Consider the following 144,179-nt stretch of genomic DNA (forward strand, 5'->3'; position numbering starts at 1 on the left):
TATACTCATTTTCGACGTTTGCAATTAATTAGAGAGGGCAACGGGTAATTCCGAACGACTTGCTCTTAACAACCAGAGACATGTGGTCCAATAAATCGAATGGCATCTTGCCGTTAATGTTTGTGTACTTTTTCTGTGTTACCTTTTCACTAATATTTCAATTAGATTCCCCATGAAACAAGTTTAAAGTTTCAAAATAAAAACAGGGACTATAAGTAGTATGTTCCAAACGAGTAGCAGATGACATTCATTGCGCGTGTCGTCAGAGGTCACATTTTGATTTACCGGTGTGAGGAAAGCATATTAATACATGTATACAAATCTAGACATATTCCTTATATTTCCATGTTCTTCGTAAAATATAAAACATAATGTCCAAACATGAATTTAATTTTGGAAAAAAACTTGTTTAATTTCATTACAATTTCGTGAAATACGTTGTCAACTGCTATTAGAAACCTAGCACAAATGCCGATTTGTATAACGTCCCACATTATTCAACTTGATGTCCTAATACTTGGTAAAATTTGTTGTCAATTAACGACAAACGGACCAGCGTGCGACAGGTTGCATAAAATATCCCTACCTCGCACCTTGTGTCACGACTGCTGAAGTGGACTTATTTATTGACACACATGCACGTGCAAGTAAGATCATTTTCTTTTTCAGTATCTGTGTTACAGTAAAGATAATTGTTTGGACAGTTTGCGTGTTTAATTATCATCATGTGTTTATCAAACTATTGTTGCACCACCAACTATATTATAAATACCGATTATTGTCTTTAAACCTTTTTTTACTTATTTCAAAAAGAATATATAAAACTGTATATTTAAAAGTAAAAAACAACAACAACAAAAACAACACCGACAAATTATGACAAAATCAGATCGTGTATAAGTGTGCAAAAGTTATCTAAAATAAAAAACTCGAGTGATTAAAAATACAAGCAATATCGTTTTAGAGCAGTACTCGACAGAATATAAATAGTAAAAGAAATATTGTATTTGCTATGCTTTATGAGCGATCATTTCAATGCTAAAGCTATCTTGGTTTCTAAACACTAAAAATTCTTCAGTGACGTAGTAGGTATGGTGTGTGTGCACAGCGAACGAGTGGTCATTGGTTCGATTCCCACTGTTGGAGCGTTCTATAGATCTCCCTTTACTTAAAGACACAAAGTACTTGTTCTATCAGGAAAACGGACTCCAGAGCGTTTCAAACGGCCTAAGGCATATCGTTGCAATCGAGCTAAAAGATAGGTTAAAACTAATCATGGAATGACATCCTTATTAATAATATATTACCAAACCAAAAAACTAACAAATGTGAATAAACAAAACCCGTGGTTACACTGTGATATATCCAAACACATCGATAAAACAAACTTTTTGGAACAACAGATGAAATAAAATTCCTTGCAACGACATGATTTCTCTTCTGCTTCGTACGTACTTCAACACTCACGAAACACACAATATGTAACATTAGTGGTTGCAAGCACCACACTGGTTGTGATGATCAAGCGAAGGTCAGTCAAAATTCTGCTTATAATCAGGTTCCGGGCATACGTTGCGTACCGATTGGCATCTGTCATATTACCCATCGCAACAGCCTTTATTGACTGTAACAATGAAACTATACACGTTTATAAAATACAAAGCATTTAGTTTTGATAATTTGGTTTAAACAAGTGAAAAGTTGTCTCTTTTGTCATATGATACAAAACGTTTGATACGTTATTTGAAGTATAGAATATCTTATTTTTAGCGAGATAACCGTATAAAGTCGTGGTTTTGTAGCTGTTGGCATATATAAAAAAAATCAAACAAGTTAATAAGCTACACAAATACCTCAATTATGAAATGTATGGCGATGACCCCAGTAGGAAAGAAGAAGAACAAACAAGCCAAAATAAAGCATACATAGTAGTCCCCAAGTCGAGAATATGTCGGAACGCCCACCGCTGTCGACTGAGGCTGGGCTAAGACCTTGAATTGATCAGTATTGAAACATAAACAAATGGTGGGACTCATAGGATATCATAGGTATGGTTTCAAACTGGTACATTCGTAAAGAATAATGATATTCACAGACGTATATCAGCATATAATTATGGTTTATAACACTGTTTTAGGGAATGACGTCTACTCCAATGGTCAGTGGTCCGAGCCCAGTTACGGGTTATTTTATTTAATGTTTTTAATTTTATTCTTGTTTTTACTGGAGCTTTTTAGTTCCAGTGTTAACATTTATGTAATTTAAAGCATTTAATGACGAACTTCAATATATGCCAAAAACTGTGGAAAAGGTCACTTGAAGTGCCTCTCTCAGTCCTTTTTGTCGTAAGACAAAGGCTGGTTGTTGTATGTTGTATCACCTGTGTCTTCTTTGTTTAGTTTTTGATAAATATCATATTGAATATTATATTGACATTTCAGTAAAATTTGGGAACAGTCAAATTGGTGTCCCGGGAAGTAATGATGGCAATCTTTTGAATAACAATATGAATAATAACCTTAATATTTCTTTGCGCAACTTTTCGCGTTTTAATTATTAATGGCAGCAATATAATTACTCCGACCATGTAACATCACAAAATGATCCCCGAACTTTTCAACAGAATGACAAACGGTATAAAATGCGTACACTTAATTAATATAGTGAAAAAGGTAATAGTGAAGAAGGCGAAGTAGTTTAGTAATATACCATATGTAACTGTTAAAGCGTGTGTATCTTTCTATTAATAAGTGGCATAGAAATATTAATTGTTCTACACCGTAGAGCCTTTAAAGGAGAAATTGCGTATTTGAGAAATACTTGATCTGTCTTGTCAGACAATCGCTATGAAATCTGTGAAAATCAATCTAGATATTTCAAACCGTGTTCCACAGGTTCCAATGTCTTGCAAGAACTATTTAACAGGACAGTGTTTAATAAAGCAAATATAATTATAAAAGTCAAATAATGGCCTCAATACGACGATCTCTCTTATGCTGCGAACTGAGAAATATTATAAAACTTATCAGACTTGTGTGATGCATAGCAATCAGCACGACCCATACTGTGTACATAATTGTAAATTCTACAACACGTCCCTTGTACTTGAATGGTGTAAATAATTAAAATCATTATTACATATCCTGTGTTAGGAACTATTGCAGTCAGTTGTCCAATGAGGCGAACTGTCATTACCAGCTAAAATAAGTAATTTAAGACTTGTATGCCCAGTGTAATGAACTATATTTATTTTCTTCACTTGGGCTTGTTAAAAAAAGCTTTACTTTGTGTAAAATTTAATTGACTAACCACGCCCTGTCCACGGGAAGCGACAAATCCTTGTTGCATGAATCCTCCTGGTTGTCTGTAGCCACTGAGTTGTATGTAACCGCCTGGTTGTACGTAGCTACCTGGTTCTTTGTAACCATCAGCACCCGATTGTATAAACAGTTAAACCGGCGGTTAACCACCTACGGGCGGTTAAAAGTCGGAAACATGTTGGCTACTGGTCGGTAAGCGTTTGTATAAAATTTGGTTAGTTATACCGATCGGTTAAAACCCAGTTAAAACATACCCTGCTTCCCTAGGTGGGTAAGTACAAGTAACCGAGAGGTAACTTACACAAAATGGCCGCGGCGCGCGATATTATGAAAGCAAACCATCGACGACCTTCACAATTTCGACGAGCAAACAACAGATTGCAGCGACTGACACTTTATTTGACTTAATTTACAGGGCAATACGATTTCCGACTTCGGACGACGAATTTAAGGACGCACAGAACGTATTTCTTATATTCTGTTATGGGTATGCCGTGTGTGATCCGATGCATCAATGGCGCCCATGTTTAAATCATTTCTCCGAGAACAGGGAACAACAAAAGTACAAACAAAAAACAGAACACGTTCGAACTAGTATCTTACCTTTAATAATCCTTTAAAACCCATAAATAATCTATTTAATTCAATAATTGACGAGTTTGTATCTAGGGTCTTTGATAATTATTTTAGCATAGTTAAATAAAGACCCTTATGCCATCATACCATTATATTCAAATGAGAACTCAATAAACTTTCTTCTTCGTCACAAGCTACGTCATGTACTCTATGTACATTACTGCTGTTAAAAATAACCGGAGCAGTTTATCAAATGTGTTGTGTTCTGAGAAAAATGTGCATAATGCATGTGCTTAAAGTGTCGTCCCATATTAGCCTGTGCAGTTCGCCTGTGCGAACTTAACAAGCTAATCTGGGACGACACTTTACGCACATGCATTATGCCCAGTTTTCTCAAAACACGACACAAATAATAGCTGTTGGTGAACTCGGTTGCATTTGCAAAGATATATTTAAACTTGAACAATGTTTTATTTGTCTATGGTAAATTCTCTTATTGTACAAGAAAGTAAGTAAGTTTATTGTAAACATAAGCCAAATTAGAAGATTAGTCTAGCATGTTACGACGACCATGTATAATTTTTATGTTACATCTAGAACATCTAGAAGAATATGGTCCTGGTTGCTGAGGTTGAACTTGTTTTAGATCGGAAAGTAGATTTTCAAAACCAGTGAATACCATTTTATAATACAGCAAAATGATATTTCAGAAGGAAACTCTTGGTGTCGGATAAACTTGTGCTTTACATGCCTACCAGCCTTTAGACTGTTACTATATCACAATTATTCATTTACCGATCCCTGCGATGGAGATCAGTGTGAAAATGACTCGCGTAAAAGCTATTCGCATTTGCTAAATGGCGTGAAAAGAGTAAGCAGCGGGCTGGTGGAGGGAAGAAGATTGATTGAGCTGGAGGTTATGCTAAACAAATTACAGTAATGACAGTTTTGTAATCTGTGTCCCATTCCTTTGACAATATATAACATTGTTGGCGAACTACAAAGGGGCGTCAGTGGTTATTTATACGTTGTTTGTGAAAACCCTGACTGTAGAGAAGTCAACCGTGTTGCTTATTGAAAGTAGCACCATCTCAAGACCAGGGGAATGCCATGCTTTGACGTAAATACCAAGCTTGGAACCGGTATGCAAGCGTTCATTTTTCAACCTGCCATTCATATCAATGTTTAATCATTGTACAATTGCCATTGATCTTTAGACTTCTTAAATATTGTAAGACCCCTTAATATTTCAAGTGTCATTCCCAGTGAATATTAGTTTATCGTGTAATATATAAGGAAACATTCCGGTGTCCATCATATTCAGTTTAAAATTTAGTTTCGAATTTGTGTTGTTAAATACAATTGATTGCTCATTCGTGTTATTTAAATTATTGTAAAGATGATACAAATGGATTCTATGAAAATCAATTGTCATTATTTAGTAACGACGGCCTTATTTCGTTTCAATGTTCTTATCATTTTCAATTCTCTTTTCAGCAATTAGTCAGTTTGGGCAGGCCGGTGAAGTTAAATAACTTTCCACCCATTCTAAACATAACGCCTATTGCAAATAGAAATCGTACGAAGATGGAGGCTCGTGCTGGGGAGGCCATCAAGAAAATCTCAACTACTTCGTCTAATGTGCTTGTTGTGCTAAAATGGATTTTCTCATAACCAAAGATCATATAAGGCGTTATAATGAAACATAAAGTGGAATTATAAATTTCATGAAATAAGCATTGTGTGAATTTAATTTTGTATTTCAGTTCGAGGTACAGTAATGACTGATATTACTCAGATTATGCTTTGCATTTGAAGACGGGGTTTAAGTTCTCGACATGTGAAGACAACAGTGCCATTTTCTTCCGAAGCTTATAAGGTGACTGGCATCTTTGTTGATGATCATGGCATTATGCGTGTAAATGGTGGAAGTGTTGATAGTGTATCAATTAAAACTTCTCTACTCGATTCTATGTTGTGGCTTGCAAAGTTTCTCGGAGTCATTTTTGTTGTTCATAAGGTTTAATTTTCCGGTTTTGGTTAGTGCATTGCTGAACACACAATGTTTTGAAACGTTTGCTAATTGTGCAAGCAGTTTTGTTGACTCTTTGTCGGTTTTCAAAAATTGTATCCTGGACAGTCACACAAACCGGAAGATCTAGTGAACGTGTTCTCCATGCAACCTGCAACGCACACGATGCCCCAGATGATGTTGAAGCAGTGGGATCTTTGCTTAAAACATGTAAAATTACTGACAATATTGCCCATATACTGTGACTGCAATCCAAAATTCAGTTTGTTTAAGTCATGAAAAGCCTTAAAGGCAAAGAACATTAGATTGTTAGACGTGCTGTTGCATAGAGGAACTCTAAGCGACCAACAGCCGAACACATTGCGGGATATGGACTGGCCTTGTGTCATTTGAAAGCCATATTTTCTCGTTCCGGAGAGGATGACTTTAGTGATACTTTTGTAACATAACGGTATATAAATTTAATTACAGATAGATTTAATAATAGGGAAATATTTTAATAATATGTTTGAGTATTTAACGTTGCTGTATGTTGCGGGTATTTAGGAATTAACATAACAGATGTCAGTCCGGAAGGGACATGTAATGAAGTTTGAAAAATTGATTATGGAAGTATGGTTTCATTTCTCCAATGTAGTTCAATTATCGGGAACATTCGGCTCGTACATAACAAGCCCCAATTCAGATATGGTATATAATGAAATTTAAATAATTGAAATATCCAATTTCCCAATGTACATAACAAATGTAAGTTCGGATTGAGTGTGTATCTTATGGGTATCGGGGTTCACGTAATCGATTATAGGAGTGTTAGGTTTCACACTACTAATGTGGTTTGTCCATAGAGAGCATCTGTTTGTATGATCAAGTATGCAAATGAAATGTTCCCAAAGTGATAATTGTATATTGCACTCTTCTGCTGTGACAGGTGGTAGGTGTATAAGCGATCCATCCAATCAACAAGGGTTATTCGAAGGGGTGGGTTTAGAAAATCGGGGTAAGAGAATAGTTAACCAACCAAGAATGAGAAAGGAAATATCTAAATTTTATGTTCATGTACCTTGGAATAAAATGCTGTGCTTTGTGGTAAGAAGGATTCTAGAGTCCTAGTTTGACAATCGAGTAGAGCAGTCACGCTTTCTTAACGTGGCGGCCAATTGGCCGCCGCGCTGTAAAATTGTACTTCATGAACATTAGAAGCGTTGTGTTAGAAATTATTTAACAGAAATAAATCTCGATGAAAACAGAAATGAACTTTGTTTGTTACTGTGTGTTATCCACGAACGATACGTAATTACGTGACACTTTCATTGCTAATTACAATGAGGGACTACTAAAAGTCACAAACGCAATTTTTTTATCTGAAGTGGTTAGTTTTTCAGTGACGAAAACTGACGGAACGAGATAATATGGCTTTCAAATGACACAAGGCCAGTGAAAATCACGCAATGGCTTTATACTGGTACTAAATTACGAACATCTAGTTGTCATTAATCTGGCTGTTTTTATTAAAATATAAGTTGTATTTTATTGTGCTACATGTATAAAGAAACATTATAACTTATATGTCTTAATGCTACTTAATATTGGGAAAAATTTTACATTTTGTGGTGAACTTCGGCTGTATTCATATGTTGCCTTTTGACTTTAGGTGACCTTAAGATTGTACTATTTATATATTATTATATCAATATAAAGCCAAAGTTAGCTAAATTACTTCATAAATCATGTTTTACAACTGTAGCTTTTAATAAGCAACTAAATAACCCCAAAAAGGAAGTTAATGGGGGTAGGCATACTCAAAGTGTAATTTCTTGAGATAGGAAAAGTAAAACTTCCTGAAATTCATTTAGTGTGTAGAAAATATTTTGTGTTAAATAAATCTGTACAATATATGCATTTCATCACACTACAAGTGACATAAAACGTAATAAAAGTGTCTTGTCACTGAACCATTTGTTGTCGTTTTTTTGCCATTTTATCCAGATAAGTGCATACATTATTGGAGATCAAAGGAACAATTCGCTTTCAATGACACTTTTTTCATTCTGTATCTACTAACAAAATCCAGTCGAGTACGTTTCTTAAGGTAATTGTCAAACTATAAGTATATCCCATTACAAAAAACTATATTTTTTGGATATAGGGTAAATCCATAGAAAACGCCCAACCGAGTCAAGGGGTAGGTGTATTCAACCAAGTATAAAAAGTTAACCGGCTGGTAAAAAGTTTAAAAATTGTGCAATTAGTTGTGATATACAATTTACTATGTGGAAATATTAACAAAAAGTGTTTCTGGAAAAGTACCCATTAGGCCCCTTGTACCTTAAAGGTCAAGCAGTTTAGACTTGTGGACGATTAAAATCGGTAAAATGCGGTAAAATGTACAAGTATTTAAAAAAAAAATACATAAAATTTAAATAAGTATATATATATATATATATATATATATATATATATATATATATATATATATATATATATATATATATATATATATTGTTGTTGTTTTTACTCTTCGACGGTTATTGACGTATACTGTTAACGGTATTTTATTTGATAAATTGGGCGTTCCTTTGCTAAGTGATCAAAGAATGTCTATCTACAAGGAATTGTATGGTAAATCATCTGTTTTAAAATGTTAAAGGAGGTTTAATGAACCAGCAAATCCCATAGAAGACGATGTCTGGGAATAAGGTTCAGAAACCATGGGCCCCAAAGCAATCAAGGCTAACGACAGAATGGTTAAAAACTGGTAAGCTGTTAAAGAGACAGGAAAGCAAAAAGACCGACATCGCTATCTCAATGTCAAATCAAACACTCATCGAATAGAGAGACAGGCTTATTTGAAACCCAGCATCCCCCCCCCCCAAAAAAAAGAAGTTCTGGAACTCCATTTAGTCTACCAGAAAGGACATCTCCGGGTTGGAACGCTTTGAAAGCTATTGACAGGTTCTAAAGAGACCAACTGGACGAGGCTAACACAATGAATTAGCAATATAAAATATTTTTCAACCATGACAGGACAATGACATAAACCCAACTCCAGATGGGGAGCCAGCACCAACCATGCAACACATCCAGGCTACGCACAGTGGAGTGATAAAGCTTCCTCTGAAGCTAAACTCGTAAAAGGCAACATAGATCAGATATTCTTCCAGCTAAGGCCCTAAAACAACTGGCAGTAATTGTGTCCCGTATCTCTGACATACATGCGAGCAGGATTGATCCCAAATATATGGGAGATTACCACTGAGGCGCCAATATGCAAGAAAGGAGACATGTACAAAACGAGTAAATACCGCCAAGTATCATTCGTTTGTATATGCTGTAAGATACTGGAGAACATCGTTATGAACCTCCTGGACAGAAACAACATCCTTACCGTCTGTCAGCATGTATTCAGAAGGCGAACGAGTTGTTGTATGTGACGTTAATGAAGTCACATTATAGATCAAGTGATAATAAGCCGGTTTTAAATATCTTTATTAGTAGAGAACGTTTAATAAGAATTGTAACATGCTCTTGAACTCAGTATTTCTATATATGCCTCCATCTCGTATGAAACACTGTGATTTAAGATTATGCAATGGTACAACTAAAATATAAACCATTAATTTACAAAAAAGAGGATTTAATGTGTCCTTAGAAAATTGAGAATTAAAAAGTCTTAACTGCTGTGTCCATCATAAATGTGTTATAAAAATAGACGTATATGTACTTGTAGAAGTGTTGCCAATGAAAACAACATTGGATTTTATACTTTTATGCCCACAGGAAACTAGATCTAATTCGAACTCTTCGTGTAGAAACCACGTGATCATACACAGGAAGAAACTTTAAAAGATCTATACACATTTTAATGATACAGACAAAATTCATTTACATTATACGTTGTTTACCTCTAAATGTACATATGATCGACACAAATAATATATAATTATAAATATATTATTATTAATTTTAATAGCTAAACACCTTTATCATGTTTATCTATTAAATTATTGGATATCATTTACGATCACTATATAAAACTCGGAAATCTTTTTTGTTTTTGTCATACTGATGTTATTAATACCCCACATGTGTATAATATAAACGTTTTGACGCCCATGAAACGCTTTGACACTAAACAATGTATTTATTTACAAAACGACCAACATTTTAGAAAGGGTGAACAACGAAGAATACTAAGCGGATATTGTGTATGCAATTAAACGAAAAGTATATAAGATGTATGCTACACTACGTGCGATCGGATGAAAGAATAATCTGGAATAAAACGTACACTTAAATCATGCATTTGTAAGTATGTCGATGAACGAAATATAAATATACATGTCTAACTGACCTTAATGTGTGACATTGACCTTTTGTCTGTTAGCATAAGTCGCGTATACGACATTTTGTCCTATCATGGTCATACGATTCTGAAATAATATTAAATGATTTGAGTTATTCAAACGTTAAGATACTCTGTATACGCAAAATCGCGTCGGATCACAAGGAACAGGGTGCAAGATCACGTGACTTGGTGGGGTTCACAGTTAAACGTTAATGGATGCAAACACACCGGTTATTTGTGTTGTTTTTTGTGTTGTGTTACACTAGCGCATAAAATACAGTTTATTATGCTGCTTATGGCAATGTGTAAAACTTCAAAATTACTTTATTTAATAAGCCTGTTTTCTTGGTCATCATGTGTGTATCTCATTCATGTACACGTGTCGCTGCATGCAAAGTGAACATATGGCACCGATTTCAGACATATTCAATGATTTACTCTTGAATCTTAAGATATGAGCACAAACCGCAAGAAAAACTGTCTTTTATGCGCTTAAGATTTTTGCAAATGTATTTCAATAACTTAAGGTATTTGCATAAAAATGTTTTTAACGGTATGTTTACATTCTGTCAGCCGTGCGTAATCTCCTGTGAGCCCCGTGAATCCTGTATCCTGGGTACATTGTCGTGTTGTTTTTTTTCTTTTGTTCGTTATTATATTGAAATAATGACAATCTCATGAGTTGAGACTGGACGATACTGGTATCGTCGCTTCTATTTAGATGTTAATCTAAAGATTGAAACAAGTTTATTATAGTCACGATGTCTTTAGTATCCTAAGTGTTGTTGATTTAACACCTATTTAGAGCACTATAGCCACGAAATTATCACTGTCATCATCGATGTTAGTGTTCATTGTTTTCTTATCAGGAAGAGGAAGGAAAGAAACCAAAGGACTTTATGGTCTTTTGTCAAAATATCATACTCAAGCTAGTTTACTGAGTCAGGGCATGTGCTGATGGACAATTAGTTGAATTATGTCGGGTACCCAATTATGTCGGAAGTAAAATAATGCGTTTCGTAAAATACGCGATACTTACTCTAGGATTTACTGGATTAAAAACACCCACCCACTTAAAACAAACACACTTATCTGAGGGTACAAAGCAAGCGCATCGATAAAATATCATTTCAAAATCACACACCGCATTATCATTATGTAGTCTATTTGAATTTATGACAAGGAACTCGTTTAACAATTTGCAATAAACATGTTTCGGCTGCAAAACCGAATGCATACATATCATGGATATCGCCTCTTGAATGAAAATATTTATTTCATGGTTTCATATGGTTTATCGAGATATATCAGTGTAATAAAGCTGATATTTCACTGTTTCAAACAGCGAAAAATATCGATATTTTTCACTGTTTAACTGTGAAATTACGTCATTTTTACGAAGTGACGTCATTATTCCAGCGAAATTCTCTAGTTAATCTTTTTTACAATGTAAATATCCGGTGAAAAAGGCATAAAATAAAAATAAAATTTCTTTGATTTTGGTGGAATATCGATTTTAATTCACTCGTGACCATAGAAAATATATATGATCACTCGTGAATTAAAATCGATATTCCACTGAACCCAACAAATATCCTCTATATAAAACAGTAAATATCTTAAGTGATAATATAATCAATATATTAGTAGCTCTACATGTAAAATAAACAGTTCGATGTAGCAATCCATTTATAAACTCAAATTTAATAAAATGCTGTATTTTTTATACGCATGATTTTAGATTGCTTTCCTTGACATTTTCATAATGTATTTGAAGAAACCATAACAACAACAACAACAAGAAACCGTCGGAGACGGGTGATGCTCCCCAAAAGTTTTTTTTGTCATAATATTGCACTATATATTCAGATAAAAGGAAACGTCTTGAGGGCACAGTTGTTGGGGGGACAATAATTTTTATAGAAAATTTCAAAGGGCCATAACTCTGTGAAAAATCATCCGACCAGAATCCGCTGATTATATGCACATCTCCTCTTGGTAATGAAGCTTCCCATAAAATTTCATTGAATTCCAGTCATTAGTTGCTGAGAACTAGCCGGACAAAAATTGTGCACGGACTGACGGACGGACAGACGAAGCGGCGACTATATGCTCCCCCCAAAATAAATTTTGGGCGAGCATAAAAATGATATCAAGTCTAACACACAAGAAGGAAGTGCTGCAGTCATCCAATCTCTTACTAACATGAGCCTTATCTTGTTAAAGATTAAACGACTAATCAAATCTGCTTTTGGCTTCTTAAGGTCAATACCTATGCGGCCAGACAAATATGTTGTTTGTTTGAACGAACATCTTTATTGTCATAGTATACGAAGTTCGACAAATTGTATTACGACCCATTTTGTTATATGGTCAGTCCAGTCCCGTGGGTCACCAACTTTTATATAGTTTAACACTGATGATGCTTCTACTGTAATCTAATCTTGATAAAACATGGTCATAATGTAAATATATACGCCGACATCGAATCCGAGTAACATAATTTAAAATAAATTATGTCACGTGTTTAAATCTAAGACAAACCTTGTAATCAATCTAAAAGCATCACTTATCACTCAATCTTGAAGAAACCTTGTCAGAATATTTTATGTTTGCAATATCCAGGACGAGTTTGAACCTAGGTACGCACGTCTTAAAACAAGGACAACGCGTCAAAAATATGAGAATAAGAGGGTCAAAGGCTCTTGTGCGCTCACCTCAGACCTCAAGAACATATTTTGATCTGGTATGCTTTGGAACAAATTTTCTGTCAATTTTTCAAAAATTAGGCAAAGAGAAAGGGTTTTGGTATGTCAACAGTTTTAAATAATGAGATAAACGTCTGTAACACATTTTATCATGTCATACCAAGAAATCTGCATCGGAAAATATTTGAACTCTCCCAAGAAATGTATGATAATAAAAACACACAAGTTCTAAGCAAGTTTCATGATGATACGTAAACATTTGAGTTTTTGCTTGTTACAATGTTTTTAGTCACAAAAGAAAACTGCATCAACCCTTGGCACTAATATTTAAAACTGAATGGAACCATTTTCAAACTCAACATGGATATCCCTTGTCAAAAAAGTGAGCAAAATCCGGTTATAACCCAGTTTTAAACTGGGTTTAACCCTGCGGTATTGGCACCGAGCTAAAAGCGAGTCTTTTAAACACACTTTTTGCTTACCGACTTCGTTTTATCTGAGTTAAATCTTGGTTTAACACGCTTAAAGCCAACATAGTGGGTTTTTAACCGTCTTAAGTGGGTTTAAAGTGAGTTTTCTTCAGCTGTGTTTAACTCTGTGGTATTTGCACTGTGCTAAAAGCGGGTTTTTTCAGACACGCTTTTAGCTTACCGACTGGGTTTTTTAGCTTACCGACTTGGTTTTTTAGCTTACCGACTTGGTTTTTTCTGAGTTAAATCTTGGTTTAACTCGCTTTAAACCAACATAGTGGGTTTTTTAACCATCTTAAGTGGGTTTAAAGTGAGTATGATTTTCTACAAGTTGGTTTTTTGAGGTTTTTTAAACATGCTTAGACCAACTTCTGTCTGTGGAGTTGGTTTTAAGTGGGTAAATAGTGTGTTTTAAATGTGAGCTATAAGCAGGCTTAACACGGTTTTTAAGTGAGCAAAAAGTGAGCTGAAAGCAAGCCTTTCTTAGTTTTTTTTCACAGTGAAAACATGCTTTTAACTCGCTTTAAACCTAGTTATTAGCAGTATTTTATCTGTGAAGAAAACATTTGTGGGTTTTGGTAAGTTGGTTTTTTGTGGGTTTTAACAGTGAGTTTTTCTTAAGAAAGTAGTTTTTTTTAGCCTTTTGTGGGATTTTGCAGTGTGAAAAAAAATAATTTTGGACTGATATGTTCTAAAAAAAAGGTTTTTGTGAAGCAATTACAACAGTTCATTATAAGCCCCGTGTGGTTTAAAGGGAAAAAAAGGCAATGTGTATGATATTATGTTTATATGACAAAAATAGTACACCGCAAAATAATACAAACATATTATTTTTACAGTACATTATACAATAATAGACATTTATGGAAGATTTTAAAGCAAAAGGTTAACGGCAGTGGACCACTGCGGGGGGAGTATTTAGACCACAGCTGCTGCAGAGACCCGGATCTCAGCTGTTGGAGGTACCTGAACCGCAGCGGAATGAGGAACCCGGATTTCAGCGTATTGAGGGACCTTGACGGCATACGGTGGAGGGACCTACGCAGCAGCCACTGGAGAGACCTTGACAGCTAGGGGACCTGGACGGCAGCCAGTGCAGGGACCTAGACCTGATCTTGGCGGGTGGATGGACCTGGAAAGCAGCTGGTAGAGAGACCTGGAAAGCAGGTGCTGGAGCGACATGTACCATTGGTGCCGCTTGTGTCCTTCTCCTCTTGAGGATCTCTTACGCCAGTTGATCTGCAAAGGATTAATACCAAAACACTTTCAAAAGGGCAAGGCATTCTTCAAACATGTTAATTGGTTATGTTTTCATTCCACTTAACTATGAAATATTGATGTTATGGTAATCTTGTTGCTTTCATAATAATGCATTTGAGTCATTTGCTTGTTGTTTTTGTTTGTTTATTTTTTAAATTTTAATCCCGTGATCACATGTGACTTAGCACTTTTCATCAATTATTAAAAGAAATTGTGTTTGGTAGAAAATGCAGTTTGAAAATGTACCAAGATGCATGGTCTCATTTGGCTGTGTGGACTGGTTGCATTTTAAATGCAATAACCTGTATAGTTTACCTCTCAACAAATCCAGCTTTCTTGGTCAAGGACAGGGCGAGGTTTCCCCACTCTTGTTCCCCTTAAGTTTGCCAGCTTGTGCAGGGTAAAAACCAGGTATAAAAGTCCATACATCAGGCAGGCGATGATGCACATTCTTTCCAAAGGATCTTCCCATCAATGTAAATTTTGCCTCGTGGAAAGAGTTTAACCTTCAAAATTAAAATATGTAAGTTCTAATTAAGTATGAGGGAAAGGAATCCGTTCAGTAATACCAGAAATAGCTATTAATAAAATTTAAGATGACAATAACCATGAAACACATATTCACTGTACACAACATTTACACTTTTTCATGTGTAAGTTTATCTATTTTTGCTTCAAATTGTGTTGTTTTTCCTTTAAATTGCAATATAATAACTTATCCATTTACATTTCCCAGTGACAATATATAAATATGATAATGATCATAATTAATTCAATAAACTTAATAAAAAAAGGGATGAAGAAATGACAATACAAACCTGTTAAAACTGTTCTTCAGTATTCCAAAAAAAACAACAGGCAGTTCAACCTCCTTTCCAACCAACTTATTATGTGATTTCCACATTGTAGTAAAAAACACATTGTTTTCATCACACAATACTTCATGCTGACAGAATTTCAAGACATTTTACACTACCATTATAAGTCTTTCACTTCTTTATATTAATGTTGCTGAATTAAATTTTGCTCAATATTCAATTGCTGACACCAGCTTGTTTTTCAAAAGTTGTTGTTTTCAAAAAGATAACTCCTTGTGCAATAGCCAATCAAAAGCCTTATATCTCATTCCACACAGCCTTATCTTTAAGCAAACCCCATCAGTAGCCTTATCTACCCTTAAAATCAGTACCCTGTTTAACTCTGAATGCCTGACAGATTGTTATCTGTTTATTGTTAGTGGTGTGAAATAAGGGTGTTTTTAGGTATTGTCTTGTTATTTTGATGACAGTTGATGTAACACAGGTCATGTTTGGCATTTTATTTTTTTTATTGCAAATTAAGAAAATGGATATGATGGTATCATATGAAAATATCACAATCTTGCACAACTTATATACAAAAATAAATAGATCATTTCCAAAATAATGTTTCCAATACCATAATTATTTAAATATGCAGATTTAACAAGTAAATACTTTTTTAAACAAATATAAACAATCATGTAAGATTATTTTAAAATTTTAAAAAATAAAATAATTTTAAGACATAAAACAATCATAAGATATTGTTTATAATAAAAACAAACATAAAGAAAAAAATCAAAGTGAAACACAAACTCTTTCATGTATTATGTATAAAACTAAGCTTGACCATTGTTATAGTTTTTGTCAGTGATACTTGTTGTCCATCTGTGAACCTGTGATGTTCTGAAAGAGCCATTTTCATCCAATATTCCCTAAAAATTATGGGGAGCACACAAATGTACAATAGGGACAATGGCAAACAAGCTGTAAAAAAAGCCCCTTAACAATTGACTTGTATTATTTATGGCTATAAACATCAAACAAAGACCTAGTTGAAGAATTATTGTTTCATTGATGAGTTATATTAATAAACAAAAGACCAACTTATTGAAAAGTGTGTTAAAGTTAGTCTTTAAGCCTCGTTGCAGCTCTCAACTTATTTACAAAAAGACCAATTTAAACTCGCTTAAACCCACTTCTGTTTAAAAAAAGACCAACTTCTGTTGTAAAAGACTCGCTTATAAAACAAAAAGACACACTTAAACACACATAAACCAACTCATAAATAAAAAGGCTCACTTTTGACACACAAAAAACCGACTTCTTACAGAAAAAAACTCGCTTAAACACACATCTTCTTAAAATAACCAACTTTAAACCCAGTTAAGCACAGTTTAGCGCACATAAAACTCGCTTTTAATATCAAAAACCAACTTCTGCTAAGAAAAACTCAGAAAAAACATAGTTTTATGTTGGTTTAAGTGTGTTTTGGTATGAAAGTGGGTTATTTTTTGACAAGGGGATATATCAATAGAAAAACAAAATATATTTTGTAAGTTTTCTATCGATTGGGCAACAACCTGGCTCTAAAAATGTTATTAAAATTAATAAACTGACATAGTTTTTTAATCCACTTGACTTAATTTACAAATCAGCCAATATATAGAATTTTTTTGCCAATTGTGCAGACCACATTTTAAGAATATGTGGACAATACAGGCATGCAGAAATCTGTTGCAATCAGTTGTGAGAATACAACTTTAATTTAAAGTACTTAAATATTTAATTTGCATGCACATTATTATAACACACTTTTGATAAAAACCACTGTTATGTACATATTGAAGCCTTAGATTAAATTATGGGGGTCAACTCTACTGGAACAGTCCAGTCAGGCAGTAGCTTGTCTCTCCTGCACATGAGGATGTCTATGCAAAATTCAATAGAACAACTGTGAATTATGTATAGATCACATGTAGAGATTATGTTCAGCTCCTTACATAACATGTATATATGATGAAAGATAAAATAAGATTCAAATAAAACAGTTTTTGTTGTTTTACTGGTTTGAAAAAAGTGATTTTTAGGAAAAATAATGATAAAAATATTTAGAAATGTGAATATTTAGTTCGAGTAATTTATCTTTGTAAATTTAAGTTGTTTTTCATATTTATAAATCCATCGTCAGTTTCCGCATCACCACTACCACCATCATCATCATCATCAAAAACAATCTTCGACATTGAATCATAAAGCTATCACTTTTACAGTTATATCCATATTCAGAAAAAAGAGACATACATCTATGTTTAAAGGTTTAACTTACGCTGAAATTACAAGCATAAGTAAGGCATGTAACAGCAGCATATTTTCAATAGATGAGAACAATTTGTTTAACTCATTTGAGATATAGCTCTAATAAGAAATACAATTCCGAGAATGTTCCACAAAGATTAGGCAAACAGGTATTTTCTAGACTGTTATTAATTTTTCACTTTAGCTTTATAAGTAAAGCTTCCCCGCCCCCTGGCAGCCATGTTTTTCAACAAGCTGGAACCATTTTAAAACTAGGCCTAGACATCATTTAAACTAGTCTTCCAAAAAGGTTCCACGATGATTTGACTAAACATCTGTCTTCTAGCGTGTCAACAAGCTTTCACTACTTCTATATTAAGAAAAATGCCTTGACCTCTGGTTGCCATGCTTTTTATCAACCTGAACCATTTTTAAAACTCGGTCTAGATATCATTAAAACAAACATGCACTCTTACATGAAAATGGTGCTATATAAATCGGGTATAATAAATCTTATGACCTAGTTTTATTAAGATTGTTCTTAAAACGTGACCTCTAGTGTTAGCCGCGTTTCAGTACAGCCATAAAATGAAAACTGTCCGCCTCCAGGTGGCAATGTTTTTGACAAACCACAATAATTTTCAAAATTCTGCTGAGATTTCATTGATTTCATTCAGAACAAATTGTCGGAATTTCATTAAGATTTTACTAAAAATATGACTTATAGTGTTAACAAGCTTTTTCTTCTGTTTAACCTAATGACCTAGTTTTAGACCTTACCTAACCCAGTTTTGAGCTTGGCCTAGATATCATTAGGAAAAATGTTCTGTCAAAGTTTATTGAATATTGGACAATGTGGCCTCCAGAAAGTTACCAATGTGAATGTTGACGAAGCACAACGCACAAAAGGCAATCACAAAATCACACTGTGCTAAGATCCTGACATACAAACCTTTACCTTTCTATAAGCTATCTTTTGTTTCCTACTCTGCCAGGCTTTGGAGAAGATGTTCATACTAAGTTATAAAACAATTGAGCAATACATGTGGCCTCTCATGGTCGCAAGATTTTAATTTGACCTAGTTTTTGATGCCACAAGAGCCAGTTTCCAACTTAGATATCATTTTAGAAAATTGTTCTGACCAAATTTAATAAGATTGGGCAAAACATATGGCCCCTAGAATTTTCACAGGCTTTCTATTATTACACCTTGAGGCTTAGATTTTTACCCCTTGTGATCCAGTTTCAAACCTGGCAATTAAGCAATAAATGTGGCCTCTATAAAGTTCCAATGGCAAATATTAACAACACACAAAGCATGATTGATAAAATTTTATAACCAAACTTTAAATGTGCATGTTGTGCGCTGGTAAGGTAAAAACATACAAGCAAACATCAAGGTCCGTTAATTTGGTCAACTTTCATGTTTAATAACCCTAACACTACACAAATGAGACAGTAGTTTTCAGTTTGTTATCGCTGAGACTCCGTTCGGATGAAATCAAAGCAAAAGCAAAGTATTAACGCTGAAAACAACAGAGACCACCTCTTGTGTCAAAAACATTAAACAATAATGTTCCACTTTACAATAGTTATTGATGCAATCAGGATCATTACAGATGCAAACTAGACAATTAGATCTATTTACCTTGATTCTTCTACAGCAATGAGTTAGTCTAGATTACATATAACATGAACACACATAGTCAATTCTTTTAATACTGTCTTTATTAAGCACTACATTTCTGCAATTCAACACATTTATCAGCAACTTGTAGTCAACAAGTGAGCATCTTCTCCGCTCCCTGACACAGTCTTTGTCAGCAAACCATCTGTCTTCTTCAGGATCTCATGGATGTCAAGGGCTTCACCTGTACACAGACACAAATGAAACATCAACTCAAATGAGACTTTTGTTTCCTTGACATAAAGAAATGCATTTTAGAATCATGAAACTCCAATTATGCCAACTGAATTTGAAATCCCATCATGGCATTAGAATCATTAGTAGCCAGCAACGACTAAAACTCCATTGTAAAATGTCTTCGTTCTAATTCCATTTTTGTTATTTAAGTCTTAATGCATCTCTGCCAACATCCATGACCAAAAGCTTGCATGTCCTGAAGACAAGCTTGCTAAGTTTCATTTCTCCAAATAATTATTCTTAAATATTCAACCAATGGAAATTAAACTTAAAATGTTACATCATTATTATTGGCCATTTATTTATTCGAGTTGAAACAAAGTTTACAATTAAATTAACCCAAGTTTTACCAACCAATTGTAAGACACATATCTTAGAATAACGAATACTCTTATTACTGTAATACTATACAAGTACTTCAGTGTTGAATCTAACTTGGCATTGATGTTGTGTACCATTCTTCATTTAAAACAAGTCCAGGTGCAGGTGTTCATACAGCCCATATGGGCAATCATTGTGTAATGAAGAAAAATTTCCATTTACATTTTTAATGCAAAATCGTATGTTTCTGCCTTCAAACGGACAAAAAAGCAATGTTTACTTTTTTTAACACTTGTTTGTAAAATACCTATGTTTGGAATAGCTACACACTTTAGGAATTTTATAAATTTCAATTTTATGAATATCAACTTTATTGTTTCAAGAACTGTCCTGAAGTTTCCACAAAGAAGATTTGTGAATAAGGGCACATGTATATTCCTGATTACAGAGTCAAGGCCTACCTATGGGTATCTGGTATCCCTTAAGGAGACCATGAGGATTGGAAGGAGTGACACAGTCCATGGAGACCTCCTTGCGCAGGCACTGGTCAATATCCACGGCACTGAAGAATGCAACCGACTGAAACAAGGGACAAGAGGTTTCACTGGGAACAAGGAGCTGTATATCTTTGTAGGCTAAAACGCCCCAACACCTTATTCATTATTGACTGATGAAACATATTCAACCTCAGACCGATCGCTTGTGGTGAAGACAGATTTGGTGGATGTGTGTCTATGAATGGCAGAAGACTGATATTGAGAATATATGCTAACAAAGCTTATAACTAACAAGATGTGTTTGTGAAACACTATGTTCCCCCCATATATTTGACCTTTGACCTTGAAGGATGACCTTTACCTTTCACCACTCAAAATGTGCAGCTCCATGACATACACATGCATGCCAAATATCAAGTCGCTATCTTCAATATTGCAAAAGTTAAGGCCAATGTTAAAGTTTGACGCAAACAAACAAACCAACAAATAGACAGGCAAAAACAATGTCCCCCAGTATAGACTGGGCGACATAAAAATATGCTAACATAGCTAAAACTAGAAATGTGCTAACATAGCTAAATACTAAAAATGTCCTAACACATCTAACAACTAGAGAAGTGCTAACAAAGCTTATAACTAGCAATTTGCTAACTGAGCTTTTAACAAAAAAATTTGCTAACATAGTTAATAACTAAAAATGTGCTTATTATAGTTAATAACTAGAAATTTGCAAACAAAGTTAATAATCAACAAATTGCTAACATAGCTTATAACTAAAACTTTGCTAACATTGTTCCTAACTAGAAATGTACGCAACCTATTTTCCCCTGAACAAATATTACTACAGATGTTCAAAAAATTTTCAGACAAGTGTCTACAAGCAGATGGACTGACAGATGGATGTCGAGTTAGGATTCCAGTACACCCCACTTAACTTTGTAACAGGGTAAATAATTATCTTAATAATAAAGGAATTTAATAGTCCGTTTTTGCTTTAAAGCCTCTATGGAGTTTCATAAGGATTGCTTAAAAAGCAGTTCACTAGCTTTACATGCACACATTAAATTAGAATGACGTCCTCACCAAATGTTGACAAAAACTTGTGGTTAGAATAGTACTGCAAGAACTTTATGGATACTAACCAACGGCAGGTCTTTGATGCCGAGGCGGTGGGCAAACATGGCGCGAGTGAGGAGGTTGGTGATCTGCAGCGCCAGCGCAGCCCGATATCTGTCTTCCTCCAACACCAGGTACCTGCAGATAGAGAGCAAAGGTGGTTACAAAAGCCAGTTGTTAACAAAAAGAAGTTTAAAGAGCACTTAGGGTAGGTGGTTTTTAATTGGTACTTTGAAAATCCATGTTGCTTATTAATAATACTTTAACACAATAAGCCAATATTTCAAATAAGTTTCCCTACCTGACTTCATCGTGGATGCTGATGGAGAAGCGTGCGTTGATGTCGTACTTCTCACAGAGCCAATTCATGCAGACCAACATCAGGTGCAGGTAATCCACAGCGGAGCTCTGGACAACCCAGTTGATACGACTTGTCATGAACTGCAAGTAGTGGGAGTGCATTATGCATGCCAATAATACAGCCTCATTCCGGGTAAACTGGGCTAAATGCATGTGCTTAATGTGTTGTCACAAATTAGCCTGTGCAGGCTCATCAGGGATGACACTTTCCGCCTAGAATGGATTTCCATTCAAAAGAGATTTCCTTTCAACAAAACATTCCATAAAAGCAGAAAGTGTTGTATCTGAAAGCCTATAGATATGCAAATTGCACTTGCATACAGCCGAGTTCACCAAGAATGAGGCTAAATACATGTACAAGGGAATACTGAAGCTGTACATCTGTTATTATGTATCCAGATCCCCAGATTCCTTTCTATACTGCCTCTATTTTTATCTTCAATATTTCTAGTCCTTTAACTTTGTGTGTTAATGTGTAGAATGTTAAAAATATTGAAGTCTGAAATAGTGTTATATGGCGGGGGATAAAAACGTTAGAAATATTTATTTTTACTAAATAATTACACCTATGAAAATATGCATTTTTTTAATCAGTAAGCCAACAGCTATTTGATATTGTATATTACACTCCAAATATACCTTCAATTAAGATCCAAACACATAGATCTATATGAGCCTTGCTTTAAGTAAAAAGGGTTAAATGCATTGCTTAGTGTTGTCCCAAACTAGTCTGTGCTAGCTTGGCTCAAATTATCCAATGGCTGGAACTGTTTGTACATTCCCGGCTACAGTTTTCACACGTTCTTTTGTTCGGTTGGCTGCAACTCGCTTCGGGTCGCATACAACAGTTGATTGATTTGGCCCGTTTGATTAAAGGCACGCAATAAATGATGATACACTGATTGCAAACTTGCCATTGACTCAATCGTTAATTGATTTGAGGAAAAGATGACATTCTGTGTAAAATCTGGTGTTTTTTGTAGACGTATGATTATTATGGCTATAAAGGCTAAATTGCTTCATGCTGAGCAAGCTAGAAAAGGCCCAATAGCCATTCCGGGTGCAAACCTAGATCAGCAAAACAAAAGTGGTCAGCAGTAGAAAGTAAAGGGACAAAGAGAAAGTTATACGAAAAAAGTTACAGAGAAACATGAAGCCATTTTGGCAGTAGAAAGGGTAAAAAAAGAAACGTAAATTGCCGAAGAATTAGGAATGCATGTTTAGTTTCTAAGTGCGCTGTTCCATGTACTCATATATGTGCTACGTATAAAACTGCTGATATAATTTACTATATGATATTTGTTTGATTGAATGTGTAACTGTCTTAATGTATTTGTTAATAAAAAAAAATTAAGTTTATATTTGGTTCTTATTAATTCCAAAGCAGTAAGTAATACAAAGTAGAACAAACTTTAGGCAATATGAAAACTCTTCAACTGGAGGTACAAAGGTATTGCTAACTTATGTTAGTATATTAAAAATCGGAATGCTCGAATTCCGGATGGCTCATACTATTGTTATTGGTCCCAGCGAGTTCGAGCCATAGGGTTTCGACTATAAATTACAATTTCTTTTTAAATGTTTTCCATATTTCAAGTTTTTGAAGTCCTTCCTTATCAAACCGGGCCATATCCTAAGCATTAAAAAAATCCCTGATTAAATAACATTTTAATATAAACCTAAAGATAATCTTATCCTCGTGTATCTTTGGTATCAAATAACAGATAGAATTCCCAAATTGCACTGAAGAATCATTTTCAATAATCAACGGCAAAACAACAACGGACAACTGAATAGATTCGTTAATGTAAACATCATAACTACATAATGATAGCATGTGTATGTTTTCATTTCACCATTATGCTGTTTTAATGTTCTGAAATTATACATCATTGGATGCATTGGTGAAATGTACTTTTTGTTTTTTTGGTCAAAGAAGGCATTAAATGAATGGAATAATATAAGATTGTGATGTTTAGATGGAGTGTATCACACCTTTCGACCTTGTAAAATTGTTTTCCATTGGCACATCAGGCTTGTGAAAAAATTATGTCACACTATCAAGTCGTGTGATAAATCCCACAGGAACACTACAATTATGTAATACTACTTGTTCTAGCAAAACTGGGCTTAAAGCATGAGCATACAGTGTCATCCCAGATAATCCTCTGCAGTCTGCACAGGCTTATGAGGAACTGCACTATGCACCTTTATGGTGCATTGAATTTTAAGAACAAGATATGTGTTTGTCAGAAACACTATGTCCCCTTTTGCGCCGCTTTGAAGCTATATATTTGAACATTTGACCTTGAAGGATGACCTTGACCTTTCACCACTCAAAATATGCAGCTCCATGAGATACACATGCATGCCAAATATCAAGTTGCTATCTTCAATATTGCAAAAGTTATTGCAAATGTTAAAGTTGGGGCAAACAAACAAACAAACAAACACACACACAAACACACAGACAGGGCAAAAACAATATGTTCCCCACCATAGTGGTGGGGGACATAAAAACTTCTCAGCAAAAAATCCAGTTTCTGCAGAAAGTGTCATCCCTGATTAGCCTGAGCAGACTACACAGGCTTATCTGAAATGAAATTTTAGCACATGCATTAATGCCAGTTTTCCAAGAACCTGACTCTAACATTATGTAAAATATAGTTTTACTTACTTCATCGAGCACATTGTCAGGCTCTAGAGCCTTGCTGATACGACATCCGAGCACGGGAGTTCTGGGTTCTGTCCTATTGGCTATCTCCTCCAGCCTGTTGAACATTGCGCTCTCACTCCCGCCTACCCAAGTCTTACCCTTGAAGCTGGCCAATGTAAAAGGTACAAATGATGACAAGTAATTACAGGTAAATTGTTTCCTTTTTCATTTTAATCTCCATTTCAAAGTGGTTTTAAAAGACTTAAAAACTTCTTGAGTTAAAATACAATAAATATTGAAAAGAGTAAATTGCTATTGTTACCAGTATTTCGTGTCATGCAGCATACATCTGTTTATTTTCTAACTGGTAACATGACTTATTTAACAAGGATTGAATTTAATACTATATCAAGACAACACTCAGTTTCCTCATGGAAGTCATATGTGGAAATTTATTCAAAAATTGAAATATAAATGACAAATTAAGTTACAGCCAGGACATTCTACTTTTATGTCCAAAACATGACCTTTTAACAGTGCCCCAGATAATTATTTGGGTAATAGGGTATTCACCTATTGATTTTAAAAAAAATGGTTTGATTTCAATTTTTAAATAGGGTGAAATACGTTATTAATATTTATACATCAAAATCATTGCTGCTGTTAAACAGACTATTTGAAGAATGCACATTTCAACTTTTTTTCTGTCCCATCAATGTCAACAATTTCTAACCAGGCCAGAAATATGATTTTTTCCACTTTCGACATTTTTTTTCTAATCACAGACTTTCTGTCATGTCTTTGGATATCAACTCGCTACTTTCAACTGCTGCATACACAGTTTCTAAAAAATTGATAACACAAAGGATTCGGTTGTTTGTACTTGGTTGGAAAAAGTTTGCGATCAATATATATTTAGCTAACAATTGCGGACGTCTTTCGACCTCGCTTAGAGATTTTTATTACGCACCATTATAGAAACTAAAAGTACAGACGCTTTACAAATACATTCAGGTTGTAACTATTTTAGTCAGACGCTTAATTTGCTATGAAATTAAGTCTGTGTAGTGTTTAAATAACTTCGACTGCTCTGCTTCTCTGTCATCCAGGCGCTTGCTAACTTTCGAATGAATAAAATCTTCGCCGCGGTACGATAATTATTCCAATGAAAAATTACCCAAAATTTAGCAAAGAATTTTCTATCGAGACTTGTATCGTACGCATCAAATCTTAAGAATAAGCGTAAAAGTCAAATTGATTGCGTTTTCAATACGCATTATATTGAATTTCTTTGCGTTTTTAAACATTTTAATAGGGTGAAAAACGCCGATACGCAGCTTATCTGGGGCACTGCTTTTAACTATTAAGCATGATCTTGACCTATGAGGTAGAGAGAACAGTGTCTTATTAGTTTGCATTTGTGCAAAGTTTATTTAAAATCCAAAACTGTATGGCAAATAGGTGGGGGCATAAATATAAATAGAAAAGGTTTAAAACTCTTGGGCCAAAGATCACGTCTTTGCATAAGCAATAGCCACATTCCTAATATTCAGACATAACCAAAAGCATAAACAAGAGGGCCATGGTGGCCTACACAAAACTAGAGCCTAAACAAGGTTTTGATATAGCAATATTAGGAAAACTGGCCCGCCGCACGGCAGTCATGTTTTTCAATAGAATAGAACCATTTTAAAACTTGGCTACAATATATAATTAGAAACAAATGTTCAGACCAAGTTTCATGAAAATTTAAATTTGATTTCCAGAGTGTTAACAAGGTTTCACTTAAGCCAAATAAGGACAACTGCCCAGCCCCCTTGTGGCCATGTTTTTCAACAGACTGCAACCAATTTTTAGCTCAGCCAATAGTTTTTTACCCCTGTTTTAAGATATCCTATTGATAAAAATTTGTAACCATATCAACGAAAAAAGTGTGCACAAAAGCAGTCACACAGCTAAACTTGAGCATGTTGTCCTTCAAAAGTTAAAAGTATCAAGTGAAACGTTTCGTGTGATGTATCATATTATACGAGTCACACTATTGGAAAATGGGGCTTAATGCATAGTGTACAGTATCGTCCCAAATTTGGAAAGGCCAATCAGGAAAGTACTTTCCGCATTTATGGTATTTTTCCTTTAAAGGAAGTCTCCACTAAACTTAAATCCAGTCTTAGCGGAAAATGTCGTACCTGATGCAAAATGCACAGGCTAATCTGGGACGACACTTTTCTCACTTGCATTAAGCCAGGTTTTCCCAGAGGGGAGCTTATATGAGAGACATTCTGTTACCTCCTGCGTCCCTTGGTAGTTGAGAACATTATCTGAGCCTTCTGTTTGGCCTCTTCACTCGTCATGCGATGATTAAACTGCAGCAGAAGCTTCTCGGCAAAGGTCTGACCAGCCCCGTAAATACGCCCATAATTGAACACCTGCAATTAGGCAAAAGATTGCCAATAAAGAATATATGAGCTGCTCCATGCGAAAATGGGTCTTATGCCAGATGCAGCCAGCGTCGCTTCAGCCCAGCCTGCCCATTCATGCAGTCTGGTCAGGAGCTACACTGTCTGCTTATGACATAACTAAACCTTGCATGACTTGATAATGGACAGAGTAGCTTCTGACCAAACTGTGCATATGCCATCGCTGGTTTGGAGCTAAGCTGGCAGCAATTGGCATAAGAGCCATTTTTTTTTTATGATGCAGCTCATATGATTCCCACCATTTAGAGCTGTTTTGTTCGTTTGTTTTGTGTTGTTTTTATCTTTAAACAAAAAACTATTTTAAATATTCATAACTAAGTTGCCAAACCATCACATACCAAGAATCAGTTGACAACCTCTAATATTCTTTACAAGATAATTTCAATTAAAAAATATTTACTTTCTTGATGGTCTACAACAATTTTAGGCAGTGGAAATGCGTAAATATTAAGATGGGAATCATCAATCTTCATTGATTAAATGCTTGGACAAGGGGCAACAACTCCCTGAAGACAAACAGGAGCAGAACAATATCATCACGACCATATGTTTATGTCCTCTCTGTAAAGTTTCATCAAATTTGGATTATTAGTTCCTGTGATCTGACATAGACCTGTTATATTCCTTAGAAAATGTCATATTAATACTCAAAGAAAATTTTCATTTACACCTAAAGAGGATGCTGCACATGTGTCCACACATTTGGATCATTAGTGTAAGAGATCAAACTATAAAAAAAAAACAAATAAACTTGCATCAAAGTCTGAGCATATGTTCCTAAGATATCATATGAAAACTAAATCCATAAGAAAATGACATCAGTAATCCAAGGGTAATTCTGAAGAAATACTGGACTGAAACTACCTTACAATAATGCATATGTCCACCAGATATGGGCACTGCATATCAAGTATCATTAAATTTGGATCATTGCTGTCGGAGATCTCGCGTGGAACAGAAGAGACTTAAAATCAAAGGGCAATAACTCCCTGAAAAACCTTTGTATTGAAACAACCTGAACAGGATGCACATCTCCACACTTTAGCTGTTTATCAAGTTCAACAAACTGGGATCATTAGTGTCTGAGATCTTGCAAAGACAAAGGAAAGTGTTAAGACAGAGGGAGGGACAAAAAAAGAATATTGGGGAAATTTGTTTCAGACCCACAAAAACACAATTTTGCCAATATTATAATTCAGAGTGACGGACAAAGTTTAAGACAGAGGGATGGGGAAGGGGATAACGATGGAGCAAGTTTGTCAGTCTGGTAATAAAACACTTCATTTTATCCTGCCCTAACCTTAGCATGGTCCCTGGAGATGTTGACAGTCTTGGCTACCATGCTGTGGAGGTCAGTCCCGTCCTTCTTGTTACCCTGCAAGGTCATCCAGCCCAGGGCCGTACAACCTGCAAAATGTGGTCATATATGAGCCACATTCTGGGAATAATTGACTTGTATTTAAAATGTCGTACCAGATGAGCCTGTGCTGTCCGCACAGGCTAAACAGGGACGACACTTTCGCTTTTATGGAATTTTTTGCAACATGTGGGTCTCTTCTAAACAAAAATCCAGTTTAGGCGGAAAGTGTTGTTCCTGATTAGCCTGAGCTTACTGCACAGGCTAATCTGAGACGACACTTTACGCACATGCATTAAGCCCTGTTTTCTTGTTACCCTTCAGTGTTATATGGCCAAGTACAACCTGAAAATGTGTTACTTTTGGTTAATTAACAAATATTTATTCACTGGTGGCTATAGAAAAAGAAAACCATTTTATAGAAACACTCCTCTAGTTCTTGTCACAATGGTGATAAATATCCCCAAAGCAACTTGAGCAAACAAGGGCAATTAAGAACATTTTATTTTCGAAAAAGTGGTCAAATTATTATAGTTTCCTAGCCCGAATGGAGAGACGTCCATGAGGATTCCTGTATACCTCACCTCCTACAAAAATGACCTAATCTGATTGGCTTAGAGCTGTCACGTGTCCATAGTGTATTTTCCATACATCCCGAGTAATTTCCATACACCCCAAGTAATTGAGTTGTTGGTTGAGATATAATGGTTACACAGCTAGTAACTGATGGTGTATCATGGGATAAACACCCTCAGTACTTTCATACTTCTTCGTATGGTATGATTACTGAGGGTGTATATCCCATACACCATCAGTTACTAACAGTGTAACTCATAATACACTCCACTACTTCACTGTGTAGGGTGTATAACATGCATGCACATTTGAATACTGAATGCTCAAAAGTGTAATTTTCTTTCATAAAGTTTGTTCAACAGACAGCATGCCAGACAGACAGAGACCCATAATAATTATAGTTTTCCACTGTCTACTTTGTAGCAGGGGGTGTAACTACACATGATAACTCCCAACAACCATTACTAAACAGACATACATTCCTTCCACATCATCTTTTTATTCTCAATCAGTTTTCAGGATAGCTCTATACAATCAGGGCAAGATTACCTTAGATTACACTAGTATCAAGGTTGTATATCATATCATTTTTCAGCCATATAATACCCAGAAACCAATATTATGAGTCTCACACAAACTTTTATGGATTTTTGTAATTTTGTTTAACAAAAAAGCAAAAGATCAATGAACATACATGTTTTTAATTTTTTATTAGACATCTTAAAAAATCTACAAAGTTAAGATCCAACGAAAATACTTCATTTTGTAAAATCTGCCAAATCTCTGTCAAAGAATTACAGGAAACCACGATATTTGACCATATATTCATCAGCTTAACTTTGTGATCCCAACGTTGCCAGAAAAGATCAAAGGACTATGCAATTTCCGTAGTTGTTCATATCCAAATATGAACATTTCATGAGAATTTATTTTAAACGTTCAGTATACTCACATTATATAAAATCAATCATAGACTGATCATAAATACATGTCATTAAATTACTCGACATACAGTACATAAGAAGAACTAAACCCCACCCACCGTGTGTTTTGGCAAAGTGGGCATCCCCAAGGACCGCCCCAATCCAGAGTTCCTGTGAATCTACATCTGCACCAACAAAACAGTATCCAGGTGGGGACTGCACCATGGCCTTCAACTCACTGCCGATACGGTCTGTCTGCAGTCAGTTAAGGGGGGGGGGGGGGGGGGGAAATCAGCATAAAATGAGCCTTGTTCTAGGAAAACTGGGCTTAATGCATGTGAGCACAGCCTAATCAGGGATGACACTTTCCACCTAAAAACTGGATTTTTTGCTAAAGAAAGATACTTGAAAAGCGGAAAGTGCGTACTTCACAGGCTAATCTGAAATGACACTTGACGCACATACATTAAGCCCATTATCCCTGAATAAGACTCAAATACAAACTACAAGACAAAAAAAGAGGGCCAAAGTCGCTCACCTGAGATAACAAGATATTATTGGGACAAATCTTATGACCAAGTTTCACGAAGATCGGCAAATACATGTGGCCTCTAGAGTGTAAACAAGGTTTTACTATAGTCATATAAGGAAAAATGCCCCGCCCCCTGGCAGCCATGTTTTTCAACCAACCTGCATCATTTTTAAGCTCATCCAAGATATTATTGGGATGAATCTTCTGACCAAGTTTCATGAAGATCGGACAGTAAATGTGGCCTATAGAGTGTTAACAAAATTTTACTATAGCCATATAAGGAAAAATGCCCCGCCCCTTGGAAGCCATTTTTTTCAAGCAAACATAATTATTTTCGAACTCATCCAAGATATCATTGAGACCAATCTTCTGACCAAATTTCATGAAGATTGGACAATAAATGTGGCCTCTAGAGTGTTAACAAGGTTTTACTATAGCCATATATAGCCATATAAGGAAAAATGCCCCGCCCCTGGTGGCCATGTTTTTAAAGCAACCAAAACCATTTTCGAACTCATCCAAGATATCATTGGGACAAATCTTCTGACCAATTTTCATGATGATTGGAAAATAAATGTGACCTCTAGAGTGTTAACAAGGTTTTACTATAGGCATATAAGGAAAATAGCCCCGCCCCTGTGGTGGCCATGTTTTTCAACTAACCGGCATCATTTTTTTAACTTGTCCAAGATATTATTGGGATGAATCTTCTGACCAAGTTTCATGAAGATGGGACTATAAATGTGGCCTCTAGAGTGTTAACAAGATTTTACTATAGCCTTATATAGCCATATCAAGAAAAATGCCCCGCCCGCTTGGCGGCCATGTTATTCAAGCAAACGTAACCAATTTCAAACTCATCCAAAATATCATTAAGACAAATCTTCTGACCATATTTCATCAAGATTGGACAATAAATGTGGCCTCTAGAGTGTTAACAAGGTTTTACTATAGCCATATAAAAAAAAATGCCCCGCCCCCTGGCAGCCATGTTTTTCAACCAACCGGCATCATTTTTTAACTCATCAAAGATATTATCGGGATGAATCTTCTGACCAAGTTTCATGAAGATCGGACAGTAAATGTGGCATCTAGAGTGTTAACAAGATTTTACTATAGCCTTATAATGCCATATAAGGAAAAATGCCACGCCCATTGGCGGCCATTTTATTCAAGCAAACGTAACCATTTTCGAACTCATCCAAGATATCATTTAGACAAATCTTCTGACCAAATTTCATCAAGATTGGACAATAAATGTGGCCTCTAGAGTGTTAACAAGGTTTTACTATAGCCATTTAAGGAAAAATGCCCGCCCCCTGGCGGCCATGTTTTTCAAACAACCGGCATCATTTTCGAACTCGTCCAAGATATTATTGGGATGAATCGTCTGACCAAGTTTCATTAAGATTGGAAAATAAATGTGGCCTCTAGAGTGTTAACAAGATTTTACTATAGCCATAAAAAGCAATATAAGGAAAAATGCCCCGCAACTTGGCAGCCATGTTTTTCAAGCAAAGGTTACCATTTTTGAACTCATCAAAGATATCAGTGGGACAAATCTTGTGAGCAAGTTTCATGAAGATCGGAAAATAAATATGGCCTCTAGAGTGTTAACAAGGTTTTACTACAGCCATATAAGGAAAAATGCCCCGCCCCTTGGCGGCCATGTTTTTCAACCAACCAGCATCATTTTCGAACTCGTCCAAGATATTATTGGGATGAATCTTCTGACCAAGTTTCATGGAGATCAGGCAATAAATGTGGCCTCTAGAGTGTTTTTACTATATCCATATATAGCCATTTAAAGAAAAATGCCCCGACCCTTGGCAGCCATGTTTTTCAAGCAAACGTAACCATTTTCGAACTCATTCAAGATATCATTGAAACCCATCTTCTGACCAAATGTCATGAAGATTGGACAATAAATGTGGCCTCTAGAAAATGAACAAGGCAAATGTTGACATCGGACAACGGACGACGGACAACGAACGACAGACAAAAGGCGATCACAAAAGCTCACCATGAGCACGTTGTGCTCAGGTGAGCTAAAAACATTTGAAATGTTAATCATCACAGTCATAACCAACAAGCAAATTCGTTGAATTGAAATCCCCCGCCAAATATGCTTCTGGACACAAAAGTGTTATATTTGACACTCAAAAAAGCATTATTTCAAGATACTAAGGGCCATAAGTCCTTTATTATCCAATGGTGTACAATGCCATTTGGTGTGCATCATCCTCTTATCCATATATATACTCATACCAAGTTTCAATGAAATCCACCATAGCACTTCCAAGATATGGCTCCAGACACAAAAAAGCATTTTTCCAAGATACAAAGGGCCATAACTCTGTTATTAACAGATGGTGTACAATGCCATTAGGCGTGCATCATCCTCTTATCCATATATATACTCATACCAAGTTTCATTGAAATCCGCCAAAGCACTTCCAAGATATGGCTCCGGACACAAAAGTGCCGGACGGACGGAAAGATGGACGGACGGACAACGCCAAAACATTATCCCTCCGCCTATGGGGGGGGGGGATAACTAGGAGCATAACAGTATACATTTTATTGATTTCTTCTTTATAAGATTTAAAATGTTGCAATGTCTCAAATAATTGGCAATATGAAGATACTTATTAGTATTTATAACTCTTGTTATTAAAAATCATGAATACTCTGTTGAAGAAGACACATTTTTTTACTGACAATGTTCCTTCAATAACTGTTTTTCCTAAGAACGAACAAAAGCCCTCCCCGACAAAAGTTCACTTTTTGTTTTCACAATCAATATCACCATGCTTGTCGTTAATTGGACATACTGGACAAAAGTCCGCTTGCAATCAATTGACTTAAGTGCAAAGCTGGAGTATTAGTATTGTGTGTCTGTTCTTTACTTAGGCACTATTAGAATAAGAAAAGCAGTAGTAACCATTTTTATTATTGCAGACTATACTAGCAGCAGGTGATAACAACAAACAAGAAATGTTTCCACAGTCCACACCTGCCCCTACATTCCACTTTTATCTCAAAACTCCAATGATGTAAAAAACAGGCTGTTATATGACCAATGTTACACATTACCTTGAACTCTGACATTGACCTTTGAGGAAGTAAGTAGGGTGATACACAGAGAGGGTCATTTGTTATTTTAAGGTATTTTAAAATTGCATGATGAACAACAAAGCTACAACCCGGCCAAGGTGTTAAAAGGCCGAATGGGACATTTGAAATTTTGACCTATATGTATGACCTTGACCTTTGAAGTAGGATGATGGGTGTTCCACGCAAAATCATCCTATGATAGTTATTATTTGTGCCAAGTAATTATAAAAGCCAATGTTCACAAACTGTTTTATGGCCAAATCTGATTTTTTACCTTTTACACTGACTTTAACCTATGAGGTGGTGAGAACAATGTTACACTGACTTTAACCTATGAGGTGGTGAGAACAATGTTACACTGACTTTAACCTATGAGGTGGTGATAACAATGTTACACTGACTTTAACCTATGAGGTGGTGAGAACAATGTTACACTGACTTTAACCTATGAGGTGGTGAGAACAATGTTACACTGACTTTAACCTATGAGGTGGTGAGAACAATGTAACACTGACTTTAACCTATGAGGTGGTGAGAACAATGTTACACTGACTTTAACCTATGAGGTGGTGAGAACAATGTTACACTGACTTTAACCTATGAGGTGGTGAGAACAATGTTACACTGACTTTAACCTATGAGGTGGTGAGAACAATGTTACACTGACTTTAACCTATGAGGTGGTGAGAACAATGTTACACTGACTTTAACCTATGAGGTGGTGAGAACAATTTTACACTGACTTTAACCTATGAGGTGGTGAGAACAATGTTACACTGACTTCAACCTATGAGGTGGTGAGAACAATGTTACACTGACTTCAACCTATGAGGTGGTGAGAACAATGTTACACTGACTTCAACCTATGAGGTGGTGAGAACAATGTTACACTGACTTCAACCTATGAGGTGGTGAGAACAATGTTACACTGACTTCAACCTATGAGGTGGTGAGAACAATGTTACACTGACTTTAACCTATGAGGTGGTGAGAACAATGTTACACTGACTTTAACCTATGAGGTGGTGAGAACAATGTTACACTGACTTCAACCTATGAGGTGGTGAGAACAATGTTACACTGACTTCAACCTATGAGGTGGTGAGAACAATGTTACACTGACTTCAACCTATGAGGTGGTGAGAACAATGTTACACTGACTTTAACCTATGAGGTGGTGAGAACAATGTTACAACAGATCATCTTGAGATAATTTAAATTTGTGCCCCATTATTTGAAAATTTATAAATATTTCATTATGTTATGCATGAGACCAATAAATCCAAAAATTCTAACAGACGGACAGTGTGACTGCTATATGTTTCCACCTTCTTCAAAGTGAGGCATTAAAATAGATCCCACTGGGCAAATGTCCATATCGTATGTAACGGCAAGAAGACTTTATCTGACAGAGCTTATTCAGCCACTCACATATGCGTTGCTGGCAGTCATCCAAGTGGGTTCAACGCCACGGCGGGTGATGGTCCCCGCTGGAATGATGCGTGGAATTATGGCCCCCAGATCACTGCCCTCTATGTACTTGTCAGACCTGCAAACAAACCATCAAAACAAGAATATATATATGGCCTTAAAAGGTATCTGATTAATGGACTTGCACCATATCATACAAATGATTATAACTTGAATATAAATTGTGCTTTATGTATAAATCAATTACATAGCATATCTGATCAATGAATCCTGGAATATCAGCTATGTTTTTATTTGGAAAAAATGGCTTTATTGCTAAAAATTATTCTTGATTCTCAAACTCTACGGCAATGGATTCACACATTTGGTTGATATTTCAACAACCTTGGACTGCATGCCTGGGGCTACTCATACCTTCTTATTTCTAGTGGGAGTTCCTTATCCTTCAACCAAACTGCCATCTGACCCCTGGAAATAAGCACTAACAATTCAAGTTTACAATTATTATATATTAGTGATGTCAACGTATATGCCAATATCCGAATATTCGGTCCAACACCGAATAATCGAAAAGTATATTCTGAATCGAATATTCGAAAGAAAAAAAATTAAAAAATCGAGTAATTTCAAAGACTTTGTATTCGTGCAATTTGCTTCAAACATTGTTAAAAAAGTTGTTTCTCATATCATAGTGTTTATTCCGGTAGCGATAATGCGTCGCTATGGTGATGACAGTACACATGTCATAAATCCTGCTAATTGCCTACCTTTAGGAAACTTTACTTGACCAGAGACAGTCACTTTGTGTCAAAATTATGATAGGTGCAAATCGCCTCGGAAATTAAAACATCGACCCGCACTTGATCTAATGACACTTACATTACATTTTAAATGATCAAAGATTTAATGAGTAAAGGAAAAGCCGACTTGGTGTAAAAAACAAATAAGAACTTATGCAAAAGATTTTTGATTGACGTAAATCGCGTTCTCCAATCGAAAATGTTTTTTTTTGCTCTAATTAAATTGAGTAAATGCGTTAAGTATGGTTACAATCACTTTGTCCAATCAAAAAAGCTTTTAGAAAATAATTTACTCAACCTCTAATGTGTATTTGCGTATCGTAAGGTCCAAACTTTAATTAATAACTCAATATTCAATCAGGTACTTTACTTAAAGAAATATGTACAATATTAAAAGTTTAAAAACAGTTGTTATCATTAAATTTTAACAATTACATCTAGCTATAAATAGTCTCAATATCAAAATAAACAAAAGTCACCCAAAATTATCAAATTTATATGAATGTTTTGACAATTTTGACATTATTAACACTGAAAGCTAAACGTGGCTGTTACCATTCAATTTCCGCAAGAATGAACCCACCTACCTTCCAATTCGCCGATTCCCCTACCCATCTCCCTTTCAATGAAGAACAAGTTCGATTCCTTTGTTCGATCAAGCTTTTTAACAAATATTCACAAATATTTTATCAACATCTAATAAAATATAATCAACAAAATCAACTTTGAATTAGCGACGGCAACGCTGTGTCAATATTTAGTCACTTCCGGTGAACTTTCGGTAAAAACAAAAGTAGAATTCATAGAGTAATGGTTCCGTAAAGAAAGTTGATTTTGTTGATTTTTTTCCAACATATGTTGACCAAATATCCGAATATTCGTTCGAAAGGATGACCGAATATTCTAATACCAAAATCGGTATTCGTTGCCATCCCTATTATATATACATGTATAACAGTTTCCTAAAGTAAAAAAATTCCGTCTCTAAAATAATTTCCAGCAAACTGACCTGAGGTCTTTGTTTATTCATTTCTATTTGTGTCTATTTGTTTCTATTATATCTGTGGGAGAACTGTCATAAAAATAATTTTATTAATTCACACAAATGATGTGGCTAGCAGTAAAGATTGTGTTTTCTATCGATGCATTATCTCTTCAGCATGAGAAGTTGGATGTAGACAGTAATTAATAAGCGATGTGTTTGTAAAACACTATGTCCCCATATATTTGACCTTTGACCTTGAAGGATGACCTTGACCTTTCACCATTCAAAATGTGCAGCTCCATGAGTTACACAGGCGTGCCAAATATGAAGTTGCTATCTTTAATATTGCAAACGTTATGGCAAATGTTAAAGTTGGAGCAAACAAACACACAAACCAACCAACCAACAGACAGGGCAAAAACAATATGTCCCCCACTATAGTGGTAGGGGACATAAAAAGCGAAATTAGCATTGTATTTTTAATGTTGACTCATTAACTACATCATAATCAATTAAATGAAGGCATCACTCTTCAGTCAGGTTATGAAACCAAAACAAAGGGGAATATTTAGCTCAAGAAAATTCTGTTTGGCTACATTATTTACATCTTACATAAGATTTATGCCTGTTAAAAATACACGAAATATCCAAAACTGGAAATATTTAATGATTCCCAGACACATTTCTGACAAAATTATTGCAAATCCAACAAGATATGTGTTTGTCAGAAACACTATGCCCCCTTTTGTGCCGCTTTGAAGCTATATATTTGACCTTTGACCTTGAAGGATGACCTTGACCTTTCACCAATCAAAATGTGCAACTCCATGAGTTACACATGCATGCAAAATATCAAGTTGCTATCTTCAATATTTCAAAAGTTATTGCAAATGTTAAAGTTGGCGCAAACAAACACACAATATGTCCCCCACTATAGTGCTACAGCGCTAATTAAATTTTCACCACTCAAAATGTGTTATTCCATGAGATACACATGCATGCTAAATATGAAGTTGCTATCTTCAATATTGCAAAAGTTATTGCAAAATGTTAAAGATTTTCATTTTTTTCTCAAATTCAAGGGGGGGTAATTCTGGACTTATAACTCCGATTTTTGCTCATTTTTAATAGGGTTTGACTCATCATTCAGATAAAGACACTGTACAAGTTGGGAAATGATTGGATGAAAACTGTGGACTAAATTGCGTAAACAAGCCTTATTTCACAATTTTCTCAAATTCAAGGGGAGATAACTCTGGACTTTTTACACTGATGTTACCCATTTTCGATAGGGATCGAGTCCTCATTAATATAAAGACACTGAACAAGTTTGAAAAGAATCCGATGAAAACTGTAGACTTTATTGCATAAACAAGCCTTATTTCACAATTTTCTCAAAATCAAGGGGAGATTACTCTGGACTTTTTACACTGATGTAACCCATTTTCAACAGGGTTTGAGTCCTCATTAATATAAAGACACTGAACAAGTCTGAAAAGAATCGGATGAAAACTGTGGACTTCTTGCGTAAATTAGAAAAATTCTAACGCACACACACACACATGCACGCACGGAAAACGGAAACCACGCCATGACATAAGCTCTTCAGGACTTTGTCCAGTAGAGCTAAAAACTAAAAAACTCCCAATTGCCGTCTAATTAACTCTCAAAAGGAAGGAAAATTTTGTCAATTTCGTACCAAAGTAGCATTATTTGGAAGAAAACAAAATTAGCACTGAAACTGAACATTTCAAGCCAAATGCATGTAATAGAATATTTCAATTGGTTTGAGCAATTAATTTCAAGCAATTTGAAAGATACATTATTCCCAATATGTAGATTTCATGATGCCAATTTTCCCAATTTCAGGGTTTTTTGCGCTAATTTTTCCCAATTGGTATGGAACCGGTACTTTTCCTAATTGGACAAAAAGTGCAGGTAGTCCAGTGCTCTACGAACTGAGCTAGTCGGCATATTTGGCTAAATGAGGAGTCCAGCTAATAAAAATATAACACAGTTCCCATACTCAATCCTCTTCTGGTTGTTCTTCCAGTAACTGCATGCCTTGGCCAGTTTCAGCACTGTGTCGGCGCCGGGCCCTGACTGCGCTGACAGGGTCTTGTCCTCCAGGTAATTGAGATAGTCTTTGGCCAGGGGGTTGCCTACCCTCTTACCCTTGCCATCCTTGTTTGTTTGTATGTGAGAAAATTCCATTTGTGTTGCATCATGCAAAAATAGGTCTTATGACATGTGCGGCCAGCACAGCTCCAGATCAGCCTGCATATACGAGCAGTTTGGTCATGACCTGCCAAGTCTGCTGTAAAGTCATGAACAGTTTTATGGTCTCATAACCAAAGAGGGTAGCTCCTGACCATTAGCTCCTGATTATACTGTGTGGATGAACAGGCTGGTCTGGAAATATCCTGGCCGCATATGGTATAAGACCCATTTTTGCTAAAAATTGCATTTCTGAAAAGCATCTTATTACACATATATAATTTTAATCAGCCACTTCAACTATGGTTTTCAACTGTTAATAAACTAATTTAAAGTATTTAAAATTTTATAGACATTATAAAAATGCTTCTTTTTTTTATACATTCAATTATTTTCTTGATTTTAGTTTCGCTAACATAGACTTTTTTCGCTAAAGTTAAAATAATTACACATGATGAATGTATTAATAGTGAATTAAGACATCCATTTACACACATTGAAAACCGATGAAAGATAATGAGTATGATCAGGAGGTGTTCATTCTCTTTGCACATTAACCCTTTGCATGCTGGGAAATTTGTCGTCTGCTAAAATGTTGTCTGCTCAATTTCTAAAAAAAGCATTTTCTTCATTTTTTTTCAAAGAATACTATCCGAATAGCAAACAGTTTGGATCCAGATGAGACATCACGTTCTGTGGCGTCTCATCTGGATCCAAACTGTTTGCAAAGGCCTTCAAAATTCGGTTCCACACTGAAAGAGTTAACTAGAAGTTTTCTAACGCTTGCTTTATAAACTTATCTTTTTGCAGCACTAAACAAGTGCAAAATATATACATTATTTTTAAAATCCCATCCCAAAGAAGACCAATCTGGCAACGTCTATACCTTGTGTGGAATCTTGAAGAACCAGCAGCCTGGTATGTTCACACTGTCATAAGGTCCGTCTCCAGTGTGATAGGGGCAGTCAGTTTTAGGGACTCGTCTCTGAAATGGGGAAGACATATTTCAGATTTTCAGTTTAAAATACATCTGTTAAAAGACAGCAAAGCTCGACTATTCTTCAGGTGTGACATGACAGCTTGCTAGACTATTCTTCCAATTGGGTAGAATAATGTACATTTTCATTTAATAACTTTTAATAATGTCCCTGAAGACTTACCAATTTTGAAGTTTCAATTCAATAACTGAAAAAGGTACAGTATTATAGTTACACTGTATGTTTTAAATACAATAAGGCCACGACTTTTATATTTCTTGGTTTACAAAACCGCCGACCCTAATTTTTGGAAAATGGGAAAAAAAATAAAATCGGAAAATCGTCTTTTTTTATATATTTTATTCCCGACCGCACTGAAAAACGAGCGAACCGAGAAAAAAACGATCCGGTTTAAGTACGGTTGCGAATAAAATCAAGTAAGTACAATCAACGATTGGTTCACATATATTGCAGAGATCGGGATATTTTTCAATGTGACACAGTATGTACCAGTCCTTTTATGGGCACTTCTCAAAATTTATTTGTTTACAGACAATAGGAAAATCAGCGTCAGTAAAATGTCGACCGCATCAAAATTTATTTCCGAGTCTGTGACGCAACTATATTGTTTAACATGTTTATTATATTAAACAAACCCGATATTATAGTAGATAAAAAAAGTATTACCGTGCAATTTGATAATTAGTATAAATAATCCAATAAAACACTGCCATTATTTAGGATATATGTGTTTAGGAATTTTGTAAACACGTCCACCATAGTTTATAGGAACTGTACAGAAAGTTTGGAAATCGGAACAAATCGGTATATCTCAGAAAATCATTGATAAATGTATTTGTCGTTTTAATGCTTAGGGCCGAGTAATTTCGGCAAATCGGAACTCAACTTGCGTAAAATACTAGCTCAATTAACCGTTAAACTCCGCCTCCGTTCTCTGCAAAAGATTCGAAGGCGGAGCTATGCACGTGCTATTATTAAATTGGAGGATTGCAATTGAGAAACAAACGCACGATTGGTTCGGCATGTTGATTGCTAGACAAAGGAAGCCAATTTTGTCGGCGCGAAATTTGTCGCTTTATTGCTTGAGACAGGGACCTATACAAAATTTGTTTGTATAGGTCCCTGCTTGAGACAGCAAGCGGCTTTCCTTTGATGACGTCAAACTGTCAATTCACACAGACTGCACATTTTCGGAAGACTTTAACTGGCTCCTTGTTTACAATTCCAGTAAAAAAACTTGGTAACATTAAACTTCGGATTAAATTATCAAAATAAAGCAAAAGCCAAGTTGACAAATATGATTGTATTAATTCGCGTCAGTTCAAATAAGACGTTTTGCGTTGTAAATCAACGAGTTTTCATGACAACAACAACTTTAACAAACATAACCGCGACGACGCGGGGATCGATCTACCTCGATTTTTTGCATGGACGATGTCATAAGTCGAATAAGAGCAAACACATACTTTTTGTATGAGTAGTTTATCTTATATGAGATTTATGCAACGGGCATCGCATTGCGTAATGGTGCGCATCGAATTACGGAAATGAAGCGCAGTTTTTCGTTTTAATGGGAGAAGAACGCATGTCATTTAATGGAGTGTTTAAAATATCCTGATGTTACAAAAGGTGCTTTTAGGTGACTCATTTCATTTGAAGATATAGATGTCTTTCATTGCATATTTAGATTTTTCGTCTCTGTGTTAAGGTTATAAAAGATATGATGTCTTTGTTCTGATGTTATTAGTATTAACTTAATTTTCCAATGATGTTTTTTTTTTTTTTTTTTTTTTTCGACCGCCCGATGGACCATTTTCAAAATAATTTTTGTAAACCAATAAAAAAAAAAGTCGTGGCCTAATGGGCATAATTCTGCATTAAAGCATGTCAGAATTATGGACTTTGGTCCATGACCTAATATAAAGACCCCAAAAAAGTGCACAAAGTTTTGGAAAAAAACAGAGACATGTTTTTATGCACACAAAACTCAACCTGCTCTAAATATTGCATTCAAACTTTAACCTGATATTGTTTAGCCCAAATTCTGTTACAATGCTGGTAACAGATACAGGACGGCAGTGTTCTCCGGAAGCACCGGTGGCTGGCGATTTCACCGGTTGCTAACAATCTAGGCCCCGTCTACGTTGCCCAAAGTATTATTTCTAAATTTAAATGCTAGGTCGCTGGCTACTTTGAAAATCTAACTGGTTCCAAATTTTATTACGGAGAACACTGATGACTATGTTCAATGACTATTTAAACAGATTGTGAACTCAAATATAATTCTATTTTATCAGTGCATAATCTTTTAAACAAGTAGATGTCCTACAAAAATTTTGTGTTCCTTCTTCTGAGTGCATAAAACACACAGCACATTTTCTTTTCATATTTAATATTCAAGTACATCAAGTGTTTAAAACAAACTGAAGTTTCAACAATACATTTGAAAGGTGCTGTAACAATTTCTTTCAAAGACAAAACAATTATAGCATCATGTAGTTTCTGAAATTTAACTTGCCAGTTAGTGTTAAGTGATTACACCATCTTGCCATGGTATACTTCAAGGCTTGGCAATACATGCCTAACGCTGGAACAACATGGCAGTATAATGCTTGAGCGTTAAGTGTCACTTTAGATTAGCATGTGCAGCATACATGCCATAAATTTTCAGACCAATTCCGGGACACTGAGCACAATTTTCCTGGACTTATGCCGATTTTCAGGGACATGTATACATAAAGCGATATATATATTGACATATATGCATTTTGGATAGGCATTTTTTTTTTCATCGTAAATTGCTAAGTTTGAAAGACTAACCGAAATACACAAGATCTATTAATGTCCAATTAAACATTACTACTTCCATTACTAGATACAAGCCACCTGTTTTTCGTGTTAACAAAGAGCACCAAATTGCTTTTATGTACATGTCACATTCTGCAGGAAACGCGTGGGCTTATCCACAGCTGCATAAAAACTTCGTAGCGCTTTTGTTACTATTTTAAGATGTGATGAAATAACGTCCAATCGGGGCCGTTTTTTTTTCCACTGAACACGTGTTAATCGCCTGACGTGATGTTCATGTTTTTATACAACACAAAATACACCCAAAATTTCCATGCGACGTTCTATATGTCTGCATAATTTTTGCGCTCTTTTTATTAGACAATTGATAAAGCACTGTTTATTTGATGCTAGAATTTGATAATGTCACCTGTGCATTAAATTTCGGAAGCGTGTTTCGGATTACAAATTAGATAAAGCTCATTTGAGAATTGGAGGAAACATTTACAGGTGTGCGTAATTAATTCAACAAACTGCCATAAAATAACACGCTTATGAAAATTATGTCACTCGTCGTCAGCATGATCTTTCTGCAGGTACACTGCTTACCAGTGTTGTCGCTCATTCAAAGCGTGCGCCAACAAACTGCCATAAAATCAGTATATTAAAGCCAATTAACAACCACATTAAACAATGCCGCCTTTTAGGGTTGACTGCCAACGTGAGACAATCGATATGATAACAGGATCTGTGTTAATTGATCGATTTTGACATGTAACATAGTCACCTATTCGGGTAGGCATGGAGACGCTGCGGATTAGAGGGAACATAATGATTCGAGGTGCAGTTAAGCCTAAGATAAGGTACATGTATATATGGATTTTGTAAAATCCGGGAATCTTTACATATTTCCGGGACTGCGGGACACGTTCTTCATTTCCAGGACAATCCCGGATAATCAGGGACGTATGGCATGTATGATGTGCAGTCCTCATAGGCTAGTCAGGGATCACACTTTCCACTTCTATGGAATTTTATCTTTAAAAGAAGTCTAATTTAAACAATAATCCAGTTTAAGCGAAAACAATCGTCCTTGGATAGCCTGTGGGGACATTTTCTTAAATCACAAAGTAAAAGACAATGACATTCTTATATTACGCTAACGTTGACTTTTTCAAGTCATGCAGTTTCCGAAAAAATTTTCATTGGTATCATGTGTTCAGATATTACAGTTATCTCCAATCACAAACAAAAGTCAATGACATTCCTATATAACGCTACCTTTTTCGGAGGCTCTTTTAAGTCCTGCAGTTTCTGGTACTTGTCCCGCGGTTTGGTGTCGAGGGCATGCTTCATCGCACCCATCAGGTGCTCCTCTGTCTGTGAGTCGCTAACGTCATCGTACGCCCACACCGGGTCCGAGTCTTGAGTCTCAACATCTGACTCGATCTCTGTGACACAGATGAAAGTACCAGAAGATGTTTTCTTTTAATGTTGATTAAACATTGTTCTGTACTTCAATGATGTCAATTATTGGTTTATATGCCCATAAACATGCACTGTCTAAGTGACAATATGTTCTGCTCTTCTTTTATAGGATTCCATGATCAATCTTCATTTTAAAGTCAGAACCCAAAGATTAGACATTATAATCAGATATTTGTTATCACCTTTGAAAAGAAAAAAACTAATTTCTTCAATAACAAAAAATGTGTTTGCAAGAAACACTATGTCCCCTTCTGCGCCACTTTGACTTTTTTCTTCTTTTTTTTTACCTTTGACCTTGAAGGATGACCTTGACCTTCCACCACTCAAAATGTGTGTGCAGCTCCATGAGATACACATGCATGCCAAATATGAAGTTGCTATTTTCAATAATGCAAAAGTTATGGCAAATGTTAAAGTTTGACAAAACCAACAGACCAACAGACAGGGCAAAAACAATATGTCCCCCATTATAGTGGTGGGGGACATAAAAAACAAAACATGGTGAATAATTTGACTTTTTTTGTTATTTAATTAGACTCAGTCATGTTGCAATAGGTCAGTCAAATGGAAAGAAGCACCAGAGTGTACCACATGGCCTCCTAATGCACTTTGAAACTGCACAGCAGCTATATCCCAATTAAATAACTTCATGACGAAATTATGGTCAATTGATATTAAACAAAGTTGGACATGGACATTTTCTCTAAAATACCCATTTTCTGGCCTTTTTTATATTGACTCTTTCAAATACAAAACCCAGCCTTGGCCTAAATCTGAGAGTCATGACAGCAGACTCGTGAATCTGAGAGTCATGACAGTAGACTTGTGAATCTGAGAGTCATGACAGTAGACTCGTGAATCTGAGTCATGACAGTAGACTCGTGAATCTGAGAGTCATGACAGTAGACTCGTGATTCTGAGAGTCATGACAGTAGACTCGTGAATCTGAGAGTCATGACAGTTGACTCGTAAATCTGAGTCATGACAGTAGACTCGTGAATCTGAGAGTCATGACAGTAGACTCATGAATCTGAGAGTCATGACAGTAGACTCGTAAATCTGAGTCATGACAGTAGACTCGTGAATCTGAGAGTCATGACAGTAGACTCGTGAATCTGAGAGTCATGACAGTAGACTCGTAAATCTGAGTCATGACAGTAGACTCGTGAATCTGAGAGTCATGACAGTAGACTCATGAATCTGAGAGTCATGACAGTAGACTCGTGAATCTGAGAGTCATGACAGTAGACTCGTGAATCTGAGAGTCATGACAGCAGACTCGTGAATCTGAGAGTCATGACAGTAGACTCGTGAATCTGAGTCATGACAGTAGACTCATGAATCTGAGAGTCATGACAGTAGACTCATGAATCTGAGAGTCATGACAGTAGACTCATGAATCTGAGAGTCATGACAGTAGACTCGTGATTCTGAGAGTCATGACAGTAGACTCGTGAATCTGAGAGTCATGACAGTAGACTCGTGAATCTGAGAGTCATGACAGTAGACTCGTAAATCTGAGTCATGACAGTAGACTCGTGAATCTGAGAGTCATGACAGTAGACTCATGAATCTGAGAGTCATGACAGTAGACTCGTAAATCTGAGTCATGACAGTAGACTCGTGAATCTGAGAATCATGACAGTAGACTCGTGAATCTGAGAGTCATGACAGTAGACTCGTAAATCTGAGTCATGACAGTAGACTCGTGAATCTGAGAGTCATGACAGTAGACTCATGAATCTGAGAGTCATGACAGTAGACTCATGAATCTGAGAGTCATGACAGTAGACTCGTGAATCTGAGAGTCATGACAGTAGACTCATGAATCTGAGAGTCATGACAGTAGACTCGCAAACCAAAAATCAGGCATATATCTTCATGCGTAATTCTGAAAAATAAGTCAACAACATAGTCTAATCTACAAGATACATTTAGTAATAGACCCTTTTCACAATAAGCCAAAATCGATAAGAGCGCGAAGTCACGTGACTCGCTGAATTCCAGAACGAGGCGGAACGTGATGCCGTTTATAATACCACGCAATGCCGCATCTAATTTCAACCCATCACGCTTTTGACGTTACGATATTGTCAACACAAGATGACATCGTCAGTAAATATCTACTTCCCATTTTAGGTGTCAATACATGTATATACATTTTCTTGATTAAAGTACTTGTTTTTATTCACATGTTTGCACAAATTTTGACACTGTTAGTTTGAGCCTTTTTATCGCGGTGTTTAATCAAAGATCTATCAATAATCTTGTTTATTGGTATATCTGTTGTTTAATTGTCCCTGTGTTCAGCACAAACCCATTATCTCGTTATGATCAGATACTGTGCCGACACATACTAAATAACAACAAGGGGTCATAAACCACATGTTGCGGATGTCTGGTCATTTCCACATAATTTATGATACCCCCGTGTCTTATCGTGGTAGTGGTATTGCAATGTCATTTCTTAGAGTTATTAAAAGTCAAATACTCAATTGTTGCTATAATTAAATGTATAAGATTTTGTAAAAATTACCATTACATTCGTTACTTATGTACATTTACTAGAATAAGTGATACAAAACTGAACGGAATAAAACAATTGGGACCGCATAAGAAGTTGATTTGTTGTTCTTTATTAAACTTATAATCATGATGGTATGCCTATGAAAGGAATCGAAGAGGCTTTTGTGAATAACCATCGTAGTGAAGAGTAAGACATGAAGATTTATTCTTTATTTTAGTCTCAATTACATACAATACAATACAAACATTCAATTATATATAGACAATGTGTTGGTGATATTTGATATAATGCGACATCCCAATAATCTATACACATATGTTGCATAACAGTTATATGATATATCATATAGAAATCTAAAAATGTCCTATGTAACATAAGAGCATTGTAGCACATGCGTGTCTGCTCATCATTGTAAACAATTACTTGAAACAGGTGATGTTTTTATTGAATGCTACGAATATAATATTGTCGTCTGACACCGATCTGATATTGTACGCCTCGAATATGAACCACTTTACGAAAAAAGCACAATGGTATATACCATCTGTGTATTGTGTTGGTAAACAAATAATTAGCTAAAATCATATCATGATACATACATCAAACATTTTAATAAATGGACATGTGTTTATCTAATAAGGCCACGACTTTTATATTTCTTGGTTTACAAAACCGCCGACCCTAATTTTTGGAAAATGGGAAAAAAAATAAAATCGGAAAATCGTCTTTTTTTATATATTTTATTCCCGACCGCACTGAAAAACGAGCGAACCGAGAAAAAAACGATCCGGTTTAAGTACGGTTGCGAATAAAATCAAGTAAGTACAATCAACGATTGGTTCACATATATTGCAGAGATCGGGATATTTTTCAATGTGACACAGTATGTACCAGTCCTTTTATGGGCACTTCTCAAAATTTATTTGTTTACAGACAATAGGAAAATCAGCGTCAGTAAAATGTCGACCGCATCAAAATTTATTTCCGAGTCTGTGACGCAACTATATTGTTTAACATGTTTATTATATTAAACAAACCCGATATTATAGTAGATAAAAAAAGTATTACCGTGCAATTTGATAATTAGTATAAATAATCCAATAAAACACTGCCATTATTTAGGATATATGTGTTTAGGAATTTTGTAAACACGTCCACCATAGTTTATAGGAACTGTACAGAAAGTTTGGAAATCGGAACAAATCGGTATATCTCAGAAAATCATTGATAAATGTATTTGTCGTTTTAATGCTTAGGGCCGAGTAATTTCGGCAAATCGGAACTCAACTTGCGTAAAATACTAGCTCAATTAACCGTTAAACTCCGCCTCCGTTCTCTGCAAAAGATTCGAAGGCGGAGCTATGCACGTGCTATTATTAAATTGGAGGATTGCAATTGAGAAACAAACGCACGATTGGTTCGGCATGTTGATTGCTAGACAAAGGAAGCCAATTTTGTCGGCGCGAAATTTGTCGCTTTATTGCTTGAGACAGGGACCTATACAAAATTTGTTTGTATAGGTCCCTGCTTGAGACAGCAAGCGGCTTTCCTTTGATGACGTCAAACTGTCAATTCACACAGACTGCACATTTTCGGAAGACTTTAACTGGCTCCTTGTTTACAATTCCAGTAAAAAAACTTGGTAACATTAAACTTCGGATTAAATTATCAAAATAAAGCAAAAGCCAAGTTGACAAATATGATTGTATTAATTCGCGTCAGTTCAAATAAGACGTTTTGCGTTGTAAATCAACGAGTTTTCATGACAACAACAACTTTAACAAACATAACCGCGACGACGCGGGGATCGATCTACCTCGATTTTTTGCATGGACGATGTCATAAGTCGAATAAGAGCAAACACATACTTTTTGTATGAGTAGTTTATCTTATATGAGATTTATGCAACGGGCATCGCATTGCGTAATGGTGCGCATCGAATTACGGAAATGAAGCGCAGTTTTTCGTTTTAATGGGAGAAGAACGCATGTCATTTAATGGAGTGTTTAAAATATCCTGATGTTACAAAAGGTGCTTTTAGGTGACTCATTTCATTTGAAGATATAGATGTCTTTCATTGCATATTTAGATTTTTCGTCTCTGTGTTAAGGTTATAAAAGATATGATGTCTTTGTTCTGATGTTATTAGTATTAACTTAATTTTCCAATGATGTTTTTTTTTTTTTTTTTTTTTTTTCGACCGCCCGATGGACCATTTTCAAAATAATTTTTGTAAACCAATAAAAAAAAAAGTCGTGGCCTAATGTATGTACTAATAAATAAAAATTTCCAAAGGATATTTATGAAACAACACGAACCTGATCATATTCTCAAAGCATACATTACTAATTGCCATTGTTTCCTTTGTTCACACACGGTTGTGTTCGTGCACATGTTTCATGAGATTGATATCACCATTACTGAAATTAAGTGGTATACCATATTGTCTATTTTCATCGTTTACAGTTTGGCCAATACTGAATTAGTATTAGCGCAACGAAAACGAGATCAATATCACGTGACATCAATCGAGCAGCCGCTAGTCTCACTCTGTTATCTGACATTATACATGTTTGGACAGTTCAATTTCCACCACGTCCGTGTGCTTCACTTGTATATAATGATTCTTCAATATTGTCATACACTGTTAAATAAATTTTATTTAATGTAAAAGAAAATTAACATACAATTTAAATAGTGTCAAGTACTTCACGTTTATAGTCCTTTGTTTTATGGTTGATTCAACGCTTACAAGTTCGACAGTTCATGAAAAATAGCGCACACCAACACACCCATACGTTTGAGAATTATAATCATATAATACTTTTTATTATGCGGCTTATATATATATATCTTTGTTTTGAGCAATTATCGATGTAAGGTCTTCAGACCACCTTTACTCTGATGTGTTAATGTTAATGGTTTATACGTATTTGTATAAAGATGAGATAAAATTTAAAAATATTTTCTAATTGTACTAGATAGTATGTAGTTGAATTATTATTATGGTTGTTATAATGTTTATTTTAGAAGTATTTATCAATTTATTGACTTAACACATACTGTAATAATGTTATAACCGTCCCGAATGTAAAACATAAAGTCAACTGCTCAATATGCTCCACCATTCGCATAACATAGGAAAAGAAAGTTGTCACGTTCCGCCTCGTTCTGAGATTGGACTCGTCACGTGATATCTAAAAATAGCAACAGTGTTCGTATTGTGAAACTGGTCTATTGTGGAGTCTGTTTAATATTCAAGTCCAATAAACAAATATATGGGCAGATGGGCTGACCCTTACAGGCCTGGCCTGCGATTCACTTGTGTATGTATCCGACGTCTATCCTATCTGAATGTAGCAAAACTGCAGTATACAAAACAGAGCCCCCTTTTATTCTTTAAGTTGCCAAATGTTTGTACTTATACATATGTATAAGAGTCTCGGTGGCCCTAACACTCCATCAATTGATTTAATAAAACTCATATGTATTATAGATGTATGTTTTTCATGAATGTAAAAGCGTCTCGTTGGCCTCAAAACTCCACCAATAGCTTTAGTTTCCCCCTTTAAACCAAGCCTAACACAAATAATCCTGACCCTGCCAAACTCACAGATGTCAACCTGATTTTCAGGCCAAAATCTGAAAGCCTTCCAGTAAAGATTTTGAAAAAGTGTTCTTTTAAAATAAATTTTTAAGTCTATGTCCAGCACCTTTTCAAAAAAAATCAATGCACACAAATTATTCTAGAGCTAAATCTGTAAGTCTTGTACTAGGTAGATTCGCTCACCAAAACATTTTCGATTTTTTTCTCAAAAAAGTTTTACTGACAAGAGATGTGTTCGTCAGAAACACAATGCCCCCTATTGCGCCGCTTTGAATAAAAAAATTTTTTTTATCTTTGACCTTGAAGGATGACCTTGACCTTGAACGTCCACCACTCAAAATGTGCAGCTTCATGAAAACGCCGCTTTGCATAAAAAATATATAAAAATTTGACCTTCGACCTTAAAGGATGACCTTGACCTTGAACTTCCACCACTCAAAATGTGCAGCTTCATGAGAATGACGCTTTGAATTTTATTTATATACTCTTTGACCTTTGACCTTGAAGGTTAACTTTAACCTTAAACTTCCACCACTCAAAATGTGCAGTTTCATGAGATACACATGCATGCCGAATATCAAGTTGCTATCTTCAATATTGAAGAAGTTATGGCCAACGGTAAAGTTTTCGGACGGACAGACGCCATAAATTTGACATTTTACCTTGAAGGATGACCTTGAACTTCACCTTTCACCATTCAAAATGTTCAGCTCCATGAGATACACATGCATACCAAACATCAAGTTGCTATCTTCAATAGTGAAAAAGTTATGGCCAATGTTAAAGTTTTTGGACAGACGGACAGACGCCATATATTGGACATTTTACCTTGAAGGATGACTTTGACCTTCACTTTTCACCACTCAAAATGTGCAGCTACGTGAGATGCACATGCATGCTAAATATCAAGTTGCTATCTTCAATATTGTAAAAGTAATGGCCAATGATAAAGTTTTCGGACGGACAGACGCCATATATTTGACATTTGACCTTGAAGGATGACCTTGACCTTCAACTTTCACCACTAAAAATGTTCAGCTCCATGAGATACACATGCATGCCAAATATGAAGTTGCTTCTTCAATAGCGAAAAAGTTATGGCCAATGTTTAAGTTTTTTTCGGACGAACAGACAGACTGACATACTGACTGACATACTGACTGACGGACAGTTCAACTGCTATATGCCACCCTACTGGAGGCATAAAAATAGAAAATCAATGGACTTGAACAAAACTATCATTTGATCTGCAAGTCGTGTAGGTAGAGCAAAACCAACAAGAGATGTGTTTGTCAGAAACACAATGCCCCCTATTGTGCTGCTTTAAAATAAAATTTCAATATATCATATGACAGGTTTAGAAATTATCTCCCATTTAAAGCTAATTACTTCCCTTGGATTGTATTTTTTACTTTTGACCTTGAAGGATGACCTTGACCTTTCATCACTCAAATTGTGCAGCTTCATGAGATACACATGCATGCAAATATCAAGTTGCTATCTTCAATATTGCAAAAGTTATCGGCAATGTTAAAGTTTTCGGATGGACGCACAGACTGACGGACTGACTGACAGATGGACAGTTCAACTGCTATATGCCACCCTACTGGGGGCATAAAAATCAGGTCAGTATAATCTGCAACTTTTTATGACAAAAATGCGGATATGGAATGCCAGATGGATGAACTGATGGACAATTCAATTGTTACATTATATGCCAAACTATGGGGGGGGGGGGGGGGGGGGTCACAACACTGCTTGTGTATCTGTTATGGAAACATGGTTCAGAAATAATAAAAACATGTTGTAATGAATGCATTACATGGAAAATAGATATCCAAAAATTAGAATAAAATGCTATCGTGTTTAACATGCAGACATGTTTGATGAGATTGGACAGTCAATAATTTTTAAGGAACTACACAGAGGTGAAAAACAGCATTTTCAGTTTTTCTCTTACCATCAACATCAGTCTTCTGCTCGATTTTATCTGTTTTGTTCTCACTGAGTTCTTCTCCAGGATTTTCAGTGAATGTGAAATTCATTAACTCACACATTTGCCTGGAATTTAGAAATAAAGTATACTTGAATTTGTCTTATAAATTCAAAACTGGTCTTAAAATAATCACTGCTACAACATGAATATTACTGAGTACATCAAACAAGAGGGCCAAAAGCCCTAAGGCGCTCAACTGAGACCAAAACGAACTCAAATGATTTTTAGCAGGTAGTGCTCACAAGATTTCACAATATACATATAAGGAAAACTGAACCAACACCTGGAAGGCATTTTTCATTAAATAACAATCTTTTTTTAACTTAGCTAACAAGCTGTTGATTAAATTTTACCTCGTGACCTATTTTTTGACCACACATTACCCTGTTTCAAACCAGATGGATTTATCAGTGGAACAAATCTTCTGTTCAAGTTTTATGAAGATTGGGTAATTGCCTCTTAAGTGTTTTTTCTTTAATCTGAGGGACCTAGCTTTGATCCCATATGACAAAGTTTTAAACTCAGCAAAGATATAACTGACGGACAAGAAACAATGACAAATGGTGATAACAAAAGCTCACAATAAGCATGTTGTGAACAAGTGAGCTGAAAAGAGCACAAAACCCAACAACATTCATGATTTCACATCATGTTCATAATAAAAGTTGATTAGTTGATTATTGAAACAAAAGATATAAAATTAATATTATTTGAAAGTTGAAAGACTAGAAATGTGTTTGAAGCAACATGATTAATGCACGTTACAAGATGTCTTGAAATAATTACTGTTTATGCCGATATATATTTAATTTTTTTACCTTATAATTTTATTTTCTTCGTAAGATATTACAGACATACATACATAACATACATACAATCATATATTATAACAGACCGCTCATCTATTTTTCTTTTTAAAGGTGAAGGGACCTATCTCAATTTCAATCACAAAGGAGGGAGGGGTGAAGTGGAGAGGGGTGTATAGTGTGGGGGTGTGGTTATTTATTACATAATCTTCCAAAAATGCGGAAAAAAAAATGCAGAAATAATCAGGCTATCAAACTTAGGGGGGGGGGTTCTTGGGTGGGATGGTTGGACCGTATTTCAAAAATAAAACAATAAAAATAAATATTTGTGTTTTTTTATCATGTTTCAAAAACAAATGATTTTTTTTTGGGGGGGGGGGAGGGGGGGGGGTCATTTATTAGATGATCTTTAAGAAAAAAAAATGAGGGGGGGGATTTGGATGGGGGGGGGGATGGTTTGGGTGGAGCCTATTGTGGTATGTCAGGTAAGAGTTGTTTGGTCAAAGTATCAATAAAATCTAATAATAAATAAAGAAGTTTATTTTAGCAAAATTTAATAATTTGACCTTGAAAGTCAAGGTCATTCAAAGGTCAAGGTAAAATTCAACTTGCCAGGTACAGTAACCTAATGATAGCATGAAAGTATTTGAAGTTTGCAGCAATAGCCTTGATACTTAAGAAGTAAAGTGGATCGAAACACAAAATTTAACCATATATTCAAAGTTACTAAGTCAAAAAAGGGCCATAATTCTGTAAAAATGACAACCAGAGTTATGCAACTTGTCCTTTTACTGTACCCTTATGATAGTTTGCGAGTGTTCCAAGTAGGAAAGCAATATCTATGATACTTTAGAGGTAAAGTGGACCAAAACACAAAACTTAACCAAATTTTCAATTTTCTAAGTATAAAGGGCCCATAATTCTGTCAAAATGCCAGTCAGAGTTACATAACTTTGCCTGCACAGTCCCCTTATGATAGTTAGTAAGTGTTGCAAGTATGAAAGCAATAGCTTTGATACTTAAGGAATAAAATGGACCTTAACACAAAACTTAACCAAAATTGTCAATTTTCTAAGTATAAAAAGGGCACATAATTCTGTCAAAATGCACGCCAGAGTTATCTAACTTTGCCTGCCCAGTCCCCTCATGATAGTTAGTAAGTGTACCAAGTTTGAATGCAAAAGCATTGATACTTTCTGAGAAAAGTGGACCTAAACGCAAAACTTAACCAGACGCCGACCCCAACGCCGACGCCAAGGTGATGACAATAGCTCATAAATTTTTTTCAAAAAATAAATGAGCTAAAAAGAATTTTACGAACATGTATAAGAGGGGTACATAACTATTCTATCTGTAAGATACAACATGAAGTTATGAAACATACATTCATTTTACAAATTATACGGTTTAATATTTCTAACACTTTACCAACCTATTTGCTTATACATATTAAAAGACTTTTGTTGTAGGTATGTATATATTTTTTCTGTAATATATTACACATTCGAAAGGTAAAGGTAAATTAAGTGCTGAATTGTATAATGTAAAATACATTAAAAAATGCAGACTTCACAAAATATTTGGCGGTTTAACAATATTTATATTATCTAAATAATGTGTTATATATGATTAGAGTTGTCATTATGGGAGATGTCTACAAATATCTTTATATTTTTAATTAAGGGACCAGTCTCTTAATTCATCATCTGTTTTAAGTGTGATTTTATATATTTCAAAATGGTGCTTCATGCTATTTACAAGTCCAATGTTGAGGGGATTGTATTTTTCTTCTGACAATGAAAAATATACCGTTTAATTTCTAGACATATAGAATGTTTACATCGTTCATTTTTGGGGCAGTGGTTCCAAGTATTAGACCATGACATGTAATATCAATATTTTCACTTGGTCTTCTTCTATTAATAGTTTCAACAACATATTTAACAATTTCTTGGGGATATGGACAGTACCAGAACAAGTGAACAATATTTTCTACTTCATTATATTACAAAAAGTACATAGATTATTGACAGCAATTCTCATTTTGAACATAAGAGATTTAGTTCCTAAGATTCTGTGGACTATTCTGCACTGGAACCATCTAATATATGTATCTCTAGTGAGGTTGAAAACGAGTTCATGTGTGTTTTTCTAGTCAATATAAAAAAATTCTGAATTCCATTTTGTTTGACATGCTGGAATGTCATTGTTTTTTATATATATTTTATAAATATGTTTATTTTCTTTGGGGCTGCTTACTATTTTCTTTATATATGTTGGTAATATAGGCCCTTAAATTTTATTGTCAAAAATCAACATATCTTCAAACTGTTCTATATATTTACTTATATTGTTAATTAATCCTTGATATAATAAGAAATTTACGTTTGTTCTGACAAGTTCAGCCAAAAATTCTTTGGAAATAAAGCAATTTCTTTCTGTCAAAATATCTCTCACAAAACGAATACCTCTTTCAAATAGACTTTTAATATAAATATGACTGTTGTTAATTTTAAAATTATGATTGTAAAATAGAGGCATATCCAGAATATCATTACAACTTATTATAGGCAGCTTTTCAATATACAAAACATAGTTTTTAAGAACATCAAGCCAAAATTTATTTTTCAGGTGTAAACATATTTTCTCTGCATACATTTGGCCAGTTTTAAACATAGTTTTGAAATCTATTATCGATTTAACTAGTGTATAACAATTACCCTCGTCTTACAATAATCTTTTAAGCCATGTTATTTTCATGTATTTTTCAAAAGAAAAAAATATCTATCATATCAAGCCCACCTTCGTTGTATTTCTTAACAATTACACTGGCTATTATTTTACTTGGTCCTGCCCAAATGAAGTCATAACATTGTTGATTTATTGTTTTCATGGTGTCTATTCTTGGTGTGTGTAGCGATACAAATAAGTGAGTGAGTAAAGGTAAAAGCAATGATTTGACAATAGTTATCTTTCCTAGCGGTGTTATATTTCTACGGTTCCAATGACTTATTGTACTTTTCATACTTTCAATTTTGTTTTCGAAATTTATCATTATCATGTTTTTTAAGTTAACATCAAACACAATCCCAAGAACTTTAAAAGTAGAAGCTCCCCATGTCAGTTTGTATTTGGTTTTTATTGATAGTGTACTATATTTCATAGAACCTATCCAAATTAAATTATTTTTTTCATAGTTAATGTTAAGTCCAGAATATCTTGAAAATTCATAAAGCACATCTAACGTACAATTAAGGGATTGTTTCTGACCCGTCAAGAAGTAGAGATGTATCATCTGCAAATTAAGATATTTTATATTCTATGTCTTTTATGGTAATGCCTTTTATTTCATTGTTTTTCCTTATTTTAATAGCAAGAATTTCTGCACATATAATGAAAATGTAAGCACTGCATGGGGTCTCCTTGACGAAAGCCCCTCTCTATACAGAAAGTGTTAGACAAGAATCCATTTATTTGTATTGAGGCCATATTATTATGCAAAAACATAGATATCCATTTTTGAAACATAGGCCAAAATTTAAAAAGCTAATGGTTGTTTCTATAAACTTAAAAGACAAGGTATCGAATGCTTTTTCAAAATCGATTGTCATTAGTAATCCAGGTAAATTATTATCTTCAGCATATTTCAATATATCATAAAGTAATCTAGTGTTTTCACCAATAAATCGACCTTTTATGAAACCAGTTTGATCTTTAGAGATTAAAATATCAAGTACTGTTTTTAATTGATTTGCAATTGAGCCTGATGCTAGTTTGTGTACTACATTTAATAAGGTTAATGGTCGCAGGTTTTTCAAATAACATCTTGGCTTGTTTTCTTTTGGAATGCAAGTTATAATGCCATGCTTTTGTGTTATTAACAAAGGAATTAATCATAAAAGCATAATTTATACTTCTAACTATGAAGTGACCTAATTTATTCCAAAACACCTTAAAGAATTCAGCAGTGAATCCATCCGAGCCTGGACTTTTGTCATGTTTCATATTTTTAAGTGTTGTGGATACTTCTTTAAATATTTAGCAGTCCTTCTAATGAATCAGATTGAACTTTAATCAATTTGGGTATTTACATTTGATAAATCAGCTTTTATATCATATTCAATTTCGTTTTCATTTTTTTTTGTATAGTGTTTTATAGAATGTAACAGCTTCATTTAAAATATAATTTTGCTCATTTAACTTAGCACCACTTTTTAATTCAATAAAAGGTATCGATTTGTTTGTATAATGGATTGGTTCAAGCGAGCAAAAGTATTTAGAGGGTTTTTCACCATCTTCAATCCATTTAGCTCTAGAACGAATAAATGCCCCTTTAAGCTTACTTTCCCAAACATTTTCTAATTCAGTTTGTAAGGCAAGAAGTTGGTCTGCATTAGTTTAATGATTTTTGAAGTATATCAATCTCTTAAATTAAATTAGATTCATGGTTTTTGTTGAGTTTAGTTTTATATGATGAGAAAGAAATAGTTTTTCCTCTTATTTCCATAAGTAACGTTTCTAAAAATAGTTGGTCATTGATAACAAACTGTATGGTACTGTTTTCAATATTTTCAATATTTTCAATGTTATATATTGGAATACAATATTGTTTTTTAACATTTTCTATCAAAGTATTGATGCAGTTTAAAAATGTAATATCATTTAACAGGAAATTATTGAATTTCCATAGCCCTTTTCCATGTGCTATATCCTCAAAACTTATTTCTAGGTCAATAATTGAATGATCTGATTTATAACTTGAATTAATTGTAGATTTTCTAATTTTTGATGACAAACTATTAGAGGTAAGAACAAAATCAAGTCTAGCTTGTTGCAGTGGTGTTAATCGTCTCCATGTATATTGTTGAGTAGTGACATTAAGGTATCTAAAAGTATAAATTATATTATTATCTCTAATAATAGACCGCAGTGTTTTTCTTGCATTTTTATTATTATTAATGGTTGCGTAATTTTGATGGCCCAAGTTAACGTCTAGTACACAATTAAAGTCTCTGCATATAATGAATTTATCAGTTTGAAAATCTGTAATCTTTTTAAATAGGTCTGAAAAAAGATGGGCGTATCTTTATTAGGCCCGTATAGTAAGCATAATGTAAACTGGTGTGTCATATATGTCAAATTCAATAAAAGATAGTTACCAAGTAAGTCATTTTCAATTTTATTTACTGTGATTTGTAAGTTTTTTCTGAACAAAATGCAAATACCTCTTGAATTTGATTGCCAGAAACTAAAGTAACATTCACCGTCCCATTCTGAGCATATTTTAGTTTTCATATCAGGAGTAAAATGACAGTCTTGGAGACAGTAAATATGTGCTTGTTTTTCTTTAAAAAAATCAAATACATCTCTACGTTTTTTACTGTTATTGAGACCCCTACAGTTTTAAGAGATGAATTTAAGATTATCCATTTATATAAAGGCATGGTGAAAAATGTGCTTTAACATACAGTCCACTCTCGTTATCTCGACATCGGATATCTCGATATTCTCGATATGTCGAAGTAAGCTCAATGTCCCAACTTTTTTCCTTCTTTATCTATGTAAGTAAACATCGCATATCTCGATTTTCGTTATGTCGAATTATTCGATATGTGGATATAAAATTTTGTCCCAAGTCCCGATTTTACATGTATTTACTGTGGTTTATCTCGAAGTGCGAATAACTGTCCCAGTGTCGGCAAAAGGTGCGAAATTTTTTCTTTGATCACCGTCCCGCTTAGCCCGGCTGCTCCCGATACTTTGCGGTAGGAAATTGATGTATCATCGATTGCATCAATGATCACACGTGTGTAATGTCGTTAGCCATCAACACTTGAGTAAGGCCTGTCACTTTAACTGCAATTAATACACAGCCTGCCGAAAGGCCAAAATAGTAATTGTTTTTACAAACAACATTCCAAAATGCATTATGAGTTATATTTTTGCGTATATAAAACGTTATAAAGATAATAACGATGATAAAGACAAGACTCAAAATGGTTTTTCATTTGTATTTGATCCTGTACTAATAATCTATTGCACTTTGCATTTCAAACAACAAAATGTACATGTACAGTTCAGTATTCCGGAACGTGATTTACGCATGTTCAGATGGAAAACCCTCGAATTGATTGGAGGTCAATGGCATCATCACTTTAAATAGCAACATAACCAGATGTTTACTCGACAGTCTATAAAAATTCTAACCGCATGTTTTCATACAATTCTGTAATACTTACAACGTCATTTTAACCATTAAAATAGCAAAATTAATCGTGCCTCGTAAAAATGCGTATACATGTATATTAGGAAGAGAGTATTATGCCTCATGTTGACGGCTTTGTAAGACCGCTTAGCAGGTAATTATATGTTAAAAACAAGGTAAAATTGCGTCTCATTTTCGTTTGAAAACGCCTAATCGGATATCTCGAACTCTCGTTATATCAATATTTTTTCAAGTTCCCGCCGACTTCGAGATAACGAGAGTGGACTGTATATATTACTTAACAGGTATCTAGGTAGACAATAAACACTATTTCTATTTGTTAACTTCTGCATATCACAATGCGAGCAATTCAGCAAATTAAACATAAACATACAACGTAACAGAAACAAAATGTACAAAAGGAGTTTTGACAAAAGAGGATTGATTGTGGCAACAATCAAACATATAAGCTTATTTACATCTAAATACATGATTTATCAACATATGTTTTACATATTATTGTCTTTGGGGTGTATCAATTTCTCAAATCCGAAATAGTACATACAGTTAAAGTTCGCGAGACAAGACATATTGTTACATATAAATGCTTTGAAACATATGACTGTCTTAGAACTTAATTAAGTTAAACTGAGATATCAGCCGAGATACCAAAAAGTGTGTGTTTTTTCAAGTCTTCATAATTCACAAAATACCTAGCCTAGCTAACAAAAATAATAAACGTGTAAATACAATTAAAGTTCGCGTGACAATACATTTTATAGTTAAATATAAATGCTTATAAGCATGTGGTATTGTTTTAGATCTTAATTAAATAAAAAAATAAAAACTGAAAAAATAGTACTTATGTTGCATATGGACAGTCCTGATTTATTTGGACGTCAAAAAAATGATAAACATGTACTCAGACTCGTTAAAACACATAATTGTTAAACATTTCAAATAAAAAGAACACTACATCCGCAAATATAATATGAATTTTCATCAACCCTCATGTGGTCATCAATTATATTCATATCTTAAATAAAAGTATATATACAGTCTAATTGTCAATCAGACATATATCATTGTCAAGCAGACATAGATCAAATATACAAGAAGAACGGGTATGTAAATTCTTAAATCATACATACTAAGGACCATGAATACTATAAGAACAGCAGTAAAGTAATGTACATATCAGTTATAATGTGCAACAACATCAAGTAAGTAAGAACACTACAGTTTTGATAATTGACCACTACATGTATGTACATGTATTAGAGAATAAGTTGCTCAGTCTGAATATACTAAGGTAAGAAATATTCGTGCCAAGATTTAAACTTTCTTATCTTTATCACATGTTCAAATTGATTATTTCAAGTTTGCTATTATGTAAAGAAAAATAAGAATGTTTTATAGTGATACATTAGTAAAACTTACCATCATTTCAATGACATAAAATGATGTATTTTTGCATATTACTTGCGACATTTTTGACAAGGTTGTATTTTTAATAAATAAATTCTTGTTTTGTTTTGACTTTGGTATATTTTCATTCTTCACATTTACGAATGCTTAACAAATGATGGATTAAATGCCGATATATATTATGCATAACAAAGTTATGGGCCAAACAAAAATTGAATGTTGGCTGTATACATATAAACAAGGGCTGTTTGTAAAACATGCATGCCCCCTATATGGGCTACATGCATGCCCCCCTATATGGGCTATATGTTGTAGTAGCAGCCATTGTGTGAATACGTTTTTGTCACTGTGATCAACGGTGGTGGTGGTGGTGGTGGTGGGTGGTGGTGGGTGGTGGTGGGTGGTGGTGGGTGGTGGTGGTGGGTGGTGGTGGGTGGTGGTGGTGGTGGGTGGTGGTGGTGGTGGTGGTGGTGGTGGTCGTGGTGGTCGTGGTGGTGGTCGTGGTGGTGGTCGTGGTGGTGGTGGTGGTCGTGGTGGTGGTCGTGGTGGTGGTCGTGGTGGTGGTCGTGGTGGTGGTCGTGGTGGTGGTCGTGGTGGTGGTCGTGGTGGTGGTCGTGGTGGTGGTTATTGATACAATGCATTACAAAAATGCAGTTAGCCTTACATTTGGTAAAATTTAAATATATTACAAGGGAGGCAAATGCTGTAACAAAAAGAACATGCATAAACGGTAGTTGTTTCCCTTGTTTGAACCATGCTAAATCCTTAAAATGCCTATTTCCAGTAACTGTGACCTTCACCTGTGACCTTGACCTTTGACCTAGTGACCTCAAAATCAATAGGGGTCGTCTGCTAGTCATGATCAATGTACCTATGAAGTTTCATGATCCTAGGCCCAAGCGTTCTTGAGTTTTCATCTGACAACCACCTGGTGGACGGACCGACATACCGACAGACCGACCGACATGAGCAAAGCAATATACCCCCTCTTCTTCGAATATAATTAAACAAGATGTGTTTGTGAAACACTATGTCCCCCCCATAAATTTGACCTTGAAGGATGACCTTGACCTTTCACCACTCAAAATGTGCAGCTCCATGAGATGCACATGCATGCCAAATATCAAGTTGCTATCTTGCAAAAATCATGGCAAATGTTAAAGTTTTACGCAAACCAACAAACAAACAGACAGTGCAAAAACAATATGTCACTCAGTATAGACTGTGGGACATAAAAATTAACTGTCCAATAAAACCTTGATCTTGAAGCAATCCAAGGTCAAAATGTCAAGGTCAAAATGAAGTCATCTGATGTGGGTGTATTGAAAGTGTTTCTAGATAACATCCTTATATATTAAAAGCTTTGTAGCATAAGGAATTGATGTTAAATGAAACACATCATTTTAGGTTAATCTAGAATTAGAATATTTTGAATTAGTCTTCATCCAAAAGTAGGCTGGGCTTACCTAATAATGAAAGATGAACAGACGGAACGACTGACAGAATATCAAAAACAACTGGCAAATTGATGTATGCCTTTTGTCATTTGTAAATATTTGGTGCATAATTATTTACAGTGCCAATAATATATAAATGACACAAAGATTTTTAAACAAACATCTTACTGATAAGGAAACAACCGCTCAATAGGGAGTTCTTTCCCTTCTGCCATCATTTCCAATTCTTCAGACGTCAACAAGTTGTCATGACGACCGGGCACCAGGTAACCCCAGCCGTGGTTGTCGTCAAAGTGAAGCAAATAACCATCCCAGGTGAGCCGCAGCAGTTTAGGGGTCACGCGGGTCTGGGGGCTGACCCCACTGGGGCCTGGGCGCCAGTCTGCGTCAGCAGGGTTTGCACACAGCTCCTTGAACCATCTGGGATTAAAGATGCATTTGATGGTATTTTTTGTTTAATAGAAGTCTCTTTTGAGCGAAAAATCCAGTTAAGGTTGAAAGTGTTGTTCCAGATCAGGACTCCATTGGCTTATCTGGGACAAAACTTTACATGATTCATTAAACCTGATTTGCCCAAAGTGAGACTCATGGTACTTTGGTATTTAATATGCAAAACATCACAATAAGTTCTTGACCGCATATTACTAGAATTTTTTGTGAAGTCGAGTTTTTTTTCACCTGAAGTAAGTTGGAAAGTTTATGTTAATAAGGAAGTACTATTATTAAAGACAAAGTTTAACAAATATATTGAGATAACAATCTGTAATATTTTTATTTAAATGCATTATTCTTATGCATATACATGTACATTTATTTTGCCTTAAATGTATTTGCTTTAGTATATATTGAACTATAATTAATGCAAATATGCACAGTTGATAAATTGAAATTTCTGCGTTAACTGATATGTATTCCCATATTTATCGCTACTGATTGATTAAAATTGTGTATGACTGGTTGTTTTTATGTCATATTTTAGAGAATGAATGCAATAAAAAATTAAAAACCCAAAACTTCTTTCTAACACTAAAATACCCTCAAATGAAAATTGTTTGTAATATGAAAACTAATACATTGATATAAATATGTTAATGCTTGTTATAAGGAATACTAACTCAGGATATCCCACGTATCGGTTCCCAACTTTACTATGTCTGTCTTGTTGGGCCAACACTTCCACAATGCAGGAAACCTCCTCCTCATTACTTCCTGTCTGCTGCTTCTGTTCTAAGGCTGCCTGCTGCTTCTAGAACAAGAGCACCGCCTTGCGGGTGCAGACCGCTCATCTATTTTCTTTTTAAAGGTGAAGGGACTCTCATTTTCAATCACAAAGGAGGGAGGAGTGGAGTGAAGAGGGGTGTATAGTGTGGGGTTGTGGACATTTATTACATTATCTTCCAAAAAAGCGAAAAAAAAAAATAAAAATAAAAAAATCGGGGGGGGGGGGGGTATAGTGTGAGGGTGTGGTGATAATTTGTGAGATGATCTTAAAAAAAAAAAAAAAAAAAAAAAAAATCAAAAAAAAAATTTGGGGGGGGGGGGTGGGGGGGGTGGGGTGGGGGTATAGTGTGAGGGTGTGGTGGTCATTTGTGAGATGATCTTATAAAAAAAAAAAAAAAAAAAAAAAAATTAGGGGGGGGGGGGGGAGGGGGGGGAGGGCACGGGGGATGGTTTGGGTGAAGTCTATTGTGGTATGTCAGGTAAGAGTAGTTTCATCAAAGTATCAATCAAATCTAATCATAAATAAAGAAGTTATGGCAATTTTAGCAAAATTTAATAATTTGACCTTGAGAGTCAAGGTCATTCAAAGGTCAAAGTAAAATTCAAGTTGCCAGGTACAGTAACCTCATGATAGCATGTAAGTATTTGAAGTTTGAAAGCAATAGCCTTGATACTTCGAGTGGATCGAAACACAAAATTTAACCATATATTAAAAGTTACTAAGTCAAAAAAGGGCCATAATTCCGTAACAATGACAACCAGAGTTATGCAACTTGTCCTTTTACTGTACCCTTATGATAGTTTGTGAGTGTTCCAAGTATGAAAGCAATATCTATGATACTTTAGGGGTAAAGTGACCAAAACATAAATCTTAACCAAATTTTCAATTTTCTAAGTATAAAGGGCCCATAATTCCGTCCAAATGCCAGTCAGAGTTACATAACTTTGCCTGCACCGTCCCCTTATGATAGTTCATAAATCTTGCAAGTATGAAAGCAATAGCTTTGATACTGTAGGAATAAAGTGGACCTAAACACAAAACTTAATCAAATTTTCAATTTTCTAAGTATAAAAAGGGCACATAATTCTGTCAAAATGCCAGTCAGAGTTACATTACTTTGCCTGCACAGTCCCCTTATGATAGTTAGTAAGTGTTGCAAGTATGAAAGCAATAGCTTTGATGCTTAAGGAATAAAATGGACCTAAACACAAAACTTAACCAAAATTGTCAATTTTCTAAGTATAAAAAGGGCACATAATTCTGTCAAAATGCATGCCAGAGTTATCTAACTTTGCCTGCCCAGTCCCCTCATGATATTAAGTAAGTGTACCAAGTTTGAATGCAATAGCATTGATACTTACTGAGAAAAGTGGAACTAAACGCAAAACTTAACCAAAATTTGCAATTTTTTAAGTATAAAAAGGGCACATAATTCTGTCAAAATGCACGCCAGAGTTATCTAACTTTGCCTGCCTAGTCCCCTCATGATAGTAAGTAAGTGTACCAAGTTTGAATGCAATAGCATTGATACTTTCTGAGAAAAGTGGACCTAAACGCAAAACTTAACCGGACGCCGACGCCAACGCCAACGCCAACGCCAACGCCGACGCCGACGCCAAGGTGATGACAATAGCTCATAATTTTTTTTCAAAAAATAGATGAGCTAAAAATGAGTGCCAACAGCAGTTCTTACTGCAAATATTGCAATTTATTTCATTTTACAGTAAGGTGTAGAAATAAAAGAGGTAGGGATCAAATTTAGATACTGCTTCAATTCTTACTGCAAAATAATTTAGTTTTTATAATCAATGTATATGTTGGTGCAACAAGAGCTCTCACTACACATCAAATATAAATTGAACCCTGTACTGCATGACTGTATACTGACAGTTCTTGGCAAAATTCATTTACATGCAGCCAGGAAAGATTTCCTGTTAGAATTGCTGACCATTTAAAAAAAGATAATACCTGTTATGTTGCTGACCATCATGTAAATGAGTAAATGCATCTTAGCTATACAAACATAAAAGGGTATTTTATATGGCAATAATTTCTTTTGTAACCTATGATTTAACATTATCATCCATGTTAGAAGATAAGACATGTTACAGAACCAGTCCATGTTAGAAGATAAGACATGTTACAGAACCAGTCCATGTTAGAAGATAAGACATGTTACAGAACCAGTCCATGTTAGAAGATAAGGCATGTTACAGAACCAGACTGGCTAGCTCAGCTGGTACAGCCTTGGAAAACAAATGAGACGCACTCAGTGAAATGGGGGTTTAATGCATGTGGGTAAAGTGTCATCCCAGATTAGCCTGTGCAGTCTACACAGGCTAATCAGTGATAACACTTTCTGCCTAAACTTGATTTGTGCTAAGAAAAGACTTTTTTCAAATGAAAAACATAAAGGCGGAAAGTGGCATCCCTGATAAGCCTGTGCGGACTGCACAGGCTAATCTAGGACAACACTTTACGCACATGCATTAAACCCCTTTTTCACAGAGCACGGCCCAAATCTGAGCATCAGGTTTTCTATCCCTGGCCCTGCAGCATAACTTGTATGGTAATTGGTCATGAAATCCTTTCTACCATTCTCCCTCTACCTCTGATATAAGTAATATAGTTGTCAGTTACTTGCACAAGTGTGTTCACAGAGTACTCGTAAACCAGCAACCCTATGAAAAGTGTGAGTTGTTAACTCTTTCAGTGCGGGAACCCAATTTTGAAGGCCTTTGCAAACAGTTTGGATCCAGATGAGACGACTGGATCCAAACTGTTTGCTATTCTGATAGTATTCTTTGAAAAAAAATCGAAGAGAATGCTTCTTTTAGAAACTCAGCAGACGACATTTTAGCAGACGACAAATTTCCCAGCATGCAAAGGGTTAACTGACCAGTGATATGAATGAAATACTGCTGAATCTCCTCCCAAGAAAAAACAACCTGAACAAACAAACAAACATGAAGGATGCTATGACAGTTGTGTGCTACTGTCACAGAAGGGAATTATGTAATAAGATCATGTATCAACTTATTTGTTTAGTTTTTAATTCTGGAAGGTGACAGATCACTGACATCAAGCAACACAACTCAACAAAATGTCCGCACTTGACACTGTAATATGGTAAAACAAAACATTTCTAGACATCATAAGGCCAATATTCAGACTGAATATAAGACATACATCAATAACAAACACCTTACCATACAAAAACATATCAAGTTACATTCCAATTAGCCAAGATCATTACAGCATCAGTCATCACATCATACTTGTTTTGTTTCCACCTAGAGTTTTGGTTAACATTGCTCCTAAATGGAAAATGACAATACATACATGTATGTGTGCATTCTAACTTCTAGACAAACATATTATACCCAAATTGCTCACATAAAAACACCTTCCCTTTCCCGCTCCAAAACAACAACAACAACAACCTTCTGATTTGCAACTCATGCCATGGCTGTGCTATGAACAATAAGTACTATGCATAAAACTGATAAACAATGTTAACAGTACAGCTTGCCAGAAAAGTGAAAAACTCCCCCATGCTGCAAGTCATTAAGCAGAACCAAACAAGAAACCGTCGAAGACGGGTGATGCTCCACAAAGTTTTTTTGTCACAATATTGCAATATATATTTAGACAAGGGACAAAATTGTCACAAAACCAGGTTTTTCAGTTGAAAAAAAGTCTGATAAAGGGAGACGATTCAAAATGTGTATTGTTAACCCCTTGTGTAAAATTGACCTTGATTTCAATTAGAAAACAAGGGCTGTTTGTAAAACATGCATGCCCCCCATATGGGCTGTCCATTGTAGTGGAATCCATTGTGTGAATACGTTTTTTGTCACTGTGACCTTGACCTTTGACCTAGTGACTTGAAAATCAAAAGGGGTCATCTGCCAGTCATGATCAAAGTTCCTATGAAGTTTCATGATCCTAGACGTAAGCCTTCTTGAGTTATCATCCGGAAACCATTTTACTGTTTCGAGTCACTGTGACCTTCACCTTTGAGCTGATGATCTGAAAATCAATAGGGGTCATCTGCCAGTCATGGTCAATGTTCCTATGAAGTTTCATGATCCTCGGTGTAAGCATTCTTGAGTTATCATCCGGAAACCATTTTACTGTTTCAAGTCACTGTGACCTTGACCTTTGACCTAGTGACCTGAAAATCAATAGGAGTCATCTGCCAGTCATGATCAATGTACCTATGAAGTTTCATGATCCTAGGCGTAAGCATTCTTGATTTATCATCCAGAAACGATTTTACTATTTCAAATCACTGTGACCTTGACCTTTGACCTAGTGACCTGAAAATCGATAGGTGTCATCTGCCAGTCATGATCAATGTACCTATAAAGTTTCATGATCCTGGGCCTAAGCGTTCTTGAGTTATCATCCGGAAACCATCTAGTGGACGAACCGACCGACGGACCGACCAACGGACTGAACGACAAGTGCAAAACAATATACCCCCTCTTCTTCAAAGGGGGGCATAAAAAAAGTCTGATAAAGAGAGACAACTCAAAATCAAAATGTCCATTGTTACTGATTGTTCATAGTTACATAGTTGTTTCAAAATAAATACATTTTTAGTTGTGGCGAACTTGACCATGGAGATATTGACGCAATTCTTTTGTGCGACACACCGTCCAATAATGGTGAACAAATGTGCCAAATGATTTTAAAATGTCACAATGAATGACATAGTAATGGCCCAGACAAGCTCATTCATGGCCATTTTTGACCTTCAAACTCAAACTGTGACCTTGACCTATCGACGTGATTCTTTCGCTCGACACACCGTCTAATGATGGTGAACAAATGTGCCAATGATTTTAAAATCTCAAAATGACTCACAAAGTAATGGCCCGGACAAGCTTGTTTTTGACCTTCAAACTCAAATTGTGACCTTGACCTTGGAGATATCAATGTAATTCTTTCGCAGGACACACCGTCTAATGATGGTGAACAAATGTGCCAAATGATTTTAAAATCTGACAATGAATGACAAAGTTATGGCCTGGACAAGCTCATTTATGGCCATTTTTTACCTTCAAACTCAAATTGTGACCTTGACCTTGGAGATATTGACGTAATTCTTTCGCGCGACACACCATCTAATGATGGTGAACAAATGTGCTAAATGATTTTAAAATCTGACAATGAACAACAGAGTTATGGCCCGGACAAGCTTGTTCCTCCTGCCCACCCGCCTGCCCGCCCGCCAACCAGCCCGCCTGCCGACATACGCCAATCTAATAACCAGTTTTTTTCTTCCAAAAACCTGGTTAATAAAAGGAAACGTCTAGTAGTTGGGGGGGACAAGAATTGCACTAAATGTACAGTTAATGGAAAATTTCAAAGGGCCATAACTCTGTGAAAAATCATCCGACCAGAACCTGCTGATAATAAACACATTTCCTCTTGGTAGTGAAGCTTCCCATAAAGTTTCATTAAATTCCGGTCATTAGTTGCTGAGAAATAGCCCAGACAAAAATTGTGCAGAGACGGACACACACACGGACAGACAAAGCGGCAACAATATGCTCCCCCCAAAATTTTTTGGGGGAGCATAAAAATAGCAAACAAGCCAATTCGTTAAATTGATATCCCCCGCCAAAATACTTCTGGACACAAATATTTCTGGACGGATGGACAACGCCAATATCATCCTCTTATCCATTTACATACTCTTACAAAGTTTCAATTAAATCCATCAAAGCACTTCCAAGATATGGCTCCAGACACACACAAAAAAGCATTTTTTCAAGATACAAAGGGCCATAACTCTGTTTTTATCCAATGGTGTGCAATGCCATTTGGCGTGCATCATCTTCTTATCCATATATATACTCATACCAAGTTTCAATGAAATCTGCCAAAGCACTTTTAAGATATGGCTCCGGACACAAAAGTGCCAGACGGACGGACAAACGGACGGAAAGAAGGAAGGATGGACAACGCCAAAACAATATCCCTCTGCCTATGGCGGGGGATAATAGCAATGGTAGAAACAAGATTTAATAAATTGAACACCTTTAGAGAATGCAGAAACCAGAAGAGCATGCACAAACCTTGGTCAATGGTTTCTGTTTCTTGAGTCTGAAAGGCTTCACAGTCCAGTCCAGGTCCCAGAGCCAAGGGTCAGCCTTGTACCTGACAAACACAAGAATAAGGCAACACTGCGATAATAATTGCAATTATAATTGAGCCCTGCTCTGTGAAAAAAGGAGTTTAATTCATGTACGTAATGTATCGTCCCAGATTATCCTGTTCAGTCCGCACAGGCCAGTCAGGGACACTTTCCGCCTAAACTAGATTTTGCTACGAAGAGCCTTTCTTTAAAGAAAAAATTTCAGAAAAACAGAAAGTGTCGTCCCTGATTAGCCTGTGCAAACTGCACGGGCTAATGTGGGGCAATACTTAATAAAGGCACAAGCATTAAGCCCCCTTTTCACAGGGCGAGGCTCATTTGATTTATCTTAAGCTATCCCATCTTAGTTAAGGATTAACAAAATAAAACTGCATCTGATGAACAACTTCATGAGAATCAGTGATGTCTTTTTGTTATTATGATTTAAGTTACTAACTTTTTTTTGCTAGTATTATAATGAAACACCTTTGGAATGGATTTTATCACATGACTGCTTGAACTGTATTGAATGTTATCCATCGATGTATTTATGTTATTGTACTATGCATATCAGCAAATAAAGCACATTTACCTTTTAAAAAGGAAACAAAAGAATGAGAAGATCAATTAACTCTTTCAGTGCTAGAACCGAATTGGATCAGGATCCAAACTGTTTGCTACTGTGATAGTATTCTTTGAAAACAAGACTATTGTCAAGCAATATAAGTCCCCTACCGGATCCACCATTGTCAGAAATTCCAGATTTTTAAATATATATTTGTTGCCATAGCAATCAATTTTTTTTATTTAGGAACAAAATGAAATGACGTGCATAATGTCCATATTGCCATCTATCCATGTTTCAAGTTTCATGAAAAAATATTAAGAACTTTAAAAGTTATTGCAGGATCCAGAAAACCACCATTTTCAGCAGTATTTCTAGTCTATTTGTTGCCATAGAAACCAGAATTATTGACGTCGGAACGAAATGAAATGACGTGCATAATGTCAATATTGCCATCGATTCATGTTTCAAGTTACATGAAAAAATATTAAGAACTTTAAAAGTTATCGCAGGATCCAGTAAACCACCATTTTCAGCAGTATGTCTAGTCTATTTGTTGCCATAGCAACCAAATTTTGTTACGTCGGAACGAAATGAAATGACGTGCATAATGTCCATAATGCCATCTATCCATGTTTCAAGTTTCATGAAAAAAATATTAAGAACTTTAAAAGTTATCGCAGGATCCAGAAAATACACCATTTTCAGCAGTATTTCTAGTCTATTTGTTGCAATAGCAACCAGAATTTTTTATGTAAGAACGAAATGAAATGACGTGCATAATGTCCATATTGCCATCTATCCATGTTCCAAGTTTCATGAAAAAATATTAAGAACTTTTAAAGTTATCGCAGGATCCAGAAAAGTGTGACGGACGGACGGAGACAAAACCATAAGTCTCCTCCGGTAAAACCGGTAGGGGACTAAAAATCGAAGAAAATGCTAAATTTAGAAATTCAGCAGAAGACATTTTAGCAGACGACAAACTTCCCAGCATGCAAAGGGTTAAGATCTGTGTGCAAAAAAAACGATATACAGAGGCAGACCCAACACCAGCAGAAGTATGGCCATTGAGGACACCAATGTGATAGGTAACATAAACACACGCTGCTAAAATAATTCAATATCTCATATACCAATGTCATTGATACTTACTGTTCAGTGGCCAACAATTTGCAAGCATCGTTAGCTAGTCGCATTAGGAGCTGTTTCAGTTGGTTCTGCATGTCTTCATACACAGTGTTTGACTGGTTTACATAACGCTGCCAGTTCTGGTTCACTGGTAGGTAACCAGTCGACATTTCAAACATGCCCGCTAAAGTTACTGGATGGGGAAACCTGAAAGATTTTGTAGCATTTTTTATGCATAAATTTAATATGACATGTTCATTCAAAGAAATCTTAACTAAGAGTAAGTGATCAGTAAATGTTTCTTTAATGCCATTCCTACTCCATAAAATTTAAATCCACAAAAGACACAACCAGAAAGACCATAATTTTACTTAATATGGCTGTGTATTTTAAGTTATAATTGCATTACAAACAGGTTTTGTTAGAATAAGAAATATGCTTCACAAACCAATTGGCATTAAAATGAGATATGATTTTCAATGTTTTTCGCCCAATGGAGAAGTTTTTTGACAAAGACATCTCTTTAACAAGAGCACCGCCTTGCGGGTGCAGACCGCTCATCCATTTTCCTTTTTAAAGGTGTAGGGACCTATCTCAATTTCAATCACAAAGGAGGGACGGGTGAAGTAGAAAGGGGTGTATAGTGTCGGGGTGTGGTCATTTATTACATTTATCTTTTTCTAAAAATGAAAAAAAAAAGGCATTTTTTTATATTTTTTTTGGGGGGGGGGGGGGGTTCTTGGGTGGGATGGTTGGACGGTATTTAAAAAATAAAATAATAACAAGGGCTGTTTGTAAAACATGCATGCCCCCCATATGGGCTGTCCATTGTAGTGGCAGTCATTGTGTGAATACGTTTTTTGTCACTGTGACCTTGACCTTTGACCTAGTGACCTGAAAATTTATAGGGGTCATCTGTGAGTCATGATCAATGTATATATGAAGTTTCATGAACCTAGGCGTATGCGTTCTTGAGTTATCATCCGAAAACCATTTTACTATTTCGGGTCACTTTGACCTTGACAATTGACCTAGTGACCTCAAAAATCAATAGGGGTCATCTGCGAGTCATGATCTATCTAACGATGAAGTTTCATGATCCTAGCGTATGCGTTCTTGAGTTATCAACCGGAAACCATTTTACTATTTAGGGTCACCGTGACCTTGACCTTGTGACCTCAAAATCAATAGGGGTCATCTGCGAGTCATGATCAATCTACCTATGAAGTTTCATGATCCTAGGTGTTTGCGTTCTTGAGTTATCATCCCAAAATCATTTTACTATTTCGGGTCACCGTGACCTTGACCTTTGACCTTGAGACCTCAAAATCAATAGGGGTCATCTGCGAGTCATGATCAAGCTACCTATGAAGTTTCATGATCCTAGGCATATGCGTTCTTGAGTTATCATCCATAAACCATTTTACTATTTCAGGTTACCGTGACCTTGACCTTTGACTTAGTGACCTCAAAATCAATAGGGGTCATCTGCGAGTTATGATCTATCTAACGTTGATGTTTTATGATCCTAGGCGTATGCCTTCTTGAGTTATCATCCGGAAACCATTTTACTTTTTAGGGTAACCGTGACCTTGACCTTTGACCTAGTGACCTGAAAATCAATAGGGGTCATCTGCAAGTCATGATCAATCTACCTATGAAGTGTTATGATCCTAGGCGTATGCGTTCTTGAGTTATCATCCAAAAACCATTTTACTATTTCGGTTCACCGTGACCTTGACCCTTGACCTAGTGACCTCAAAATCAATAGGGGTCATCTGCGAGTCATGATCAATGTACCTATGAAGTTTCATGATCCTAGGCCCAAGCGTTCTTGAGTTATCATCTGACAACCACCTGGTGGACGGACCGACAGACCGACCGACAGACCAACCGACCGACCTGAGCAAAGCAATATACCCCCTCTTCTTCGAAGGGGGGCATAAAAATTAATATTTGTGTTTTTAACCATGTTTGAAAAAACAATAGATGTGTTTGTCAGAAACACAATGACCCCTATTGCGCCGCTTTGAATTATTTTTTTTTTTACCTTTGACCTTGAAGAATGACCTTGACCTTGAACTTTCACCACTCAAAATGTGCAGCTTTATGAGAACGCCGCTTTGAAATATAAAAAAATGACCTTTGACCTTGAAGGATGACCTTGACCTTAAAGGATGACCTTGACCTAGAACTTCCACCACTCAAAATGTGCAGCTTCATGATAACACTGCTTTGAAATTATTATTTTATTTTGACCTTTGACCCTGAAGGATGGCCTTGACCTTGAAGAATGACCTTGACCTTTAACTTCCACCACTCAAAATGTGCAGCTTCATGAGAACGCCGCATTGAAAAAAAAATGACCTTTGACCTTGAAGGATGACCTTGACCTTGAAGGATGACCTTGAACATGAGCTTCCACCACTCAAAATGTGCAGCTTCATGAGAACGCCGCTTTGAATTTTTAATTTTTTTTTACCTTGAAGGATGACCTTGACCTTGAACTTCCACCACTCAAAATATGCAGTTTCATGATAACGCCGCTTTGAGTTTTTAATATATTTTTGACCCTTGACCTTGAAGGATGACCTTGACCTTGAACTTCCACCACTCAAAATGTGCAGCTTCAAGATAACGCTGCTTTGAATTTATTTATTTTTTTCTTTGACCTTGAAGGATGACTTGACCTTAAAGAATGACCTTGAACTTCCACCACTCAAAATGTGCAGCTTTATGAGAATGCGGCTTTGAAATATTTTATTTTTTTTACTTTGACCTTGAAGGATGACCTTGACCTTGAACTTCCACCACTCAAAATGTGCAGCTTCATGAGATACACATGCATGCCAAATATCAAGTTGCTATCTTCAATATCAAAAAAGTTATGGCCAATGTTAACGTTTTCGGACGGACAGACACCATATATTTGACATTTGACCTTGGAGGATAACCTTGACCTTCTCCTTTCACCACTCAAAATGTTCAGCTCTATGAGATACAGATGCATGCCAAATATCAAGTTGCTATCTTCAATATTGAAAAAGTTATGGCCAATGTTAAAGTTTTCGGACGGACAGACACCATAAATTTGACATTTGACCTTGAAGGATGACCTTGACCTTTCACCATTCAAAATGTGCAGCTCCATGAGATACACATGCATGCCAAATATCAAGTTGCTATCTTCAAAAGTGAAAATGTTATGGCAAATGTTAAAGTTTTTTTCCGACGGACAGAATTACTGACATACTGAGGGACAGTTCAACTGCTTTATGCCACCCTACCGGGGGCATAAAAATATTTTTTTGGGGTGGGGGGTGGGGGGGATATAGTGTGAGGGTGTGGTGGTCATTTATTAGATGATCTTTAATTTAAAAAAAAATTGGGGGGGGGGGGGATTGAGGGGGGGGGGGGGGGCAGTGGGGATGGTTCGGGTGGAGTCTATTGTGGTATGTCAGGTAAGAGTTGTTTTGTCAAAGTATCAATCGAATCTAATCATAAATAAAGAAGTTATGGCAATTTTAGCAAAAATTTAATAATTTGACCTTGAGAGTCAAGGTCATTCAAAGGTCAAGGTAAAATTCAACTTGCCAGGTACAGTACCCTCATGATAGCATGAAAGTATTTGAAGTTTAAAAGCAATTGCCTTGATACTTTAGAAGTACAGTGGATCTAAACACAAAATGTAACCATATATTCAAAGTTACTAAGTCAAAAAAGGGCCATTATTCCGTAAAAATGACAACCAGAGTTATGCAACTTGTCCTTTACTGTCCCCTTATGATAGTTTGCGAGTGTTCAAAGTATGAAAGCAATATCTATGATACTTTAGGGGTAAAGTGGACTAAAACACAAAACTTAACCAAATTTTAAAGTATAAAGGGCCCATAATTCCGTCCAAATGCCAGTCAGAGTTACATAACTTTGCCTGCACAGTCCCCTTATGATAGTTAATAAGTGTTGCAAGTATGAAAGCAATAGCTTTGATTCTGTAGGAATAAAGTGGACCTAAACACAAAACTTAAACAAATTTTCAATTTTCTAAGTACAAAAAGGGCACATAATTCTGTCAAAATGCCAGTCAGAGTTTCATTACTTTGCCTTAACAGTCCCCTTATGATAGTTAGTAAGTGATACTAGTATCAAAGCAATAGCTTTGATACTTACGGAATAAAATGGACCTAAACACAAAACTTAACCAAAATTTTCCATTTTCTAAGTATAAAAAGGGCACATAATTCTGTCAAAATGCATGCCAGAGTTATCTCACTTTGCCTGCCCAGTCCCCTCATGATAGTTAGTAAGTGAACCAAGTTTGAATGCAATAGCATTGATACTTTCTGAGAAAAGTGGACCTAAACACAAAACTTAACCAAAATTTTCAATTTTCTAAGTATAAAAAGGGCACATAATTCTGTCAAAATGCATGCCAGAGTTATCTAACTTTGCCTGCCCAGTCCTCTTATGATAGTAAGTAAGTGTACCAAGTTTGAATGCAATAGCATTGATACTTTCTGAGAAAAGTGGACCTAAACGCAAAACTTAACCGGCCGCCAACGCCGACGCCAAGGTGATGACAATAGCTCATAATTTTTTTTCAAAAAATAGATGAGATAATAAAAATTGTGTACACAATTAAATATATGGGGACCTTACACCTATGTAGGTGAGTTAATAAACCCTATAAAACAATCGTCAATGTTCTACCTCTCACAGAACTCTGGCCACAACGCCTTGAACACTTCATATGTGGCCACCACATCATTGGCACAGTACAACATCAAGTTCTAAAAAATAAAAAATTTGCACTTTTGAGTCAATAATTCAACAGGATTATAATTTTGTGGGAGGACGGACCCCAAAATGTCGATGAAAATTAGTGCTTAACAATTTTCTTGGTTTCACAGTAATATATTTTTGCAGTATCCATTTAAATAAATTATCAAGTGTAAAAATTGTTCAAACCACACAAACAAATAACATTTTATGCTGACAAACTATTCTAGGTCCCTTGCATCATGGTAAAGTTGCCATTCCAGATTGAAGGTAAAATATAGGATATTGGTCCTATTAATTTTGTTCATACCATAACTTTGTTCAGGAAGGATGAATATTCAAATAGCTTGGCAGAAGTATTGAGCAGGATGAGACACCATGTCTTAGAAAAGATCACACTTCACAGTCAAAGGTCAATTTTAAGAAATCAGATTTTAAAACATTATTCGTCCCACATGGATAGATTTTCTTATATTTTGGTAGAAATGATTACCATTTAGGCCAAAGTGTTATACGCCAGACCCAGGTGCCTAGATCCAGGGCCAGAGGCACATTTAAATATGAAAAGTTTAATATTATAATTACATGTATATATATATATATAGTAGGTCTGGTAGATTTAAGGTTAGAATCATTGAGACGGAAAATGAAATTGATCATGATTTAAAAAATAACCTCTGCCAAAGAATGCAAGAATTGTTCATGAACCAGTTCCAGAACTTAGCTAAAAAACCACAGACATTTACAATTTGATAAATAGCCAATCAAGAACAGAGAAATAAAATACTACCTGGTAGATATAAACAACTTAATGAGGATGATGGATGCTTATGTCTATGCTTTGAACTCAATATAAAATTAAATGATTGCATGCAGAACTCTTGAAAATCATTTATCATAAAGTAAATAATTCCTAATGAACTGAAAGTTCATGAATCAAATGTCTACGTACATGTGGTTTAGTTCATGAACTACGCAGGGAACGATTTACAGTCCATGAAATTTTCAGTTAATGAGCTACAGTCCATCAACTTTCTAGAATTGTTCTGCAAATGGTGCCAAGTTCAAATTAAATACGTGACATAACCTTCTTTAAATTACTCATTCTTGTTATAGTGTAACTATAGGGACCAGGTTTTTACTAATGTTTCTTTTTCAAACATTTTGACCAAACAAAACATTGGTTCATAATAAACAATCCCTTCTTTTTTCGCTGTTGCCGTTGTTATTAAGTATTAAAACAGCTTTAAATGGTGATAAATAGCATCTTATTACCGAGCATTTTGAGTAAGTAATATTAAAATGCATCTCTCAGTTCAATGATTAGTCAGCATATTATTGTGATCTGATGGCCGTGAATTTTTAGATGTGTTTATAAACTTAACAGTTCATGTACATGTCACAAACTTACATTTTAAGAAGTAAAGTTTCATGACCTTGAGTTCAAGGAACATTTTTTGAATATGACATCATGACTTTTACATGATCACACCTTTCCGGACTATGTGACAAGTACAATAATTATCAACAAATGTAAATATTTTATGTCTATTTGGATTGTGGCATCTCTGTTTGGGATCTTTAATGATTAACAACTCATTTCCTAAAATATTAAAATTATTTAAAAAATTAACTTTTCTGACAGGAGTTTCAAAGCTTTAAATATTTCATAGAATAAATAATGGTCCTGTCCTCTGCATTTTCATTTTTAAGCAACATTGGCAATTTTGAGCAACATTGGTAATTAATTTTAGCAATATTGGTAATTTTGAGCAACATTGGTAATTTATAGCAATATTGGCAATTTTGAGCAACATTGGTATTTTTAGCAAGATTGGTAATTTTGAGTGACATTGGTAATTTTTAGCAATATTGGTAATTTTGAGCAACATTGGAAATTTTTAGAAATATTGGTAATTTTGAGCAACATTGGTAATTTTTAGCAATATTGGTAATTTTGAGGAACATTGGTAATTTTTAGCAATATTGGTAATTTTCTGCAAAATTGGTTATTTTTAGCAATAATGGTAATTTTGAGCAACATTGATAATTTTTAGCAATATTTGTAATTTTGAGCAACATTGGTAATTTTTAGCAATATTGGCAACTTTGAGCAACTGTACGTGGTAAGACTGCTGGATAAATATAACAGTCATCCAGTCTCCTGCAGGTAAACAGGAACTACTGGTCCCTAGCCAAATTTGCTGGTACCAAACTGTAGATGGTCTAACTTCTTTTGTTTCATTGAAGATAACAATATAAACTGAGATTGCTTTCTAACAAATTTGCTCTATATATAAGATGCATGGGAATGTAATATGCACATTAAATATCATGAAATATTCCCATGTATATGCAATCATTCATGTAAATCCATAAAATGTTGAAGTCTCTCCTATGTCTGAAGTAAGATCAAAGTTGCCTTTTCAAAGTAATTCCTGTTTAATATTCGTTGACATTTTTTCCCTCACAATTGAAAATGATTTGTACCATTCCTTGAAATATCCAAGTTAATTATTGAACTGTTAAAAATTGAATATTTTTTTAAACACATTTTTATAAAAGATTCCCTTTAAAACCTTGTGAATTTGGTAAAAAAACATGCATCAATCATACAGTTTTCCTCCTATCATAGTTAACAAGACTATTGCCAAGCAATAAAAGTCCCCTACCGGCTCCACCATTGTCAGAATATTTTTTATATTTGTTGCCATAGCAACCAGATTTTTTGACGTAGGAACAAAATGAAATGACGTGCATAATGTCCATATTGCCATCTATTCATGTTCCAAGATGCATGAAAAAATATAAAGAACTTTGAAAGTTATCGCAGGATCCAGAAAAGCCCCATTTTCAGCAGTATTTCTAGTGTATTTGTTGCCATGGCAACCAGAATTCTTGACGTAGGAACAAAATGAAATGACGTGCATAATTTCCATATTGCCATCTGTCCATATTTCAAGTTGCATGAAAAAATATGAAGAACTTTGAAAGTTATCGCAGAATCCAGAAAACTGCCATTTTCAGCAGTATTCCTAGTCTATTTGGTGCCATAGCAACCAATATTCTTGACGTAGGAATAAAATGAAATGACGTGCATAATGTCCATATTGCCATCTGTCCATATTTCAAGTTACATGAAAAAATATGAAGAACTTTGAAAGTTATCGCAGGATCCAGAAAACCGCCATTTTCAGCAGTATTTCTAGTCTATTTGTTGCCATAGCAACCAGAATTCTTGACGTAGGAACAAAATGAAATGATGTGCATAATGTCCATATTGCCATCTGTCAATGTTTGAAGTTGCATGAAAAAATATGAAGAACTTTGAAAGTTATCACATGATCCAGAAAACCGCCATTTTCAGCAGTATTTCTAGTCCATTTATTGCCATAGCAACCAAAATTCTTGACATAGGAACAAAATGAAATGACGTTCATAATGTCCAAATTGCAATCTGTCCATGTTTCAAGTTGCAGGCAAAAATATGAAAAACTTTGAAAGTTATCGCACGATCCAGAAAACAGCCATTTTCAGCAGAATTTCTAGTCTATTTGTTGACATAGCAACCAGAATTTTTGACGTATGAACAAAATGAAATGACGTGCATAATGTCCATATTGCCATCTATCCATGCTTCAAGTTGCATGAAAGAATATGAAGAACTTTGAAAGTAATCGCAGGATCAAGAAAACCGACATTTTCAGCAGTATTTCTTGTCTATTTGTTGCCATAGCAACCAGAATTCTTGACTTAGGAACAAAATGAAATGACGTGCATAATGTCCATATTGCCATCTATCCATGTTTCAAGTTGCATGAAAAAATATGAAGAACTTTAAAAGTTATCGCAGGATCCAGAAAACCACCATTTTCAGCAGTATTTCTAGTCTATTTGTTGCCATAGCAACCAGAATTCTTGACATAGGAACAAAATGAAATGACGTGCATAATGTCCATATTGCCATCTATCCATACACCAAGTTGCATGAAAAAATATTAAGAACTTTTAAAGTTATCGCAGGATCCAGAAAACCGCCATTTTCAGCAGTATTTCTAGTCTATTTGTTGCCATAGCAACCAGAATTCTTGACGTAGGAACAAAATGAAATGACGTGCATAATGTCCATATTGCAATCTGTCCATGTTTCAAGTTGCATGAAAAAATATGAAGAACTTTGAAAGTAATCGCAGGATCCAGAAAACCGCCATTTTCAGCAGTATTTCTAGTCTATTTGTTGCCATAGCAACCAGAATTCTTGACGTAGGAACAAAATGAAATGACGTGCATAATGTCCATGTTGCCATCTGTCCATGTTTCAAGTTGCATGAAAAAATATGAAGATTGAAAGTTATCGCAGGATCCAGAAAACAGCCATTTTCAGCAGTATTTCTAGTCTATTTGTTGCCATAGCAACCAGAATTCTTGACGTAGGAACAAAATGAAATGACGTGCATAATGTCCATATTGCCATCAGTCCATGTTTGAAGTTGCATGAAAAAATATGAAGAACTTTGAAAGTAATCGCAGGATCCAGAAAACCGCCATTTTCAGCAGTATTTCCAGTCTATTTATTGCCATAGCGACCAGAATTCTTGACGTAGGAACAAAATGAAATGACGTGCATAATGTCCATATTGCAATCTATCCATATTTCAAGTTTCATGAAAAAATATTTAGAACTTTTCAAGTTATCGCAGGATCCAGAAAAAAACACCATTTTCAGCAGTATTTTTAGACTATTTGTTGGCATAGCAACCAGAATTTTTGACGTATGAATAAAATGAAATGACGTGCATAATGTCCATATTGCCATCTATCCATGTTTGAAGTTTCATGAAAAAATATTAAGAACTTTTTAAGTTATCGCTGGATCCAGAAAAAACCACCATTTTCAGCAGTATTTCTAGAGTATTTGTTGCCATAGCAACCAGAATTTTTGACGTAGGAACAAAATGAAATGATGTGCATAATGTCCATATTGCCATCTATCCATATTTCAAGTTTCATGAAAAAATGTTATGAACTTTGAAAGTTATCGCAGGATCCAGAAAAGTGTGACAGACGGATGGAGACAAAACCATAAGTCCCCTCCGGTGAAACCAGTAAGGGACTAACAAAGCGCACAGTTTTGGCATGGCATGCAAAGTAACACATGTTTATGCCATACTGATCTCAGCAATACTGAGATTCAATATTATTGTGACATGGTTAAAATACACTTCACATCTAGAGAATATTGGAAACGATTGCTTTCACACATGGTAATCCCTTTTGTCATAACATCACAGTGTACACAATAAGTCAATAGACCTGCTGATCCAATTATTAGACATGCTGATCACGTTATTAGACCTGCTGAGCACGTTTTCACAACAACTAACACTAAATCAGTTGAGTCAAGATTTCTTTTAAAACAGTACCATAATTACTCTAAGTTTTCAGGCATTCTAAGTTTTTGGAACCCCATTTTAGCCAAAACAAATATTTTTTCATTACTCTATATTTTCAGACAAATGTGTTTTCTTCAATAATTAATTACTATATTTTTTAGTAAGTATAATTTACAGCGCTATTTTACTAGATTTCTACCCTGTTTTTGCTTATACAGGACCCTTTGATCATGAAACAATGGTTTCACCCAACAGAATTTCAAAAGGTTATTGTATTCAGGAAGCAGTATTGAAGTTGTAATTTATTTAAAGCAGAGAAAGAATATGATTATTGCACATTTATTAATTGGTTTTATTTCAAGATAATAATTGACAAATAAACATAAAATGTATGTCTCAAAATTTTCGGACACTCGTACTTTTTGAATATTTTTGTATCTTAATATTCCGACATAAAAAATAAAAAATTAAAATAATCTGAAAACTTCAGAGTAATTACGGTATATAATTCAATAAAGTTTACTTAAAGGGGCCTTTTCACAGATTTTTGCATGTTTTGAAGTTTGTCATTAAATGCTTTATATTGATAAATGTAAACATTGGGTCTAAAAATCTCCAGTAAAAAAACAAGAATACAATTAAAGAATTAAAAAAAAAGTAACCCTCAACGGGGCTCGAACCATTGACCCCTGGAGCCATGGAGCAAAAGTCTACCCATCTATCCACTAGACCATCCGCTCTTATACCATTTCTATGTATTTTTTACCTCATATATGTAATCCTCGTATTATCAAACAAAATACGACAACAACAGAACTCTCCAAATTGTTCAATCGTTTCGCGTTGCAACGCTTTATAATTTTCAGGTTTTCAAATCGTCAAAAGATGCACATACTGGATATTTTAGAGCATGGTAAATGTTCAGTATTACTGTTTCCTCACAAGTATCATAACTTCAAGGAAAATTTGCGAATTTTTTTCAATTTTGTCAATTTACCAATGCGTGAAAAGGCCCCTTCAAAGACCTATCTAAAAGTTCCTAAACACATTGCAGTGTGTTATTTGAATTTAAAAAAGAGAAAATGTCAATTCCAAATCATCCTCAATATAATTTCTTTTAAATGAACTTCAAAACATTTAACCCAAAGAAAAAATATGTCTCTTTTAATTTGAAAATCAATGTAACCAGGCTTTTCATGCGGATGATGAGATGTTGTAAATGTTTAGCATAATTTTTGCATTTGATCTGGACAAAGAATTAAAACAAAATTAATACAGGAGCACTATTTATTTGTAGCTAGAATATGTATCATTCTCATTCACAATATAAATCCAAAGCGTTTTACAGATTATTAATTTAATCATGCTCCTTTGATTATATACAACAACACAATATATCAATTAATGGTTATAATGCCTGAGATTAGGCAATCTATGCACTATATGTAGTTAAATAATAAAAAAATGTACACTTTTTTTAAGTGTTTAAGTTTCAAGAAGATTGGCCAATAAATGTGGCCTTTCCTTTGCTTACTAGCTTTATCTTTAATTTAACCTAGTGACAAGTTTTTCACCCTCATCAGCCTGTTTCCACCAAGATATCATTGAGACTAATCTTTTGACCAAATAAATGACAATTGGGCAGTCAAATGCTTCTAGAATGTTTGCAGGCTTTTTCTTTAACTTGACCTAGTGTCCTAGTTTTTAACGTTCATGATCCTGTTTCAACAAAGATATAATTGGGAAAAATCTTCTGAAGAAGTTTATGAAAATTGGGCACTCAATATGCCTCTAGACAGGTCACAAGGCAAATTTTGACCAATCAGCATTGTGCTTATGCTCAGGTAAGCAAGAACTCGTGCATTTTAATTAACCAAAAAAGTAGTTCTTGAATGAGATATTAGTTTATCAAGAAAAACAAATTGTATTTTGTTGGTTTCAATTTGCAATGCATCTTAAACATACAAGATCCAGAATCAATGAAACTTGATTGATAGAATTCTGATAAATTTATGGAAATGAGCTTGTGTTATAAATGACTGTGTAAGATTTCAGGGTTATATTATTAACCCTTACAGTGCGGGAACCGAGTTGTGAAGGCCTTTGCAAACAGTTTTGATCCAGATGAGACGCCACAGAACGTGGCGTCTCATCTGGATCCAAACTGTTTGCTATTCTGATAGTATTCTTTGGAAAAAAAAGAAGAAAATGCTAATTTTAGAAATTCTGCAGACGACATTTTAGCAGACGACAAATTTCCCAGCATGCAAAGGGTTAACATGTGTGCATGTGTCACTTAAACAATACATATAACAAACTAAATATATGTAAACATCAAAATATTTATCCACAACAAAATACATTTACACAGCAATAAACACGGTGCTTCAAAGATGATTTCTGTCACTAATTTTAATTAACCAATTAATTCTGAGCAAATCATTGGAAATTTAATTTAATTAATGATGACAGTCTATGAATTTGTATTCATACAACCAATGTAATTTTAATGTAAGTTAATAGGCCAAACACTGCTGACTGATAAATGCAAGACATTTTACTTCCTTAAAATTATCAAACCAAAATGCAACTTGACCATTATTTTATGCTCCTCCATTGTTCATTTTTAAAATAATAATTGAAAAACAGAATCACAATGAACATTATGCTCATACCTACTTATAACAATAAACTTTCAACTTTGTCAGAAAATATCACAACAAAAACTACTTTATGACTTGACTATAATCTGAGTATACAAGAAAACAAATGGCCACTAAGCTAGTGTCAATTTCCTGACTGTGCACTATGTGTTTGGCCAGTTAACCCTTATAGCGCTGGAACCAAATTTTAAAGGCCTTTGCAAACAGTTTGGATCCAGATGAGCTGCCACAGAACTTGGCATCTCATCAGGATTCAAACTGTTTGCTATTCTGATAGTATTCTTTGAAAAAAATCGACGAAAATGCTAATTTTAGAAATTCAGCATCGACATTTTTGCAGACAACACATTTCCCAGCATGCTAAAGGTTAATCAAATTTTCTAGCAATCAAACCCCTTACAAATAAGCCTTGATACAAAACCTCTTGATACAAAACCTCTTATACATTATGTGTTCAGTGAATATTTTTTTTATTAAAAATATGATAATCCATAAATATATAAGAACATAGTAAACATTGAAAAGTTCCTCTAAACTTTGGACTAAATGTCCACATCAGAAATTACTGTTGCCGGAGAAAAGTTGTCATCCTCTTCACTTCCTACACTGATTCTATCTATACGCAGTTGCGGTAATGTAGTACGCCTGCTTGGACGCCAGACCCACAGTTTTTTCATCGACATGTTAATATGGACTCCTCTGCATAACATAGTGCAAACATATGTCCTAAACTTGGTGCACACGCAACAGTACAAGACAATCTTCGAGGCGAAGTTCAAATGAGGGAGAAGGCGGAGAAATGTGTAAATCAGCTCAAGTTTGGACAAGTAGGTGTCTGGGGTTAGAGCCTTGAAGAATGTCATCGGCAGGATGCTGATCATGGACGTACATGCCAGAGCGTATGCAATGTTAACTGTCATACGGTCCTCGTGAGAGATGTCCAGAATAGAGTTCTGCTGGCATTTCTTGATTGCTTTTACCATCTGGTATGTTGCTATGAGACTGGCTAGGGTTAGAGTGACTGGGAAAAAACAAGTCATAAGGTTTATAACCCAGCCCCAGCTAAAACGGTACACATTTGCGTCTTCTATTTTTTCGTTCAATGAACTGCTGCAAATCCTGGTCAAAACTTTGTAATTTGTAGGCTGCCTGTTTTCCATATAAAATGGATGGAAACTTAAAATCAAAGAGACCACTATTACGCAGATTACACAGAAAACTGGATATCGCATCTTGCTAAAAAGTGTTTTAGTATGTGGAAAGCAGATGTTTGCTGCACAAATGCAGGTAATAAAAAAAACAAGCCACTGAGAGATCATAACAACCATTGTGTACAAACATTCCATGAAAATACATCCGCTTAAGAAGTGGTTTCCTGCTGCAAGAATCAAATGCTGAAGACACTGGATCAATGGCTCAGTGAACAGTCCAAAAATGTCAGTAATGGAGAGAAAAAACAGAAATCCAGCTAGTATCATCTTATAGAACTGCATTCGCCAGAACATCAGACAGATGATGTTAGAAAACATTCCGAATACAATAACAAACAAGGGAAGTATCTGCCAAATGTGCACAATTGCAGTCTCATAACAGTCACGACTTTGTCCATCTTCTTTGTTCGCAAAATTTAATTCGACTTCAACAAGATTTTTACCAGTTTTTGGTGCTATGGAAATGTTGTAGGTTATGCTCATGTTGCTGAATAAGATTTAAATCCATTAATATCGTAAAACCAAATCACCAAATAACAATAGCATTTATTATTATAGTAATCAATCCATGCTAGATATGTACATATAATTACTACTTCTACAAGCGAAGTTAACCTTAATAATGAAATGTGCAGCTACTTCTGAGACAAATGGTGTGAATCTGAAATATGAAGTGACAAAAAACACATGAAGTAGATGCTTTAAGATACTGAATATTGATCAAATAGATCAAGTAACATATCCTTGACAACATCAACATTATCATTTACAGAAAAGTGTCATTTATTGTATATTGTTTCCATGGTTATCTGAGATTGTCAGTGGTGTCTTATTTAGACTTCAAATACTAATAAAAACCGGTAGCTGGGTAGTATTGAAATGGTAGTGTAGTAAGTAGGAAAAAAATAAATGTATTTATTAATAATATTAATATACAGTATGAACAAAAACATGTCACAGTGTATCCAACACCACGGGTTTATTGTTGTCAAAAAGGTACAGTAAGTAAAAAAGTGCAATCACACGGGTTTTATTTGTAATTTAAATCAAAGGGCAATACAAAATAGCTCAATCCAGAAAACCTTGATAAAATGCAATGTGGCCCTTGCAAATAATGATTCTGTAAAAGTTTGGCTAAATTCACATGCAAAAATGTTGAAGTTGAAAACTGAAGCTTGTATATGTAATTTTAAACAAAGGGCCATTACCCCAGCCATGACACATGCAATAAGCTCTCAGTGCTTGCAGATTATTATTCTGCACAGTTTTGGAAAAATAAAGAAATAGTTGAGCCCAAAGCTCCAGATAAGATGCGTATCTGCGTATTCATGCATTGGAAAATTAAAAGAAGAGGGCCAAGATGGCCCTAGTTCGCTCACCTGATACGAGTCAGTTCATTCAATCTTTACCAAATGTCAAACTTGAACTAGATATTGTTCAGACAAACTTCCTGGTCAAGTTTCATCATTATTGAATCAAAACTCTGGCATATGGAGTGTTTTTGTTTTTGTAAGATTTGACCTGGTTACCTATATTTTGAGTTGACCCCCCCTTACCAAACATAAAGCTTTGCTTACAAAAATAAATATTATGACCAAGATTCATAAAATCAGAAACAAAATTGTGACCTCTAGAGTGTTTACAAGGATTTTGTATAATATAATGCAAATTAGACGATCTAAGGGCAATAATTATGGCATTAATTATGTGATTTTGCTCATTATCAAACTTGACTGAGATCTTTCAGCAACTTTGATAAAGAATGCTTGAGAAATGTGAATGCTAGAGTGTCAACAAACCAAATGTGGACAGACGGACGGCATACAAAGACCAATCCTAAAACCTCACCTGAGCAATCAAGTGAGCTAAAAAGTCAGCTTCACCGATCTGAGCCATTTTCACAAGGTTTCTCTCTAGTCACATAAGGAAAACTGCCCCACCCCCTGGCGGCCATGTTTTTTGACTGATCGGGACCATTTACGAACTCATCAGAGATATATATAAAACCAATCTTTTCACCAAGTTTTATGATGATTGGGCAAATATGTGACTTCTAGAGTGTTCACAAGCTTTTTTATCAAGGAAACAAATGTTCTGACCAAATTTCATGAAAATTGGGCCAAAAATGTGACTTCTAGAGTGTCCACATGTTTTCACTATATACATACACTTCAACACCGTTATTTCGAACACCGATAATCCGAAGTCACCGTTATTTCGAAGTATGTTTCGGGTCCCGATTTTGGTTCTTCTTTGTTTAATGTAAAATTTCATTGTTAATCCGAACTTCGTTAAACCGAAGAAATCGTTAATTCGAAGTGATTCAGACGGTCCCAACACTATAATTCGCACCTTATTATCAATCGTTAATCCGAGGTCAAAACTGCAAAATACTGAGCGTAATTTCACACCTTTGTCGTGGCTCGTCAAATGCCGATAATTACACCTTTGTCGTCTGCGCGAACGCCGGTGTTCAGAGAGACATCGCGTACTAGTTAAAAAAAAAAGTTAGTTCATTTCCGAAAATGTATTAATATGTATGTATGCCTGATAATTTGTGCTATTTAGTATATTTTATATGTTCTGTAATAAGACAAAAATAAAAACAAGAAAAATAATCGTTTTATTCCTCCGTTTGTTACAAGTGGCACTCTATTTCTATCTGACTAGTTTACGCTTTTCAGTAAGCGTGTAACCGAACAATGTGAATTCCACAACGTTTCATTTTTTACAGAATCCAAGTAGTCTTCTTTCAAATGTTTATTTCGAATTATCGTTAATCCGAAGTTTTTTTAACGGTCCCGACGACTTCGAAATAACGGTGTTGAAGTGTATAGAGAAAAATGCCCCGCCCACTGGCAGCCATGTTTTTTCACCGATCTAGACCTTTTTCGAACTCGTCCGAGATATCAATAAAACCAATGTGTTGACCGACATTCATGACGATTGGGCAAAAATTGTGACTTCTAGAGTGTTTACAATGTTTCTCTATAGCCAAATAAGGAAAACTGCCCGGCCCACTGGCGGCCATGTTTTTCAAAGGACCAAAACCACTTTTGAACTCAACCAACATATCATTATGGCAAACATTTTGACAAAGTAACATGAAGATTGGGCATGAAATGTGACTTCTACAGTGTTTACAAGGTTTTTCTTTTTTTTGACCTAGTGACCTAGTTTTTTACCCAGCATGACCCAGTTTCGAACTCAATTGAGATATCATTGGAAAAAATCTTCTGACCAAGATTCATGAAGATCGGACAATAAATGTGGCCTCTAGAACGTTTACAAACAAATGTGGACGGACGGACGACGGACCGACGACGGACAAAGACCGGTCACAAAAGCTCACCTGAGAAATCAGGTGAGCTAAAAACGCATTAAAAATTAGCCCGGTAAACAACATTACACAATACAAATCTTAATGTGTATTTTTTATCGATGAAAGTATGTAACTGGTTTAACCAATAATCCAGTTGAGTTTTTAGTGTAAGTTAACCTTTGAATCAAAAGTAAGTAAATCAAATTAAGCTTGTAATCAAAATGGTGGCTCATCATTTTGTGGTTAAAAAAGGGACGTTTTAAGCGACCAGCGGCTCATGCGGGAATATTTTAAAGAAAGTCTGTTCATATCATCATTTTAACTTCTTTCCTTTGCATTTATTAATATAAAAAATAAATAATAATATTTCTAGATTAAACATGCCATGTAATATGTCAGTTATCTGTGGAAATAGAAAATACCCCTCAATATTCCTAAGTACCCTTTATAGCTGAAACAGGGGAGTAAAATACACTTTAACAATAATATCAGGGGGTAACATACCCTTTCAACTAAATCCTTATCTGGAGCTCTGGTTGAGTCTAACTAGTTTTTGTTATTCTAAAAAAAAGCAATTTAGTATGTGGGGGGAGGGGGGTTTTGTCAAATTCGAAGCGGGCCCCATTCCAAATGTCAAAAAAGACATCTATTTTTAATAGAAAAATTCTTTTTGATGGTTTATATTCTTTTTTTTTTTTATAAGTAAAATGCACCATTCTGCCAAGTTCTCTATCCAGCTCTACAGATTGAACCTTAAAAATTACAATATTGAAAACACTTATTGGTATTTTTTAAGTGAGCTGATGAGTTTTGGATCATTTACACTTCAAAGCAATAACAATACAAATGTACATAGAGTAATCAAATGTAATCATTCAGAAATGCAACACACTGTTGAATGAGCCTTTCAACCATCCAACTGATACGGGCAAGGAAGCATAATAATCAAAGAGTTTTCTCCGAATTTGCAGACTATTAAGGAGATAGCTGGACTTAAAGTCCGTTGTTTGTGGGTTTTTTCATTCCAGGTCAGCTACATATGTGGGAGTCTAAGGCAGTGGTCATTTACTGCACAACTTAGTAATGGTTTTGTTTGTTTGCCATGCCTATTTTAACAGTATTTCAGTCACAGCAGTCGGTTAACCAATTCACACATTCTGACAGCTAGTTAACCAGTACTACAAGCCAGTAACTGACAACTGCCTTAGGTAAATCTGAGGAAAATGACCAGGGACCAATACTTGCATATATGTTATATGGCCATGCAAGAGATCAAACTGTCCTTGAATTTGTAGTCCACTGATCTACCAACTGAAAACTCTGTACGTTAACTGACTGTTGTGTTATGACTGGAAAACTGATGACCCAATTCCACTGAGAAAAAAAAATAAAATGGAAATATGCAAACAGCATAAAGTCAGAACAGCCTGCAAGGAACTATTAGAACTACAAATAGGTCAAATGCATATCTGAGTAGCAAAGGGTTTTAGAAGTGCAACAAATTGAAACAACAAGAGGGCCAGAGGCCCGCGGTCGCTCACCTTCAGGGAACTGAACAGCTCTCAGCAATTTTTGAGATGTTCCTGAAACCATTTTCCATGGACAGAAACAATTTTCAAACTCAGCCCAGATATCATTAGAACAAATTTTATGACCATGTTAAATGAAGATTGGAAAAAAATGTGACTTCTTGACTTCTAACATGGTTCTTAAATAGCCATATAGGGAAAAATGCACAGCCCCTTGGGGGCCCTATTTTTTTTACAAAATATAATCATTTTTTAACTCAGCCAAGCTATCATTAGAACAAAAGTTCTGACCAAATTTCAAAAAGATTGTACCATAAATGTGACTTCTAGAGAGTTAAAAAGATTTTTCAATAGCCATACAAAGGAAAATGCCCCTCTCCTGGTGGCCATGTTTTTCAACAGACTGAAACCATTGTCCAACTCATCCAAGACATCATAAAATTAGACCAAAACTTCTGACCAAGTTTTATGAGTATAATTTGGCATTTAATGGGACTTTTAGAATATTAACAAGGTTTTACTATTGCTATGCAGTGAAAACCCTCTAAACCGGATCCTCTCTATACTGGAATTCTCTCTAAACCAAATTTGTCGGGTCCCATTTTATTCCCTATACAAGAGTTCCGCGGTTGGAGATGACCGCATTGAAGCCGGATTTTTGATTTAAATGACAGGAAAGTACCTTTCGTGTTTTTGTCAATGCAATACTTAAATTACTGAAATATTGTTCAAAGGTCAAAATGAAATGTAAGTACTTTTCAAGGCATGAGCAAACCTTGTGTTATGTTTTGAATGCATGCATATACATGAACAACAATAACATTTAAGGTCACAAATATGAACTTGAATTGACAATTAGGAAAGTTTGATCTCAATTTTTTTATTAGCAAATTAGTAACATATTGTTTGAAGTTTCCATCAATTTCATTATCAAATGTAAGAAAATAAACTTAGATGAAATAATACTATTTATTGTTTTGCTTTCACATACCTACACAGAAATCCAGACATTTTTACATTCAAGGTCACAGTGACCTTGACCTTAGAATGAATGACCTTGAAATGACCAGTGGTCATCTAAGTGTGCTTGCAAACCTTCATGTCAAGTTTGAAGACTCTATGTCCAAGCATACCAAAGTTATAACAATTTTAACATTTTAACATTTAAGGTCACAGTGACCTTGACCTTCAAATGAATGACATTGAAATGACCAGTGGTCATCTTCTAGTACTGGCCAATCTTTATTTCAAGTTTGAAGACTCTAGGTACAAGCATACCAAAGTTATAACATGAAATAAGAACTTTAACATTTTTACATTCAAGGTCACAGTGACCTTGACCTTCAAATGAATGACCTTGAAATGTCCAGTGGTTACTTACTAGTTCTGGCCAACCTTCATGTCAAGTTTCAAGACTCTAGGTCCAAGCATACCAAAGTTATAACAACTTTAACATTTTTACATTCAAGGTCACAGTGACCTTGACCTTCAAATGAATGACCTTGAAATGTCCAGTGGTTACTTACTAGTTCTGGCCAACCTTCATGTCAAGTTTCAAGACTCTAGGTCCAAGCATACCAAAGTTATAACAACTTTAACATTTTTATATTGAAGGTCACAGTGACCTTCACCTTCAAATGAATGACCTTGAAATGACCAGTGGTCATCTGTTAATCCTGGCCAACCTTCATGTCAAGTTTGAAGACTCTAGGTCCAAGCATACCAAAGTTATACCATGAAATAAGAACTTTAACATTTTTACATTCAAGGTCACAGTGACCTTGACCTTCAAATGAATGACCTTGAAATGACCAGTGGTTACTAACTAGTTATGGCCAACCTTCATGTCAAGTTTCAAGACTCTAGGTCCAAGCATACCAAAGTTATAACAACTTTAACATTTTTTAGATTGAAGGTCACAGTGACCTTGACCTTCAAATGAATGACCTTGAAATGACCAGTGGTCATCTGTTAATCCTGGCCAACCTTCATGTCAAGTTTGAAGACTCTAGGTCCAAGCATACCAAAGTTATACCATGAAATAAGAACTTTAACATTTTCGAGCACGCCGCCACCCCGCCCGCCCGCCCGCCCCCCCGCCCGCCCGACAACATCAATCTATAAGCCGAGATTTTTTCGAAAAAAATCCGGCTAAAAACCATGCGTAAAATATCTCCTCAAGACCGGATTCCCCTCAATTCCAAATACCCGTCATTATTTGAATCAAAATTGGGTCCTTCCAGACGTAAAAGTACCTATCTCAACCGGTCAGGACCGGTTTATTGCACTTCAGACCTAGAGTAAAAAATTTGTGAATAGTGGATTAAAGACGCGTGAAATTAATAAAATGGTTGAAAATATTGCAAACTGTAAAAATCGCAAAACAATTTAAAGAAACTTTACCTGTGATATACATAGTGATCAATAGAAGTGATAATATTATAATAACTGATAACAAACATAGCATTCTTTAGTGTGTTTTGTTTTTGATGTAGAAAGCCGTGATAAATTTTAATAAGATTTATTCTATATAATTTTGAATTGTTTATTACAATTGCTGATTTACTGTCATATAAAATTGTGATTTGCAGAGTTCTGGAAGCATTTGTATTTAAATATTCATTTAGATTTTCAAATTGGCAATTAAGATAACTAAGACTTAATATGTGTGAACCTTCTTCTAAGCAAAGGCGCATGGAATGTCTCTAGAAGACAAAATCAAACTGATCAAAGAGTCAGAGATGCTGTCAGAGAAATATGGGGTAGGAAAGTCGACGATCGGGGATATCTTGCGAAAAAGTCTGGTCTGTGTACATGTCTTATTGGGAAAATAACTTTTCACCCTACAATAGTCGGTTTAACAATTAAATGAACTTTAAAAAGATCAACACACTTGTATAGGACTGTTTCTGTATTGTAAAGGCTAAGTCGTTGCCGCTCTCTGGTATATAAATTTGCTGAAAGTGTTTTTCCCCATAAGGCATTGTCCTTCTGAAAGTAAAATAGTCAATTTCCCCTATAAAGCAGAAGCCGGGTTCCACTGTATAAGGAAAAATGCCCCCCCCCCATCCAACCATGTTTTTTTACAGAACTGAACCATTTTCAATCTCATCCAAGATATCATTAGAACATTTGCTCTAACCAAGTTTCATGAAGATTGGACAATAAATCTAGAGTGTTAACAAGGTTTTAATTAAAGAAGGCAAAATGCCCAACCCCCCTGGCAGCCATGTTTTTCAACCAACTTGTCAAAGGTATAATTGGTACAAATCTTCTGACCAAGTTATGAAGATCGGACATTAAATGTGGCCTCTAAAGTGTCAACAAGGCAAATATTGACGACGCATGATGGACAAAAGGCAATCTCAAAAGGTCACCTTGTGCTCATGTGAGCTAAAAAACACAACAGGAACGTTCCTTGGTTTACCTGGAAGTTGTCCCGCACGTCCTGCATGGTTCCCTCCAAGAATATGTTGCGGGGGTCCTTGTCCAGTCTCTCACCACCCACATGTAGCTGGTGCACGTCAGACAGATTGTTCATGGAACTTATCATCTTCCAGTCATCACTCTGCAAAGTACACACATACATGTGTGTATTGTCCAAGATTAGCCTGTGCAGTCCACACAGGCTAATCAGGGACAACGCTTACCGCCTAGACTAGATTTTTGTTTAGAAGAGACATTCTTCAAACAAAAATGTTCATACAAGCGGAAAGCAAATCCCTGATAAACATATGCAGACTGCACAGTCTAGTCTGGGGCAACACTTTACGCATATGCATAGGCCCAGTTTTCCCACAACGATTCTTATATACACTAACACACTTGTATTTTTTATTTTATAAAACCATGTTTTATTATAGTGAAGATGGTTCTAATGATTCACATGAAAAGCATATCTATGTATTTGTACACTTTGCACAAAAGAAGATGTGCATTATAATTAAAATTTTCAAAATGGTGACATTGACCCCAACCCTACGCATCAAAGTTTGGAACTTAATGCAACAGGAAATAAGGCCATAGACCATTAGTTGCTTATCTGAGACTTCAGGGAAGTAATCTGTTCTGGGCAGCTTTTATGATGGTGCCTAAATCTTTTCGAACTTGTGCGAGATGTTAATACATGAAATGTTCTGAGCAAATTTCATAAAGATGCAAAAAATGACTTCCAGAGTGTAAACAATTTTTCACTAAAGCCATATATGGACACTTGAAGCCCCGATTGGCAAGTTGTTTCAACAGACTGCGACCATTTAAAACTCTGCAGGGATATTTTTAAAACAAGTTACCCACCCAGTGCAGGTGAAATTCCCTTGGGCATTATTTGCAAAAATAAAATGGAAGACCCCTACACCATATTCCATTCCAAATATCAAACCTCTCTGTGCATTGCAGTTTCAGAGCAGAATTGTTTCACTATAATATACACATAAGGGAAACAATAAACCCCCACAGCAGTGTTGGATTTGATTCAAAGCAAGTGATCTTTAAAAACTCGCGTTTGGACCCAAAAACGATGTTAAATGCCATATATAAAACCTCTGAGCTTTGCAGTTAAAGAAGAAACTATTTTAAAGTTTTCCGAACAAATTTATAATAAAAACAAGTAATCCCTAAGGCAGGCCATTTTTGGCCCAATTGGCAAAGTTTTAACAAACATGGCAGAAATTAAACCACCAAAATTAATAATAAAACAAACAATCCCAAGAGTATAACACAGCACATCATGTTTTAACAAATGAGCCTTGTTCTGAAAAACTGGGTTAATAAATGTGCATAAAGTGTCATCCCAGATTAGCCTGTGCAGTCTGCACAGGCTAATTAAATACAACACTTCCATGTTTATGGTATTATCATTTAACCCTTAAAGCGCTGGAGCTGAATTTTAAAGGCCTTAGCAAACAGTTTGGATCCAGATGAGACGCCACAAAACGTGGCGTCTCATCAGGATCCAAACTGTTTGCTATTGTGATAATATTCTTTGAAAAAAAATCGAAGAAAATGTTAATTTTAGACATTCAGCAGACGACATTTTAGCAGACGATAAATTTCCCAGCATGCAAAGGGTTAAAGGAAGCCTATTCTAAAATCAAAATCCAGTGTTGAAAAAAAGTGTCGTCCATGATTAGCCTGTGTGGACTGCACAGGCTAATCTGGGACAACACTTTACACAAATGCATTATGCCCAGTTTTTCCCAAATAAAGGCTCAAAATCACTTACAGTTAGTGAACCCCATTGCTTCTGTTTCAGCTTATAGTCAAGGATTGGTTTTGTCAAGCTGTCAGTCTTAGCTGCCTTGTATAGAACACGCTGAAAGTTTGTCAAGCCGCATATAGCAATGTGCAACGACATGGTGTCCAAGAACCGCATCCGCGATTTCTGCAAAAAAGCCAGTTAATGTTTTATACCTGAATCACTAATATGAAAGGCAAACTATGATACAACAAAATGATACAATTGATTATTTTCCTGTTTTCCAAAAATTGTCTAAATGAGTCACACACTGGAGAAATGAAGTCGAATGCATGTGTAAAAAATGTTGACCAAGATTAGCTAATAAGGGACTGCACTTTCAGCCTAATCTGGACTTTCGCTAAGAAAAGCCTTCCTGTAGACGAAAAATACAATAAAAGCAGCAAGCATGGTCCCTGATAAAATTTAGTCATTAACAGATTCTATAAAACCAAATTATTATGAAGCCCTGGTTATAAAATATCAAAATAAAATTGCATGACATAATTGGCCCTTGTACCAGGAACTTTCACACCTTTTTCAGATTACTTCCCAACTAACCCATAACACTGCTTTGGAAAAATATTATATACAGTCCACTCTCGTTATCTCGAAGTCGGCGGGAACATGAAAAAATATCGAGATAACGAGAGTTCGAGATATCCGATTAGGCGTTTTCAAACGAAAATGAGACGCAATTTTACCTTGTTTTTAACATATAATTACCTGCTAAGCGGTCTTACAAAGCCGTCAACATGAGGCATAATACTCTCTTCCTAATATACATGTATACGCATTTTTACGAGGCACGATTAATTTTGCTATTTTAATGCTTAAAATGACGTTTTAAGTATTACAGAATTGTATGAAAACATGCGGTAATAATTTTTCTAGACTGTCGAGTAAACATCTGGTTATGTTGCTGTTTAAAGTGATGATGCAATTGACCTCCAATCAAGACGAGGGTTTTCCATCTGAACATGCGTAAATCACGTTCAGGAATACTGAAATGTACATGTACATTTTGTTGTTTGAAATGCAAAGTGCAATAGATTATAAGTACAGGATCAAATACAAATGAAAAACCATTTTAAGTCTTGTCTTTATCATCGTTATTATCTTTACTACGTTTTATATACGCAAAAATATAACTCAATGCATTTTGGAATGTTGTTTGTAAAAACAATTACTATTTTGGCCTTTCGGCAGGCTGTGTATGAATTGCAGTTAAAGTGACAGGCCTTACTCAAGTAATGATGGCTAACGACATTACACACGTGTGATCATTGATGCAATCGATGATACATCAATTTCCTACCGCAAAGTATCGGGAGCAGCCGGGCTAAGCGGGACGGTGATCAAAGAAAAATGTTCGCACCTTTTTCCGACACTGGGACAGTTATTCGCACTTCGAGATAAATCACAGTAAATACATGTAAAATCTGGACTCGGGACAAAATTTTATATCGACATATCGAATAATTCGACATAACGAAATTCGAGATATGCGATGTTTACTTACATAGATAAAGAAGGAAAAAAGTTGGGACATTGAGCTTACTTCGACATATCGAGAATATCGAGATATCCGATGTCGAGATAACGAGAGTGGACTGTAGTTGAATATGTGAAGCGTTGTCATATTACTTTGCAGTGAATCCCACTATCCAATCTCATTTCTACAGTTAAACGTTTAATCAAAACTAACCTTTAAAAGATATTGTTCCCTGACAAAGGACCGGTCAAATGCCACATTGTGACCCATTACAAGGCGTGGCGTACTAGAAATCCCAGATGTTGACCCCAGCCTTGTTTCCAAAGGAATTAAGTCATCAAGCTCGATTCCTTTTGAAGCCCAGCGAAACTTATCTGCCACTAGATAGTCAGAGCACCAAGAATACCTAGGGGATGTAAAAAATATGTGTAACTGGTCATAGGTTCTGAATCCATCTTTACTAACAACCAAAAGCTTATTTGTGGTCTGAAATGTAAATTTTAGTTAACATCCCATACCAGTATTTATCAGACACGGCTGTTGCCATGGTAGGGTAATTTCCCTCCTCAACTACGACCTCCACGTCAAACACAAGGACATCGTCAGGTGGGTACTCTACCGGCTCTGGTATCCCATCTGCCCCATACCGGACCCATCCTGGCATAAGAGCCCACTCTGCAGGTTTCCTTGGTATTTCACAGCCACAGAGTCGCTGTGCCAATGCCTTTTTGAAACAAACATAAACATAATAGATTGAAGCACATTTGTTGATGACTTACATTCTTTCACTTCAGCTTTTTATCGGTACTGTAATTAGTTTTCAGACAACCCCTTTTTTAGCCAAAATTCTTATTTTTCTTGACATAATTTTCTGACATACGGGGTTTTGTCTATATTTAATGACTCTAAATTTCCGGACAGTATATTTTACAGCGCTATTTTACCATAACTCTCTCCTGTTATGGCTTATCTTGCATCACTTTTTCATGCATTTTTATGACCCAATTTAAGTAATAAACCCTGAATGCCTGGGGCAATTTACCATTTCATTTGCGTTATTGGGAAAATGACCATGTATACCAGTTATAAACAATGGTTTCACCTCATGAGAATAACTGAAAAATACTAAACAGTCCAAACTTAATGCACCCTATTGTGAGTTATGCAAATAAATGAAGGTGTTACACAACCACTTATGATTAAACAAATAATTCATACTTTGCAGAGTTTTATTGTATTGCAGTTATTACAGATTCATACTACAGTATTTACAAGTACTAAGTATTAAGTTGAACACTGGTATTCCCAACAAAATTAATTTGCATTAAGAGCTACGTCAAAGTACTTTTGGTCCTGCTTTTGTTTCTTGTTTCATTAAATAAAGATATAAATTGTTATATTTTTTAATTAATGCATAAACCCAAATCAATTGTCAAGGTGTTATGCTTGTCAGTCATTTGTCATGTTTTTTAATATAGATATAGTAACAGTTCTTATGGGTTTATACTAAGCCTTGATTTGATATGGGAACAGAAGAGTTTTTCGCATAAGTCATCATTAAAGCGCTCTTGTTTTATTCCCTTTTTATTCTTCATTTTGTTTAATATATGAATTCTTGCTTGGTCTATTGACTTAACAATCATATGATTATTTCATGCATAATTGTTGTACTATAAAAAAGTACCTACAAAAAAGATCATTGTTTAGCTTGACTACCTTAAACACTGGACAGTACCTACCACTTTGAAAACGCAGTGATCATCTTAAACAATGTAATTACAATATAATACAACCTGTCTAAAGGAGGTTTGGGAATACTTAGTGCTTATTACCCACAGCTGTACATAAGAAAACAGTTAAACATATTTTACATTCGAGCCTCGTTTTTGGAAAACTGGGCTTAATGCATTTGCGTAAAAAAGTAATCACAGTTTAGCACTTGCAGTCATACAGGCTTATCAGTGATGACATTTTTCACCTAATACAGTTTCAGTTTAGAAAAGCACCCTACAAATTAAAAATGACATAAAAGAGAAATGTGTCATCTCTGATTGGCCTGTACAGACTGCACAGGCTAATCTGAGATATCACTTTGCGCATATGCATTTAGCCCAATTTTCCAAGAAGGAAGCTCATATGTAATACCTTGTAGCTGTCGACTTGCTGTGAGGCAATACTGCGGAAATGTTTCCCTATGTCATCCCCTATGTGAAAACAAAACGATACAACAATCATCCTTTGTTTTCTCTCGTTAACATACAAATCTTTGAAGTGCAAAAGGCGAACTAAAACAGTACTTTTATATCTTTTGAACATTTATGCCTAAATATTAGGAAAAGATATGTGTGGAAAACTAATTATGTGCAGAATAGCTATATTCAGGAATGGCTGTCTTTCTTAAGGACTAAACATGAAATAATGTGAAAATGGTAAAATCAACAAATAAAAACAACACTTGGACAAACAGGAAATAATTGATTGTATTCACACTTAATACATATACAATGCACAGTGCTATATACAATTAAAAACAAAATGTATTCAGTCATGCACACTGATGACTTGCTGCAGTTTTTCAAATTAATGGCAGTCTGTACACACACACAGAAACTATGTTTTAAACAAGGGACAAAATTGTCACAAAACCAGGTTTTCATTGTGAAAAAAAAATCTGATAAAGGGAGAAAACTCAAACTGAACTTTTGAAATGAACAAACAAAATTAACCCCCTTTGTAAGTTGTTTTTTTTTTTAAATCTATTTTTAGTCGTGGCGACCTTGACATTGGAGATATTGACGTGATTATTTCATGCAACACACCGTCCCATGATGGTGAACAAATGTGCCAAATGATTTTAAAATCTCACAATGAATGACATAGTTATGGCCAGGACAAGCTCATTTATGGCCATTTTTGACCTTTGAACTCAAAGTGTGACCTTGACCTTGGAGATATCGACGTAATTATTTCGCGCGACACACCGTCCAATGATGGTGAACAAATGTGCCAAATGATTTTAAAATCTGACAATGAACAACATAGTTATGGCCCGGACAAGCTTGTTCCGCCCGCCCTCCAGCCAGCCAGCCCGCCCGCATTCGCCAATCTAATAACCAGTTTTTTCCTTCGGAAAACCTGGTTAAAAATGTGCCAAATTTTTTTTCTAACTCAATTGAGACTTCTCTATTCAATAAAAAAATATTAGACATTTCAATACCAACCTTCAAATTCGGGTAATTGCAACTCTATATTGGGCTTAAGTGGAACATTTTTATCCCATAGATTGTGTTTCTTCAAATGGCTTTGAACTAGTTTCAACTGGTCTGAGTCCAGGGATCTAACGACCTTCACCTCTTGTTCCAAAGGAGAGGAATTGCTCCCCGTCGTATTATCTTGCTTCACTTCACTGACTTTGCCTACTTCTTTGAATATCTTTGAAATATATATTCATATAATATACGTTAGTTTCACTGTATGTTTGTTTTGTTTGATTTTTCACCATTTTCAACAGGATTAATGTAATTATACAATATTTTAACATTAAACAATTTGTAAACATTAAACAGTGTTTTTCAAAAATGTTATTCAATTTATCTTAATTTATTCTTGTAAATCAACTTATTTACAATTCAAACAGATAAACCTTAGCCATTCATAGTAAATGAAGTTTGGATTTCAAATACTATTTGTAAAATCATTTCAGACATGAAATAATTTTCAAACTGACCAATAAACAACTCCTTGTGATTCTGATACACATGGTTGTCCTGTTATTTTTTTTTTCTATGAATAAGAAAGCATTTTTGGTTTTTATTTTTAAAATGGGTGCTCTCCTATTCTTCCGCTTTAATGGCATAATGTTCTTTTTTCCATCAGTCATACTTATCACAAATAAGCATTTAAAGTTGAATGTAGTAGTTATATAGTATACAGGTATTTAAACTAAAATGACACAAAAATGTGTGCAGCTTCATGAGAACGCCGCTTTGCAAAAAATTATTTTATTTTTATTTTTACCTTTGACCTTGAAGGATGACCTTGACCTTGAACTTCCACCACTCACAATGTGCAGCTTCATGAGATACACATGCATGCCAAATATCAAGTTGCTATCTTCAATATTGAAAAAGTTATGGCCAATGTTTAAGTTTTCCGACGGACAGACGCCATATATTTGACATTTGACCTTGTAGGATGACCTTGACCTTCACCTTTCACCACTCAAAATGTTCAGCTCCATGAGAGACACATGCATTGCCAAATATCAAGTTCCTATCTTCAATAGTGAAAAAGTTATGGCCAATGTTAAAGTGTTTGGACAGACAGCCAGATGCCATTTATTAGACATTTGACCTTGAAGGATGACCTTCACCTTCACCTTTCACCACTCAAAATGTTCAGCTCCATGAGATACACATGCATGCCAAATATCAAGTTGCTATCTTCAATAGTGAAAAAGTTATGGCCAATGTTAAAGTTTTTGGACGGATGGCCAGACGCCATATATTAGACATTTGACCTTGAAGGATGACCTTGACCTTCACCTTTCACCACTCAAAATGTGCAGCTGCGTGAGATGCACATGCATGCCAAATATCAAGTTTCTATCTTCAATAATGCAAAAGTTATGGCCAACGTGTAAGTTTTTTTCGGATGGACGGACAGACTGACATACACACATACTGACTGACGGACAGTTCAACTGCTATTTGCCATCCTACCGGGTGCATAAAAACAAGAAATGGGACCAAGCTAAACAATAAGCATATACAATTTTAACCAATATAAAATATTTATGGTGAAACTAATAAACTTTGTAAGCAAATTGTACAAACAAGCTAAATACACAGAAAAATGCAGCAAAGAGCGGGCCATTTATTGTTTGCACCTGTTTATGAAGAGTTTCTGGCAGCAACTGAATGTTGATTTCATTCAATCTGGCCAGTGATTGCTGCTTGGAAGGCAATGCAGTGGAGAACTTTCGTAAGGCGTAAAGCTTGCACCATGACATTTTCATTCTGTTTCTGCACCAAAACCAGTCACCAGTTTAAGTGTTAGCAGAAAAAGGGCAGGAGCTGAAAAAGGTTTTTGGTCAACTGCGAATGAACTTCATTCAAAAATCTATCCGAACAATCGAATTATCCGAAATAACTGCAACTAAAAAATAACACATGCTTTCAAAATACGCTAAATGCTTTTCAACAGTTACTGTCGATACATATTTGATAGCCAGCATGGTTGATATGAAGGATTCGGTACGTCTGCATGACATTGTCAAAATCAAAATAACAGAGAATAATTTAAATGTCTCGCACATGTCAAGTTGTTGTTGTTGTTGAACTTTCCTTTTCTCAAGGTCACAATATACTAATTCGAATTCTTAGTTAGTTTAAACCTATTTATTTTAGCTCGATTGCATCGAAAGCCTAAGGCTTATATAAACGCTCTCGAGTCCGTTTCCTGGGCCTAGAACCAGTACTTGGTGTCTTTGGGGGAGATCTAAAGAACGCTCCCACGGTGGGGATCGAACCCGTGACCTCCCGGTCGCTAGGCGGACACCATATCCATTACACCACGGCGACCTTCTTATGTAATTTCAATCCCTTGCACGAGCATGGAACGACAACTCTGAATCGAGATTGGTGTATTTTTGTAAATCTTTCAAATTAATTAAATAATACAATCAACATTGTGCACATAGGAACCACAATAACCATAACACAATTAAAGAGCATTTGTTTTCACCAAAACTACCATGCAAATATTAGACTGGTTCCAATCTCTTTGTTATATCTACCATTTCAGTTCAAAGCCATTGTATGGTATAAATTTTCATGGTAATAATTCTAATCTATGAAATATAGTTTTTGCAGCTCATATATTGAACGTTAAGTGAATAGGTTAAGTGCAAAATCAATCAAATGTATCTATATTTGATTTTAAAAAGTAAGAAGATTTGTTATACACATTTGGCGAATCGCTACAAACCATACGTGTGCGTCGTAATTGAACCGCGGCGAATCGATATGAAGCGAATCAATGGTATGGCAAATCGTAACTTATCATCCATCTACCAAACCGAGATATACAAACCAATATTCACTTTACAAAGGAGAAACTATACATGTGGGTTATTTATATATTCCATATATATATATTTTATGCTTATATATAAATAAACTTTAGTTATTCGCTTGCGTATTCTTATAAATCGACAACATTTTCATGACGAAAATTGTCATTACTTCTGTTCCACGAGAGATATTTAAAAAAAATCAAACTGTTTTGGAAAGCTTTTGAAAACATCTAATTTAGCTAGATCAAAATGGTCAAATATTGAAATGTTACCGGGGTTGCTACCATGGGCGCCATAAGTGGTCAAGGAGTCGCATTATGTTTCTTTTCCGCCGGATAAGTCGAAAAATTTGAGAATTAGTCTAAATAATGGGTCATCATGGATTATCTCTGGAAGGTAACGAGTCAGGATTTGAAATTGATAAATGTACTGTATTGGAGTGGAGTATACCATTTTTTCTCATATGGAATTATCACCTGCCATCACGCAACATCTGAAGGCATTCATTATGTTAAACCCACAGTAACTAATGTGATATGTAAGTCGTGATAGGAATTGGTAGGTCCCATTTCAAGAAGAAACCTGTTGAATTGAGATGCCGGTAGAGGTCCGAAATACATTTCTTTACTCTGATGCTCCATCAAGACGCGTCTTGTGTAAAACAATGGATCTCATTTCGAATTCTTTTATTGCTGAATCTCAGTCTATTTGTGACTACGTTAGGTGGTGTTCTATCTATACAAAGTATCGCTTCAGCTAAATAAACAAAATCAATCCTTTAAGTCACTGGCCATGAACTTGAATGACTATGTAAATAACCTTAATTAGTGTATTATCAATATAAGTCATCATGTTACACGTAATGTAAGTTCTCTAGATGACCTCTGAGAAAGTCTTTGAAAGGACTATGTAAATGTATTTCATGCTATTAATGCGATTCATACTGATATTCGGTATCATTCTCTCGAAAAAAATATTTTAAACACGGAAAATTTCCCGCCACTAGGCCCTAATGAATGCCTAGAATTGTTTTATTTTAACGTGCAACATCAAACATTGGACTCTATTTCACAAGCAGATAATTTAGTTGTCTGTCTACTTGTGTAGTATAGCGTAAAAAACAATCTAATTCTGCAAGTGCTAATATGAACCGTAAAGGGATGCAGGATTGCGTTTTCAAAATGAATATTCAGCGTGAAGCTATTTTACATCCAACGAAAAAGTGTGCGAACTATAACCGTTCGCTTAAAAGCCACAAAGTCTCATTGCTAAACCATTCGGCCATTGAAACAGACGATTCATGTATCGATAGTTTTTATATGTAATTGAGCCTTGCTCTGTGGAAACAGGGCTTGATCCATACGTGTAAAGTGTCGTCATAAATAAGCCTGTGCAGTCTGCGCAGGCTGATAAGAGGCCACACTTTCCGCTTTCATGGATTGCTTTTGCAAAATAAAGTCTCTTAGTCTAGGCGGAAAATGTTGTCCCTGATTAGCCTGTGGAATCGGTAAAACGTATTAAAGCGTTACTTGAAAAATGTTTAAAATGAGCTGAGTGAAATATACACTTTATTTTTGTATTATTGTATATACACAATGAAATACAAATCATTGGTTAAGTTAGTGACTTTTGGTCGTTATTCGCTTCGTTTTCAATCGACCATTGGTCTGGAAAAGGGAGATTTTTTTTTCAAATCAAATAACTTGTAGTTTTTACTTTGCATTTAACGTCCTTGTATCAATTAAAAATCGAACGACTCTCTCTCTCTCTGTCTCTCTGTCTCTCTCTGTCTCTCTGTCTCTCTGTCTCTCTCTCTCTCTGTCTCTCTCTCTCTCTCTCTCTGTCTCTCTCTCTCTCTCTGTCTCTCTCTGTCTCTCTCTCTCTCTCTCTCTCTCTCTCTCTCTCTCTCTCTCTCTCTCTCTCTCTCTCTCTCTCTCTCTCTCTCTCTGTCTCTGTCTCTCTGTCTCTGTCCCTCTGTCCTCTCTGTCTCTGTCTCTCTCTCTCTCTCTCTCTCTCTCTCTCTCTCTCTCTCTCTCTCTCTCTCTCTCTGTCTCTCTCTCTCTCTCTCTCTCTCTCTCTGTCTCTCTGTCTCTCTGTCTCTCTGTCTCTCTCTCTCTCTCTCTCTCTCTCTCTCTCTCTCTCTCTCTCTCTCTCTCTCTCTCTCTCTCAAAAATGTTCAGCGCACATGAACAGTGTGTTCGTTTAAACCCTTTACCACTTTGATACGTGTTTTGACGCATTTATAGTCACTAAGAAAGTAATAATTAATAAAAGGCCTTCATTACTGGATTCAAGTTTTAAAGGCTTCATTTCCAACCCTTATATACTGATGAGCAGCAAACAGCATAAAACCTGAACAGATGCGAGTTACTGGCAGGCTGTTCTGGTTTGATGCTGTTTTCACATAGCCATTTTCACTTTGCTTCTGAATGGGAAAGGATTAATAATAGTAGGTACGAGTCAGTGAACATGCATAAAAACGTAACTTGTATGCATTTATTAAGTTTATAAATCCGTACACTTATCGTATAATACATATAACGGTTGATATAAAAACACGAAATAAGGAGCAATCGCATAGTTTATATTGGAAACAGACAGGTTCAAGAAAATCTCGGTAAATATTGACAGATCTTTGGGTTAACAAATAACACACAAATAACACACGCGTGTAATGGTTAAATAATATGAAACGTAACAACATAAAGATATAAAACCTTTGATTAGCATAAAAACGTACAAAAGCATGCGCTATAAAGTTATAAAAATATATCACAAGTTATACATGTGTAACAACTAACAACACAAGAATGTCCCTGAAGGAAATCGGAAAACAAAGCTTTAAGATCGAAGTTAAACAAAACAGCTCACTATGTTATTCAATCACATAAGGCACGATATTTTCACTTAAACTATACTTATAGGTATACTTAAACTTCATAACAATACGAATCATAAAATGCTATAAAACACAATATCATGTTCCTGGCCACTAAAATCCGATAACTATCGTAACTGGCATCATATTTGACGCCACCTGAGTGTAACGCGTTACAAGGCACATGTCGACTATGTGTAGTGTTTCCTGGCAATACTAGTGCCTTAGAATATGTATGCGACAACGTACCATACCTAAATAACATGAAAAAATACAACCCAATAATATTAAACACACCGAGATTGTCGTCGCTTAAAAGAGAAGTAAAATTAGTTTTTTAATACGTTACTCTAGATCTGGTAATGGAGCATTCATTATAAAGGTTGTATCACAATATACAAATTATTATGAATTCCAGTGGCGGATCCAGGATTTCGGGTTAGGGGTTGGGATATTGAAATATTTGGGTGCAGCGCAAAGCCCTGCTAGGGAGTTCAGGGGGGCGAAGCCCCCCCGTAAGCGCCACAATTTTAGTGGTTTTGAAGGCTTTGACAACCACTTCGTACGCCGCGTCCGCCCCCCCCCCCCCCCCCCCCCCTTGGATCCGCCTATGATGTCCAATACAATTGAAAAACGAAACAGCGCCGTTATTAGACGCAGATTCCATCAACTATCCGAATATTGTCTAATCCGAATCGTACGTCATCGGATGAATACTGTTGACGCCTCATTTCAAAACCAATACGGTCATAAAATTCATTCCAATTTTGCGGTTGAACAGTCATCCTGACCGTTGTCCAATCAAAAGAAGTCACTTTACTTGACCAGTAAATGTTTTGGTTATTTAAAGTCCCACTCATCGCGACGTATGTTGCGAGTACTATGTTGGCTGAAGAATTGTGGAACTTCTTTATGTCGAATATTACACAGTGTGGAAGGGTAGTAAAAAGTGACGACAGAGGTGGCGTGGTCAGCTGAGACAACGCCATGAATCCGAAAGCCGACGGATTTCCACCAGCTAAAATGAATTTATCTGCAAAATAACATAAATAAAAGTGCATTGTCCGTAACTAATGGAGCAACCAAATTAATTATGCGATAAACAATCGAATATAAATAAACATAAGATATTCAACATTTATTTTAAAAAAAACTCTACAAAACCGTTATTTAGTTCTGGTCACGAGAAAAAAAACTGTGCACCTGCCATATGTTAAGTCCTATACATCCATTGCTTTAGTAGAATCGATATGTTTAAGCGATACACATATGAAAAAGCAACCCTATACTGAATGTTTTCTCTGCAAACGTGGATCTAAAATTATGAAGTCAGATTGTGCTTTGATTTTACCGGATTCATCGCCTTCCTTTGGCTGTTTCGTCCATGGTACCGCATACCCACCCGTCCACTCGACATACCCGCACGAGCCACCCGCGTTGAAATCACAGGTTAGATACGCGTTACCTGTTACAGAAAGGCGCAGTTGCTTGTGGGTTATGTGTCAAAATTGATGAATGTAAACACGCCTTATTCATGTTATTGTAGTGTTAAGTTGATTCAATAGCTTTGACATTAACTCACATCCGGACAAGCAGATCAACTGAACGTTTTGATATACAGACAAGTTTTAATCGTAGAAATACGCGAATATGTTGGGTTTACATTCTGCACAATCACTTTTACATTCTTGTACACCACTTACCTAAGCATGGTCCAGGCACGATAGTTACGTTATCCAACCCCATACTGTACACGTTACCCTCGTCGTATGATGACGTAAAATGTAATCGTCTTACGTCACTTCCTACGTCTACTTCTGTCGGCGTCCACATCTTTGACGAACTATAATGGGTAATGACTCGCCATAGCAACCGTTTGTGGATGACGCCTTCATTAACGTCATTACCGTCAATCACGCCGAAGACTGATAGTGTTATGTTAGAATTTCCACTAAGTTTAAAAGAAAACTTCAAACACGAATTAGTGCTTTGAATAAACTCTGGGGATTCTAAAACTGCGCTCGTGAATTTTGATTTCACATAACTGGGCTTGACGGCCTGCAGAACCATTCCTGAAACGACAAATGAACACAACTTCTGAAAATATCGTAAAAGAACAAACTGGACGTAGGGTTTGACTGGTTAGGATTATAGATCATACAGTTTATGTATGGTTTTAAATTATAAGATATCCTTCTGTTTCTCGTGTGTTTTTTTAAATGACCATTTTGCGTACATTGCACTGATCTTCAACATGTTAAGAAAAAAAACAAGCTAACCGATAATATATTCAGATCAGCTAGTAACATTTATTTGTACTTGTTTGTCGCAATGGTTACCGCTGCGGGTAGATTGGGAAAACAGTTGACCATTTGTTGCACTGATTTTGCGCATGCACTTATTGAAAAATAATTTATAATTTATCCATAAATGCATACAATAAGAATAGATTCCTTGTTCACATCAGCAGAACGTTCCGTTTAATTACGTTTGTACTAGAAAAAGCATTACAACGACAATGAAAAAAAATCATAATTCAATATTTACTAGTTTCAGACAAATTTTACCCATCATTATTGTTGACTTGAAATAAAATAGTTAGAGTTTAGTGGTAAACGCCCGAAACTACGTCACATCTACATCGTGTTCCAATATCTCCTACCATTGGTGTATTTGTCCCCGGGTCCTCTGGTCCAAAAGTAGGATCCTTGGGAGGAGTCCGTGTAACCACACCAGCCGGCCTCGAACGTGCAGTTCACGGAATTATCTAGAGTATATAATACAATATAATAAGAGTGTTAAATCAAATACTAATGTAAACGTTATTTACTAAGGAGACATTAGCTTGTAGCTATTCGACTATATGATACCATGTGAAAATACACTATAAGTCCGGATTGCAAATACATAACTACTTGTGCGAGAATGCATTCATGACATAACAATAATGAATAAATCGCAAACAAAGACAATAATGCTCTGGTAGGGACTAACACACCGCCAATAATTCACGACCATCGCTCAAAAGCGGACAGGTTTTAAAAGACCAGTTTTGTTTTCCTGCATATTTCACTGGTCTCAAAACGAAAATTAATCCAATAAAGAAAATATGAAATAACGCAAAAATAAGAGCATCGTTCTGGGGAAACGGGAGCTAATGAATGTGCATAAAGTGTAGTTCCATATAAGTCTGGGGAAACTGGAGCTAATGAATGTGCATAAAGTGTAGTTCCATATAAGTCTGTGCAGTCTGGAGCTAATGAATGTGCATAAAGTGTAGTTCCATATAAGTCTGTGGAAACTGGAGCATATGAATGTGCATAAAGTGTAGTTCCATATAAGTCTGTGGAAACTGGAGCTAATGAATGTGCATAAAGTGTAGTTCCATTTAAGTCTGTGGAAACTGGAGCTAATGAATGTGCATAAAGTGTAGTTCCATATAAGTCTGGGGAAACTGGAGCTAATGAATGTGCATAAAGTGTAGTTCCATATAAGTCTGTGCAGTCTGGAGCTAATGAATGTGCATAAAGTGTAGTTCCATATAAGTCTGTGCAGTCTGGAGCTAATGAATGTGCATAAAGTGTAGTTCCATATAAGTCTGGGGAAACTGGAGCTAATGAATGTGCATAAAGTGTAGTTCCATATAAGTCTGTGCAGTCTGTGGAAACTGGAGCTAATGAATGAGCATAAAGTGTAGTTCCATATAAGTCTGTGGAAACTGGAACTAATGAATGTGCATAAAGTGTAGTTCCATTTAAGTCTGTGGAAACTGGAGCTAATGAATGTGCATAAAGTGTAGTTCCATATAAGTCTGGGGAAACTGGAGCTAATGAATGTGCATAAAGTGTAGTTCCATATAAGTCTGTGCAGTCTGGAGCTAATGAATGTGCATAAAGTGTAGTTCCATATAAGTCTGTGTAGTCTGGAGCTAATGAATGTGCATAAAGTGTAGTTCCATTTAAGTCTGTGGAAACTGGAGCTAATGAATGTGCATAAAGTGTAGTTCCATATAAGTCTGGGGAAACTGGAGCAAATGAATGTGCATAAAGTGTAGTTCCATATAAGTCTGGGGAAACTGGAGCAAATGAATGTGCATAAAGTGTAGTTCCATATAAGTCTGGGGAAACTGGAGCTAATGAATGTGCATTAAGTGTAGTTCCATATAAGTCTGTGGAAACTGGAGCTAATGAATGTGCATAAAGTGTAGTTCCATATAAGTCTGTGCAGTCTGTGGAAACTGGAGCTAATGAATGTGCATAAAGTGTAGTTCCATATAAGTCTGTGGAAACTGGAGCAAATGAATGTGCATTAAGTGTAGTTCCATATAAGTCTGTGCAGTCTGGAGCTAATGAATGTGCATAAAGTGTAGTTCCATATAAGTCTGTGGAAACTGGAGCTAATGAATGTGCATAAAGTGTAGTTCCATATAAGTCTGGGGAAACTGGAGCTAATGAATGTGCATTAAGTGTAGTTCCATATAAGTCAGTGGAAACTGGAGCAAATGAATGTGCATTAAGTGTAGTTCCATATAAGTCTGTGCAGTCTGTGGAAACTGGAGCTAATGAATGAGCATAAAGTGTAGTTCCATATAAGTCTGGGGAAACTGGAGCTAATGAATGTGCATAAAGTGTAGTTCCATATAAGTCTGTGGAAACTGGAGCTAATGAATGTGCATAAAGTGTAGTTCCATATCGTTCTGGGGAAACTGGAGCTCATGAATGTGCATAAAGTGTAGTTCCATATAAGTCTGGGGAAACTGGAGCTAATGAATGTGCATAAAGTGTAGTTCCATATAAGTCTGGGGAAACTGGAGCTAATGAATGTGCATAAAGTGTAGTTCCATATAAGTCTGTGGAAACTGGAGCTAATGAATGTGCATAAAGTGTAGTTCCATATAAGTCTGTGGAAACTGGAGCTATTGAATGTGCATAAAGTGTAATTCCATATAAGTCTGGGGAAACTGGAGCTAATGAATGTGCATAAAGTGTAGTTCCATATAAGTCTGGGGAAACTGGAGCTAATGAATGTGCATAAAGTGTAGTTCCATATAAGTCTGGGGAAACTGGAGCTAATGAATGTGCATAAAGTGTAGTTCCATTTAAGTCTGTGCAGTCTGGGGAAACTAGAGCTAATGAATGTGCATAAAGTGTAGTTCCATATAAGTCTGTGGAAACGGGAGCTAATGAATGTGCATAAAGTGTAGTTCCATTTAAGTCTGTGGAAACTGGAGCTAATGAATGTGCATAAAGTGTAGTTCCATATAAGTCTGGGGAAACTGGAGCAAATGAATGAGCATAAAGTGTAGTTCCATATAAGTCTGTGGAAACTGGAGCTAATGAATGTGCATAAAGTGTAGTGCCATATAAGTCTGTGGAAATTGGAGCTAATGAATGTGCATAAAGTGTAGTTCCATATAAGTCTGTGGAAATTGGAGCTAATGAATGTGCATAAAGTGTAGTTCCATATAAGTCTGTGGAAACTGGAGCTAATGAATGTGCATAAAGTGTAGTTCCATATAAGTCTGGGGAAACTGGAGCTAATGAATGTGCATAAAGTGTAGTTCCATATAAGTCTGGGGAAACTGGAGCTAATGAATGTGCATAAAGTGTAGTTCCATATAAGTCTGTGGAAACTGGAGCTAATGAATGAGCATAAAGTGTAGTTCCATATAAGTCTGTGCAGTCTGGAGCTAATTAATGTGCATAAAGTGTAGTTCCATATAAGTCTGTGGAAACTGGAGCTAATGAATGTGCATAAAGTGTAGTTCCATATAAGTCTGTGGAAACTGGAGCTAATGAATGAGCATAAAGTGTAGTTCCATATAAGTCTGTGCAGTCTGGAGCTAATTAATGTGCATAAAGTGTAGTTCCATATAAGTCTGTGGAAACTGGAGCTAATGAATGTGCATAAAGTGTAGTTCCATATAAGCCTGGGGAAACTGGAGCTAATGAATGTGCATAAAGTGTAGTTCCATATAAGTCTGTGCAGTCTGGAGCTAATGAATGTGCATAAAGTGTAGTTCCATATAAGTCTGTGGAAACTGGAGCTAATGAATGTGCATAAAGTGTAGTTCCATATAAGTCTGGGGAAACTGGAGCTAATGAATGTGCATAAAGTGTAGTTCCATATAAGTCTGTGCAGTCTGGAGCTAATTAATGTGCATAAAGTGTAGTTCCATATAAGTCTGCGCAGTCTGCACAGGCATTACAAGACGGCAATTTCCACTTTTATGGAATGTTTCGTTTAAAGAAAGTCTTTTTTAACAAAACAAACATTATATGCGGAAAGTGTTAATCCGGGACGACACTTTACGCACTTGCATGAAGCCCAGTTTTCCCAGACCGAGGCTAATATAACGTACTGTTGACATGGGCAGATGTATGTCCGTCTATCCATTCAAGGAAGGATGTGACCCTTGTGTAGACCCCCGGGCGGTTGGTGTTGCCGCACATGTCCCCCCAGCTGACCACCCCGGCCACCATCCAGCGACCCGTCTCCGTCTCGCACAGCAATCCACTTCCGGAATCACCCTGGAAACGCGACATGTATTTGTCTTTAGCATACAATGGACCACTAAGTAGAGTGTTGGATCGTTACGAGTTCAGCTCTTTAGTAAGTATTAATTTATTAAAAACAAAAGGCAAACATCCGATACGAAATGAAAAAATGTCCACATTGCCGGTAAGACAAGAAGTAAAATAGTTAATAGGTTAACGTCGGCTGTAGGAGAATTGCGATCAATTGATGATGTAATCTATCATTCGAAAAGTCAGGTTGTCAGTTTTTGTTTGCAATGGATGTTGACACTGTTTGTTGGAAACCGACATCAGAAATCACAATTGTCTCTCCAATTATATTACTATTATGTGTAATAGATATTAGTAAGTTTATTAACAATTCATTTAATAGCAAATAACACTAGTACTGTAAAGGAATAAAGTGTGTTTTTTTTACTACCACTCAGCAGCAACAACATCACTCAAATACTACGGCACCTTGCAGGCATCCATTCCCCCGCCTGTGTATCCTGCGCACATCATGGTGTCCTTGATGTACATCTTGTACGAGTACAGCTCGGTGCACGTGTCGCTATGAACGATCTTCGTGCGCACGTGGCGAAGATACCTTGGGGCCAGCGTCGTGTAGTAATCTGGTATAGAATAACGAAGGGAACATGAACATTTTAAAATTTTAATATGGTTTCTGTTCTTTTTAAGTAGATACGATATTATATGGTATATAGCAATTCGTTAGAATGATAGTTTAAATGATGTGTGCTTCGTGGCCCAAATCCTCTACCAGGTAAGAGAATATATCGGCCGCGTGCTTTGAAAACTGGGCTTAATTCATGCGCGTAAAATGACGTCCAAGATTAGTCTGTGCAATCAGTGACGAACAAGTCCGCCTATACTGGATGTTTATTTAGAACAGACTTCATTTAAACGAATAATTCCATAAAAGCGGAAAGTGTCACCCCTGATTACCATGTGAAGACTTAACAAGCTTATGTGAGAAACACTTATCGCGTACATTTCATAAAACGTGGCACATGGTTTCGACGATGAGTCAGTCAGCACAAGCGAACGATTTACACATACAGGCTCTTGAACCATGTCAAACCTGTGTTAGGGACATTGCTAAACATGTGTCAAGTATTCCACAATGCGTGTTATAACATAGTGTTTCTGAACCCAAATAATAAAAAATATACGCTTTCGAAATATAGGAAACATATATCTGCATATGATCACAACAAACGTACAGACATATAAATAAAATACGAAGTTACTTTCTACATTCCACACGCCGTATCCAACAACGTAGCAATTTGACGACGGCGAAAATTGTCGACCGTCCCATGGCAAACACGCGGCATTGACGTCATCACTGAAATCAAGCGGCCGCTGCAGGCGTAACAACGCGATGTCGTCGCTGTAAATGAAGTTGTAGTCCGGGTGAATGATGACTTCCGCCACGTGCCTGACCTGACCCGTGACGTCAGAAAGATCATGTGACCCCGCCACGATCGAGAGTTCCTGGGGGCTGAACAGAAAACTGTAAAAAAAACAAACACATAACCTTCAGACAAACATAAAATGTTTCATGTGATCAAATTAATCATTTATACCCCCAATACACCGACTCCGTTCTAAGTACGTTCTGAAAAATGTGACTAAACGGGCTCGAACTGTGTCAGAACGGAGTGATCGTAGTAGCAACGTGTTACAAACTGTCTTCGAACTTTGTGGACGCCCTGGAACGGGGTTGAACGGGAGAGGTGTTTCAGAACTTTGAGCCTACTCAAAATTTTCTTCCGATCATCCCGTTCTACAATTAAACGTAGTAACAATGAAGTGGAAACGGAATGGACGTACTAAGAACGGATAGGTCGTATTAAGGTGGAGTTAGGAACGTGCCAGAACGTAGTGCGATCGGACCGAAATTACCTGTACGATGCCACACAGATCGAGTCCGTTTCTGGTCCGTCCAATCCGTTCGCAGACAGACCGACCCCGTTAGCACTACGTCTCAAGTACGATATTGTTTCGTGAAACTAAACAGAAACTAAACGAAAACGTTTGCAACAAGTTCTATGAGTTCTAAGTACGTTCTTAGTACGTTGTACTCGTTTTAAGGGGTTCGCAGTAGGCTCAAGTACGTTGTACTCGTTTAATGCAGTTGTTACAACGTTCAAACCATAAATACAATACGTTCAGACAATGTGCATATAAATAGAGGTCGTTGTCTCAAAATTCATCATTTGTGATATTAAGTTGAAACATGAACAATCTTGGAGCTCTTAATTTTGTAAATGTTGGCTTCGTGCAATTTTTGCTAGAATCAGAGCAGCAATATTCTGTTTTGTTGGGCCGAGAAAGAAGGCGAGACGACACAGAACTTGTTGGGTGAGAAATTTGGCGGAATTATTTCTTGGTGGCATTACACATGTACGTCTGGTCGGCTCAAAGCGTGAAACATAAATGAGAACTGGCAGGAACGTAGTCGGTTTTATTAATCGCCGTGCAGAAAATGGCTGCAACTACGTCCTAAACGTACTAAGAACGTAATAGGACGGAGTGAGAACTGCCTTTGAACGAGTTACCACTGCACAACGAATAAAGAAGAACTGCGTACGAACGTAATCGAACTAGCTGAGGACGGGCTCGGTCTGACTGGAAACGGTATACCAACGGGGACAATTGGGAAATTGACCCGATTTGAACTGGATAAAGACGGACTGGCAACGGGATAGGACGGGATAGGAACGAGCTGCACGTAGCGCGAACTGTGTATGAATGTCATTTAGTCATATTGCAGATTTTTTTCTGACCAAAACTGCAAATTTAAGCAAGTTCACATCCTGTTCTGTATTTTCTTCAAAACGTGGTCTAACTGTCTAAGAACGTGCTTGGTGTATGGGGCCCTTTAGATAAAATCAACATGCTTTAAAGATATGGCAAGTATTGCACTGTACACTTTCTAGAGTTGGAGTAACGTGACCTGGACATGAACAACTAGACAGAAATTCAGCTCTATTTATACTTGATCTACGGTTCGTAAATGGCTGAAAATCTTAAGTAGCTTATTATAGTTTAAGCCTATGATACTTTATAAATGTGCCTCGCTCTGGAAAAACGCGGATTAATGTTTGTGCGTAAAGTGTTGTCCAAGATTAGCCAATGCAGTCCGCAAAGGCTCATCTGGGACGACACTTTCCGCCTTAACTGGATTTTCGCTATAAAGAGACTTCCTCAAAACTCGTTGACTGTATAAGCTTATCTGGAATGACGCTTGACGCACAACCATTAAACCCCGTTTTGCTAGATCGCGCGCGGCTCAAATATAAATAATCATATTACACTTGCTCGATCTGCCCGCCGCTTCTTCCTGAGTGAAACGATTTTGATTGGTGTATACTATTAATACAATTCATAGCTTACTCTTTAACGCAATGACCGGCTGTCAGCACCCAGTGTCGGCTGATAATGGTCCCACCGCAGTTGACAATTCCAGGTCCGACCCGCAATCCTATAATCCATGGCCACTGCCCTGTACTGGACACACTTCCGCCGACGACCCTCTTTTTCCGGTGTTTGTCCGCTTTCTGACCACATCCTGTTTCCGGCATTGACACATTTACAAAATTTCGGATGTAGAATTAGACATTTTCTGCTTTCAGTAATATTGCATGTGCATCGCAATGTGGCTTATGAAGACTCTATCGCTTTTTAAATGTACAACGTCGCATTAGAATTATGTTTCATAAATAATAAGTTGCCGCGATCCTTCAACAGCTACTCTCTACTGACGACAAACAATACGCATACTTGTAATGATAATTGGACTGCGTTTAATGTGCAATCATGCATAAGAAAGTAATTTAATGCATGTGCTCAAAGTGTCGTCCCTGATTAGCCTGTGCGTCCGCACGGGCTAATCAGGGACGACACTTTCCGCTCTATTGATATTTTTCGTTTCAAGAAAGTCTCTTCTTAGCAAAAATCCACTTATGGCGGAAAGTGTCATCCCTGATTAGCCTGTGCGGACTGCACAGGCTAATCTGAGACGACACTTTCGCACATGCATTAAACCCCTATTTTTACATAGAACGGCCCATATTAACATAAAAATGATGCTGTTGATGATGCTTTTGCTGCCGATGATGGTCATTTTTAATTTTTGTGATGATGACCATGATTATGACGGCAATGATGGTGATGGTGTCTTGACATAAATGGTTCTCATTATATTAAATTAATATGATTACTCGACACATATTTTATGATATAGCTCCTGTTTCTTGGGTTGAATTGACGTTGGTGTCTCAAATCTACTTTTTAGTATATTTTCCGTAAACCGGGTACTTTGCAGTATACCTATGAGTATTTGGGGGTACTTTTACGTTCTACCTGAGACGCCAATGACCAATCGAGCATTACTTGGCGACAAAAAGTTTTTTTAGAAATCGCATTTTCTTTTGGACCATTGGCTACTAGAAGTCAACTGAATGTTTATATGTCAGAGATAAAAGAAAGACAAGGAAATGGATCATACGAGTCTAGGTATGGGCTCAATGCATGCGCGGGAAATGTCGACCCAGATTGGCCATTGCTGTCCGCTAATATGGGTTGACACTCTCCGCTAATATGGGTTGACACTCTCCGCATAAACTAGATTTGCGCTAAGAATAGATATCTTTTGACAAAAAAATACCATACAAGCAGAATTTGGCGTCTCTCATTATCATGCGCGTACTGCACAAGCTTATCTGCGAAGACATTTTATGTACATGCATTAGCCCACTTTTCCCAGAACGAGTGTACAATCAAGTAACTTTAAATTATTGGATAAACAACCTTAGACCAGTTGACATGTGCCTCTTATCTATGTATGTGAAACTATAATTTACATGCATATGAAACTTGTATGGAACACTTACCCGAGTCCATGCACACAAGCAATGTAGACGTGTCGTTTGCGCACGATGCACTGGAACAATGTTTATTTAAACAAGTTCAAGATGGGCAGTTATAAGGTTATTAGAGCGAAATCTTGATCTTTTTTCGGCTTAATTGATGCAGACTAATTTCGATCTAAATTTCTTGGAGTTAGAATGTATTATTTTCTTTATCTGGTAAGCATTAATACACTCTTTTAGTAATAATCATAAGAATAGTATAGTATCTGTAATACAACAAACCATGTTTGTACATTTATCGGATATATACTTATTGTCATTCATTCGCGATCTTACAGGAACATGTTTATTTTGTTGACAAATATTTTGTCTGAAATTTTCATGAATTAGTTACCGTTAGTTATTCAGGTAAGGGTAATTGGCGGTTTAAAGACTTTTCACGTTACTCTTGCCAATAAAAGTTGAGCTTATTAAAGGGCATTTTCACACTTTGGTAAATTGACAAAATGAAAACAAAGTTGTTTCAGAATCGCAAATTTTTGTTTTAGTTATGATATTTGTGAGGAAACAGTAATACTGAACATTTAACATGCTCTATAATATCCATTATATGCATCTTTTGACGATTTAAAAACTGAAAATTACTGGAGCTTTTTAGATCCAATGTTTACATTTATCAATATAAAGCATTTAATGACAAACTTCAATTGATGCCAAAATCTGTGAAAAGGCCCCTTTAAAAGAGGTGACCTTGGTAACAATAAACACAAATACTATTACAGTGGATTATATTATTGCTTTGTAACGTGTAGGTGGGTTTTGTTCCTTGACGGGTGAATTACGGATAATTATAGATACATCTACGTCATCCGTAATGAATATTATACTAAGTTGATATAAATAAACGAGCAACAAAGATTATTGCAGATAAACTGACTTGCTTATTAACTACGTCTACTTATTTAATGTGGCGCTTACCCAAACACTTCCCGGGGGGGGGGGGGGTATGGTTCATGGGTATTTTTCATTGATTCACTACTCAGCCTAAAATAACAATTATGATTATAATTTATATCAAAATATACATACCGTTTCTCAAACACTATTTCCGTTCCCGTCAGTGTCAGTCGTGCGTATTTCTGTTGTTTGCCGCTCTGCTTTATTGGTAGCACGGATTGAGATTGACTGCAAGCGAGACGTACAGATATAATATAGAACTGCATGTGCTGAGTTGCAGAACAGCCCTCAATATACACTATCAAATGAGAGATTGACTGCAAACGAGACGTACAGATATAATATAGAACTGCCTGTGCTGAGTTGCAGAACAGCTCTCAATATACACTATCAAACGAGACGTACAGATATTTATAGAACTGCCTGTGCTGAGTTGCAGAACAGCTCTCAATATACACTATCAAACGAGACGTACAGATATAATATAGTACTGCATGTGCTCAGTTGCAGAACAGCTCTCAATATACACTATCAAATGAGACGTACAGATATAATATAGAACTGCCTGTGCTGAGTTGCAGAACAGCTCTCAATATACACTATCAAACGAGACGTACAGATATAATATAGTACTGCATGTGCTCAGTTGCAGAACAGCTCTCAATATACAATATCAAATGACGTACAGATATAATATAGAACTGCATGTGCTGAGTTGCAGAACAGCTCTCAACATACAATATCAAATGACCCATGCTCTGGGAAAACTGGGCTTATGTTCTCCATAAAAATCTAAGTAGCTAGTTATATTTCCAAAGTAGACATGGACAAAGAACTAAAATGGGCGTGTTTTCCTTGTTTTGAATGGATATATTTATTTTGAGGAAGATTTTTAGTAACCAGTAAAATCGCCGGCTGTCTGTGCTTGCGGTGAACAATGGGCTTATGCGAATTCATTAAGTGTCGTCCCAGAGTAACATATCCTGTCTGCACATGCTAATCAGGGACAATGCGTCCCACTTTCATGTTGTTTTTTTTTGTGTGTAAAGGAGTTCGTATATATAGAGCAAATCCACTGAGGGAGGTTCAAAGCTTTGAGGTTATCACAGTTTTTTAAAACTTATTTATAATTCAATATTTAAGTGTAACATAAAAGCAATATACATAAATCATATCGTAAATTGTTACCGATAACCTAGTTTTTTGCAAAGCAGGTCACTTCCTGTCTGAACCGTGACGTCATAGCACACAGAGTGGTCTTCTCCTGCTATGTTGACAGCCAGTGTCCCGTGCGTGTCGTCCGACAGCGTCACTGTAAGGAAATAATTATAATACAAGTGAGCGTCGATTTTTGATAACGGGATTTCACGCATGTGCGCAAAGTATCGTTCTAGATTAACCTTTGCAGCCACCACCGGCTAATCACTTTCGGTGCTGTACTGCATGCACAGGCTAATCTGGTACGACTCTTTAAATTAAAAAGCTTACCAAAATCATGGACACTATATGTTGTTTGTGTTATTTTTGGAACAACAAAATGTATTTTCTTGGTTTGTGTCGTCCATCTTGGATTTAGACCCCGTAGGCACACAATTTATCTTTAATGAGCATTTTGTTCTTAACAAAAGACAAGGTAGAACAACATCAGCATATTAACGAATAACCTTCCAATCATACACCGTTGGCCTCCGTTCCTACTAGACAGAATGAATAATATGTTATAGTTTCATCCCACTAGCTGGCATGGTTGTTGAATTACATGCGACACAAAAGGTCGATGGACACACGGACGGTATATATTTGTGTACGCTTATTCTAATCAGAACTGTTAGTCTCATAGGAATGTTTTAAGATAAGAAGTATAAGATAATCTTTTTAAACTTGACCAACGGACGAAAAGAAGAATACACGGATAGACGGACTGGTGTAAATATGGAACCCCATTTTTAACGTGGTCATTTAAACGTTAGTCATTATACACCATGAATACTAATAATATCGGCAGCGGTAATCATACCATCGATCAGGGGGAGGGTGCGATAACCGCTACAAAGAAAAAAATATCACAGTGGTCTCCCCTATATATATTTGCGCTTTCAAAAGAATGGGAGACCAAATGTGAAATGTGATCAGCATTAAAATAGATTCATTATTCAGGCTTCGCGACATCTGAGTTATATTAATATTTGAATGTTTTGTAACCAACCACATCCGGTCTCGTCCTCATTGAACGCGCACTGGCTGATCCCGTCACAGCGGTGAGAATTGGGGAGACATTTGCCGTCACTGCACGAAAATTCACCAGTCGAGCACGTGGCTGAAACAATCAAATGTATGTAATCAAAACGTATAATGCAGTAGACTACCTCAGCAGCATATTTTATCAATATATGCATAAAATTAGGTCGGTCCTTTAAAAGTTACGTACGTGAACAGTTAACATAAAATCACGGCGATTATTCAGTGACATTCAATACACACGTTCATATTAATTGGTAAGTTCTAAACGGATAAATTGACTGATTGACATAACAATTCATTCGCTGTAAAATAACTCTAAAAATATTTATATAATGTTGTTCAATCAGTTGTTTTCTAAAAAAAAATATTACATGCTTTTTTCTTATCAAATATTGCGATTGAGAACCATGTTAATTAATAATATAAATATTGCGTTTAGTATTTAAACTGATGCTTAATACTAGTATCGTGTCGTTTCTCCTTTAGACTCGATACAAATTATTTTTTCTCATGTGTATAAATAATATTATAAAAATTTCGGGTCCTATGCCATATGCGGCAAGCGTGAGGCCAAAGCAGGCTGCGCAGTCTGGTCAGGTATCCTGTCCGCTATAAATCACACCAATTGTCTGGGCCTCATTAGTGACCGGTTAGCGCAGTGGTTGGAACACGCTCTGCTCCCTTAAGCGACCCGTGTTTCCTTACCCGGAAACATGATAGTTTGGTCGGTTTTCGTCGTACCCGCCAGGTGAGATTTTTTCCAGGCACTACGTGTTCCACCAAACAGCTTAAGACCACAACAAAAAGTAACATCAATAAGTAACAACTGCATAGCTGGATATTACAGCTTTATTTCAAAATTCGCCCCAATTGTCGTGAGTCTTGTACGTTAATTGGGTAAGAGTGCTGGGACACACGCAGGGTCCTTGCATAAGTAGGCCGTCGCGGAAGGACGTCATGAACTTCGAAATGCACACACACTGGTTTCCTTAGCGGACTGTGTAGTTCCTGACCAGACTGCACAAATGCGGTGGCTGGTCTGGAGTTATTATGGTCGCATATGGCTTATGACCCATTTTTGCATGACGCCGGTCATATAAAAACGAAACTGAAGTGCATGATTCAGATGTAAAATGCCAGCCGGTTTAATCCAAGGTAGTTGAATTATGGGATGCATGTACGACGAACCATTCACAAAATGCAATCTAATATGAAGAATAATGAGTGTGATACGGCAATTGACAGCAGTCATAGTATGTTTATTACGGCAATAAATGCAACGCTCACTGCATGATATTGTACGTACTTTAATGCGGTCTTCCAAGAAGACGCGCTATTTGTCTGCGTACCGAGACAGATGTATGCGATACATAGAGAATAACAGGTTACTGTCCCATCGTTTTGTAATATATCAGGCAAGGCTTAGAATAATGTAACGGCGAGGCTAGAATAATGTAACGGCGAGGCTTGCCGAGCCGTTATTTTGTTCGTGCCGAGCCTGATATATTACAAAACGATGGGACAGTAACCTGTTTTTCTGTTTATCATACCACATGTTTCTAAAAATCTGCAAAACAATCCATTTTTTATATTTAAAATGTACGGATCCCCGCTAATTTGGCTGATCCGGCTTTTACACGTTGACATAAATGTAGCAACGGCGTTCGAAAAGACGACACGAATAATCGCTTATTTTAAACACCGAATAGCGAAAAAAAGTTGTTTGCACTACGAATGATAAGAGTACACCCGCTTTAATTATAAACGTCTTTAATTGGAGATCAGGAATAGACTGCAGCGACAAATTTAATCGAAGAACACACTTCACCGAATAGTTTGGAGACGCCATTTTGGAGATGTGTATTGAAATTGACATTTTGATGATGGTTTCAATATTAACATAAGCGTGTTAAATCGTTTGTTAAAACATTGAGGATTAGCATACAGTTATCATTTGCCTTGACTTTCTGTGCAACACTTGCGAGTGCAATGACTTTATCGATATTTAAGACTTATTGTCCCATTGATGACGTCATTTAACTTTGTAGTGCGGGCTGTGGTTATTTAAAAAACACACACAACGTTTTTGTGATTTATGACTTTAAACTAGAATAAAATGTATGCGTTCTTGATATCAAATTGTTTGTTTTGTTGAACCTGATTAATGTTGATAGAAATTGTTGACTTTATTGCAAATCCCACGTAACTTCAAACATTGACTGATATAAGAACTTCCTGTTGACCATGATATAAAAAATATATCAGGCAACGTTATATCTGGCAGATATCAATGCGGTGGTATGATAAAATATAAATGTTTGGAGAAATTAATTTTCAACCCGCCGCAAAATATTACTAAGATCAAACGCCGTGAAATTAACAATAATACAACTAAGTGTTATATGTATTTTACTATCGTGCAGGATATTTTGTGTTTGCATTTGAATACTCAAGGATATTGCTATTTATGCCTTTGTTAAGTTTCATAACATAATAATTGCTTACAAATCCTGCTGGATGAAATTATTTCACTATTATGTATCTTTAAAATATAAATTCTAAAGTCGACCCTGATGGATCACATTACACGTGAACTTTTATTTTTACAGCCGGAAAGCATCAATTTGTCAAATGATTTATTGCGATTACTGTGCATATATTGCACAACATACATTGAATCTGACACTTCTGTGTCCCGAATGAAGCCAGTGAATGCATAAGCATTGAATGCAATAGAGGTTCCATGAATATCCGGCACTTAAGTTTTCGTAAAAATCATCTCTCATAAGTTTCCGATTTCCATTATAATCCTCTAACCATTAGCAAGATAAATACATTCGCTCGTATAATTTAAAGGCATTCATACAACACAAAAGATTTGCAAATCATTGCATGGGAATGAAGTAACCCCACTAATGTTATTTAAGTTTGAACTCAGTTTTCATAACAATTTTGAAAAAAAAATAGCTTAAACATTAGCTTCAACTATTGTCATGTTAGTATTGTTACATACTGCAGACAGGTTTCATTTGACTTGAGCTTGCAGACGTTTGCCAAACTTCTATTTGACAATATCATTCACTGTTCACTCCGTCCATTTGCAATAACAAGTATTAGCATAACGCTTCTAGCGTTTTGAAATTAATTAAAACTTCTACAACCGGATTTAGCCAAACATGGCTAGTAATCCGTTCCTGGATGAAAAAAAGCGATGCACATTATAATTATTATGAGAATACCAAATCACTCAAGAATCGAGGATTGAAGGCAAACGGTTGTATCGTTTCAGAATTTTCTTTGAGATACAATAGTTGTACACTCAATCTGCATCCTCACAAAGAAAGAGTTCGCGGCCCGGAAGAGTATCACGGTGTAGATGCATATCGGTGGCCTCTCTGTCAAAATACTGCCTCTCTGTTCATTCTTGGCTGCCTCTCTGTTATAAACATGAAAAATGGATAATCGTAATTCACAAAACAGAAAAGAAAATCTAAAATCAAAACCCGTAAACACATTTGTGCATAAAAAGAGGTGGTCCGTGAGTTGGAGCATATATCCAGCTACAGGTTCACAGTATTCCGCAGGTCCAAACACTTACCACAAACTCTATCGAAGATGGAATGATGACGAGGGTGGTGGAACAATCGTGCATACATGCCACTTTGATGACTTTTTAACATAGCTTTTATGTAATATGTCAAATATCTAATGTCATTGATATCATCTTTATGATCAAAACCTTACGTCCAATGTACGCTTTATAGTAATTTTCATCAATTCTACTTTAAAAAATGCATACTTTCGCTGTCGTTTTGGCACGGAAAGCCTCTCGATATGCTCACTTTTCTGGCACGGGATGCCTAGTCGTCGAACTAAACCGCTTGATTTATCAAACTTCTCTTCTCGAGTGGATATGACTTATTATAGGCTGGACTTTTACAAAATTGATTCTTGTATGTGTGTCCTTTTTAGCTGTAAATATTTCATTTTTAAATATTTCTGCACACAATTGTGTGTTTTGGCTATTGGCGAAAATTGAAAGATAAAAATTGCTATGAAATGAATAAATTTTAATACCAGGGCTCAGTGAACCAGGAAACAATAAGTCCGAGTCAATTGACAGGGACGGAATGATACTTATTGACTGGTTCATCTAGTTGTTTTAAAGCCGTTTTAAAAGGGCCAAGTATAAAATGGGCCTTTTTGATAACCTGGGCCTAGCCGGCGACAAGGTACTTGACTTGCACGAGAAAAATCATGAACTCGTGGCAGTTAACCGAATCTTTGGTTATTTCATGAAGTACTGTAAACACGTTTTTACCAATATGTGTTCATTGTTTCTGCAATTCATCAACGCGATCTTCATTACTGACGGATTTATACATGTACATAGAGATACTTCAAATATGTAGCCAATAGCGTTAGTCCAAATAATTGCGTTAAAAGTCCCATTTCGCCTTTGATATTTACATCCAATATTCTGACATTTTAAATTTTTACTATCAATACGTTTAACAAGTGTTAAACTCATTTTACTGAGAAAATAAAAATGTCAATCGACGACTAGAAAAATGAGTCAATCGAGGGGCTTTCCGTGCCACAAGGAAAGCGAAAGTAGGCATTTTTAAAGTAAAATTGATGAAAATTACTATATAGCGTACATTGAACGTAAAGTTTTGATCATAAAGATGATATCAATGACATTAGATATTTGACATGTTACGAAAAATCAATGTTAAAAAGTCATCAAAGTGGCATGTATGCACGATTGTTCCACCACCTTCGTCATCATCCCATCTTTGATAGAGTTTGTGATAAGTGTTTGAACCTGTGGAATACAACAACAACAACAACATAACCTTTATTAAGCTCAAATCACATATACAGTGACACATGAGTATACAGTGACAATACATCTTTTACAAAGAGATATTAACAATTGTGACAGGGTGTTAAACTTTACATAGAAAATAGAAAAGAGAAAGAGAAGTGGAGATGAAAAAAGATATGAGACATACATTTGAATTGAGTGGGGGAATGATGATGTTGACCCGAGAAATAAACAATTTTTTTTTTTCCTTTGGCCTGAATAACCTGTTTGTTTACATGGATTCCTGATACAGACTATAGTTATGGTTTTTCCATTCGGTTCTATTTAAAACCCGGTGAATTTGATTGGTTAATTTATTTTTGTCTGCAGCGCTTCGCTGATCTGTGTGTAAACCCTGGAATTAGGTCAGAAATGTGCGTTTTGTTTGTGTTTTCACCGTTTCCTCTGTAGAATAATCGTGGAGAGTGTTTCATTTATAGATCGCATATTAACTAAACTTTCAAAAGTGACGTATAGATTTAAATTTTGTAGACCGAAATTGTCTGTTAATGTAATTCTACTTGGGATTAATTGGTGTGTTTAAATGAAGTAATGATCAAATGTGAAGTGAAGTGACCCATTCACGTGACATTGACCGATGTTGTGTCAGGCCACATTTACCATGCCCATGTTTGTTCCTGTGTCAGTGACCATGTGATTCGTAAGTAAAGGACTTTATGTTATTGTTTCAGCAAGTAGCTTTATATAATCATGTACTAAATTGTGTCGATTTGACCTGCAGTAGTGAGATTGCATGACAAAAAGTACTTTACTGTACATGTATTTGTGAAGTTGTGTAAATTTACACATGGCACATGAAATCAATGGTTAAAGGCATTGATGGGTGATGGAGAGGGGCGATGAGTAGAAGTGCTGCAATAAGTAATAAGTGTCAAGTGTCATTGATTAAAAAACATATTCCAGCAAGGTGAACAATAAGCTTGAGATATAAACATACATGTACATTGCATATAATTTGGCTAGTGCAAGGTTTAAAATATAAATCACAATTTGCTAACGACATTTATAAGTAAATCAGTAATTTCAAATTTGTGACATTGATATTTGTTGCCAGATTGAAAAAAACATGCGTTAAAATATTTTAAACATGCAAAGTGAATGAAGTTAGGTATTCAACATGAACTATGATGTAGTAATACCAATATGTAAGATGATTAATTCATCTTAAAAAATATTAATGTTTGATTGAGACGAGATGCAAAAAGTACTGCATTAGACATGATTTTGTTCTCTACATAAATAAATTTATCAACGTGTTAGCGTTTAAAGTAATATTTTTGTGGATATGAATTAGTCTTATGAAGTTTAATTGTTGAAATACATAAAAGATTACAAACATAATTTAACATATACACCAAGTTAAGCTTATCAGCGGGTTAATGTTTGAAATAATACTTTTATGAATTTACATAAATTTTTTAAATCCTTTAAGGACCTTGTTGTCAACAATTCTTTAAATTTTAGCGTATTTGTTCTACAGTAGTAGTATTTTTTTATAAACTTCCTTCTATGTTCATTAAAAAAGGGACATATAAGCATGTAGTGAAATTCATCCGCCACATCTCTGCATGTACAATGAGGGCATGTCCTCTCATTTATGTCTTGATTGGTCCATCTACCTGTCTCATTTGGGAAAAAGTGATTACCAGTTCTAAGTTTAATAAATAAAGATGATTCATATTTAGTTAGTGTGATTAAATATTTCTCTAATTCAATCTTATCCTTAAATATTGAATAGTTTAGGCCTTTTGTTGAGTTTTGAAGTGAGGTATGCCAGGTTTGCTGGTATTGATCAAGTAATATGCCCTTTATAGTGTACTTTATATTTTTATTTTGGATTTGATCTTGATTTAGCCAGATGTAATTTCTGCCAGTTTGTGTGAAGATATTTTTTACATAATTTATCCATTTAGATTCAAAGTTAGGAAGGTTTAACATGTATTTATATATGAGATATGCTAATTTATCCGGTTTCCCAGTTATTAATCTATTCCAGTATGCAATCATTCTGCATTTTATAGTGAGATCTATGGGGTATCTTCCGAATTCTGCGTATATCATATAAAGTGGGGTGCTTTTTCTTAGATTGAAAATTTTTCTCAGAAATTCATTGTGTATTTTCTCTAGTAAATCAATGCTTTCATAGCCCCAAACCTCTGCAGAATATGTTAATATTGGCAGGATAGTGTTATCAAAAAGTTTTAATATCAGATCTATTGGTAAATTAAGGTTATTAATTCTTGAATAGAGTAGGTGCATTGCTTTCCTTGCTTGTTGTGCAAGATGTTTCTTTGCAGTTAGGAAGCTACCAGATTTTGCTAAAAAAACACCTAGATATTTGTATGAGTTAACAATTTCTAGAGACGTGTTGTCTATTTTAAAAGAGAAGTTTCTATTTTGCCTTGATCCGAAAATCATTACTTTTGTTTTATCCTTATTTATATTTAACTTCCATGTTTTACAGTAATCAGCAAAGTCATTCAGACAGTTTTGTAGTGTTTGGGCATTTTCAGCAATTAAGACTGTGTCGTCTGCATATAATAGTACAATTATTTTGAGAAAAGTAGCAATATCGTTTTCTGGATTTGTAAGTTCTATACCATGGTGGCCTTTAGATTCTAAGTAATTCCCAAGGTCATTTAGGAAAAGTACTGTGAACCTGTAGCTGGATATATGCTTCAACTCATGGACCACCTCCTTTTATGCTCAAATGTGTTAACGGGTTTTAATTTTAGATTTTCTTATCTGTTTTGTGAGTTACGATTATCCATTTTTCATGTGAATAACAGAGAGGCAGCCAAGAATGAACAGAGAGGCAGCATTTTTACAGAGAGGCCACCGATATGCATCTACACCGTAAGTATACTTCACATACATTTTTGCATAAAGAAAAAAGTCCACTTAGTGTTACGTTAAAATCGCAATACTCAGCTCTCCTTAAAGTTTCCAAGGGCAGGGCATTCAATAGATGCATTCGCGAAGACGCGTATTAGGAGTTCCTGTATACAATTAGAAGAGATTGTATATCAATGTCATTTCCTCGTTGATGTCTTATCGAAATTTTTTACGTGGCCGTTTGATTGGACTACGTTAAAAATTTGAACTTCATATCCTATGACTTTAATTTTAAATACATTGAAAAAGCAAACAACTGCAATGCCTCCAGCGCTTTGATATATACTTTAAGGCGGTCTTCCAAGAAGACTTACTATTTTAACTGTGTACTGAGACAGATGTGCCCGATGCAAAATGCAGTTTGGTTGTATGCAACCGAATACAAAATGCTTTAACTATAACATCAACACGCCGTGAAATTTATAACAAAAGAACTATTTCGGATATTTATGTAAAGTTCATGCCGGTTATTAAGTTTTTTGTAATACTCAAGTTAATTGCTTTTTTATGATATGTTATGCCCCACTAACCTGCTTCAATTATCATTCACATTGTATTCATGTTAAACTATTGTAACATTAAAATAAGTGTGTATAGTTCAAACGCAATCATAAACAATCGAACTAATATATATGCTAAAATAATCATGGCCAACTATGTTTGTGAAGTAACATAACATAAATATGGCTTAACCATGTCTGATGATATATTTAACCAGTATACATACATATTTAAAATATAACTCTAAATGTCGATGGTAATGAAACATAATTCCCGTGCCTTTATAGTTTTTTGTTCCAGCCATAAATGCATCATATTGCCAAACAATTTGTTATTATAATTGAGCATGTATCAAGCATTTATATTTTTACCCCCCCCCCCCCCCCCCAAAAAAACAACAACACATCAAATGATTTATTATTATAAGTGTGCATATATTGCACAGCATAAATGGGAACGGACACCGTTGGGCCCCGAATGAAGCCATTGAATGCTTTAGCAGTGAATCAAACAGAGTTTCGTATTCAATATTATTATAAGTATTCCTTAAATTAAACGTTCCTCTTTCATATTAGTACCATTATCATTATTATACGCTAAACATTAACAAGATAAATGCAATCACTTGGTGAATTTAAAGGCATTTATACAAAACAACGCATAGGCAATTTTACTATATTGGCATAAAGTTAACTAACTTATGTTATATACTTTAAAACTGATTGTTGGTATTGTAATGTACTGCAGACATGTTTCACTTGACTTTAACCCATGTATGCCTAGCGTCTTGAAAAAAGGCCTTGGCAAACAGCGTAGACCCAGATGAGACGCCGCATGATGCGGCGTCTCATCTGGGTCTGCGCTGTTTGCTTAAAGGAATTTCTGTAAGAAATATTCTAAATATAGAAATAGATATACTAGACATCCCTAATTTTCGAAATAAATTGATCCAATTTAGAAGGATGGGAGAGTCCTCTAGGCATAAATGGATTAACTTTCATCACGATTGCTGAACGTCTATTTGGCCATGATATGGAACGTCGTTGCGTCCATTGGCACTGACAAGTATAAACACTACGTCTCGAGCGTTTGTAGTTTATACTTACATTATAAAAGGGATACATCAGGTTACAATCTTTTATATAGGAATAAACAGACCATGCTTGTATCGAAATGCTGTTTGCACCTTTAGCCAAAAATTGCTATTAATCAATTCCTCAATGGAGGTTCAACGAAAGCAGTGACATCACACCATAATTATTACAGAATTAGATTGTACGTCATTGTTCGCTCTCTAAACGACACTGCATTACGTTCACGATACAACTTACGACAATCATTCTCGTCCGCCATGTTTGCGCAGTCGGTAGTTCCGTCGCACCACCACTCCATGGGTATACATTCCCCGCCGTCCCCGCATCCTGTCCGGCCCCCGGGACACACGCCCCCTAGCGGCGGACAATTGCAACATTTTGTTTAATTGTCATGACTACTAATTTGAATAAGCGTAAGTAAATAAGCTTTAATACTACTCGCTTAATACACGTGCATCATAAAATTATTAAAAACAGTGACCTCGAAGTGGACAGGATGGATTTTGAACTGTTCAGCCGAGGCCGTGAGCATCTTAAAAGTCAGCTCCTAAACATCGGGCCATTGTTTTGACTATACCTTAAATGCAAATGCAATGACTATTTAAATTGCAAAGTGAAATTTACAAGTGTATTTCCTTGTTTAAGAAAGTGTTAAATATATATTCTAATGGTTAATAAAAGAGGTTTAAGGCCCGCTCCTTATAAATGAGATGCGAACATATCATAGATATGATAATTCGTCATATTAACCTTTATCAACTCAAGGTAGTAACTTACTCATTATAAATGTTTGTTGGAAGATCTGGAAATTGCATAAATGCCAAATATTTTAATCCTTTTAATTATATAGATTTATATCATGAAACAAAGCATCGAACGAATTTACCTGATGTGACGCTAGTCTTCAGGTACCGAAGCTGGAAGCCTGACTTCTGCACGATGCCGTCCGACTGGAAACTGACGAGGACCTCCCCGGTCGCGTCCAGGCTAGGTGGCAGGTTCGAGCCGCACAAGACCGCCAGCTGCTCTGCCGGGACGCTGTCCAAACCCAAACGGTAAACGGTCAGTCTGTCGTACTTGCAGTGGGAGTCGAACTCAATGTCGAAGTGCTCAAACACGATTGCTATCATCTGAAGTTAAGGAATTTTCGTCAAGGTCCAATTACAAGAAATACTATAATACTATATCTTAAATACCGTCATACTGTAACATATATATATTTATTTATTTATTTATGAGGTTTCTATTATAGCATATATATATATATATATATATATATATATATATATATATATATATATATATATAAGCAAAAATAATACTACGGGCTTCCCTCCTGTGGCTGAAATGATCAACCGTAATTCAAATCAAGTCCCAATTCTCGTGTGTCTAGAACGTTAATTAGGTAGGAGTGTTTGGACACGCTAGCAGGTCCTCACACAATGCAACCTCAGAAACATTAGCAACCCATAAACTTCGAATTCCAAATAAAAACATTGGTCAATAAAAATAAATGTGTATAATTTGAAAACCTTGCCTTAGCAAAATTCTTAGTCCTGTAAAATGTTAACACTTTGATGAAGTGAATAAAACAGCAACACATGATATGAGTACCTTATTGGCTCCAGCTGATATTATCCAAGAGCAGTTGCTGTTTGGAGCATAGGTTTTACTGTTCTTAAATTCGGGTGACGTAATAATTCCCGCGCTTTCTTTTAACACCAGCGCGTGTTCGGATTTTGAGCAAGAATTGCCGCTTGCACTTATCGGGTTGGTAGACGACATTGAAGATGGCAAGGTGACAGAAGCAGTTGAGTGTGTGGGCACTGACTGCGGTAATGCAGACACTGAAGATGACACGGTCGAAGATGCCTTCAACAGTGTTGATAAAATCGTTGTCAGAACAGTTGTAGGTTTTACTGATGTCGACCTTGATGATACTGAGGCAGTCGTAGAGGGCTCCGCGGTGGAGTCTGACTTTATTGAAGGATACTTCGTGTCAGACTTGGACATTTCTGTATAAGTCGATGATGTAGATGCTGATGGCGCATTGTCGGTTGTTAATGTGTTTGTAGCTGTATTTTCTACTGGTGAAGTCAGGCTTCCAGTTCCAGGTGTCTTACTTTCGATACCAGTAACAAAGATGGTGGTTTGGTTATTAACATATGTCTTTACAGTGGGGATCGATGTTGCCGTGCTCTTTGCCGTAGAAATAGGTTTTAAACTTGTGTAAGAACTCGTCGCGTATGCAGACACGGAAATTGATGAAACTGCGATGTTTGAAGAAGTAGTTTGTGATGTAGTTGTGTAGTTCTGCTGTATGGTATGCGACTGTGTAGAACTGTTGGTACTGGGGCTTCCATTTATTGGGGTTTGAACTGTAGCGTCTGAAAGCTCAACTGATATATTGAAACCACGTCTAGTAATGTAGCCATCAGAAAAGAACTTCAATCGGATAGGCAATGCTTCGTTAAGTTTTAGCTCTGTTTTAGTGTTCAGAAGACAAATCATACGCTTGTTCTTGTCATTGACGGTGCGGATATAGCTCGGTGCGCATGAGTCATACGAGCCAATGGAGTGCCACTTGTCGAGCCAGCCACAGAATCGTACGGCAATGTTGGATTGTTCCAGTGTCAGGTAGTCCCAGGTACACTCTTGGTTTAGTTCAAGTTCAAAGTCGGAGATCGACAACTTTACTTCCTGTGAACAAATATGCGTATGTTAGACAGCACTATTGAAATAAATAACGATTACTGTGCATTGTGTTAAAACTACGTATAACTTGTTATAAACATGAAACGAGATATCGAAAGCGACACTTTTTAGTCGTTTTATCTTTGTCTTTTTGCCAACGTATTATGTATACCAGTATATACATGCAAATTACAGTTCTCAATCTGAAACCAATTATTGTCAATGTAACTACAAGATTTGGAAAAAACAGCATTCAGATGCGTTTTTCAACTTCTCCATAGCTGTTGCAACTGAAGCTCCACTTCTTTTAATATTGTCTATACCTTGTGTGGTGGCGGCACGATTTCCACATTACATTCAGTGTTCAGCGGGTACGCCTGTTTCTCCGTGTATCCCGGACTGACAAGGAATAGACTGTCTTGGATTTGTAGATGCGAGTAGTGGCAAATATCAACAATCTTCCCTGGCGTCTCTGTCGATGCAGCATTTGTCGAGGTACCCGTCGTCTTTTCTGCTAATGGCGGGACGTCTTGATTACCAGGAGTGGTTAATGGCGGGACGTCTGGATTACCAGGAGTGGTAAATGGCGGGACGTCTGGATTTCTTTTTGTTGAAACAGTAGCGTCTTCACTGATATTTTTTATGGATGATGTCTTGTCTGCTAGAGAGGTCTCGTCTGTTGAACTGTCGTATTGCTGTGTTACCGATGGCGATGTTGGATTAAACGAAGTCGGTTTTGCTGTTTCAACAGAAGTGACTGATGACGTTTGCGACGAAGATGTATCAGATGTCGAATAATAGTGTGCTGTTGATGAGGTTGTAGACGACAAGGATGTCGATGTTGAAGTTGTTTTTTGTGATAATAATGATAGTGCATCTGATGCCATTGCAACTGAAGATGTTTGTGGCGTAAAAACTGATGTCGACTCAATTAACTTTGTTGTAGTCGATGGCGACATAGATTGGGTTTCAGTGGCTGTGGCCGGTTCACCAAGCTGAGGCGTTGAAGACATACTGGGCAGGTTTTTGTCAGTGAATGTACTGCCTGTAGATAAGATGGGGCCGATAGGCATGGTAGTTTGATTGGTATTAACTGCTGAAGGTGTTGTCTTTGGTAGCGCTAGGAATATAATATAGGTCAGAATTACAAACACAAACATATGAAGCGTCACCTTCTTAAAGAAAAATATTAAAAATGAAATAATAACCACAAACAAATCCGTTAGTCTACCTTCGCGTTTAATAAAATGAGTGTCTACCCAATGACACAGAATCGTTTTAATAGATATATTGTTTTTTAAACGCGTTTTTCTTCAATACCACGCTTTGTACTATATACAAATTAAAAAATCCTATAACTAAATCGGTAACTTGCAGACATTTTTAAAAGATTGTTTAATCTGATGTCTGTGAACAAATGTATAGTGTACTAAGTACCTACAGCGTTGACAACTTGCAATTACTTAACAATAATGTAGCGTTTACATATTTAAATCAACAAATTATGTGAGGTGGACATTTCAAAATTGCATAATGTGTGCTTTTTATTCAGATTGTTATGCAACAGTAAATCTTTCGATGTTCGTTGTATGATATAAACCGATAAAGAATGTAAGCCCGTTAACAGTTTGAGAGATGACGCAAAATACATTTGTTGGAATTATTTTTCTTATACGAAACAATTAATGGTTTAAACTTAATAATGCTCTAGCATCAACGAAAGCCAGGGTACACATTCTTCTGTCACGACCATATAGATGAACCTTTTATATGGGACTACCGAAGTTAATGTATGTCCTTAAAGCGTTTGCCAGATTTACTTGTGGAGTCCTCACATGCTATTCAGGGGCGATACTTTCCGCCTTGATTGGCCATTCATAAAGCTCAGTTTTCCTACAACGATTCTCATTTAAATTTCATAAGTTATAGAGATGCAAGCATGCTTCTAAAAGAATCCTTCATTGCTCACCATATATTTTTATAAGAAATCCATCAGCGGGAACGACGTAATCCGAATGGAAGATCACATCAATTTGGTCGGACGTGGTTTTTATTGATTTCGGCTTGTCAAGGCCGCACAGTTTCCTCACAAAGTCACCTCTGATTGTCATCTGTACATAATCCCAGTTGCACTGTGATTGGTATTCTACTGCGAACGTGAGAAATTCGATGCGGACTTCCTAGACGTTAGAGAAACAAATTGTATCATGCAATTGAAGCACAAAAACAAAACAAAATAGGGCGATCAATTAAAAAGTTGTTAAGTGTATATTGCACAACTATTTCTGAAATATGTTTAAGTATTTCATACTGAGTTCAATATTATTAAAACGATCGAGACAAACATATTATGTATGAAACTATGCATGTTATTATTTCGATTTACCGGAAAATGTATATACCTTCATTTGTGCATTGGTGAGTGTCACTTCACAATGTTTGTTCAAAGGGTATTTCCCGGTACCCTCAGTCGGAGACTTCAAATACATCATTTCCACCATATCGTTCAAGTTATAAGACGTTAGAGCCGACTCGCACATGGTCAAATTTACAGTAGCAGCATGTTCGGCATGTGTGTCAGCGGTTGTTGAGGATGAAGACGATTTTGTGGTTTGCGTTGAATGGGGCAAAAATGATAAAGTCGTACCAGTTGCTAGCGGGCTTGTGGTAGTGGTTGGTGTAGTTGATGACGAATCCGGTGAGGTCGAAGTCGATGCTGTGTGTAATAAAGTTAATGCTAAATCTTTTAAAGTCGATGAGGACTCTGGTAAAATCGATGGGTTTAATTGCAATGTTGAAACTGACGATGACGTTGCGGCTTCCGTTTTTGAAGTTAACGATGTTGTAGATATTGATGGAATATTTGATGTTGTTGATTTCGGCGATGATGACGATACTGTTATTGGAAGAATAATATTTTTTTCAGTCACTATATCGGATTCCGTAATGTAAAATAACAACATACGGTAAATAGCGTAAATAGTTTTTGTTATTTAAAATAACGATCTCTTGATGATTGTTTTGATTTTCATTTAAATATATATACAAAGAAATTTCAACTGTACTGTGTATTGACGTATAAGGTGATATGAATAAATTGACCTTATTTACTGATGTGAAGTTCGGAAATGCATTAAGTGACAAAAAGCTTTTTGTGTTTAGAAACTTTCCAAAGCAGTACTTGCCATTGCTGATAAGTCGAACTGTTGCTTTAAACCCTTTCTTCTGGACCACTTCATCGGAACGAAACACCAGACACACTTCGTAAGACGTGCTGATGAAGGTAAATGGTTTGAGCGCCCCACAGTACGGTTTTGTCCCCCGTGGCTCCGTCACGTGGTTGCAGGGTTTCTCGTGCACGGTCACATAATCCCATTGACATTGACCCTGGTACTCCACGTCAAAATCGCCGAAGACGAGTTGAAGTTGCTGTGGTATAGAGACTCGCTCAATGGAAACTGTGCTTAATGTATGTGCGTAAAGTGTCGTCCCAGATTAGTGTTTGCAGTCGGCACTTTACGCCTAGACTGCAGGTTTGTTTGGAAGAGACTTCATTTCAACAAGAAAATGTATAACAGCGGAAATTGTCGTCCCTGATTAGTATGTGCGGACTAAACAGGCTTATCTGGGATAGAAACTGACGCACATACATTAAGCCCAGTTTTTCCAGAACGAGATCAATCTATGAAAAAAGATCCCGGTGTTTTTCGACACATGCTTTTCTTAGCTGATAAATGAAGATTTGCTTGTTTCTGTGTCTTACAGCAAACAATCAATCACACAAATACAAAATTAAAAAATCTCTCTATACTGATATACATGTAATACATGTCATGTATGAGTTTTAAGCCTGAAAATTGCGCGGTTTGAACGAAACTAATTCTGTTCATAGTTGCATTTTGATGACAGTGGTTCATATCTTCAAATAACGGCTTAGCTGCATTTGTGTATCATAAATGTTGTAAATTGATTTTAATATTAGCAAAATTCTAGTTAAGAAGAAATCCTACTTGTTTATCATGCGCCTGTATATCCCAGAATACATCTGTTCGCAGAGGGTATGCCCCATGCTCGTAACCCGGTGACGTAACAACGACGTCATTTGTTGCGTAAACTGTGATGCTATGCTTCGAAACAATCGGTTTACTTCCGGTAAGTACTGGTAAGATATCTGAAGTATAATAAACATGAATATGTGATTGATTTTTGTCGACAAACCGGACATGTGAGATTCCCTCTGGTTTTAACAGTTTCCATGTACAAAACCATTTACATTGAAAACACGTATATTCTTTTAGAAACACAACAACAATTTCTCTGTCGGAATACTAAAACTCAATCACACTCATAACAAACAGCATCCAAATGATCTAATAAACTCGAAATTCCACAATGTGACCTTAAGTATTATCAAGTATTGAGAATGTCGCACCTCGTAACCACAAGAAAAACACAACAACTAAATTTGATTATATGAAAACACGAAAAGGAAAAAGATCGGTAGAGCTACTCAGCATAATAGCATAGTAAATATCTGACATTCGATCACGTTTTCAAAACAAATTTCCGACACTGAGGTTAACAGGCATGATTTTAATTGTATGTAAGAACTCCTTTTCATTCTTTTAATTTCAGTGCATGGGATGCATTTCTATCGATGCGAACTAGTATATATTACATACCAACAATACTCTAGACCTACTTTGATCAGTTTTCGTATTTAATGAACAGCCTCTACATTAATTATAATTACAAAATTATGCCAATAATTACGCTTCTGCATTTTCCAATAAAACGACGTATAGTCTCATAATATATATTCTTTTCATTGTTGAAAATATGTGTCCTGATTAATTGGTATGAAAAGCTGAAAACTGTTAAGGCAGTCCGAAAAAAACAAATATATCAAATCTAAATTAACTTACAATTTCGATCATCTGCATCGTTTCAAGGTTTGGTTTACTAAATAGTATGAAAACTCGCCGTAAGCAGATATTTGATATTTTCATATAAATATTTTGCTATGCCTTATTCTCATAGTATCGGCCCTCCTCATTTAATCGTGACTTTAACGAAAACCCCTTAATGAGTGCTAAACAGTTAATGCTTTTCAATTTTTAGACGTTTTAATTTATTTGCTGTTATTATTGACTATTAGATCATTGTCATGATGTCCAGTTTTCATTGTAAAGTAGGCCATGTTTACCCCAGACTGATGTTATGATTATTTAAATTACGAAACGCATACTTGTTTTGTGTGTTTTGGTTTATCAGTAGGTTTATCAAATGTATTATAATGCATATTTGTGAAAACATGTAAAACTATTTAAAGAAACACATGAACAAAGAATTCATTTTTCCATTAAGAAACTATTTATAGAGCAAGCACATGGATGATGCGCATAATAACAAACCTTAGCAACCAATCAGAAGGGCCGCTATATGGAACACATGTTTACATGATATAGATGACTATGTACATTGAGCTAAGCCTAGTCGGTATTTTGTCAAAACATTGCCGATTTAAATGCAGTTTTCGTTGTTATGTTCGATAATACACATTTAACTATATATTTACGTTTAAAATATGTTGTTGTTGTAGTTTTTTCACTAAAAATATTTAGACGTTTTCATTAAAAGGTCCGATACAACAAATATACATACTAGTTATTCAAATGAGTTTGAAATTTTAATAATGAATATATTTGCATAACAGCCTGGAACATTTTTTATATCATATTTACTAATCCCACCGCGATTTATTACAATGTAGACCACAACACACATTGCGTTCCACCCTCAAAAAGTATATTAACCACAAACATATTGTTCATTCAAATACATGTACGTATAGCTATACAAAATAGCATCACATTCAATGATTTTTTAAAAATCTTATTTTCAAACGAACTTAAGATGTTTCTCTTATTCAGCTCAAGAACCACTTAATGCTCACATTAATTACACTTCTTTTATAACCATGCTTGGGCAAGTGTTAATACTATTTTACGGGTTGTGGTTTTATACAAAATATTGTGAGGATATGCTTAAGATAAGGATTTACCTTTGATTAAAGACGGTCAGACGAATTTCACGGTAATACTTTAGCCTTTTGTATCTATAAGCATATTATTTTGACATGTTATGACCTTAATTTGACACCCTAGGCAAAACAGGAAGGAAGGTAGGTCTACTCTGCTTTTTTATCGTTAACGTTTTTTAAATTAAAACAAGAATATGCAGTAACATTTGATCAGAGTGAAGAAAAAATAGAGAAAACTCAACATGTACACCCCTACCCACCCATCAAAAAGAAAGAGAGAAAGAAAGATACTATTATATACATGTATAAATATATAAATAAAAATAACATATAGTTGGCATATATAGTTTAACAAAAAGTGGAAATAGATACACTTTTTACGCATGTCAAAGCTAAGAGTACAATTATTGCTTTAAATGTTTCACAGACTATCGGCTTTGAAACAAATTGTTTTTTTTTAACATTTAGCTTCAGTATGAAGCTAAAATTAAAGGGCCGTGAGAACGGTAACAAAAGCATACACCAACAACAACACTAACTACATGTATTCAGCAATAAAGCTTGCGATAAAGCTTCTAGCCTATGGTCGTGAATAGAAATATAACAAAGGCATATAATAAACTGGATTTGAACATAATATGGTTATATATTACATGTTTAGGAACTTTGAAACTATGCAAACGTTTATTGATTTCGAAAATTATAGATAAGGAATGTAAGAAAAGGTGTAGGCCTTATGAAAGGTATAAACCCTTCCGAATTAACCTGCGTTTATCGTAACGTGTATGTGATTTTGAAGTTACAATAAGCAAACAAGAACAAACATTACAGCAAAGGATAACTGCTTTAAAAAGAAAAGATATTGTCTCAAAATTTATATATAAGTCCACAATATTAAAATGGTCAATTCTTCGAAAATTGACTTAAATGTGACAAATAGTTCATATATTTCTTTTGATAAAAAACTCTTGCGTGTTGTTAGCTTAAATATATGCCATCAATAAAAACGTACATGATTAAACGTGAAAAAATGTGAATAAAGTAAAATAGTATTGCTTTAGACTATTGACAGCGATATTTATAAAGTTGTTCTGATAGTTATAATATAATATAATATAACAACAGCCGATAGGCTGTTAACTGTTACATAATTTCAAATATGGGCGAAAACAAACACCGTTTTACACAAGGATGAACAAATTGAGAGTGTATAAAGTTTATTCATCTTATTTTGATGTGTTAAACATTGAACCCATACATATCATAAATAAAACAAAAATTTCTATGAACTGCGTGTTTAATACTTCGAAGAAAAAGTGCAACAGTATGTTAGTTCTGTATTAAATGAAAGGCAGTACCGTTACATGTAAAATGATGTAAGAACAACAAAAGCTAAAGATTGTGTTGTGCAATCTGAAAACATAACATTTAAAACTTAATAAATAAATTCAATATGTGACCGAAATTTCCTCATACGCATAAATAAATAATCGATTTCCATCGACGCAAGTCATTTTTCGTTTTCTAATCAACTCATTATAAGCCTTTAAGGTATTTATTGCTTGCATCACCAACCGCCATCCTGTAAGCAAAAGTATTTAAATGTGAGTAAAAAACATACATAAAATACGAATGCATCGATGTTGCAAGTTTTATCAAAATTTGTCTCTATCGTTTCAGACAAAATAGACATTTCTCAAAGAGTTTCATTGGCGCCTCAACAAAAACCATTTCACGTTGTTATCATTATGTCTACGATTTGCATCAGAACATGTAAGTTAATTTGTTACCATGGCGTCAAAATCATTGAAAATACGCTTTTAGTTTGCCAATGTTTTAATAAATATTTAAGCCGCTTTGAAGTATGTAGAAACAATGATGTCAAGTCGCTGCTGGTATTGTATTTCATATGCTTTTCAGTAATTTATTCCAAAACATTAACCTGAAGTGTTCTTATCATTGGCGTCTCGAAGATGGATTAAACCAGGCACAATTCGTTAAAAAAATAAGAACACCTTGTCGCTTTATTAAGTTGCATGCGTAAGAGTGAGTAATAATATTTCATCTTCTTAACTATGTAACTTAAGTAGCCCTACTCCTGCCAACTTAACTGCTATGTGTAAGGTTTTCTTTCTCTTTGTCTGTTTCACCCATGAAAGCCTCGCGTATATTTGCTATTTTCCAGCCATCGAACCATTGACTAATAACCAATTTCGGCCTTTGTGCAAACTCTTATACGAACGGGAATATCATTCTTAAATGCAACAATGCGTAATTACTTGTATTATTGTATTTGATCACGCCTATATGGTTGATTTAACTGAGGTAATAAAGCGAGTTCAATTTTATTTGCTACGCATACAAAATAGTTTAGTTTTGACGAGTTCGCGCTGTGCTCAAAAGGTGACGCATTGATAGTTGTTTTTATATTATATCATAAGCGTATGTATGACAACAATGAACGCATATTTTCATAATATTGTACAATAAAATATAATTCCCTGTTTAACATTGGTCACTTAAGGTTATCTAAATTAAATTTGTTTGTCCGTTTGTTTAATTAATTTGAAGGATCCTCACATAAAATAATGTCGACCTTTTGAACTTTGAAACACAAACAAAAACATCGTTTTTCTTATCTCGCCCAATGCATGTTGTAATTCTTACTTTAACCAAACATTTCTTAACTTTGTTTTACGTGTGTGCACCCATATTTTTATTCGTTCAAATTATGATACACCTCGCACATACAAATCCGTATAATTATATGAAACATTTAAACACTCACTGCCTAATGTACGAACAAATGAGAATTGTTCTGAGAAAACTTGGTTAAATGCATGTGCGTAAAGTGTTGTCTCAGATTAGCCTGTACAGTCCGCACAGGCTTATCAGGGACGACACTTTCCGCTTGTATGGTGTTTTTCGTTCGAAGAAAGACTCTTCTACACGAAAATCCAGTTAAGGCGGAAAGTGTCGTCCCTGATAAGCCTGTGCGGACTGCACAGGCTTATCTGGGATTAAACTTTACGCACATGCATTAAACCCTGTTTTCTCAGAACAAGATTTAATGTATGCGGTATGCATGTATAAGAATTGGGTCCATTGCAAATATAATATTAATTTTACAAATATTATTTAATGTTTTTTTTTTTCCCAACTATTTCCTCTTTTCTTAACTTACATTTCTTGGATACGGACCTAGACTTGCATTCAGTAATCAAATATATTTTAAAAGTGTATAATCAAAATGATTGAATGCAAGCTATTAAGGCACAGCATTCATTGCACAATTGAACATGCACATAAGGTTTTATTAGAACATTTACTGAGTCATGCTCTCTTATTTTGCACTGAATGTAGATAATTATATTCTCTGTTCAATTTTTTTTCAACGCATACATAGAGAATACTAGGTTAGCGTTGAATACAGAGAAGTTTATGTTGCGAGGCTAAGAACGCCGGGAGCGCGAGCCCTGGCGAGCGCTTTCGGTGTTCGAGCCGAGCAACATAAACTTCTCTGTATTCAACGCTAATCCTAGTATTCTATTTATCCCATTTGATTTTTTTCAACGTGACATTTAACATAAATAGATCTAATAACCTTAACAATAATTTTAATTCAGTCTTAAAAGCGCTTAAAATCTAACGAATGTAACCATGCTAATGATATAAATGTATTTGTTCTGGTACGCAAAATAGTCTTTAAAAAATTCACTCACAAACTGTAAAACAAGTAAAAATATCACCATATGCCTCGATTCAATGTTACGCAGTATCCGAATTGTAACACATTACAACCGCAAAAAGAAGATTTTACTTAACTATAATTCATTTTATTTTCGAAAGAAAATGATCAAAATCCAATATGGCGGCGATTGCTTCCTGACAAAATGATGTCGATGTCAACATACATGTACACCGTCGACGACCTTTACAATTTCGACGAGTAAACAGACAATTGCAGCGACTGACACTTTATTTGACCTAATATACAGGGCAATACGTTTTCCGACTTCGGACGACGAATTTAAGTACGCGCAGAACGTGTTTTTATATAATGTTATGGGTATGCCGTGTGTGATCAGATGCATCAATGGCGTCCATGTAATAATCATTTTCCCGAGAACAGTGAACGATAAAAGTACAAAAAAAGCAAAACACGTTCGAACTTTAATTATCCTTTAAAATCCATCTAATAATCCATTTAACTCAATAATTGACGATTTTGCATCTAGGGTCTTTAATAATTTTTTAAGCATAGTTAAATAAAGACCCTTATGCCATCCTATCACTATATTCAAATGAGTTTACGAACTCAATAAACTTTCTTCTTCGTTACACGCTACGTCATGTACTCTACATTACGGCTGTTAAAATGAACCGGAGCAGTTTATTAAATATTAGCCTTTGGTAAACTCGGTTGCATTTGCAGATTTCTGCATACAAACATAATTATGTTTAAACTTGCACACATTTTTATTTGTCTATGGTAAATGCGCTTATTGTACAAGAAAATAATTTAATATATAAATACACAAAGAATGAAAACATTCCATTACACAACAAGTAAATGCGTGGATAATACCCGTGTACAAAATGGGACGTTCCGAATTCCAGTGTGGTGCTATTTTTACCATCTTATACTTTAGACAGCTCTATGCCTAACGTGAAATAAATCGGAAAGCAAATATTGCAGATTATTTATGAATTTACGATATTTGTATGTCTTGTTGTACATTCTTAAATCTCATAAGTATATGCATGTGTTATAAACAATGCACATTACACGAAATAAGGGAAAATGTGATAAATTGACAATTCAAATATGTCGATAAACAGTACATGTACATGTGAAATAAGTTGCGTTTATAATAAATCGTCCATTTTTTTTATTTTTTTTTTGGGGGGGTGGGAATGATGCAATAAGTGTCATTTTCAGCTGATTCATCATTATACGGATGGCAAAATATTATGTCATATGACTAGATTTAAATGTTGAAGGTCGTATAATTTTGAAGCTAAAGTTTTCTCGACTTTATTTCTAATGAAAAATCATTCAGTGGTAAAGTAAACAAGAAATATCTTTAAAAAAGATATACGGCGTTGATAGTTCAATGAATGAGATCAATGATAGCGAATGTCTTTTTCTGTGCAGTTCTTAGCTGCATCACACGCAGTACGGGATGTTACGGGGGGTTTTCGCGGCTTATTTTACATTATTACATATTGCTGGTCATAAACCTATAGATACAAAACAGAAAACCAAAAGAAGAATGGACGTGTAATTAAAACATACGAGTCAACCGACCACACGCGAAGTATCCGTATTTATAGGCGCGTTTTTCGAACAAACCTGTTTTAAGTGGTTTGTCCGGCGTTGCTATTTGATTCGA

At 35.7% G+C, this 144,179-nt stretch overlaps 2 protein-coding genes across 3 annotated transcripts in view; both read right to left on the reverse strand.

The window, feature by feature from the left end:
- Positions 1-19,126: 19,126 nt before the first annotated feature.
- LOC127877548 (DNA polymerase subunit gamma-1-like) lies at positions 19,127-102,376 on the reverse strand. Of its 2 annotated transcripts, none has more exons than XM_052423508.1 (26): positions 101,983-102,376; positions 100,316-100,526; positions 99,240-99,298; positions 97,613-97,818; positions 97,308-97,500; positions 95,588-95,746; positions 93,791-93,931; positions 76,177-76,256; positions 71,491-71,673; positions 69,712-69,793; positions 63,516-63,646; positions 62,569-62,820; positions 52,469-52,569; positions 44,168-44,337; positions 39,988-40,086; positions 38,911-39,068; positions 35,514-35,567; positions 35,100-35,217; positions 30,139-30,274; positions 28,464-28,570; positions 26,973-27,112; positions 24,705-24,849; positions 21,969-22,108; positions 21,694-21,805; positions 20,516-20,633; positions 19,127-19,680 (listed from the first exon to the last, which is right to left on the reverse strand). In XM_052423508.1, the coding sequence occupies exons 1-26, from the start codon at positions 102,109-102,111 to the stop codon at positions 19,574-19,576; spliced, it is 3,531 nt and encodes a 1,176-aa protein (XP_052279468.1). In that variant the 5' UTR covers positions 102,112-102,376; the 3' UTR covers positions 19,127-19,573. The 2 variants fall into 2 exon arrangements, with proteins under 2 accessions (XP_052279468.1, XP_052279469.1); XM_052423509.1 differs by having other exon boundaries at positions 100,446-100,526; positions 101,983-102,373.
- Positions 102,377-106,696: 4,320 nt separating this feature from the next.
- Positions 106,697-144,179, reverse strand: part of LOC127878483 (uncharacterized) — a 59,597-nt gene continuing 22,114 nt past the window's right edge. Inside the window, exons 2-20 of the mRNA XM_052425009.1 lie at positions 135,922-136,169; positions 135,342-135,456; positions 134,710-134,920; positions 133,064-133,212; positions 131,661-132,746; positions 130,933-131,176; positions 130,284-130,400; positions 120,631-120,741; positions 119,613-119,736; positions 118,557-118,652; positions 117,489-117,538; positions 115,990-116,164; positions 113,838-114,103; positions 113,044-113,198; positions 112,410-112,578; positions 108,711-108,815; positions 107,752-108,120; positions 107,400-107,513; positions 106,697-107,081 (exon numbers count right to left, since the gene is read on the reverse strand). Of these exons, the coding sequence (XP_052280969.1) occupies positions 106,699-107,081; positions 107,400-107,513; positions 107,752-108,120; positions 108,711-108,815; positions 112,410-112,578; positions 113,044-113,198; positions 113,838-114,103; positions 115,990-116,164; positions 117,489-117,538; positions 118,557-118,652; positions 119,613-119,736; positions 120,631-120,741; positions 130,284-130,400; positions 130,933-131,176; positions 131,661-132,746; positions 133,064-133,212; positions 134,710-134,920; positions 135,342-135,456; positions 135,922-136,169 (4,287 nt within the window). The 3' untranslated portion in view covers positions 106,697-106,698. The remainder of the gene's footprint in view (positions 107,082-107,399; positions 107,514-107,751; positions 108,121-108,710; positions 108,816-112,409; positions 112,579-113,043; positions 113,199-113,837; positions 114,104-115,989; positions 116,165-117,488; positions 117,539-118,556; positions 118,653-119,612; positions 119,737-120,630; positions 120,742-130,283; positions 130,401-130,932; positions 131,177-131,660; positions 132,747-133,063; positions 133,213-134,709; positions 134,921-135,341; positions 135,457-135,921; positions 136,170-144,179) is intronic.

Source organism: Dreissena polymorpha, chromosome 4 (genome assembly GCF_020536995.1).
Source record: "Dreissena polymorpha isolate Duluth1 chromosome 4, UMN_Dpol_1.0, whole genome shotgun sequence".
Classification (NCBI taxonomy): domain Eukaryota; kingdom Metazoa; phylum Mollusca; class Bivalvia; order Myida; family Dreissenidae; genus Dreissena; species Dreissena polymorpha.

What these genes read in the sequence shown, in the direction of transcription:
- LOC127877548 (XM_052423508.1), bottom strand. Translation starts at nt 102,111, where the DNA reads ATGAAAATGTCATGGTGCAAGCTTTACGCCTTACGAAAGTTCTCCACT. An exon ending in TGGCCAGAGTTCTGTGAGAG is followed by an intron (nt 71,674 to 76,176) that starts GTAGAACATTGA and finishes AAAATCTTTCAG; the next exon opens with GTTTCCCCATCCAGTAACTT. An exon ending in TGACTGCCAGCAACGCATAT is followed by an intron (nt 30,275 to 35,099) that starts GTGAGTGGCTGA and finishes AACTGACTGCAG; the next exon opens with ACAGACCGTATCGGCAGTGA.